Below are 144179 nucleotides of genomic sequence, written 5' to 3'. Positions count from 1 at the left end.
TCTAAGTAGTTGTTGTTACATCTTATTCATCTGGAAAATAATTTTAAACAGCCCTGAAAATAGCGGATTCCTCTTGGTTAAAATGATTGTGGGCGCCAGGGCGGCTGACATATAGTAACATGATTCACTTGGACAGTTAGTGACTGAACATCCAATTCATTTCTTTTCTGGAGCACCAAGTTATTATCTGAAATGCACAAGGTGTCTGGGGCTAACGTATGATCAGCCAGGGACGCTTCTGACGGCTTGAAGAGCAATCAATAAAAATTGTCTCCAGCAGTTTTGTAGACTATGGAAGTTGGTGGGGAAATGAAGTGATGGAGATTAACTAGTGGAAGTCGATGCCCCGGTGCTGTGAACCCTGCTTTTTAATTAAAGATCCAACACTGCTTTGTACTGGAATGGTGATTTCTCCCCCCGCCCCCTGCTTGCTTCAGTTCCAAGAAATTCTCTGGTAATGGATAATTTCCTTTCACAAAAACACACACACACAACTGTGAATGTTGATAAAACACTTGCCACAATGCGTGCAAGCTGAGGGTCAATTCACACATGATGCTTTGTAACTGCACACGCTAGATATTTTAAGTGCAAACCCAAGTATCCAATAGGACTTGGGCTCCAACTTAAGGGCTCAAACTTCAGAGGGGTGATATAGGGCATTGTGTGTGGAAACAGAGCAGGAACATTGATGCCCTCTGCCAGGGTAACTGGCAGATCCTTCGTGCTTTGGCAAGAGAAAGAGGAAATAATGAGACTTTCAATTTTTAACTGTTGTTTGTGAGATTCTCATAGATGAGCAGAGAATTGGGAATAAAACCAAGCAGAGGCTGGATACATCTGTCATTTTATTTTATGGTGTTCCTATTTCACACTAGCAGTTTAAAAATGGTAACTTCTTGGCAAGAGGGTTTGCCTTTCTGATTAAAAGCTAAAGGTTACATTCCAGCTGAATAAAGATCTTTTGTTAACCCTTGGGGTGTTTTATAAGTTGAACATATGTAATCTGAAGTAAGCACTGCTGTGTTTAATGCAGCTTACATCCACGAAACTATGCATAGGATTTGCAGTCATGCTGATTGAAATAAATGGCATATTATGCCAAGCAACTCGCAACTCCTCCTTCCCTCCTCCTTACACTGTTGCAATCAAGCTGCGAAAAGAAGGGGATCACCAGGCAAAAGAAGGAGGATAAAAAAGAGCTGTAGAGAAAACCAAACCCCAGGGGCGGGGGAAGAGAACTGCAGAGGTTGTTGCCCCAACGTGTTTCAAGAATCAACTTCAGTGCTTTCTGGGGGGGGGGGGGAGAGCAGCCCTGCAAGGGAATAAGGGAATGCCTTCTCTTCCCCATCACCTAGCAGAAGGTGCCGCAAACTTAAGAAACCCCTAAGGAAATCCCACAATAGACTTTTGTTCTTGAAATGCAGCTGTGGGGAGCAGAGTCTGCCCCTGAATACCAGTTAGTGAGTACTGAATACAGTGGTACCTCTGGCTGCGAATGGGATCCGTTCCAGAGGTCCGTTCACAACATGAACAGAACGCAACTCGCGTCTGCGCATGCATGGGTCGTGATTCGCCACTTCCGCGCATGCGCGTGATGTCATTTTGCCCGTCTGCGAATGCGTGAGCGACGAAACCCGGAAGTAACCCTTTCTGGTACTTCCGGGTCACCGCGGGACTCAACCTGAGAACACTCAACCTGACGCAAACGTAACATGAGGTATGACTGTACTGCGAGTGAGGAGAGTAGCTGTTGCACTCTGGTCCTGCATCCAGGCTTCCTATTGGAGCATCTGGTTGGCTATTGTGAGAACAGGATGCTGGACTAGGTAGTTGACTGGCCTGATCCAGCAGGGCTCTGCCATAGTTTGTGCTGAGGTATATACGGCTTGGTGGGTCATGAGAAGGTGCAGACAAATCTATCTACTTCTCTCTGTTTCTCATTTCCCCAATCATAAGTTCAGCTAATCACATTCCCACATCAGCTAGAAACCCTTTAAAAAAAAAAGTGTTCCTAAAAAGCATTTTAATTTACTTTGCTCCTGATATACACATTTTTGCTGCACATTTTTGCCTCACATATACAGTTATGAAGGCATATAATGCAAGTTTTGGATGAGTTCACTTCCCTCTGATGTTATATACAGTGGTACCTCAGGTTAAGTACTTAATTCGTTCTGGAGGTCCATTCTTAACCTGAAACTGTTCTTAACCTGAAGCACCACTTTAGCTAATGGGGCCTCCCGCTGCTGCCACCGCACCACCACCACATGGTTTCTGTTCTCATCCTGAAGCAAAGTTCTTAACCCGAGGTACTATTTCTGGGTTAGCAGAGTCCGTAACCTGAAGCGTCTGTAACCTGAAGCGTATGTAACCCGAGGTACCACTGCACACATGTTATATACACCTTTATTTGGATGGAGAACTGAACCACAAAATCCAAGAAAGCATGAATTTCGAAGGATAGCTAGCTGTGTTTCAATTTGCATATGGTGTCGATTAAGGAGGTTGGCACCCAAATGCATGAACCAAACCAAATTTATTCCGCATTCCTGGCCAGCCCATGTGGCCAAGATTTTAAAAGTATGTTGAAGTAGTGAACTGGTCACAGATTGGTTACATGGAGCCTGAAACATCAAATTTCTAACTGCACAGGTGGCCTGGGGGAAATGACTGAATGGGAAGGGAAGAGAGAGAGGGCCATAGTTCAGTGGGAGGTCATCCCCAGTATCTACAGGTATGGTTCAGGCTGATATCCCTCAATACAAACCTGAGGTTCCAAAATCCTGTCCCCCTAACAAAAATCCTGAATATGTCCTTGCCCCCCATCCTACCAGTAGAAAGGTAGCTATTTAAATGTTTTGTTTGTAAATAGAACATTTTTTTATAATTTTTATAATTTATACAAAATACAATTACATAAAATGATAGGAACATAATGAAATATTGCTGAATCAGAAAGAAAACATAGAATTATAGAGCTGGAAGGGACCCAAAGGGTTGTCTTTCTAGTGCAACCCCCTGCAATATTTCCCTCTGTGGCTCCCTAGCCTCATGCTGTGGCCCTCTATTTACACATTTTTAACCTGTGGCCCCCATGGAATATCCTGCTCCCCCCTCCAGAAGTCCATATGGCCCCCAGCTGGGAAACACTGGTGTTGTGCATAAAGATATGTAATGAAGGCGCGAAGTGAGCCTCCCTGGGGAGAGAATCCCAGTAGTAGGGGACCACTGCAGAAAAGATCCGTTCTCATGTTGCCACCCTCTGGCACATGAAGAAGGGCCTCAGAAGATTATCACAGGCTCTGGGTCTATTCATGTGGGAAGAGGCGGTCCTTGAGGTATTGCAGTCCTGAGCCATTTAAGGCTTTATAGGTCAAAACCAGCACTTTGAATTGGACCTGGAATCTAATTGGCCACCATATGCTCAAATCATCTTGCCCCAGTGAGCAGCACTGAATTCTGCACCAGCTAATTCCCTGAACAGTCTTCAGAGACAGCCCCACATACAACACATTGCAGTAATCTGAATCAGCAGGTAGAGCTGTGACGGACCTCTGTCGACTTGTAAGCCCACGGCTGTGGCGGGATCTAAACCCCAGTGCTTGCACATTAAAAACACATCTCCCTTTCTCTGTGCCAGCCCCCGTTTGCTCACTGGGCATCTTTGGCCTGTCCCACATCTCCCTCTCACATCTTACACACATTCCACTCAAGCGCCATGTGCTGTCATTGCGGGAGACAAGATCCTGAAGTAGACAGAGCATGGGACTGAGCCCATCTGACAATCCCCATGTTCTAATGGAAAAAATCGAGTCGAGTCAGTGAACTGGGGAAGATAGAATGCCGGTGTAGAGCAGGCACCTCACAAATCTCCCCCACTATGTCCCTCACTTGCGAGCAGTCATCTCACCAAGTCTCCTCGAAAGAAGGCAAGGAAAGCTGTTCAATGGAACATTAACCTCACATTTCACATGCTTGCAATAATCCAGCGGGAAGACGCCTCCTCCTCCTCCTCCTCCTCCTCCTCCTCTTCGCCCCTCCTTCTTTTCATATCGTGATCTACCCCACTTGCCTTAATAAGAAATGTCTCCAAATAATAAAAATGGATATTATTATATTTCACACCCCACCCCAAAAGCATCTGTCTCACAATTCCCTGTTAGTCTTGGTATCGTTCTTGTGGGATCATAAGCGCAACACATTAACGGTAATTTAAAGTTGCACTGCGCATTGATTATTTATACCCTTACATAAAAAAGAGGGGGAAAGGCAGGTTTTCAGCAGAGCGCACGGGTCTTGATAAACTGTGCATGTTAAATCAAAATCTTCCAGATATGTGGGCTGAATCTCTAGGTGGATATTGCCAGGGTGTGTGTGTATGCGCGCACACACACACACACACATACACACACACAGAGAGAAAGAGATTACTGCACCTTGCTAGTGACTGTCTTGATTCAAATACCTCTCTAAATCATGCCGCACATATAAATAATATATAAGGAAAAGAATTGCATCCTTAATATTATTCTTGTGTCTTATTAAACTAATATTTCAAGAAACTTACAGCGTTGGGTGCATTCTCTGCATGTGCATTTGTGTAGCATAAAACAAAAGGCAAGAATCAAAGCGGTAAGAGCAATAAGAATAATAATAAGAAAATAGAGCTCTGTCTGATAAAACCGAAACTGTCCTCATAAAAACAGAAGTATGAATGATTATTCTAATTGCTGAGGGATACCTTTAGAGAGATCGGATAATTAAATGGTACAATGGTTAAGACCTCTGGATAGAGTTTCTCTCCGTGCCTTAACCCCACCCTACATTAGCAGGAGAAGCAAGAAAGGCATTATTTTCTGCAAAGATTATTTCATTCTATTCCACCACCACCACCCAGATTTCATAACAAGAAGGTTTTCATTCCAGCCCTTGATGTGAAACTCCTCCCTCCTTTCTCACATGTTTCCCATTGGCTCCGGAGCATGGATGGTTTCATTTGGGAATGTGAAACAGACACATTGCTTTCGGGTTGAGGTTATTGGCTTTGAGATAATGCAGTGGCCTTAAGAAAAGAAGCTGTTTTAAGTCAGAACCATATTTAGACATTAAACGGGCTGGAGATCTTTTTCAGTCAGAAGGCTGCATTCCATTCTGGGCAGCTTTCTGAGGACCACATGCTAGAGCAGGGCAGGACTAGAGGCAAAAGTAGGCAGAACAATGAATGTAAATTATACCCTTGTTCAGTGGGATAGTTTCTACGCACACTCTCTGACACTGCTCTCTCCGTCCTCCAACCAGACAGGTGAAATGCATGATCACGGTTCAAGGACACATCCCAGCCATGCAAAAGCTCTTGGGGTGCAAAGTGCCTCTCTGTGCTTCCTCCTACAGAGCATAGTTAAACCATGGAACACTTGCTCCCATAGGAGACAGTGATGGCTACCAACCTAGATGGCTCTAAAGGAGGACTGGACAATTTCATGGAGGAGAACACTATCAATGGCTACTAACTGTGGTGGCTCTGCTCTACCTCCACTGTCAGAGGCAGTGCTGTTTCTGAATACCAGTTGCTGGAAACCACAGGAAGGGAGAATGCTCTTGTGCTTGGGTCCTGCTTGCAAGCTGCTCATTGGGGCATCTGGTTGGCCACTGCGAGAACAGGATGCTGGTCTAGATGGGCCATTGGCCTGATCCAGCAGGCTCATCGTATGTTCTTGCATTGCCATCAATATCTTGGCAACAGAGAGAAGAGAGCAGACATGGAAGAAATTCACAAACCGAAAAATGATCAACTTTGATCCTTGTCCATGATCATGGCCTTGTCTTATTTTTCGGTCTCCAGCTTGCTGTCCATGAAAGAAATGGCGATGGTTCAAAAGAAGGGTTTGCATTCACATGACAGTTTATTCAGTTTCCATGGCATATATTTGAGCTTTCATATAAAAGCAATTCCAGAAAATTAATGGAATATAGAGCTTATGCGTTTAGTGCTCATTTCTGTTTTATTTGATTTGGGGAGTGTGTGTCCATTTCTACCCTCTTCTTTTTTTGGGAAATAACTAGGAAATACCAGTGAATCCTGAAGAGTCAAATGTGTGGGAAATGGCAAAAGAAAAACAGCTGACTGCCTTGATTCAAAAAGTGTGGGGGCTTGACTCACTCTCTACCCAAAAAAAGCCCCTAGCTGTTTAAAACAGAATTCTATGCAGGGTTTGCAAAGTGGGGAATATGGGTTGTTAGATCTTTAAATGTCCCAGTATTAAGCACTTACAATTGTTGTTCGCCTCCTCTACTCCTCTTGGAGTGAATAGACCACAACCTTAAGTAAGTTTAAATGCTTTACTTACAGTAATCAGAGATCTCACTTATGTATCATTCAAGGCCACAGCAGAACACAGGTAAGGTATTATTGGTTACAAAACAGAGACATTAGTCTCAAACATGTGGTCTCAGTCTGGAGCCCCAGCCTCAGATGTCTGCTTACTCCCTCCCCAAAGTTGATGGGGCATGATATAGCCAAGCCTTTTCTAGCTGTATACAGCTCTGAGGTCCTTACCTTACTGGAAATTACGCATAGTTATGTTTGACTGCATAAATATCCCAAACCCTTAACCTTGGAAATACCGGGGGGTGGGGTGGAGAGAGAGGTTGGCAAAATTTGGGGCAGTATACTGGCATGCAGTTCTTTCCTGCTGTTTTCTTGAGGGAATGGTGGGGAAACAGAAGCACACATGTGCAGAAAGGTGGAAGAGTAGTGTAGTTGTCCGGTCACATTCATTGTTGTGTCACACCACACCCACTGGTGTGATATGCCAGGTTCACCCCTCCCTTAAATTTACACACTATTTGATTGTTTGTTTGTTTAAAAAAAAACCCCTCAAAACAGTATATCAGTCAAAAGGTCACAGTTTCATAATGCAACAGGTGCTACAAGGCAAAAGGAACATTAGAAAATGGGACTGAAGTACTAGCATTATAATCCGGAAAACTAATGCAGTATTCGCTACATGTGAATGCATGCAATGAGTGACTCTAGTTTATTGTATCTCAAGCCTGAGGTGCTGGATTCTATTTACTTACTTACTTAACTTACTTATTTATTGTTGCATTTTTCTCTAAGGAACTCAAGGTGGCATACCTGGTTCACCCCTCCTCCTTTAATCCCTACTACAACCCTGTGAGGTAGGATAGGCTAAAAGGCAATGACTGTCCCAAGGTAGTCCAGCAAACTTCAGGGCCAAGTAGAATTTGAACCCTGGTTTTCCAGGTCCTAATCCAACACACTAATCAGTCCTCACTCTCCCTCACATTGGCATTCCCTGATCTGCATGTATTAACCACACAGAATGATGGCAGAGAGTTGTCATTTTCTGGGAAATCCTAGAGAGAGTGGGGTCCTTGGGCAATTGGGCAGAGCAATTGGAGGCAGAGATGATCCACATAACACTTGCCTCTGTTGGGTGGTAGCTAGGGAACCAGACTGTGGCTGGTCAGCTGTGTCATCCGCAACTGCATCTTCTCACTGAGAAGCTTCTCAATTTTTTGCAAAAAAAGCCCTGGGAGGAAGATCGTAATTACGCCAGTCCAAAACTGCAATAAATGTGATGCATCAAAATTTACTGAGAATTAAAATCTGAAACATCTGTGAGGGCAGCAGATATATGGCTCGTTGGCTTGATCAGAAAGAGATTCCCCTGGCCTATTAAGTCTTGGCTTGAAGACTTGGTGGCCTACCATGGAACACTAGTTTTCAGAATGCAACTCTTGGCCATAGTTCTTTCAAGTTCTGTTCTGTCACATTCAAGACTTAAACGCAGGGCACTTTCAAATGAACCTTTTTGGCAGTGACAAACACTTCTCTGGTAGGAGGGGATCATTTTGAAAGTATTCTTCCATTCAGGGAACATGGCCCTCACTCTGAACTGACTTTTCCCTCAGCGATGTTGGCACATAGCAACATTTCATGAGCCCTCCAATGAGCTGAGTGTGTGTGGTTGATCCAATGAGTTCACTGCCCTCCCTCGCAATTAGTTTAACCTGCTTTGAGTGAAATTGCCACTTGGCTACCATTAATTACATGGTCCCTGATATTCTCAGGCTACTTGTTCACTGAAGCCCTTGAAATTAGGAGGAGGAATTTGGTTGCAACAGATGAGGGGAAACAATTGCAACCAAGAATGAAAAAAGTGCTCATTCACCAATTGTGGGCATTATGAGGGGAGGTATTTCTGCACCTCAAAATCCCTGAATGTGAACATTCCAGTGTGGGAACATACAATGCAGCCCTGGTCAGATATATTAAAAATAAGAAGCTCTAAGCCAAAAGGATGACTTGTCTGGGATTGGTACTCTTTATTAAACACATTTTTCTTTTGTGCAGGCAATAGGGGAACACACACACACACACACACACACACACACACACACACACACACGACAATGGAAGAGTGTCCCTTTGGAGGTGAAGTCAAACCATTGGAGAGTTACAGCCCCTGTTGTGGCTGTAGAGGCCAATACAGAAGAGACTTTTTTTGTTGCAGCTAAAGCAGACGAAGGTATTCAGTTGCGCTGGTGCAGGAGTACTATGGCATCTCTTCTTTCTGCGCTCCTCCCAGCAGTCATTCCTCCTCTGGTCACTGCTGTGGATACACAACCTGCCTGATTGTCTCCAGGCACAGCAGTGTCTGCAAGGGATTACCACGTGGCAGGGTTAATGATGCAAGCCTTCGTGTCACTTTTACAGACATCTTTGTAACACAGAGTTGGTCTGCCAATGGGCCTGGTGCCTGAAGCCAGCTCCCCATAGACCATGTCCTTGGGGATCCTGATTTCTTCCCTGTGGATATGACCAAGCCAGCATGAACATCACTGAGACAGGAGTGAGGACATGCTGGGAATATGGGCTTGAGAGAGCACATCTTTGTTTGAGACTCTGTGATGCCCAATATCTTCCTGATGCAGCACATATGGAAGGCGCCTCTATCACTCTCACTCAGTAGGACTAACACAGGATACAACCAAGGTTTATAAGAATTAACAATTTTGAGGTGAGAGCATCCTTTGGGAAGGGCTGTAGCTTGGTGGCAGAGCATCTGCTTTGCATGCAAGAGGTTCCAGGTTCAATCCCCAGCATCTCCAGGCTGAGCTGGAAGAGATTCCCTACCTGGAACCCTGAAGAGCCACTGCCAGTCAGTGTAGACAATACTGAGCTAGATGGACCAATGGTCTGATCCAGCATAAGGCAGCTTCCTATTTCCACAAGGCTAGAACTCAGGGTCGTCCAAAGCAACAGATGTGTAGCATATTCAAAACACACAAATATAAGAAGCTTCATCACACACTGTGAGTGCCTTGTTCACTTATGGAACGCACTGCCCCAGGGTAGCTCAGCTGGTAGAGCATGAGGCTCTTAATCTCAGAGTTGTGGGTTTCAGCCCCATGCTGGGTAAAATATTCCTGATTTGCAGAGAGTTGGACTCAATGATCCTCACAGTCTTTTCCAACTCTACAGGGGAATTATGGGAAATTGCTCAATGGCAGCCACAGGGAAAAGCTCTGCTGCTGCCATTGAATATAGGCTCTGTCCCTGTTCCATTTCTTCCCGCAACCCCCACCAATTTCCAAGGCACACGCACACACACCATATGGCAGGCAAACCCAGCTGTGAAAATGAGGAAGCGCTGAATGTTTCTTGCCTGGCTGGAACCTGTCCTTGATACCATCCTACAAACAGGGCAGCCTGATCTCAGAGCCATGACATATAGCTGAGTTGTAAAGGGCCTATAACTCTATTAATAGAGGGCCAGCTTTCCATGCATAAAGTCTTCATTTTGATGCCTGGTGCCTCCAGGTGGCAGCTGATGAGAAAGCCCCTTCTCTGAAACCTTCGAGAGCTGCTGCCTGTCAGAGGAGAGCAGGGATGGGAAACCTCAGGCCCAAGGACTAAATGTGGCCACCCTAGGCCTCTCTGTCTGGCCCTGAGACACATCACTCCCTGGCCCTGCTTTGCACTCTCCTTGACTAATTTTGCCTGGCTGGAATATGCCATTGAACCCTCATCATGCTTCCTGATTGACTAAATGAAGGACAGAGAGAGGCATGTGTAAGTGCCTATTGTACAAAAGTAACAGTGACATTGCCCACTTTCGCCTCTGGCCCCACCCACCACTGGCATGGGGCTGCAGGAAGGTTGCCCCAAAAGGAATGTAGCTCTCCAAATGGAAAGGGTTTCCTTCCCCCTGGTTTAGGCCGTATGCAAATTCTTACATTTAAGCTTGCAAGCAATCAGCCTGCACAAAGAACGTCAAAGATATTGTCTGAAAATGAGACTGGATATATGCGCCTTTAGAGAGGTTTAAAGACATAACCCCTTTCCATTACTGGCTTGTCCATTAGCCGATAAATACCTGAAATCACTCCATTAGACACTAATACTCGAACTTGGGTGAATTATTCAAGTGGGATGACCCAACAAACCGGGCAATATGGGAGTATAATTGCCAGCACCTGGCAGTTAAGTTCTGCCAGAGCAAGATAAGGGTGTAAAATGTGCCAGAAAGGTCAATTATTCGATAATCTTAATTCTGTAGGACCCTCTGGCTGTTAGCAAGAGACAGCACCAATTAAAACCCTTTTGTCAATTAGCAAGTGAAAACTTTCAAGATCCTCCACTAAATCTGCTTTTTTCTCTTTTCCTTTTTGGACCCTTCTTAGCAAGGATAGCTTTAAGAGTTTCAGGATGGCTTTGTTATTTATGAGCTTAGATAAACCAGGGCTTTGAAGGATTTATTTCGTTATCATTAAGAATAATTAAAGATCATCTGTATTGCAGTGCTCTTAGGGATTTGGTGGTGGTGAAACCTCTGGCAGTGATTGGCTGAACTTCCCTGATATCATAGAAGGATGGGGCGGGCAGAAGTGGCTCTGACTCCCATTAGTGGAATTTCTCCCATCCTAGAGCAGCAGTGGAGAGCCTCAGGCCTGTGCCAGGTGCAGCCCTCTAGACCTCTCTATATGGCCCTTGGGACTCTCCTCAGGCCAAACCCCTTCTCAAGCTACACCCATTCTCCCCAGATGACACCCATTCACTGGCCCTGCTGCACACCCTCCTTGAGTGTTTCTGCCTGTCCAGAACGTGCCCCTGAACTGATATAACTTGGATAGAGGATGGTGAGGAATGTGTGAATGGGAGCAGAAACCAGCCTCCTGTACAAATTTACATTTGTTGCTGCACTCATTTTTGCTTCTGGCTGCTCTAGTGCCCCCTAGAAAGTTGCCCCCAGAAGGGAATATGGCCCTTGAGTTGAAAAATGTTGCTTACCTCCAGAGATGCCAACTTGAATAAAATATTGGGGGGGGGGGCGCGCGAGCTCTGCCCCACATAATTCATCATAAGACATAGCACACACACATCATTTGAATGGCAATGTCCATCACCTTTGGGGAGGCCAGCCCCCTCAAATATTTTGGGGTGGGGGCAAAGGCACCTCAGCCCCTAGGAGTTGACTCCTATGCTTATCCCTGTCACAGAGAGAAGCAGGCAGAGACGTGACAGCAGTTTAAAGGAAGGTTGGGGGAAAGGATCGTGCTGCTGGCTAATTTTGGCTTTTTAAAAGAAACTCTGGCACCTGAAGACATAGGAAGAGTAGAAGAGTTTGGATTTGATATCCCGCTTTATCATTACCCTGATGAGTCTCAAAGCGGCTAACATTCTCCTTTCCCTTCCTCCCCCACAACAAACACTCTGTGAGGTGAGTGGGGCTGAGAGACTTCAAAGAAGTGTGACTAGCCCAAGGTCACCCAGCAGCTGCATGTGGAGGAGCGGGGAAGCAAACCCGGTTCACCAGATTACGAGTCCACCGCTCTTAACCACTACACCACGCTGGCTGAAGTTAAACAGGGTTTTTATTTTGCAACCAAACTGGTAAAATGAAAGATGTGTAAGGATACAGAATTATTTCATAAAGCAATGGGATGCAGCCTGAGGAAGTATCATCCACCCTGGGGCTGCCCATAAAAAGCAAGTCTAGGGTAAGAAACCAGGGTGACGTCTGGTGTTTCTAGGATCTCTTCTCATTGTGAGACTTTTGCGGGTGAGTCGAGTGTGTTGGACCCTGGAAGTACCCAGAAGAAAAATGAATTGGTTTGATTTATATATATTAGTGACTTTGCATTGATGTAACATTTTTATATGTAACTGTGCATTATTGTAATATTTTGTTATTGATTCGGTTTTTTGTACACCGCTTAGAAATATTTTAAAGCTGGTGAGTGTTATGGAAATAAATACATTCGGAGTAAATATGCAGGGGGGGCATGTGTTCTTTGGCTTGGCAAGTGTGGAAAACTAGCATACTGGGCTGGGCAGGCTTTTTGGTTTGATACAGCAGGGCTCTTCTGATGCCTACAAAATGAATATAGTTGTTTGTTGCCTGGCTTCAGGAGCCTGGTCCATTAGAATGAATGGGGCACTGCCCCACTAACCTCATTCTGCCCACAGCCAACCCTCACACCTGCCTTCCTGCTTGCTTACAATCAGTCCAGCCCTGGCTATCACCTTCCTCCTACTTAGTCTCAGTGATACCCTTGAAGAACTCAGCAGGAAGAAGGATGGGGGACAAACTAGAATAAGTTGGCTCCCCCTCTTATTGACTCTGGCCTTACCAGTCATTGGCTCTGGCTCTCCTTGCTGTTGGTCTCTGTGTCTGCTGCCCCACCAGTCCCAATGGGCAAGAGCCACCATTTGTTCTGTCCTTCTCTGCTTCCTAATGCTCTCATTAAAAGCTCATGCAACAAGAAAGCCCTTCCTGTTGAATCAAAATGGAATCTGTGGTCAGAAGCAGCAATGCTTCTGAATGCCAGCTGCTGGAGACTGCAGGAGAGTAGACTGCTCTTGTGCTCAGGTCCTCCTTGTAGGTTTCCCATAACAAGTATCTGGCTGGCCACTGTGAGAAGAGGATGCTGGACTAGGTGGGCCACTGGACTCATCCAGCAGGCTCTCCTTATGCTCTTACAATCTCAAACATCACTGGTTCCTATGAATGCTTGGACTACCAAATCTCTTGTTCTCTCACCCCCACCCCCACACACTATCTGTACCAGCACGGTGTTTGCTGTCTCCAACCATGACAGGACTACAATACTTTATGTAAATACCTTCCAAGTGGAGCTCCTCATTATTAATGCAGACAGTTTCCGAAGGCAGAGGCAAACAGCGTTTGGCAGTGAAGCCTTTTTAATGAGGATGTCATTAAGGAATTCAGCTCGCAAACCGCCGTCCGATTCCCCATGCTCCTCCTCTCCCTCTCCTGTTCACATAACATTTTTAAAGCCTGTTTATTTTTACAAACCTAGAAATCTGGACATTATCTTCTGAGTCCCCCACCCTTTTTTTTAATTAACCAATTTATTAGTGGGACACATTCAGCCAGCTGGATCATGAGAACGCTGGCTTTTGACCCTCTTCCCCATTTTCCCCGCCGTTGAATGTGCAATAGGACTCATTATTTATCATCTTCGACCTCCAGGGTTGCTATAAATTCAGCCCTCTCCCTTCTGAAATTCTGGCACGCTGGGCAGAGTCGATAGGTGGGATTGGAATGAAAGAGGAGCGCCAGAAGGTTGGCCCTCAAATGAGTGGTCTGGAGGTAGCCTGGAAGCAGAGACACAGAAGGCCACAGTCTACTGCAAACCTTTGTTAGAGCAAATTGCTCAATCTGTGGTCTTCTTTCCCCATGAGTTCTGGCATTGGACCAGGACGTGACTCCACCACCATTTCACTAGCCATTTCACCAAAACCAAGGAAGGACCCACACACTCTCAGAGAAGGCCTCCATTACTTGATCATCTTGAGCAGTTATGGGGAACCCATGGCCCTCCAGCTTTCACTGGACTCTAATTCCCATCAGGCCCAGCCCATGGTCAGGGATAATGGGAGCTGTAGTCCAGCAACATCTGGAAGGCACCAGTCTGCTACCCCTGTTTCCTAAGCATCACTATTCATGCTTCGGTTAGAGATGGGTCCCAGGTCTGAAAAAAGTTGAAGGCTACTGTTCTGGAGGACAATGGCCATATGAGAGACCCTATTGATATAACTCACACAGGTCTGACCTATCTACTGGGCTGGAGCCAAGTCCAGTTGAACAAAATAACTTTTCTGGCTGAGTCAGCAGGGAGAGAGTGGCCTTCTGGATGTGACAAGAAGCCTCCTGCTAACTAGCAAGAAGTACCAGGACCCTAAGAACCAGATTAGAGCTGTGGTGGTTGTGTGTGTGAGTTCAGCTGGCCCTAAGTGCCTTACTCCCTATGACATTGTGGTAGAAGACCACCTGCTTTTCCTCTATGCTTCTCCCTCAACTGGTCAGGAGGGGTGTTGCAGTCGTCAGGTGACCTGTGTGACCAATAGTCTTTTACTAAGCCTTACAAAGGTTTGAATTGCCTGGACTAGTTTAGGTTCAGCACTTGTCTGGATGACACCTGGCCTTCTGTCTTCCTGACTTGGAGAAAGAAATCTGAGACACTGAGTTATAACCAACTAAATTATGTTCGGAGTAGACCTATTGGAATCAATGGACCCAAGTTAGTTTATTAATGTCCAAAAATTTCAATGGGTCTGCTCCAAGTATAACTACCACTGGGGACACTCCACTGTATTCTGCCACACACAACCATGCATAGCCCATCCTTTGTGCAAATCTGGCACAGAACGTTTGCAACGTGTAAAGGATCCTAATCTTCTTGTTTATTTATTTACTTACTTTATTACATTTCTATCCCACCTTTCCTCAGAGGAGCTCAGGGTGGTGTACATAGCTCTCCTCCTACTCCACATTTGATCCTGCAACAACCCTGTGAAGTAGGTCAGGAGAGACTGTGACTAGCCCATGGTCAACCAGAGAGCTTGCCAAATCTGGATTTGAACCCTGGTCTCCTGCACCCTAGTTTGACACTCTAACCACTACACTACATTGGCTCCTACAATACCTCTCATCAGCTCTTGCTTTTGGATCCTCTATTGCTACTCCCCAAAATGTTTCCTCTCCTCTCCTCCATTAGGAAAACTCCCATCCAGCCACTCAGGCTGTTTGTCCCTCTAGCTCATTATGCAGATAGCCCTGAAGGCAAAGTTTCTGTAATCAATAATGCAGATGAGCAACAAGAAGCAAAATCTCAAGAAGGAGTCCTGTTGCTTTGGCATATGGCCAGCTAGCCAACAGAACATCTGAGCAGGTCCATCCATACTCTCCCAGTATTTTCTGTAGAGGCTTTCGGGGATATTGTTGGCAGGGTGAAATGACCCTGCAAGAGTCAGGTGGCAAAGTGAATAATTTTTCAGGACCAGAATCTGCTAGCTTGCCAAAATGAAGCAGGCGGGTGTATATAAGGTCCCTTGGATAGGAGATCACTTGGTGGCCAGTGTGAGAACAGGGTATGAATATAATGGATACTTTAGGAGAGGAGTGGGGAGCAGTTTCAAGCCTGAGAGACACATTCCTTTCAGAGCGGTAAATGCCTGTCATGGCTGGGGCTAGAGGCAAAAGTGGGTGGAACAACAAACGTAAGGATTACGTTTATATAGTAGGCTAGTTTTGGTCACACACTTGCACACCCCTCTCTATCCTCCATCTAGGAAAGCAAAAGACATTATCAGGGTCCAAGGACATATTCTAGTCAGGCAAAAACACTTAAGGAGGGCCAGTGAGGGGTGCAGCCTATTCAGAGCGGCAGTGCTGTGCACCCTTCCTCTGTTTTGGCTTTGTGATGCCTTTGTGGTCCCTTTATGGCTAGGATTGCTTCAAGAACCTTTCAAAGGATCCTTGTTTTTGTTTTACATGGCAATGGAGATACAAATCAGGATAAGGGAAGCAGCTGTGAAGAGTCGTTGCATAGCACACACAAAGAAAGTAGAGAGATGGTTAACCTGTCTCCACCACTCTATTGTCACAACTTGAGTATCTATCCAATATTGTCTGTGACTGTCTTTGTTCACTGGAATATAGCTTTCAAATTCTGCCTCGACTTTACACTCTTCCCATTTCCATACCATTTTGTGCGGCTCACCGTTCAACCAGTGCTAGAAAGTTTGCAGGCACCTCGGATGCTTTTGTAAGGTGTCAACAGCTCCACTGTGTGGTGAAAGGACAATATGCATTTCCAAAACAGGCATCTTCTTGGTCTGTTACAGCCTTCCTAAGCTTATTACTGTCTAGGTGTTTTGGACCACAACTCCCATCAGCCCCCAGCCAGAGCAGTCATAGTGCAAATCACATGGAGGGTTCCAGATGGAAAACGTCTGGTCACATACCATGGCTTTCTAAACGTGCTTTGGAGAACTTTGGTGGTCCTCAGGAGCTGATTGGAGGATCCTCAATAAGGAAATCAGAAATGGTGGAGTCATTTCCCCATGGCCTGCCAGTGTGATATAGTGATTAGAGTGTCAGGCTAGTACCTGAGAGACCAGGGTTCAAATTCCCACTTAGCCATGAAGCTGGGTGGCTTTGGGCCAATCACTGCCTCTCAGTCTGACTTATTTCGCAGGTTGTTGTGAGGATAAAATGAGAAGAGGAGAACCATGTGTGCCATTTCGAGAGCTGGTGAGGTGAGATTAAGACCTGCAAGACAAGAGTTCAAATCCCTTTTCAGCTGTGAAGCTCTGGCTGGCCAGTTACTCTCAGCTTAACCTGCCTACAGGGTTGCTGTGAGGGTAAAATGGGGAATGGGACTACGTATGTCACCCTGAGCTATTTGGAGGAAAAGTGGGATAGATATGTGATAGAGGAAAGAAAGAAAGAAAGAAAGAAAGAAAGAAAGAAAGAAAGAAAGAAAGAAAGTCTGCCTACTTCCTCTCCTCTCCTCTCTTGCCAAGGAGTCTTAGATGATTTTTATATTAATTTTTGGAAGCACCTGTACACTATTGAACAAAATATTCTCCTAAGTACTCCCAGAATCCTCTGAGAAATTTTGTGTGTGCTGAAACCAATCAGTGTTTGTAAAGAATGTAAGAGCTATGCGGAAGGACCATCCCATAGCTCAATGAAAGAACATCTGCCTTGTAAGCAGAAGGTCCCGGGTTCAATCCCCAGCATCTCCAGATGCGGCTGGGAAAGGCTGCCTGTCTGAAATTCTGGAGGGATGCTGCCAGACAGTGTAGACAACACTGAGCTAGATGGACTTAATATAAGGCAGATTCCTATGCTCCTTAGAGCTTTGGGGTTAAACAGACCTCCTCCTCAGAGTAAATGCTCAAAATTAAAAAGGAACATTCGATACATCTGTGCAAAAGCATGGCTTTATGTCCTTTAAAATTTGTTTTAATTGTTTTCAAATAATAAAAATTAAAAGTTCATAATAATAATGATGATAGACCTATTACAAAAGATGAATGCCAAAGATTAAATCAAATTAAATCCTGTGGTTCCTGTATTAAGTAAGTCCATCACATTGTCAGGACGTCCATCGGTGCTCATTGCCGGGGGTCTCAATCGATTCCAAAATGGTACAAATAAAGTCCAATTTCCCCGAAAAGTCTCTAATGAGGTAGTTCTTCCCAGCAGTGCTTACAAATAGTTATCTTGTTCATTAACATGATATTTCTCATTGTTCCCCCTCCATAGTCCCACAGATGCTAAGTGCTCTGCCTTCAGTGATTTTGCTAACAATAGATGTTCAAATTAAAGGGGGAACGATTGATATGTCTGGGCAAAGAAACAGCTTTAAGTCCTTGGCTATGAATTGTCCCAGTCTTGCAGCTACAGATTTCCTGCAGATGGCATTAGGCTGGGGGAACGGTGGGGAAGGCCAGACCCTGGGGCTGAGAAGAGCCCCCAGCTCCTTGGTCAAGCCACACCCCTCACCAGCCCTGCATTGCATCCTCTTTGAGTGCTTTTGCCTGGCTGGAATGTGTCATTGGACCCTGATAATGCCTCTTCCTTGTCTGGATGGAGAATAGAGAAAAGTGTGTGAGCATGTGTAGAAACTAGCCTACTGTAAAGAGGTATTTGCTCCACCCACTTTTGCCTCTGGCCCCACCCAGGAGGATGCTCCCCCCCCATAAGGATGTTCAGAAGGTAATGCAGCCCTCAGGCTAAAAAGGGCTCCCCCACCCTAGATACACACACACACACACACAACCTTTTGAAAGAAACAGCTTGGATGGATGGATGGATGGATGGATGGATGGATGGATGTTGGAAAGAGGCACATTTGTGTATCAAAACCTCTGACTTCAGTGTGGCTGCAATCTAGCCTACTATTCAAAGGTAAAATTTACATTCACCCCCTCAATTCTTTTTTGCCTCTGCCCCCACCCATTATTGGCATGTGGCCCCTGAATAGTTGCCTGCAGAGGAATGAGGCCCTTGGGCTGAAAACGGTTCCTTATCCCTAGCCTAGGGCTTTGTCATGTGCTACAGCTAAGGTCTCAAGTTACTCAGAGGCATGTTTGGGAAAACCAGCAGTGGATCTGTCCCCTTTAATATTTGCTTGCTTGCTTGTTTTGTATACCACCCTTCATGCAAAGATCACAGGGCAGTTCACAACATACAAAATGAGAACACAAGATGCATAATAAATCAAAAACCAAACAAACCAATAAAAGGCCATAGAATCAGACAAAGGCCTCGTTAAAGGAAACCGTGTCTGCCTGGTGCCTAAAGCAGAAATGGAGCCACAACAGAAAAGGCCAACTCTTATGTTGCTGCCCTCCAGACTTCTGCAGAGGAGGCATGCAAAAAAGGGCCTCAGATTATGATCGCAGGGTCTGGGTATGTTCATATGGAGAGAGGCGGTCCTTGAGGTATTTCAGGCTTTATAGGTCAAAACTATAGGTCAAAACTAGCACTTTGAATTGGGACCAGAAACTAAGTGGTAGCCAGTTCAGTTGGATCAGGATTGGTATTATATGCTCAAACTATTTTACCCCCAGTGAACAACCTGGCCATTGAATTCTGCACTAGCTGAAGTTTCCTCACCATCTTCAAAGGCAGCACCATGTAAATAACATGTTGCAGTAATCTAAACTAAGGGTTACCAGAGCATAGACAACAGTAGTTAGGATTATTTGGATTAAGCTTCAGTTTCTTGGCTTTCATCCAGTCCATTACCAAGGCAAGGCAACGGTCTAGCACAATCAGGGAATATTTGCAGATAGAAGTAGAGCTGTGTGTCATCAGCAGATTACTCACAACATACTCTAGCACTAGGAATAACCCCACTCAGTGATTTCATTTAGATGTTAAACAGCCTAGAGGATAAAACTGAACCTTGAGGAACCCCACACTTCGACTCCACAAGGCCAAAGAACACTCCCCTAGCATCACCCTCTTGAAATAACCATCCAAATAGGACTGGAAAGGTGCTGAAAGCCTAAATCTCAGTTGGTAGTGATCTGACCCTGACAAGAGGCTGGTGTCAACACCCCTCACTTTCAGATCACCCTCTTCCTGCCTAGTTGAGAAAACAAGGTCCAGAATGTGGCCTGCCATATGTGTTGGGTCAGTGACATATTCGGACAGTCCTATGGTCGTCATGGCAGCCATGAAATCCTGAGCCACCCTAGAGCCAATTGCCTCAGCATGGATGTTTAAGTCCTACAAAACCAGCAGCCTGGGAGTCTTCAGCACTGCCTCCGAAACCAGCTGCCACCTCAGGCTAGGAGAGTGCTGGGCAGCGAGGCAGGTGGTAAACCAGCAGAATCCCTGATCTGTCCCAACTGCCCAATGTCAGGAACGCACGCTCTATAGATGAAATCTATAGACCACAGCGACTGCCTCTCCCCAACCCTCAAATCTGCCCTGATGCTGCACCGAGTACCCAGGTGGGACCAACTCCACCCTGCTCACCCACCCAGGTCTCAGTGATACAAGCTGAATCGGCTTCCTCAACTACAATCAGATCATGGGTGAGGGAGTCTTACTCTGGGCCCACCGGACACTCATCAACAGCATCCGCAGACCCGAGGGCTGGCTGAGAGGACAGCCGCAACTCCCTAGGTCAGAGGAGGGGCCGCCCCACAGCACAGCTGCCAGCTGCCTATGCTGCGTGCCCCCTACCTGGCCTGCCCCACCTCCCACACCATACCTCCCCTTGCACTGAGCCACTGCGATTAGGCCATCTCACTGCTCTCTGCAGTTCTTCTCTTCACATGCACATATTCCACCCCTTAATTTAAACAAACAAACAAACAAACAAACAAACAGAACACCAAATTTAAAAAAAACCACAAGTTAAAAAACCAGTTAAAAACAAGTTAAAATATTTGCTCGTTGAGGATGCAAGGATAGACAAAGACTACCTGAAAATGGAGAAAATTCCCTCCCCCCAGTACTGAAAAGAATTAAGTCACTGTGAGAGAGTTTGAAGGCACTTACGAAACACAGATACACACAGAGAACCAGAAATGAAGTAAACAGCAGTAGTTTATGTTCAGCATCTATAGCATTAATTTACAGATTTCTTGGAAGGCTGTGGTGCGGCAGGCTGATAAAGGAAGCACGGCATCAAAGCTCGTGCATTCTTTTCTTTTAAAGCCATCAGCTGATCCCTAGAAGGCTTCATTGCACCAGCTCTGTTTCCTCAAGATCTATTTAACATTATTTGAAATGCCCCTCCCCTCCTCAAATAATGCATGTTTGAAAAACTGGTGTGATCTCCCCCCCCGCCACCCCCCATATCCTCCCTGTGTTTCCAGAACGTTTTCTTCAATCTGCCAGCGTCAACATGAAGATTCTACCCCAAATTAATCGGGATGCTACATTCCCTCTGCAGAATACATCTGATGAACACCTCTGGAGAACAGCCCACTTTCTATTCAAAGAACACCAAAGAGAAGCACACACCATCACCCAGTCTTTATTCCTACCCCCACCCCACCCCACTTTCTCGGCAAAGATAATTGCATATTGTCAGGTATGACGGCACCTGAAAAAAAATGTATTAATCTCAGAGGCATTGATACTGAGAAAAGTGTGTGTGTGTGTGTGTGTCTTTGTTGAAAAGGCTTGCTTTTAATAAAAGCACAATGAAGGGTCGCTTCTCACTGATAGACCACCTCATGCATGCACATTCCTCACTTCAAGGCTGCAATGCCAGAGACCTTTTCAGACGGCAGTCATGGGAGGCTGATATGAAGTCCTGCCGGATGCGCATTGGATGACACCCCCCCCCCATCCTGCATTGAAAGCTACCAACTCTGATTGCTTATGGTCTCCCTCCATTATTGAAGGCAGGAATGCCCCTGAATACCAGCTGCTGGAAACAACAGGAGGGGCGAGTGCTGTGCTGCTCAGGTCCTGCTTGTGGACTTCCCATTGGGGCATCTGGTTGGCCTCTGTGAAACTAGGATGTTTGACTATCCGGGCCTTTGGCCTGATCTAGCAGGGCTCTTCTTATGTTCTCAGGTTTTGCAGCATTCCCAATCATACAGCAGAAGCAGCAGCAGCAGCAACAACAACTGCCTGATTCACATCTTCTGATAGAGAGAAGTTCCCACATAACAAAACTAAATGCTGTGTGCACATCCCAACAAGCTGGGGAAAGCAGAGTTTCACTGGCACCAGACAGGGGTCAACTGAGTGTTCATATAGTCAGGGCTTGGAATGTAGGAAGCTGCTTTGTACTGGGTCGGACCCTCTGGTCCATAGCTCAGTATTGTCTACTGATTGGCAGTGGCTCTCTCCCAGCCCTGCTTGGAGATGCCATTGGGACCTTTTGAACCTGGGACCTTTTGCTTACAAGGCACATGCTCTACCACTGAGCTGTGGATGACCCTTCCTCATAGCTCTTGCGCTCTGCCACTGCGACTCTTCTCCTTGCATCCTAACCCTTCCTGATGGATCAGTGGAGGATCTGATTCACCCAAAGAACTTGGAGAAGGGAGGCCTCATGTGCTCAGCCTCCTGACGGAGTCTTCTGCCTGGGTATACTCACTGGGTGACCTTGGGTCAATCACTCACCCTTAGCCTAACCTACCTCACAGGGTTGTTGTGAGGATAAAATGGACAGAGATAGAGAACTATGTATACCACTTTGAACTCCTTGGAAGAAAGGTAGAATATAATGCAACACATAAAAATGAATTAATATTTTTGCTTGTGAATCAGGATGTAAACAGGGGTAGGAAGCCTCTTGCCCATGGGCCTAATTAAGCCTACCAGGCTTCCCTGTTTGGCCCACAAGACCTTTTTGACCCAGCCACCCTCACCTGCCCCATACCTGCCATCATATATGACATCAGGGGTGAGGCAGGTAAAGATGGAGCTGGGCCAAAGTCAATTTGCACTTGCAATTTCTTGTGCATGCTGTTTTATAATCTCCAATGACCTGCATGTGCAAAAGCAGATCATCTGTTGTCATTGTGACATAAAGTGATAGACAGGTAAATGGACTCATCCACCTGTCAAACTTGGCCTGTGTGGTGTGGGGGAGCTAAGGATCTGACCTGCTGGCTGGGCTTAGTTCCCCCACCTCTTCTGTGCCATATAGCTATGTGGCAAGATATATTATGTCTGAGGATCTAACAGTGGTGTGTCCTTTACAGCAGCTGTCTTGAACTCCCCAGTAAGGGGCGGGGACCTCCTCTTGCTCCCAAGGTCTACAGATGGCCTCTGCCCCCTCTTCAGAGAAGGTCCCGTCCCATCTGATTCAGGATCTCTGGGAGCCGCCAGGTCCTGACATTTCTTCACCATGAAATATCCATTCCCAAAGGCAGATGTGGATCATCGCTATGCCATTGCAGAAATTACCTGATGGAAATTCTGGTCCAGGGAGATGTGTCGGAGGCCCCACGGCAAATGAGTGCGACCTTCTGAGTACCCCTCCCCTGCTACGTTGGCTTGATGGGGCTAACATGGAACGGCGCTCCCAGGATCTGCCGTGTCCCCGGCGACACCTCTGAATGACAGCCAACAACCGGCGTCTCTGCACGGCAGGAGGCAGAGCGCGGCTTTTGACAAACACTCACAGGGAAATAATAAAGTGGCAAACTAATTTTGCATCGGACACACTTACCAGAGCATAAAGAGCCTCTGAAAAGGAGACATCTTGTGCCATCTATCTTCCTTAAACACCCAAGCTGTGACAAAGTGGAAAGCAAAATTATGATGAATGATGGGACATATTTCCGTCGGTACCTGGGCGCTTTAACCTGGCGGAATGGGTGCTAATGAAAGACAGAACTTCTGCCGGTGTTGCGGGGGGAGATCTACTTGCAACACACACACACACACATACACACAAGTCTGTATTATAAATTGGTGCTTCGTTTTCATCAAAAGCGCATAATGAAGGAGCATCTCGTGACATAAATTAAAACCGGCAAGTGATGGGTCAGCATTGCGCCATGTTGCGCGAAGACAAATGGCCGCTGATCCCTTGACAGTGGCTGTATCTCATTTACAATATTTTTCTCTCTCCCTGTGTGTGTGAGTGTGCGAGTACATTTCCCGATTGCAAAGGGGAACATGGCGAGGTTTTGTTCGTCAGTGGCGTCAGCGTCATTTATTTTACTGCCTCATTTGAATATGATGAATACCAGAGTCCTTTATTTGTTCACAACAACCAAATAATTGTAGATCCACCAGTTTAGCTGCAATTAATCATGAGATGGGTTCTTCCCCCTCCTGCCACCCTTCTCCCCCAACAATCCGCTATAAACATGACATTGAACAATAAAAACATTAACCTCTGCTTGCAACAACGGAAATATGTGCATGTGTAAATATATATATATATATATATATATATATATATATATATATATTACACACACACACACACACAAATATGCACATGCACCTATATATAGACACATGTGAGCACACACCAAAGATCTATCTGGCTGTTCAAACCTCTTGCAAGGTTAGTGGTCCATAGTCAATATATTTCCAGATGTGGCAACTCAAATTTATTATGTAATTAGCTTCAACTCTCTTCCTTTTCCACAAGCTTGCAGGGTGGGGGTGGTTAACAATGGCTAAAAATAAAACCACACAGAATGCAATTCCTATTTTTACCTCTGATAAGGAGCTTGATGCTGACGAGCTGCTCAGAGCTCAGCCTAGATGGGTGCAAGAAGACCACAGCTCAGTTCTGGGGGGTCTGATTTGAATGTAGAAGCTCCCCAGTTTGATTCCTGCCATCTCCAAAGAAAAGGGATTAGATGGCACAGGGCTTTGTGAACTGGTTTCTTTTCCCCTGCCCCCACCAGTGCTTTGTATTTTGATAAAGTGGATGTTCACTACAAGCCACTTTGGGCACACGGTATATAAACTAAGTCAGTTAAATGATCAATAAATCATCCAACCCCCTTCTTTATGTGCCCGCTCTAAGACAGGCCTGGAGATTGACAACAAGGGAGAGAGGGTCTTTTTAGTGGTGGCTCCCCTGCCTGTGGAATGCTCTCCCAGGTAAGGCCTGTTTGTTAACAACATTGGCATCTTCTCATGAATTTGAGAAGTTTCTAAACTTGATAGTGAGTAGATCCTGCCCTGTGTTAGACAGCTCAGAAGTCGGGACCAATGAATAACTAAGGCTGCAGGAATTCACCAGAACTCAGGTGCTGAGCAAACCTCAACTGGAACCTGAAGCCTTTTGGTATACTTTTTCCTGTCCTGTCCAGGAGGATCTAATGACTAGCCTAGCTTCAGTCTGGGACCTTAAGGTACTTCACTGGGCACTTGCCATGGTCAGCAGTATGAGGTGGGCAAAGAGGTGGGAACAAGGTGCCATAGGGACCAAGAAGGAAACAAGGACAAAGAAGGAAACAAGAGTCAAGAAAAGCCAAAAGCCAGGGCTGATGAATGAATCAGAACTGGTGGCCAAACTAGAAGGAGGAATCAATTAGCTAGCCAGATGTCATGACCAAAGAATAACCAAGGATGCAAGATTGCACCGGAGCTCAAGAATATCTTACTGTTCAAGTGAAGCTCAAGCTGAACAGGAAGCCAATGATACTCTACTCTGAGTGGGTGGAGTCCAGGGCCTGAAGGTCCTTCACTGAGAAGCTGCCACTTGCAGTTCAATGGCTGGTCACATGAGGCAGCTACACATTGACTCAGCAGCTCCTGACCCCCTACCCTATTGTGTGACATGAAGGAGCTGGGCAGGAATCTTTCACATTTCAATCCCTGGAGAGGCAGCGACTGAAACTGGGATCTTCCGCAGGCAAAGAAAGGGGCTCCACTGCTGAGCTTCACCCCTTCCCCAGGAACAGGAAAAGGAGCAGCTATCTCCTCCTAGCCTGATCTCTTGGTGTCCTGGTTACAATCAATAAGTATTGAAACATACTGTTGCTTTTACTTTGCACTGCCCTCATTTGCCCTCAGTGATATCATCATGCAATCCTACCACAGAGTGCTGCCACTCCATTTACTACATGAGGGGAGAAATTCAGTTTGGTTCATGTTTCAAGTTTTCCCAAAACAACATGTGAAATAAACAGAAACACAGCTGTCCTTCAAAATTCACACTTTCAAAACTTGATGTCCAATGACGTTTGTTGTGTCACACACCACACCCACTGGTGTGAATGAAATTTATCAATACATGTTAATTTCTGCATTGTATTTGAGATTTCACATGATGTGAAAGGCACTTCTGGAAAACCAGTGGAATATAGTGCACGTCTGGTGCTCATTTCTGTGTTATTTGATTCCGGGGGGGGGGCACATTTTAACGCTGAAAATATTGGGAGTAAAGTGATAGAATTTGGAGGATGGTATGCAAGCACACAGTTATTTCCTGCATGTTTAAATTGGGGGGGGGGGGGGGTTCACAGGGAATAGAAGCACACATATGCACAAAGGAAGAGGGAGTAGCAATGTTGTCCAATGACATTTGCTGTTGTGTCATGCCACACACGCTGGCGTGAATGAAATCCAGTGTGACATGCTTTTAAACTGTGAAAAAGCTGCTGTTCCATAAAACTACAGGTACTGCAGTGTAAGAGGAATATAAGAAAACGGGACAGAAGCACTGGTAATTATAACTGGGAAAACTAAGCCAATATTCCCCATAGCTGAATGCACACTAAGGGTAACTCAGAGCGGACCTACTGAAATTAATGAACATAAATTAGGTCCATTAATTCTAATGGGTCTACTCTGTGTAAAACATAGTTGCCCACAATCCTAGCCTTAATAATTCTCCATGAAGCCTGCTGAAAAGCTCCATATCTGTACGCTCAGCTGTCCCTGAGCCCCTGAGCCCCCTCCCACAATCCCTTGCACCTGCTGCTCCCTGACAGAGTCCCATGGCGCACGTGCAGTGGAGAGTGTTCCTTTTAGCACTCTGATTCCAGCCCGAGGCTCTGGGAAAGGAATGCATCCAAGATGCCCAAATGACAGCGCCTCCGGCAAAAGACACTTTAGCGCTCAGCAGCAGCAAAGTAAAAAGGGAAACAAACTTGCAGGGCATGGGTGACAGCGGGAGATGAATTCCATCGCAGGATCAAATCATTCTGCTTCTGACAGTTAAAGAGGTGGAAGGAACTAACACAGGTTCCTCTTAAGTCAGGCTTGTTCATCTAGGACAGGGTGGGAAACATTCGGCCATCCAGAGGTTGCTGAAGTACAACTCCTGGATGCTGTTGGACTACAGTTCCCATTATCTGACTGTGACCACTGGCAAATTGGTAAATAAGAGAGCAGGCAGGCAGCTGGGGAGCTGGCTGAGGCTGGTGGGGCAGTGCCCCATTGCCTCTAATGCAACAGCTTCTACTCATAAGAAGAGCCTTGTTCAATCAGGCCAAAGGCCCACCTAGTCCAGATCCTGGTCTCACAGTGGCCAACCAGACGCCCCAAGGGGAGGTTAGCAAGGAGGACCGGAGAATAACAGAACTTATCTAATTTGTGATCCCCACTTACATTTCCACTTCTTCCCCTCTCTTTCAGAATTCTATGCCACCAGTAGAGGCTGCTCCAGTCGAATGAATGGGGAACACTGCTCCACCAACCTCACTCCCCACCTGCCTGACTTCCTTCCTACTTGCAAGTTAGGTGATGATATATGGACTGGGGAAAGAAGTCTTTTGCCACTTGGCAGTGGGATGCAGATGCCTAAGGAACTGCCCCCACGGCAGTTAGATCAACTCTGCTGGCTCTGCGAGGGACACGGGTGGTGCTGTGGGTTAAACCACAGAGCCTAGGACTTCCTGATCGGAAGGTCGGTGGTTCGAATCCCCACAACGGAGTGAGCTCCCGTTGCTCGGTCCCTGCTCCTGCCAACCTAGCAGTTCGAAAGCACGTCAAAGTGCAAGTAGATAAGTAGGTACCACTCCAGCGGGAAGGTAAACAGCGTTTCAGTGCGTTGCTCTGATTCGCCAGAAGCGGCTTAGTCATGCTGGCCACATGACCCGGAAGCTGTACGCCTCGGCCAATAAAGCGAGATGAGCGCCACACCCCAGAGTTGGTCACAACTGGACCTAATGGTCAGGGGTCCCTTTACCTTTACCTGGCTCTGCAGCAGCACCTACAGTCCAGGGGGTGGCACTGCAAGTAAACCCCCTTCTTAGTCTCACCATCCCTCCTTTAGTAACTCAGCAGGAAGGAGGAAGGGGACAAACCCAAAATTACTCTAACTTTCTTCTTATGTCCCTGCTTATAACTCCTAGCAGCTGGTACTGGGAGCCATACTGCTTCCACAGCGGAGGTATAGCCATCGTGGCTAGTCACCATTTCACAGAATTATAGAATTGCAGAGTTGGAACTTGTGTTAACTGCCACTGCTCAACTAGATCTTCCCCAGCCAACAAAGACCATGCATTCTCTAGCCTGAGTGTGTTCCTCAAACAACTGCACGGAGCCTCATAATGCAGAATTGGCCCCGGCTGACCCAAAGAGGCCGGCAGAGCAGAGCAACAAAGGAATGCAATGCGGGGACATCCTCCCTGCGCGAGGAGCCCTTAGCAGCCTGCAAGAGTTTCCCGTGCGGTGAATGCAGCAAGCACATCTCTTCCCTCCTTCCTCTCCCCCTCCCTCTCCAAATGGATGGTGGCGAAGGCGCACTCCAGCTGCCGGCGCCTCGCTGCCCTTGTGCGGTTCCCTGCCAGTTGTGCGTTGCCGATTGCAATGAGCGCCACCATCTGCCGTGCCACGTGGACATCATAATCTTCCCTTAATTACATTAGCTGTGCAATCAGTTACTGCATTACAAGGCCGACGATGAGCTTTTAAATCTTGGTGGAAATCATAAATAATTGCAATAAGTGCCAGGCGCCAGATGCGAATGCCAACGCCGTGCGCGCTAGATAAATAGTAACCTCACGACGCAGCATTCCGCGGCTGTCCAGCCACCGGGGCCGCTGGGTGCCTTCACTTTCCCCCGGTCTCCCGCGTTTGTGACCTGTTTGTGATCGTGCCATTCTTGCATTAAAAGGGAAGAACAGGAGGAAGCAAGGAGAGAATGAAGGGAAAGAAAACTCGACCAGTCAGGCCTATTAAAAAAAACCTGAGATGTTAGCCTTTAAAAAAAAAAAAAAGTATTCTGGTCTGGTATCACAAACTTTAAGATGCAAGTGTGGGGAGGAAATGGGCCATTCAGGGGTCTTTGTTGTGTAAGAGCTGGCACGCTCTCAAAATTACCAAGAATGGTGGGGCAAGAATGGAAACAGACGCTGCGGGGCTGGAAGCCGTTCCTCACAACAGCAAAGAAAGAAAGAAAGAAAGAAAGAAAGAAAGAAAGAAAGAAAAGTTGTAATTGATAGCCGAAGAGGTTAAGGAAGGACCTCTTTGCTGAATCCAAGCTGCAGGGAGAGATTTTGCAAGCCAAACTAGTCTTCTCTGCCCTGCTCTTATTGGGGGGGGGGGAGTAAAAATCATCCTTGAATGCATCATAAATGGTACTTCACACAAACACACACATGAAATGGATGGAGGGGTGCAGTGTGGAGGGATTCCATTATTTTCACTTTCTGAAAGAAGACATAAACTGAAATGAACTTAGCATTCAAAATTCACACTTCCCTGAATTGTGCATTGCAGTTCTCCAACCAAATCATGTTTACAAAAAGTTATACAGTAGGATGAAACGCATACAAAAACGTATATATCAGAAGACATCTGCACTAAAATTCTGCCAGGTTATTTGCATTGACTTTTAAGAAAAAACAGCAAGGTGGAGAACTGGGCTTAAGACTGGAAAAATAAAAAAGGAAATTGACATTCATTTTTCCCAAATGCATCCTATAGATATAAAAATGCATCATATAGATATAGATAGATAGATAGATGATAGATATAGATAGATGATAGATAGATAGATGATAGATAGATCTCCTTATTATAATTCAAAGCCTCTGATGTGTTAATGGATATTTGGCAATCTCTGGTTGAATAAAAGTGGTGTTTCTTCATGCACACGCGAGTTACTTCTGTAACAGATCTAAAAGCATGGGCAGAATTTCTGGATCACCTCAAACACAACACTTCTCGCACATTTGGCTGTCACTTATGACAGCTTAGCTTACGCATGGTTGTGCATCACTTGTCATTCCTATCATCGGCTGTTGGTGCATGGTGTAAGGTCCGGGGGGGGGGGGAGGCCTCTTGAACAGGGGACTCTGGGACCAGGGCCCCAGGCACCTTACTTCCTCTGCCCACAGGTCTATTCTTGGACTGTCCAAGGAAGTTTCCAACCTATCCGCTGTGCTGGAATGGTCAAGGGCACTAGTGCATCTCGTCAGCCCAGCTGCACCAGGTGACTGGAGGAATTTATGGGGCCTCAGTTTATAATCCTCAACCTGAACAATTTGTCCACCTGGAAAGGTGCTAATCAGTTTTGCCTTCTTTGGAAACAGGTCACCAGTCCAACTTAGTCCATTTGCCACAATACTTTTCTCTGCCTATTCTAGAGCCTGGCTACCAGCTTGTTTAGACCACCATACCCTCTCTTTCTTTCTTTCTTTCTTTCTTTCTTTCTTTCTTTCTTATTTCACCCTACTGGAGAGCTGCTGCCAGTCAGTGCAGACAATACTGAGCTAGATGGACCAATGGTTTCTCTCTGTAGAAGGCAGCCTCCAGCATTCCTATCTGAGTCAGTCCCTTATTCCTTTATTTTATAGCTTGCCTTTTCTCTCCAATGAGCCCAGGGTGACTAACAGGCACACAATTAAAAAACAAAGCAAAATCATTATAAAACTGATCAGAACATGCTAAAAACAATCTCAAGGATGCTAGGGACAGTGCTCTTCAGCCACCTAATGTCTGGGTAAAGAGGAATGTTTTCAAATTCCTCCTGAAAGTTAGTAACAATGGAGACAGGAACATTCCATAATTGAGAAACCACCACTGAAAAGGCCCTGTCACAGGTAAGTGCCAACCTGTTTGCCCCCGGTGGTGGCACCACCAGCTAGGTCTGAACTGCAAATTGTAAGGTCTGAGGTGCTTAGCACTGGGTCCAAACTACTTGGGTCCAAAGCCATTTAGGCAGGGCTGTCTTAAGCATATGCAGTGCCAGGGTGCAAAAATCCACCCGGTGCCCCCCCCCCCCCATGGAGCTGCTACGGCCAGAGCTCGGTCAGATGCCGGATGTTGGTGACAGGGAGGGAGTTACAAATCAAATAAAATGGCCAGGGACTCCGCTGAGCTGATTTCTTTGTTGCCTGTGTTGCCCTCCCTGCTCACATGTCGCCCTCCGTTTTCAGTTAGGCGCCTAAAATTTGGGAGGCAGGGGAAGGGAAGGAGGAAAGTTAAGGCTGGCGGCTGTCGGGCACCCAAGTGGCAAGCCTCTTGGGCGGCTTGTGAAAGCCTGTTCAGGGGCCCGAAGCACCTGCTCACTTTGGCCCCACGGTGCCGTGGCACCTTAAGACTTTGATGATGACTCCGCCATCAGACGCTGGGCAGGAGGGCGGGGGGTTGGGGCGGAGAGCCACCCGCAGCAGAAGAGGCCACCAGGGCGCTCCGACAGATGGACAGGCTCTTCCCCGGACTCAACTCTTGGGCCCTGGATTCTTGGCCTGGCGGCCCTGAGAGCCCAGAGCCTGGGTGCCCCGCATCCCTAGCGCCTGCATTTAGGGCTCTAACTGCTACTGCTAACACCTTGAATCGTGCCTGGTAGCTCACTGGCAGCTGGTGCAGTGCTTTCAGGACTCGGGTCATATGACCTCATTGGGCTGCCCCGCTTAACTTAGCAGCCACATTCTGCACCAGCTGCAGCCTCTGAACAGTCTTCAAGGGCAACCCATGTAGAGCACATTACAGTAGTTAAAGTAGTCCTAAGAGCCACTGAGATTCACCACGTGTCAGCTCAGAAAATCTGCTGATATGCACCACCTCAAATGTCATGCCTGTCATCCCGTTCACAACTGTAAGCCATCCCTGAATTTGCAATCATCAAAGCATACCCTCCAACATTTCTCCGATGAAAATAGGGACGTCCCATTCCATAATGATAATTTTACTATTTATACCCCACACATCCGACTGGGTTGCCCCAGCCACTCTGGGCAGCTTCCAACATATATTAAAAACACCATTAAACATTTTTTTAAAAAAACTTCCCTATACAGGTTTGCCTTCAGGTGGCTCGGGGGGTCAGATAATTCCATACTCTCCAACATTTCTAATGAAAATAGGGACATCCTAAGGAAAAGTGGGACATTCCGGGATTAAATCAGAAACTGGGACAACTTCTGTAAATCACACCCCTGCAAAATAGGGGCACTTGGAGGGTCTGTCAAAGTGTTGAGCAACTCTACCTTCAAAGGCAGAATACTTCCATTCACCAGATGCAGGGGACATCCAGTAGGGGGTGGCCATTACCACCATAAAGCCCACTATTTGTGATGTTCAAGCATTTGGCATCCTTATGTAGCCAAAACAGCACCAGCCCATGCAGAGGAAGTAGGGAAGGATGATTAGCAAAGCGAGGAGTTTTAAAAAAGGCACTGGTGGAGGAAGGGGGTGCAGGGGGTACGGCTCACCCTGGGTGTCACCCCCGAGAGGGGGTGACATCGCCACGCTGCCCCCAGGATGCTAGCCCCACCCCTGGGTACACAGCATGTGCACCGCTCTGGGTGCTGGAGCAGCTAGCCCCACCTCTGCAAAAAGGACAAGATAAATCTACAGTCATATCTCATGTTACGTTCGCTTCATGTTACGTTCTTTCAGGTTACGTCCTGTGGCGACCCAGAAGTACCAGAAAGGGTTACTTCCAGGTTTCGCCACTCGCGCATGCGCAGAAGCGCAAAATAACATCATGTGCATGCACAGAAGTGGCGAATCGCAACCCGCACATGCACCACTGCAGGTTGCACTCTTTTCATGTTGCGAACGGGCCTCCGGAATGGATCCCGTTTGCAACCAGAGGTACCACTGTATAGGGAAAAAGGAAAGCCTAAAAGGGGGCATCTTTAGAATACTGACTAGCTTGGGGTGGGGAGATGGCAAACAAGGAGGAAGAATGGAATCAAGAGGTTGGAATCCTAAAAGTTAGCATTTTATAGAATCACAGAATTGTAAAGTTGGAAGAGACCACGAGGAAAATCTAGTCCAAACCCATGCAGCTCAGGAATTTTTTGTCCAAAGTGGGGCTTGAACCCACAATCCTATACACAGAAGTTCCCTTTAGCTATTTTGCTAAAGCAATTACTCTGTGAAATGGTGTTCCTGTACTTGTTATTTATTAATAGCTTCTAAGCAATTTAGAAGTGTAAAAAAAACCAAGTATGAAATCCATACATTATTAAAACACAAAACAATACTATCAAAACATTAGGATGAAAAAAAACCCCCAATGATTAAAATTTACAATAAAACAAGCCAGTTTAAAACTATGCCAACTAAAACTGTTATAACAAGGATTAACACAATCAGAATCTGGAAGTTCAGGTTCAGGGAGAAGCCTGCTAAAACAAGAGCTGGCGGAATGCCAATATGAATGATACCTCTCATATTTCTGCAGAAGGAGCATTCCAGAACCCAGGTACTGCCAGTGAAAAAACCCTCCTCTGTGTTAACACCAACTGACAATCATCAGGCTGTGGCAAAACTACCATCTATGCTAATATCCATCAACGTATCTTGTGGCTGTGAGTTCCATAAGTGAACAATGGGTGGCATGCAACCTCCAGAGACCATTTTGGTTGTGACTCCTGGAAGACCAGCTCCCTGCCTCTCAGGCATTTTCCACCTGGCCTAGAAGAATGGGGCCCTGACTGACTCCAGCTACAAAAGCTGAGACTGCTTGGGCTGGGATGTTACTTAGGGGGTTTTGTTGAGAGGGAGGGGTTGGTTGGTGCTGTCACTGACATTCATTTTTTGTATCTTTATTTTTAGTTCTTACTATGATTTATGTGCAAATTGTTCTGATGTTATGACTGCTTTTGTTATGTATCTAAATTCGTAAATATTTTTTATAAGTCGCCTTGAACACAATTTTAAACTATGGAATGGCAGTGTACAAATATATTTTATGTTGATGGTGGTGTTGATGAACTCCAAGCAGAGGGGTGGGCTGCTTATGGGCCTCCTCGAAATGTATTCATTCATTCATTCATTCATTCTATTTATATACTGTCCTTCATCAAAAGATCTCAAGGCAGTTCACAAGATAAGAACTGATAAACCAATTAATCAAAAATAAATAAATTCCTAAGCAACATACATTTAAAAACCAATTTATTGTGGCCAGCCTTAACCCTACTCAGAGCAGACTCATTTAAGTCGATGGGCATGACTAACTCAGGACTGTTCACTGCAGAGGGTCTACTCTGAGTAAAACCTACTTGAATAAAACCCAGAATTTGCTTGGCCTTGTTGGAGACAGGTTACTGGGTCTGATGCCCCCTTTCATTTCCCAAATGCGGCCAATTTACACATTCAACCAGATTACAACTCCGAACACAGTTTACTCACCAGAGGCTTTGCTGGAATTAAGCAAAATCATGCCACCTGACAACACCTGCCAATAAATAAGCCGCGGTGACTCCTGGCCAGCTACAGAGAGGGGGTAATCTGACAATGGCAGAGAGCAGGACAGCAGCTCCCTCTTCAGGTTAGTTATGATACTGCCACACAATTAAAATGTCTGGAAGTTTTTTCTTTGAGACCTCTCAGCTGCGAGTCAGTGAAATGGGCATCCCCAGCTTCCTTCAAATCAGAAAATGTCCCCTAATGAAAGGTTTTCTGTGCAGATGGCATCGTTACCAATTTATGTGCCTTTCTGGATTCAGGCAAGAAGGCAACTTCCTAACTCATAAATGCTTTTGTCTGCTTTGTTTTGCCAAGGCAGGGTAACTTACCCTTTGATGAGTTAATGAATACATTGCTGTGTTGGAAAAAAAACACACGAAAGCACCACCAGTAATGGGCTAAGAGGAATCTCTAATTTCATTCGCCGTCCCATAAGGGAAGTGAAAAATCTGTCCAAGAATTTCTCCATTGCTCTTCAAAATAAGTAAAGAGAAATAACAAAACTCCTTAATGACAGAATTTATCACCCCCTCCCCAATTGCCACCAAAATGAAACTAATTTTCCCCCACACTTCCTATCTTCCAGATTTCTGAACAGCTGAGATTAAAAAAAATTCAGCTGCTATATTTGTCAGTGCAACAGAACAACAGAAAGGAGGTGGCTTTGAGAGTCAGTCTTATTCGTGTTCAGTCAGAACACATTGTTGGTCGCAAGACCTCTTTTAACGGCAGTTAGTAGGAATCACAATAAGGGGAAGTCCATCTGGTTGGCCACTGTGAGAACAGGATGCTGGAGTAGATGGGCATGTTTATACAGTGGTACCTCGGGTTAAGAACTTATTTTGTTCTGGAGGTCCGTTCTTAACCTGAAACTGTTAACCTGAAGCACCACTTTAGCTAATGGGGCCTCCCGCTGCCACCACGCGATGTTCTGTTCTCATCCTGAGGTAAAGTTCTTAACCCGAGGTACTATTTCTGGGTTAGCGGAGTCTGTAACCTGAAGCGTCTGTAACCTGAAGCTTCTGTAACCCAAGGTACCACTGTATACTGAATTTCTATCCTGCCCTTCATCCCAAAGGAGCCCAGATAAAAACCAGATAGAACACCTGGTTTTATTTGGCATTTTAAAGGTATACATTTTCGCCATTAAGGTGTCTGTCAATGCTGTTAAATAAATAAGATACAACCCAATCATGTAATTTTTGTCACAGATTTTAACATGTAATATGTGTATGTACATGTGGAGAGAGAGAGAGAGAGATGCCTGGTTTTAGTTAAACTTTGAAAAATGGTTAGGTCGCTTTTGTTCACTTTAGCACCTGAACAGCATATTCAGTGTTAGTCCTACTCAGAATAAACTCTTTGAAAAATGAATACTGTTTATTTTGCATACTAATGAAAAGGGTTTACAAAATACATTTTCAGCTACATTGCTACAGATCTGCATGTCATGACTATGTTATACTTGTTGCTACTTTAGTTGGAGAAGGTGATTTTAATGAGGAGGGCTGTTTCCACACATCCCTGATGGAATAAGATGGGAGAATCCTGCTGAAGAATTAAATACAGGAATATTATAATGGCATGAGTACCTATCGTACTCAGTTGCCAGGGAGGGGTTTTTTGTTTATGTTGTTATTTACATTCGTTGTCTATTTATGGGGTGTGTGGTGTGTTAGGGGAGGGGGGTAGTACCTCTGGTGGAGGTCATGTTCCTTCTGGGGTAGTTTGTCCACCTTTGGCCCTCACTCTGCACTCAGAACTCACCTGTGGCTCCTAGAAGCTGTCAGCATGCGACAGTGGCCAGGCCAAGAGGAGAGTCTTTCTGCGTGGGCAGCCCAAAACCTCCATACAGTGGTACCTCGGGTTAAGAACTTAATTCGTTCCGGAGGTCCGTTCTTAACCTGAAACTGTTCTTAACCTGAGGTACCACTTTAGCTAATGGGGCCTCCCACTACCATTGTGAGATTTCTGTTCTCATGCTGAAGCAAAGTTCTTAACCCGAGGTACTATTTCTGGGTTAGCAGAGTCTATAACCTGAAGCATCTGTAACCCGAGGTACCACTGTACACACTACCCAGACTTTCACCCCAGGCAGGGCACTTTAGTGCTGCTAACACAGATGTTTCACTTCACCCCTGGAAGTGTACTCCATGGTCTCATGAGACAGATGCCAACAATATATTTAAGAAAACTATTTAAAAAAATACTCCACATGCCTAGCTTTGATCTGTTAATTTCAGTGGGTCTACTCTGAGTAGAACTTAGTTGGAGAAACCCATAGTTTATATCAGTATCTTTTATGATACGCTTTAAATTGTGTTATACAAATGCCTTAGAGGGCTTGATGATTATATTAACCCCACTAAACAAATGCATAAATAAAATAAAGGAATTACAGTGCGGCAACACCTACACTTTGGAACTCCCTTCCTCTTGATAGCTGACAGGCACCTTTGCTGCACTCATTTCAGTGCCTGCTAAAAACATTTTTGTTTTCACAAGCTTACCCAGAGACCTAATAAAGTTGATGTGAATTTTAATCTGTTTTTAGTTTATCCCCCCCCCCCGTTTTTTTAAGTCTCAAATTATTGTTATTAATTCTAGATATTGATAATATTATTTCTTTATCTTTTTTTGCAAAACCTCTGATGAGTTGTTTTTTTTAAAAAAATACAATCAGTGTAGAAACTTTATTAAATAAAATAAATAAAATTTTGATGAGGACACTGCATGAAACCTGCATGTGTGAGCATCCTCAAATCCATGGAACTCTTTTCCCAGCAAGTCAGGATAGGGCCTGCACCCATTTTTATTTTAGAATTGTCATTGGAAAGTGACTTTGGACTGGTTCAAGCACTTTATTTATATAGAAGACTTATAAGCTGCTTAATCAAAGAAGCTCTCTTAAGTGGCGCATACAACTGTAATTAAAACACAGCTAAAAATCCACAACACTTTACAAAAGATTTAGAAAGCATTATCAGTAACACAAGAGATAAAGTTATAAAGGTGACTAAATTATGCATGTTGGTAGGCTTGCTGGCTTTTCCTTTTTTCAGTACAACAACCTGAGCAGTATTCAGCTAAGAGGAGGTGATGGCTAGTATCCCTTGGGACTGGCAGGATGGAAGGCAGGGAGCCCAGCAGAACCAGAGACAATGACAGGCCACACCCATTCGTTCTAGTTTTGATCCTATCCACCTCTCTGCATGTTATGTACTGAGTTGAATAGGATCCAAAATGCAGCAGTCTGATTGGTCCTAGATCAATGCAGCAGTATGATTGGTCTGCAGGAGCCACCCAATCCGGCTCCAGATGGAAGTGAATCCACAACCTGATTGGCCTACAGGAGAATTCCGGAATTAGCCAATCACGTGTAGCCCATTGTGTAAATAATGTATATAAAGCAGATACTTTGAGGGGACTTTCATTCCTCCTCACCACTATGAGCTGAATAAAGAGCATGAAACCCACTCTCGATTCTGAGTATATTTCACTGCAGAAATCCACAAGGGCAACATTAAGATTTCAGAAGAGGAAGCTGACTGAGTGTAAGTAAAAAAGGAGGTGGCAAGAGGGGACAACTGAGAGCAGACTGATGTCGGAGAGGCTGTGCCCCATTTGCCCAAGCAAACCAGTCAGTCTCCACCAGCACAGGCTTGAACACTACCCATAGGCAAAAAGAGGAAGCACATGTTAGTTTTTTGCATGAAAAGTAGCTAGTCCCTATGAGGCAGGGCGAGATGGGTGGGGAGACACACAGCTTGTTGTGGACGTCTCCATCCTGAAAAAAATTAAAACCACCACCATATGTTTGCAATATACACAGCAATGTTTCCTGGCTACTAAGTACCAATTAGATGCTTCCTTGGGAAGCCATGGGTGCCCCCTTGCTGCCGGATCTTATTGAAACGCAAGGTTTATAAAAAATATTATTACACTAAAGATTGTCTCAGTAACAGCAGATCCATGGGGAAGCATTAACACTTCAAAATGTGTGCCAGTTTTTCCAGTTTGAGGAATCTTCTTGCATTTGTTAATGGGGCGTTGGGGGCATCTATTATGTATGGGGCGAATATTCCGCCTGCCAAACAACGCTGCTGTCTTAAAATTATTCTCCATTCTAAAGCAAAGTGGGGGGCGGGGGGGCGGGCAGCGGCAAGATAGACCATTGTATTTCTGATAGCCTTAAGACCCTGAAATGAAAGGAAGCGCAATATCAAATTCAGAGATCCAAGCTAGATCCGGACATTATGAGCCATACTTATATTCCATAGCTTCTGGATTGGCTAGGGGAATGGCCATAGCTCTGTGGTACAGCACATGCCTTGCATGCAGATAGGTTCAGTCCTTGACATCTCCAGGTACGACTGGGAAAGACAATGAAGTCAATGCTGCACTCAACAGACCAATGGCCTGATTCTGTATACAGTGGTACTTAATTCGTTCCGGAGGTCTGTTCTTAACCTGAAACTGTTCTTAACCTGAAGCACTTTAGCTAATGGGGCCGCCCGCTGCTGCCGCGCCGCCAGAGCACGATTTCTGTTCTCATCCTGAAGCAAAGTTCTTAACCTGAGGTACTATTTCTGGGTTAGAGGAGTCTGTAACCTGAATCGTATGTAACCTGAAGCGTATGTAAACCTAGGTACCAGTGTACAGTCATACCTCGGGTTGAATGTGCTTCGGGTTGAGCGTGTTCGAGTTGCGCTCTGTGGCAAACCGGAAGTAACGGAGTGCGTTACTTCCGGGTTTCGCCGCTTGCGCATACGCTCAAAATGACGTCACATGTATGCGCAGAACTGGCAAAAAGCGGTGCGCATGTGCGCAGACGTGCCGTCACTAGTTACGTTTGCTTCTGGATGCGAACGGGGCTCCGAAATGGATCCTGTTCGTATCCAGAGGTAACACTGTATGTGGCTCTCCAGTGTTTCATACAAGGGTTTTTTTTCTGGCCTTACCTGGAGAAGCAGTACCGTATTTTTGCCCCATAGGGCGCACCTAGTTTTTTGGGGGGGAAATAAAGAAAAAAAATTATTTCCCCCCCAGGCACAGGGCTGGGGCAGGGGAAGCCCGAGCTTCCCCCGACCCCAGCCCCCAGAACCGGCTGCTATCCGCAAGCCGTGGGAGAGCTGCACGACTTTGTGCAGCTCTCCGACGGCTTGCAGAGAGCCGCGCAAAGCCCGAAGCCTGGGGGCACTGAGCTCACTGTTTTGCCAATTAACACTGCAGGTTCCTTGGTAGTCAATAGCTGAGGAAAAATATATTTTCATTTGAACAGAATAGGAAAACCTCCTCAAACAGCAAGAAACTGCCCCCTCAAACAGTAAACCTCAAATAGTAAACAAGAAATAACCCCAAAGAAATAATTTTCCCCACCAGACCTTCACCCACATACAACAGAATCAGTGGTGAGAAGCTTCAGCAGTGTTTGGTCCATCCTCCTACCACATTGCCCTCCACTATTTGTACCTGCCTCAACCTGGTGAGGCTGGATGTCTCCACGGCTGCCGCCTGTGCTGATTGGCGCTCCCAATATTGGCAGGAAAGGTTGGCTGCATGAGGCCAAACCTACACCTCCTCGGTTTTTCTTCCACATTTTCCACTACACTCACCACCCGTATTTGGGATTAAATACTGAGAGGTTTTATCCAAGTGTGGATTTTTTTAAAGCTAAAGATTAGTGTTTTTCCATCTTCAAGGAAAATCTGTACTTGCTAATACAAATTTAAATATTATGATATACACTTGATATTTTTAGGATTGCTATTTTGAGTCAAAATAGTCAGTGCTTTTAAACTGTTTTAAATTATGGAATCTGTTATGCTCTTTCTTTAAAAGGCACATTCTTTGTGAATGCATATCATGTGCCCTCCCAAGCTGTGATTGTCTTAATAACCCTGTACAGTATTATATCGGATATTTATTGTCTGCAAACCAACTGAACTACTTGTTTTATTTATTTGCTTCCATTTATGAATAGCTTCCCATAAAAAACTCTGTAAAAGGTGTTTGACAATGAAACGGACTACCTCAGGTGATGAAATCTCCTTCGTGGGAAGCTTTTAAACAGAGGTTGGATGGCTAGCTGTCAGGGATTCTTTAGTTGAGATTTCTGCATTGCAGGGGGTTGGACTAGATGACCCTTGGGGTCTCTTCCAACTCCACGATTCTATGAAATACCCTTCCAGTAAAAAAAAATAAAAGCAATAAAAACAAATCCATATGTAAAAACAATTCAAATTGATATATAACTCAAAACAATTAATAGAATAATAGAACTGTAGACTTGGGATCCCAAGGGTCATCTAGTCCAACACCCTGAAATGCTAAGCATCCATGACATGGTGACCCATCCAAAGAATCCCCACCCCAAAAAACCCATTTAGAACTATAACATCAAACATTGATTAAACTGCCTGTTGGAATAAAAATAAAAAGTTATCAGTAGGCACCAGAAGTTCAACGGGGGGCGGGGGTGCTGTCTGATCTTAATTGGGAGGAGTTTCACAAAACCAAGCCCATAATACTGAATGCAAGGCTCCTGGTGAATCCAAGGGGTGCATCTGCGGCAGGGGGCACCACTAACATTGGCTCCCCCCAAGTCCTCAGTGGCCAGGGATATAAGGGATCAGGCGGTCCTTGAAGTATCCTGGATCCAAATGGTTAAGGGCCTTGTGAATTAATACAGGACTAAATGCAGTCCTGTAAGGGTGTTTTTAAAAAAATTATTGCAGAGGGCTTTTTTCCTCAAGGGTACACAGTACTGGCACTTCTCTCCCCCCACCCCATGTTAAAAGTCTGTCACCAGCATCAAGTGAATACTGGCACTTTTTCCCTATAAATAAAAAAAAAAGTACTGTATATATGGATACACTGGCAGAGGAACGGGAGTGTGGAGGGAGCGGACCGCCCCCAGCACCACTATTCTGGTAGGGTACCATCGCGGCACACACATCCCCCGGACATGGGCCACGCACCATGCCCCCACAGGCAGCGCGCCACATCCCCAGGTGGTGCCAGTCAAAATAATTTGCAAACATGGCAAATAAATACATTTGATGGTAATAGCACCCTATGGAACTGTTACAAGATGCAATGGCATTTGCTGATGATACAATGAACTCTAAAAGGATCTCTTCAAACTGGATGAAAAGGGAACAAAAAGGCAAATGCAATTTGATGCAAAAGCAAGCATAAACTGATGCACACTGGGGCAGTGTTGTGTACTGGTGAAGTGTGTTGGACAGGGACTTCGGAGACCAAGGATCAATACCCACAGTCATGAAGCACCCTGGATGAATTAGGGCGGGTCACTGGCCTAACCATAGCTGTCAACGTTTCCCTTTTTTAAAGGAAAATTCCCTTATTCCGAATAGGATTCCTCGCAAGAAAAGGGAAAAGTTGACAGCTATGGGCCTAACGCTCTTCACGGGATTTTTGTGAGGATAAAATGGGGGAGAACCACACACACCACCTTGAGCTAACTGGAGGGAAAGGTGCGATATAAATGCAAGAAGTAAATAATTCCTAATTCCGTATATGCAACAGCTAGGGTCTGAAATCGAGATGACGGCCCAAGGAGGACTGGAGATTGCAGTGGATCGCTCAATGAAGATGCGCAGCAGCCTTGAGAAAGGGCAAAGGCCCATCTAATCTGGCATCCTGTACTCACAGGCTAATGGAACGTTTGAAAGCGTGGCCCGCGCGGAACAGCGACTCTCTCCGCTCGCGGTGCCCAGCATCTGCTATTCAGAAGCATTACTGCCTCCTGCGCTGGGAAGCTGTATATGCGCTCCTGAGCCAAAGCTGCATAGGATTGCAGCCGAAGAGGAACCTCTAGCTCTCGTGTTCGCCAGGTGCCACCCTGGGGCTCTTCTCCCCCACCACCAGGAGACGCCTAGGGTTCAACCACGTGCACGCCGTGCGTAGGGAAGCAAGAACAAGGCGTTCGGCTAGGGGCACCTCGCCCTATCGGGAGCCTCCCCCAAGGTAGTAAAGAGGGCGGGCGTGATTTTTAATTTTACTGTATTTTTAAACGGCAACTCTACGGGAGGCCTCGGCGTGGTGGAGACCGTGAGGCCAAAGGATTCCATTTGGGAAGGGCTGCCTGGGCGTGCGCCCTGGGCGCAAAGCGTAAGTCTCCGAGGGGCCCCTGGTGGTTGCGCTTGGGACGCAGGAGGCTCGTTCGGTGCGGGGGCCAGGCTCGCCCATTCATTCTCTCTGGGCCGGTCAGGGTGCTTGGGAGGTGAATCGAGAAAGCAGAGCGAGCGGCAGTGCGGGCTCCGGGAGGCAGGGGGCTCTGTGCTTGCGCCGCGGCGCCGGTGTCTTCTCCTCCTCGTCGGAGCGCCTCAGAGGCGGCGCCAGGCTCGACTCGGCCGCCTTCCTCCGCCCTCGCCCATGGCTCCCGCCGGCGGCCTCGGCTCCTGATGGGCTCCTGCGCTCGGTGCAACGGGCTGTTGGGGAGCGGGGGCTCGGTCTAGCGCGCCCGCCCGGGTAAGGATCGCCGCCGCCGCCTGCGGGCCCTGAGAGGGCCGCCTCTCCTTTCCACTTGCCGCTGCTTCTCCGCTTCTCCTCCTCCTCCTGTTCCTGCCTCCGCTCCCCGCCCTGCCGGGCAATGAGAAGCTGCTTCTGCTTGAAACGGGGGAGCCGGGATCAGCCGCCGCCAGCGCCCCGGGCAACAGTTAAGTGTCTCCCCTCCAAGGAGCCTTCGGGGCCAGGCCCGGCTGGCCCACCCACCCCCTTCACCCCCCACTCCGGACTGGGCCCTGCGCCTTTTCCTTCCCCTGCTTCTCTTTTCTCCCTGGGGGTGAGGGCTTTGCATTGCTTCCTTTTCCCCCTCCCCACCTCACCTTTTGGTTTTGTGACCTCCAAACCCTACACACACCTTGTGTTGCAGGGCTGCCTTTTGTTGTAAGCGGGGCTTCCTCCGCAATAGATAGGATGCTTCTCCTGGATTGAGAGGGGGGGAGGTACTCAAAACAAGCCGACAAACCAACAACAAAACGTGCTCTAGGGTGCTAGTGATGGTGGGGGCATCCCTCAGCCGCTTCCTTTCATTGTGTGGACACAGCTTTCCCTTGTTCGAAATCCTCTGGGAGCCTGAGAATGGGTCTTGGTTTAAGGAAGAAATAAATGATTTCCTGGTAAGGATTCATAACAATGGACTGGCCTTCAGCCTAAATATCTCTTTCCATCCCTTGTCCATCTCCTGATCCAGGGGAAACTATAAGTATATATGGATATCCCAAACAATCAGTAGATTCTAACCAATCAGTGGAAATCCAGCCAGGCACATGCCATGGGGCTAGACCTACTCAGAGTAAACCTACTGAAACTAATAACCATGGCTTAATCAGGTCTGTTGTTTCCACTGGGTCTACTCTGAGTAGGCCTAGCATTGGATACAACAGCCCATGTTATTCAATATGTCACATGATGCTTTGGCTAGGTATTTATAACCCTCTGGCTACCAGCTGGTACCACCCTGCCATTTGTCGACTTTGTGAAGCACTGGGTATACTGGGTTGAACTGTTGACTGCTTGGCCTTGGCTGGTGCACCCTGCTTTGATTGGCAGCTGATTTCCCAGTCCTTTGATGAGAATCTCTCTACACACATGATGACAGGTTTAATACAAGGGTTAAACCTGTCATCCACTGTCTTCTTGGTAGGCTGTGTTTCTGTCTCTCTGGGCAGAGCCACAGAATATGTTTCAAGCACATTTAACAGAGAGCCTGGGGACTGTAGTTTTCCCCTCACGATTCCCAGCACACTTGACAAACTACAGTTCCCAGGATCCTTTGAGGACGGTGTCACAGACTTTGAATGTGCTTTAAGTGTATTTTGTGTTTCTTCCTGTTTAAAAAGTAAGGTAACATAAGACAGATCCATAGGACAATACATTTATGAGGTGAATACAAAAGTCACATCCTTGTGAGTGAGCTCTTGAGTTCTCCAGGCGAGGTCATGGTTTGGAGAACTTGTGGTCCTCTAGATGTTGCTGGACTCCAGCTCCCATCAGCCCCAGCCAACATTGCCACGGGTCAGGGAGTAATGGGTATTGGAGTCCACCTGGTCACAGGTTCCTTATCTGTGAGCTAGTTGTCAAGCAAAGTAGAGAGGGAGGCCAGAGGGAACCAACTACCTTAGTGTTAAGACCAGGGGTCAGCAAACTTTTTCAGCAGGGGGCCGGTCCACTGTCCCCCAGACCTTGTGGGGGGCCGGACTATATTTTGAAGGGAAAAAATGAACGAATTCCTATGCCCCACAAATAACCCAGGGAGGCATTTTAAATAAAAATACACATTCTACTCATGCAAAAACACAGAGTCCCAGACCGTCCGCAGGCCGGATTTAGAAGGCGATTGAGCCGGATCCGGCCCCCGGGCCTTAGTTTGCCTAAGTTAAGACCATCAAGTCTGCATTGAAGTTGAACATTGGAAGATTCAGGACAGATAAAAGCAAGTGTTTTTTTCATGCAGCGCATAGTTAAATTAGGGAACTTGCTCCCACTGGAGGCACTGGTGGCCATTAGTTCTGGTGGCTTTAAGAAGGTTGGACATATTCATAGAGAATAAGACTGCCAATGAGTTCTGTTTCCACAGTCAGATGCAGCAGTGCTTCTGAATACCACAGGAGAGGAGTTGTGATTGGGTTCTGCTTGAGCGTTTTCCATTGGGGCATCTGGGCGGCTGCTGTAAAAACGATTGCTGGACTGGATAGGCTATTGGCCTAATCCAGCAGGCTCTTGTTACCATACATTCTTATGAACATGGATTTTTCCCCCTCTTGTTCTTTTTTAAAAACAAACAACAAACAAAAAACCTGTGCAATTTTTCATCTCTTCACACCCACCTCTTAGTTACCACTTAAGGTAGGATGATTTCTGCAACACTCCAATCCCAGTTAATGTGAGCCATTTAAAAAACACATTGCAGTGAGATATATCAATTTTCTTTAATACTGAAAGTGTACAATCTTGCAATGAACAGGACTTTGCACTTTGAAAGGGAAGCTTTATCATTTTTTTTTTTGAAGATAGAGTCACAAGCTGTGGAACTCCTTGCTGCATGAATACAAAGGGTATTATTAAGACATATCACTATAGCATTTTGGGGTGGAGAGCTCCGTCCTAAGAGCACTTTAAACAAAGTGATAAACCTTGCAGAAAATGAAAACAGCACCTTTGTTGGGGTGACTGGTGTTGTGATTGCTCCATCTCAGCAGGAAAAATGAACAGCAATGTGCAGCTCCAGATTGTCAAGGGGTTAGAGCACTGTACTTGCAAATAAAGGGTCACTTAAGTTTAGAACAGGGGTGACTAAGCTGTGGACCTCCACATGTTTCTGAACTACAACTCCCATCAGTTGCAACCAGCGTGATCAATATTTGGGGCCCATGGGAGCTGTTGTTCAGCAATATCTAGAAAGGGTACAGGTTCCTCATCCCTGATTTAGAAATGGAAAGAGGGTGCGCCACATAAGTGCACAGAATTACAAACAGTTGTGTGTGCACGTGTGCACACACACACATACAGAGCAACATTCCTTTTATAAATCTAAAACTCAGGATCATTTGAATGAGTTCAGGGCTCTCAAAATATAGCCTACTTTTTTCACACAAGGCATAATTGACAGTATGATTCTAAGCATGTTCATTCAGAAGCAAGTGTTGTTTTTGTTAGTGTGTTGTTTTTGTTAGAGGGAGTCGGTGGCCACTAGCTTAAAAGGGATTATATAGGAATTAAAAGTTCAGGCAGCCACATTCTGCATTAATTGAAGTTCCCGAGTGGTCTTCAAGGGCAGCCCTTGTAGCAAAATATCACAGTAATCCAATCGGAGAGGTTGCTAGACCATGAAAATATACCTGTCCAGAAATGGTGACACAGCCAAAGCTAGAAAAACAGACCTTCTATGACACTGAGTCCACCTGGGCTTCTAGTGACAATGCTGCATCCAGGGCACATACACCTGACCTGGCTGTTGATAGTAGGCCTCTTCCACCCAGCTATACTGGTCACATTAAACAGATTCTCAAAGACACGGCTCTCTTGCATGGCCTTTTAATGGATGGGGCTGTAGCTTAAGAGAGCCAGTGTGGTATAGTGGTTAAGAGCGGTGGACTCATAATCTAGTGAACCGGGTTCGCTTCCCCGCTCCTCCACATGCAGCTGCTGGTTGACCTTGGGCTAGTCACACTTCTCTGAAGTCTCTCAGCCTCACTCACCTCACAGAGTGTTTGTTGTGAAGGAGGAAGGGAAGGGAGATTGTTAGCCACTTTGAGACTCCTTTGGGTAGTGATAAAGCGGGGTATAAAATCCAAACTACTCCTCTTCTTCTTAATTGAGCTGTGCATTTTTGCAGCCAAAAGGTCCAAGCTTCAATCCCAAACATTTCTAGGTAGGACTGGGAAAGGCTCTTTCCTGAAACCTTGGAGAGTCGCAGGTAATGAGTGTGGGCAATTCTGAGCTAGATGTTTGCAGGGAGCAGATATCATTGTTGTGGGGAGGGGACACACAAACAATTAGCATACCACATTGTCTGTGTTCTGATGTTTCCTTAGGTCACTTTCTTAGAACTTATGTTTAAAGCACCATGATATTACTTTTTAAAAACACCTGTGGCTTCCTCCGTAAAATGCTAGGGACAGAAGTTTGCTAAGAGTGCTGAGAGCTGTTAGACTTCTAACAGAGCTACAGTTCCCAGCACCCTTAAACTCCAGGTCCCAGGATTCTTGGGCGAAGCAGTGACTGTTGGAAGTGGCATAAGAGTGCTTTAAATATATGGATGTGACCTATATTAGATTAAGGTAGCTTCCAGGGAGTTGTCTGGCAGGATAAAGGTAAAGGGACCCCTGACCATTAGGTCCAGTCGTGACTGGTTCTGGGGTTGCGGCGCTCATCTCGCTTTATTGGCCGAGGAAGTACAGCTTCCGGGTCATGTGGCCAGCATGACTGAGCTGTATGCTTCTGGCGAACCAGAGCAGCGCACGGAAATGCCGTTTACCTTCCCACCGGAGCGGTACCTATTTATCTACTTGCACTTTGACATGCTTTCAAACTGCTAGGTGGGCAGGAGCAGGGACAGAGCAACGGGAGCTCACCCCGTCGCGGGGATTCGAACCGCGACCTTCTGATTGGCAAGTCCTAGGCTCTGTGGTTTAACCCACAGCGCCACCCGCATCCCTCTTGTGTGGCAGAATACTCGAGCCAAATTTTTTAACATCTTAAAAAGTACGGAAGGAGAAGCAGGATGTCATCCAGGTTGAAAGCAATGTGTGTGACTTCCAAGGTGGATTGACTATGAGAGTGACATTTGATGCTTGTCACACTTGCAACAAGTATGCCAGCTTGTAGTGCAACATGAATTCTGATGCTCAGTCCTTGTTCATAGATCACATTGAGATTCCCCCATTTTGCTCCTTGCTGAGCTACTAGCCCTAGAACAGCTGCCCAGCTCATGTTGGGTTTCTTCAGAGGATGTAGCCGAGTGCATCTGGTGCAGTTTTGTGTCATTGCAGGACGACTTCTTTCCTGGTGCAAATTTGGGTGAGCATTTTTAGAATGAGTATTTTGAGGTTGCTGAAACTGCACTTCCTTTGCTCTCGCTCCAAGAAGCTTCATAGGAGGGCTTAAAGCTTCTGTCTGTGCAGGGCTGAGTGACACGCTTCCTGTTTGATAACAATGCTGGTATCAGGTGTGATGTGAAGGAAATGATCGGATTTCCCTTCCCCATTGCCGCATCTCCTTCAGCTCAGAGCAGAATTGACCTTGCAACATGCCTGTGGTAGGGCTGAGCTGCTTGGAGATTTTCCAGGACCTGTTGAGTGGGGAAAGTGTTGTGGCTTAGGGAGCAGAGCATCTGGTCTGGCTCAGCCTAAGGCAGCTTCCTGTGCCCCTGTACTGGGAAAGGAGCATAGCTCAGTGGTACAGCTTCTGCTTTGCATGCTGATGGTCTCAGGTTCGATCTCCAGCATTTCCAGGAATGTCTGATGCCTGGAGAGCCATTGCCAGCCTAGCTCAGTTTTGACTGGGCATAAAGGCAACCAGAATGATCTGGGACGGAGCAACTCCCATATGAGGAAAAGGTTGCACTATTTGGGACTCTTTGGTTTAACAAAAATGCGAGTAAGAGCCTACATGATAGATGTTCATTAGAAATAAGCATGTTGTGGAGAAAGTGGGTGAGGGTCACAGTAATGCTTCTGAATCCAATTTGCTGGAAACCACAGGAGGGGAGAGTGCTCCGGTGCTCAGGTTGACCACTGTGAGAAGAGGATGCTGGGCTAGATGGGCCACTGGCCTCATCCATCAGGACACTTCTTACTTTCTTCCTATGCTCCTGTTCACTGTTTCCCCACCGCAAACACTTGCGTTGCCAACTGAAAACCAGGATGTTGCTCAAGAGCTGAAAAGACATGTCATCTCCCAACCAGGCAGACATGCCATTTTTCTATCCTACTTCCACCTGCAGCAACTTCCGAAGCTAGGAAATCCATTCCTTGTTGCTCCTATGACAGTCATGGCAGCTTGCTATCAGTTGGATGCGCAAGGAGTTCAAGGGCCCAGGAGCCCACCAGCCGTGGAGAGTGTCTGCAGTATTTTGGCCTGGTGACTAGCTTGGCTGCAGTCATCATAGCAGGGCTTAAGGACCAAAGGAGGGGTTCTCCCCCCATTGCAGTAATGCATGGCTTTTCTTTCTTTTTTTTTAAAGAGAAGTCATCCTGAAGTTGTGTATCAGACACAATAGCCAGTGGCAAGTTCAAAAGATGGTAAATATTAAAATAAAACAAAACAGGTGGGGTATTCAGGGGACCCAGCCAGCTGCTTCCTCTGATAGCAAAATCTAACGGTCTGTGTAAAGTTCAGAACAATATTTATCTAAATCTCCCAAGCGATATCCGGTCTCTTTTTAGGTCTGATTTGGACACATCCTGTAGGCAGAATAATAATGCCCTTAAAGAGGCAGCTAGCAACAAGACAAAACAGCTTGTTTAGATCAATGGAAAAGCACCGTGTAGCAAGGAACAGTTCTTTGTGTTTGAGGTGTGTGAATTCTGAAACACACAGGGTTTCTATGAGGCTGGATTTTCTTTTTTTTCCTTTTTTTGCATTTTGTCTTTCCTGTGTCCAATGGGTTAACGTTTTGCTGAGATTTTGAGCCATTCCTTTCAGGCCAGGATAGAGCAGCAATTCTAAAACCTTTCAACACCCAGGGCCTTCTTGAGATGACTGAGAATTACTGCCTCTTCGCGCCCCCCCCCCCTTACAAAAACATAGTATAAAGGCAGAGTCAGTCACAAAATGGAGGCAGTGTGGAATAATAATTTGGCAGTTAGTGACATCAGTTTCTATTGATATCCATCTTTGGAAATTTTTTTTGCCATAGTGTTTTCCTTGTGGCAAGGAATCCCATAGCTCAGCTTTCCTCAAGTTACAGATACTTTGCTCTGGAGATATTGTGCCTTGGCCTCCCTGTTTTAGGTAGAATTTGCTCCAAGCCAGGCATAGGCAAACTTGGCCCTCCAGATGTTTTGGAACTACAACTCCCATCATCCCTGACCACTGGTCTTGTTAGCTAGGGATGATGGGAGTTGTAGTCCAAAAACATCTGGCGGGCCGAGTTTGCCTATCCCTGCTCTAAGCCAAGAAGGCTTTGTCTTTTAGTTTCTTACTTCCCACTTCCACAATATCCCCCCCCCCCATCCTTTGTAATTTCTTCTCTCATTCGTTTCAGCTTTGTACCTTATTCTCCCCCTCAGCCAAACAGTTTCTTTCATTGCTCCTTCCGGGTTCATTTAAATTCACCCTTCTTACTCCTACAGCAACTTTCCTCCCTTATCCCCTACCTTTCCATTCCCCATAAATCAGTCAATTGATTTGGCCTGACCCACCAGCTAGGCTCTTACTGCATTCCATCTCCATTGACGGAGGCAGCAGCACTTCTGAATACAAGTGGCTGGAAACCACAGGAGAGAAGAGTTGCTGTTGCATTCAAGTCCTGCTATTGGGGCATCTCGTTGGCCACTGTAAGAACAGGATGCTTAACCATATGGGCCACTGGCCTGACCCAGCAGGTCTTTTTCTTTCTTTCTTTCTTTCTTTCTTTCTTTCTTTCTTTCTTTCTTTCTAGGGAGTCTGTCCCGCTACCAGGTCTGGCTGCTTGCCCTTCTTCCCCAGTATTGACTTCTCTTGTCTGGCAGTGGTCCTACAGGGTCATAGGCAAAGAGAAGAGGCAATGTTTCCCATCGCTGTTACCCGATCCTTTCAGTTGAAGATGCCTGGTATTGAATCTGAGACCCCTTGCCAGCAAAGAGTGGCCTCTGGAAATAAAAACATAAGAAGCACTCTTCCGATTATGTGAACATTCTGACATCTTAAAGTCATCAGGATAACTTTTTGATAATCTTTCTGGGAGCTTGCATAAGGTAAAGGTAAAGGTACCCCTGCCCGTACGGGCCAGTCTTGACAGACTCTGGGGTTGTGCGCCCATCTCACTTAAGAGGCCAGGGGCCAGCGCTGTCCGGAGACACTTCCAGGTCACGTGGCCAGCGTGACATCGCTGCTCTGGCGAGCCAGAGCCGCACACGGAAACGCCGTTTACCTTCCCGCTGGTAAGCGGTCCCTATTTATCTACTTGCACCCGGAGGTGCTTTCGAACTGCTAGGTTGGCAGGCGCTGGGACCGAGCAGCGGGAGCGCACCCCGCCGCAGGGATTCGAACCGCCGACCTTTCGATCGGCAAGTCCTAGGCGCTGAGGCTTTAACCCACAGCGCCACCTGCATCCCGGGAGCTTGCATAGCTTTGTGTTTATGCTAAGTTCATGCTAAGCTGCCACCTCTCTGTCCCATTAACACCAGAAGCCCATTAGGTGGTGACAGGAGAGAGAGGCCTTTCTGTGGCTGCTCCCCTAGATAGGATTCTCTCCCAAGAGAGGTTAGACGGGCTCCCTCCTTGTTATTCTTCTGACAGGCCTTTGGAAACTAAGGATCAGACGGTGCTGGCCGCTGGGCTGTCGTCAGGGCAAACTGTATTTTACTTGCTGGTTCTAAATGTGTTCCAGTGTATTTTAATAATAGTTTTTAATTAGTTTGTTGTTATGACTTGATATTTTATAATACAGTGGTGCCTCGCAAGACGAAATTAATTCGTTCTGCGAGTTTTTTCGTCTTGCGATTTTTTCGTCTTGTGAAGCACGGACTTTGGAAAAGCTTCGAAAATCACCAAAGTCTTCAAAAACCTCAAAAAAGGCTACCACACCACGTGCTATGAGTTGCTCCTCGAAGTGAATGCACGGTTTTAAGAAAAAGGAAACAAACTTCCAAGACAAAGGAAACAAACTTGCAAGACGTTTCTGTCTTGCGAAGCAAGCCCATAGGGAAATCCGTCTTGCGAAGCAACTAAAAAAACGAAAAACTCTTTCGCTTTGCGAGTTTTTCGTCTTTCGAGGCATTCGTCTTGCGAGGTACCACTGTAGATTTTTTTTTAATGTTGAAACCTGCCTTGATTCCCAGCTTCAGAGAAAAGTAGGATATAAATACATTTGATATAGAAAAGGAGGGGTGGTTGGCTTTTGCTGCCGAACTCCCAAAGGGACTGAGTCCCCTAAGTCTATGATCGGTCAGAGATGAATGGATGGAGGCAGGATGCAGAAAAAGCAAGGCAGATCTTTATTTTTCTCTTGCAACAGATTTCCCTCCCCTCCTAGCAAGGAGGCAAGAGAGACCCATAACCAAGAAGAAACATCTCTTTTAAGGGTTTGCATTTTGGCGTGGGGAAGAAGGACATCCCCTCTACAAACAGGCAGAAATTACATCACACATAAAGTGGGGTTACTATGGCTAAGGCAGGCCAGGATGTGATATCCCTGAGCTCTGTTGCAACAGAAAAGTAAAGATCTGTCTTGCTTTCACTGCAACCTGCCTCCATCCTTTCATCCCTGCCCAATCATGGACTTGGGGGACTCAGTTCCTTGGGGAGTTGGGCAGCAAAAGCCAGCCACCCCTATTTTTCTGTATCACATTTAATAATAAATATAATGGTTATGATTATGGTTGGGCTTAGTGTTAGATATGAGCTGAGCCAGTGTGCTCGAATGGACCCAGTGGCCTGACTGGGCATGTCAGTTTCCTAGGTGTGCTGTTCCCATGAGAGATAGTGCCTCTCTCTTACTGCTCACCATCCTGGAGATAATAAGTGACATACTATGCATATTCAAATAGGTGAGCCAGTCCAAAGGGTCCAAGCAATAGGAAACCCAGAAGATTTCTTTGGGGGTGGGAGATGGGAGGGAGAAGGGAGAGGGGGAAATGGGGCAAAATAAGTGTGTGGGAAAGGCACATTGCTAGTTAGCATGCAAGAACTTCACTCATCAGCATTAATTAGACACTGGCGTCTTTCCACCACAAGTTGACTCCCCAAAGTGGAGAAAAACAGAATGCACAGTGGATGTAGATTTGAGTGTTCAGAGGCACCTGGTGTTTCCTCTGCTGGAAAGTGGGGGTGGGCCCTGTTATTTGCTCCCCCATTCCTCCCCCTAAGAAAGTGGGCAATTGCCCCCGCCTAGTACAGAAGGGCCTGAGTTTTCTCCCTTTCCGCCTTTCCTCCCCCCCCCCATCCACTCCTTTTATAAAATGGGTCTTTGTGCGCCCAACGACAAAGTCCGAATTGATGCTGGGTTTCCTGCCCGCCCCCTGCCGCTCGCTCTGAGTCACACACCCACAAGAAGGCTTTTGTGCTTCCAAGCCGACAATGGCTTTGCTCTTTCTCTCTCTTTTACTGTGTGCCCCCACCCCACCCCCGCCGGAACCCAAAGGCAGATTATTGTTGGCATCTTCTAACAGGGGTGAGAGAACGTAGTTCTTTCTGCCAAAGTACATCCAGGAATGCCTGACTTGGTCACTTGGCAAATGCTGCCCTTTTTCTGAAAGATGGCCACTGTTCCACTAGGCTGCTCTTTATCATTATTTTAATTTATTAAATTACTTCTATACCACCGTTTATCTGAGGATCACAGGGTAGTTTACCATGTGAAAACACAAAAATAGATAATATGATAAGCAACAAAAAAAATACCTCCCCCTGTTTAAAAGGCCATAGATTGTTTAATCAGCGAAATGCCTGGGAGAAGAGGAATGTTTTTGCCTGGTCCTAATGATGTATAATGAAGGTGTCAGGTGGGCCTTCCTGGGGAGAGCATTCCACAAATGGGGAGCCGCTGAAGAAAAGGCCTGCTGTCTTGTTGCCACCCACCAGCACACGAAGAAGGGCCTCAGATGATGGTTGCAGGGTTCAGGTTAGTTCACTGAGGGGTCTTTAGCCTTGAGCGCCTTGTAAGTCTCTCCACTTGACTGTTAACCCAAAGTGTTCTTTGTCCCTAGATATATAGTGGTTGGTTGATCACATAGTAAGGGGGAACGCTCTGTAGATCAGGGGTGTGGAGCAGTTTTCAGCCATATTCACATCTGCGGACCTCATGCCAAGGGTGGTCAAGACAGAGGTGAAAGTGGATGGGGCAGCACAAGTTAATTTGTACTGTTGTATTAAAGGCTGCATCACAGCAGCCAGGCACACACCAGCGGTTTCCACACACCTGTGTCTCCATCATGGCAGGGGAAATGCGTCATCACAGTTCAAGGACACACTCCAGCCAGGGTGAGGCTTGTGTTCTGGGTGGGGAGAGATCCTTGGGGACTGGACTGGGAGAATTTGAAGGCCTCACTTGACCTCCTGGCCCAAGATTCTCTACCCTTGCCATAGTTCTATGTGCTTTCAAGAGATGCTCCACTCACTGTCCTTCACTCATAGTTGGGCAAGACAGGGAGGAGCCACCCACTAAGCCAGGGGTGATGCCCTCCTGATGTTGCACTGAAGCTTCTCTGGGGCTGATGGGAGTTGTAGTCCACAGCTTCTGGAGGGCATCCACGTTGACAGCCCTGTGCTAATCCCTGACGCTGTGTGGCACCTGTACCAGCCTTCTTCAACCCAGACTTTGTTGGAACTACAATTTGCATCATCTCCAGCCAGCTCAACCCAGTGGCAAAGGATGATGGGAGTTGTAGTCCAACAACAATACCTGGCGACCCAAGTTTGAAAGAACACCGTATTACAGGAGATAGTGTTGAATTTACACCAGAATTAATTTTTGTTTTCCATGCTTATGGGACATAATAGGGATCTCAAAACCAAGGACTTCACTTCGCATTTCCTAAATGTGACATCATACGGCAGTGGAAAAATCTGGATGGCCTAAACCTATCAGCTTGGTACCGAACAATTTGGACTTTAGCAATAATGGGAGAAAATCACATGTAAAATATGGGTTAGTCAAGGAAAAAAGTTACCGTCATTTTACACCACCCAGCAGAACTTTATTGCATATGCATGCAGCAAAGACTAACAAAAACACAGATCAAGGGCAGTTATGGACATTTGGCAACACTGGGACTTTTTATCCCCTGAGGACGTCATGAATATGTCATGTGTGTTGCACCTGTCTTTCTAGTGTAATTCCCCCATTTTTCGGAGTGTTATATTGTATTGCTTCTATTTAAAAAAATGTATTTTTTTCTTTTTTGGATATATACATTTGTGGGTGGGGGGCTGCCTTTGGGTCACATCCCCAAGCTATATTTAAAGCCCATGGCTTGAGCCCCTAAGAATCTGAGAACTCTAGTTTGTTTTAAGGGTACTGAGGACTGGAGCTCTGTGAGATATAGACTACAGTTCCTAGGGTTCTTTGGGGGAAACAAAATGCTTTAAATAGATGGTGTGGGTGTGAACTTTCAATGTAAGTGAACCTGCGTTCCACTTTTGAATCCTTTTTATTTCTTCCTTGGTTTAGTATCCTGCATCATCACTTTACTGCCTGATTTGTCTCTTGTTAAGATCTGTGAGATTACAATTTCCCACCCACCCATGGGTCTGATCCTAGTCACCTGAATGCAGCTCAGTGCTTTAGGTGAACTATTCTGTGCTATTTGCTTTAGCCACTGAGAGAGGGCCCAAGGCAGGTGCTCACTGTGCACCTGGGGGTCACCTGTCTCCTTAAATAGGGGCCCTTGCAATGTTAGCATGCTGTATATTGTGGGTGTAGCTTTCTGAGTCTCCAACCACATGGAAATGATTGCATAACATGCTGCTTAGCCCTTAGGCCAGGGCTGGAGGACCTCTGCCATCCTTTACCTAAATTGGAGCACTACGAAAAGTTATTTATTGCTGTTTTCTCCTGCTCCACATTCTTTGCTAGATTTAATTGCCCCCCTGGGCTTTGTCACCCAGCTGCAACCCCTTTCTCCTATGATAGGAGCTCCCCTGGAACTCCCACCTACATGTTGGTTCTCCTGGTACTTGCAGGGGTTGCAATCTTGTGTACCACTGAATGTTTCCACTCTGCTTTGAGGTCTGAAGCCTATTGGTCTTGTTCTGCCTCCCTAAGGTATGAGCTTTTGGGGGACTGGTCCTTAAGGACTCCAGTCCTTAAGGTTTTCAGTCAGTAAACTCATTATTTGCAAATGGGGTGATATGCAGACCTGGGTGCAGTTTCCTTCTCCTTTTTAAAAAATAGGCTACCACCCTTGGGCGTCTTTTGCTTCTCTCGGATGAAGACCTGCCTGGGTTAAACGTTCCTCAGGCAGTGATCCTTAGCTGAACCTAGTTGAAAGCCTATCAGAAAAGGGAGTCAATTCAAGTGAGTTTTTATCAGCTGCAAATGCCACTTTGAGTTAGGTGTGCCCAGCCCAGGGTGTTTATTTTGGCAGCTTCTTGTTATACTGTGCGATAGGGCAGCCCACTGGCGTTTTGCCCGCTGACCTTGCCCTCCCTCTAAATCTTCTTCACTCTTTCAGGAACAGTCCACGATGCCTGAGGTTAGAGAACTTGCTGATGCCTTGCCAGATGTGCCCATGGACCCAATCACTGGAGTCGGGGTCGTTGCTTCCCGGAACCGAGCGCCTACAAATTACGATGTCGTAAGTCCAAAATGAGTTGTCTTGTATTTCCCCTCCTTAATACAAAATCCTAAATATCTCTCTCTCAGGGTTTTCATGGCATTGAATCTGGATTATGTGGGTTTCAAATTCTTTTTAATTTCATGCACAGAAAATCTGCATTCATCCTGATGACTTGTCTCTAGTTGCTTTGCTTCCGTAAGCACTGCTTACTTACTCACTCACTTACTTCCTCATATCCTACTAAGAAGTAGTTTTCTAGCGTATGAGATTTTTAGTTTCCAGGCTCCTATCTTTTGCTCCGAGGTCTAGAGCTATGGGGGCGCATTCCCTTCTGGACAACTTCCCTGGGGGCCAAGTGCCATAGTGAGTGGGGCAGGTTGTCCCTGGCTTCTGTGAGCACACATGTACACCTCTCTGTCTTCCATCCAGCAATCAGAGTTCAAGTTTGCCTTCCCGCCAGGCAAAAATGCTTGAGTTCAGTGAGGGACATGGCCTTGGGAAGAGTTCCAAGAGCCACATGGAAAGGCCTAGAATGCTGCAATCAACCCCAGGTCTGAGGTCCACTACCCCCTGGACTAGAAGCTTGGGGGTGGTGAAGCAAATTGAAGTTTTTTGAATGCTTATATTGATATTCTTGAGCTTGGTTACATATTCCTTTAATACAGAGCGTAACACAGGCTTCCACATTTTGGTCTCCTTTCCTGCTATTGCATGGGGATCTGCCTGGGTTAAATATTTTTCTGTTTGTTCTGGCAACAAGTCTTGCTATGTAGCGATAGGCCTGTTGGCTTCCTGCCTACTGACCTCGGTTCATGTTACACACTTTGCTATGCAGAAAGCGCCTTCTGGAGATTTGCCCTCCAGTGGCTGCCATAACCTGGAGGGCTATTCATGCCTGTCATTAATTTCTTTTTGTTCTGCTTGTGTTATTTAGGTACTGCTTAATCACTGGCATTTCTGAGCAGTGTGCATGTAAATAAACCACACGGAGAATAAAAAATCTGTCACAAAAGCAAAGGCTGACCAGCAGGCATTTTCTGCTGGAGTGAGGAAGACTTTGTCACGTGCCTGAAGTTCAGCCAGGAGGGTACCTGTCTCATAGAATTGGAAGGTATCCCAAGGATCATCTAGTCCAACCCCCTGCTATGCAGGAATCTCAGCTAAAGCATCCATGACAGATGGCCACCCAACCTCTGCTTATAGACCTCCAAGGAAGCAGAGTTCACAACCTCCCGAGAGAGTCTGTTCCACTGTCAAACAGCTCTTACACTCAGAAAGTTATTCCTGATGTTTAGTTGGAATCTTCTTTCTCATACAGTGGTGCCTCGCAAGACGAAATTAATCCGTTCCGTGAGGCTCTTCATCTAGCGGTTTTTTCGTCTTGCGAAGCAAGCCCATTGACGGCTTAGCGGATTAGCGCTATTAGCAGCTTTTAGAGGCTTTTAGCGGCTTATCGTCTTAGCGGATCCGCTGACAAGCGGCTTAGTGGCTTAGAAAAGGGGGGGAAAGGAAAAAACCCCCGCAGGAACTTGCAAGACATTTTCGTCTTGCGAAGCAAGCCCATAGGGAAATTCGTTTTGCGAAGCGCCTCCAAAACGGAAAACCCTTTCATCTAGCGGATTTTCCATCTTGCGAGGCGTTTGTCTTGCGGGGCACCACTGTAACTGGAAGAGTCCTATCCTCCAGAGCAGGAGAAAACAAGCTTGCTCCATCTTCCATGTGACAGCCTTTAAGATATTTGAAGGTGGCTATCACATCTCCTCCCAGTCTCCTCTTTTCCAGGTTAAACATACCCAGCTCCCTCAACCATTCCTCATAAGGCTTGGTTTCCAGACCTTGATCATGTTGGATGTTCTCCTCTGTTCACTCCTGTGTCATATTCCTCCAGGGGTTCGTCTCTTGGAATGGGCGGTCTCCCTCCTCCCTAGGGGCACCCCACCTGTCTTGCTCTTCCAGTGCGGTTCACTCAGCTGTGTCGAAAAACTCTGCATCTTGTCCTGTAGCCTGAAGTGTGGCTGGATGGGCCTCAGGTTGCTGCACCTTCTCTTCCAGCAAGGCAACCAGTTTGCACTTGCTACAAGTATACTCTTGCACGTTCTGAAGCAGGAATAATAATAATTTATTATTTATACCCTGCCCATCTGGCTGAGTTTCCCCAGCCACTCTGGGCAGCTCCCAATCAAATGTTAAAAACAATACAGCATTAAATATTAAAAACTTCCCTAAACAGGGCTGACTTCAGATGTCTTTTAAAGAGATGATAGCTGCTTACTTCCTTCATATCTGAAGGGAGGGTGTTCCACAGGGTGGGCGCCACTACCGAGAAGGCCCTCTGCCTGGTTCCCTGTAGCTTTGCATATCGCAATGAGGGAACCGCCAGAAGGCCCTCGGCGCTGGATCTCAGTGTCTGGGCGGAATGATGGGGGTGGAGACGCTCCTTCAGGTATACAGGACTGAGGCCATTTAGGGCTTTAAAGATCAGCACCAACACTTTGAATAGTGCTCGGGAACGTACTGGGAGACAATGCAGATCTCTCTGGACCGGTGTTATGTGGTCCCGGCAGCCACTCCCAGTCACCAGCCTAGTTGCCGCATTCTGGATTAATTGCAGTTTCCGGGTCACCTTCAAAGGTAGCCCCACAAATATGGCACAGGTGTTGCAGGTCACAGTAGCCACTCCCTCACCAGCCATGTCCTCTTGATTCTACAGCAGCTCCTTCACCGTCAAGAAGAAGAGTAAATTTATTATTTATACCCTGCCCATCTGGCTGGGTTTCCCCAGTGACTCTGGGCAGCTCCCAATAGAATATTAAAAACACGGTAAAACATCAAACATGTCTCGTCTCTGGTGCGTGGGAGTTCCACAGACTTGAGCCCACTGAATGCATAGCTTTTGTAGTTACAAGCCATGGACCTGAGCCACTAGGGGCACTAGATTTCAGGGATCGGGCAAGGGTCTAAGGGATCAGGTGGTCCTTAAGGTATTCTTGACCCGACTTGTTAAGAGCCTTGCAAATGTATACAACCTGCCCCAGAATGTATGGCTCCACATGCAAGCATGCATTGTTTCAGGCTTCAGAGCAGCACTGCCCACTCAATCACATCCCTCTGCGGAAGTGGCTCTCGTGCAAGTGTCACAGAATGTTTGTTCCGGACTTGCGAGAAATCTATATTTTCATGTGACAGCATCTACTCTCTGGAACTTCACGCCTGTTGGAATGCCATGCACACATTCCAGCCAGGGGAGGGGAAGGGGCTGGGAAGGGGAAGTGACCTAGGGAAGAGTCCCAAGGGTCAGATTCTGCTCCCAGGCCTGAGGCTCCCCTCCTGTGTATTGTAAGGATACAGGTGGCAGAAGCTGGGAAGGAGCTTAGGAGAGTCCGCCAGAGCAGATGCTTCTGAGTTAAGTTGACTGGTTGATCACCCTATATCTGAGCTTGGATTTGGGGAGGGAGGTGCTTTTTGGGGACAGGGAATCTGAAACCAGCCAGCTGGAGGTATGTAGCGAAAAAGCAGATGCATGAACCTGATCCTTGGGGGTGGGGGAGAATGTGGATGTTGATGAACTGTTGTTGAACAAGAGTGTGAAGTCTCCCCGGAGCTCAGCTGGGTTTTTGGTTCTTGTCTTAGAGAATGTATTCTGATTGCTAAAAAGGATGCCTAACCTATGATGGAGCGTTCTAAGCAGCGACTGCACAAATTCAGCCATGAACAATGTTAACATAAAAAATTATTTTTGGTGGGGGGAGTACAACTCTTTTCTTCTACCCACATTCCTCAGAAACCTGCAAAAGATTATAAGCATGGGATGGGATGGAGGTGATAGATTTGGGGAATGCAGGGTGGTGCCTTTTAATTTATCACTAATTGGAACATTAGGCATTTACCGGGGAGTTAGACCAGTTTGAATTCAAAAGTAGACAGTTTTTAGAATCATGGAATTGTAGAGTTGGAAGGGACCCCTATGGTCATTTAGACCAACCCTGGTAATTCAGGGATCTCAACTAAAGCTGATTTGTGAGGGTTTCCGACTGGCAATTGTTTAACAATAGCAAAAACAAAATCACTTTTTCCACCTGATCAAGGAGGCTGAAATGAAGAGAGCTCGTCAGAAGATTTGTGCATAAAAGCACAGTGACCTCAGCTCAACCAAAATGATGAAAACTAATTCCTACACTCAGAATATGCTCAGAGGCATTCTGGAGTAGCCGGTGTTGGTTCAGAGTAGTCCCAGTGATCACAGCTAAGTTAGGTTCATTAATTTCGGTGGGTCTACTGTGAGTAGAACATGGTAGAATGCAGTCCCATGTCTAATCTGAAGTATGTCCTTTCAAATTCAGTGGGGCTTACTCCCAGGTAAGGGGATAGGATTGCAACCTTGTTTATTCATATTAATGCAAACTAAACATTTAGTGTATGTTCCACCCCTTTTTTGGTATGATAGAACTGTATGCCTTGCATCATTTGGTGTATAAACAAAAGCCATCCTGAGCGGTATGATTCCAAAAACAAGCAACAGGTTACTAGTCCTTATGAGTGCAATAAAACTCTTGAAAGTGCATGGACCGTGGTGAAATTCAAGAGCTTGGTGGGGGATGAAAAGGATTGTGCATGGATCTTCCATTCCTCAGCCCTCTGGTTAGCAAGAGTTGAACAACTCTTGCGAAAACCATGTAGACTCTCATCTTTTGCATGATCCATGCAGGTTGTCGACACTTAAGCTTCTTTGGGTGTAGAATTTGGAAACCCTTGGAGCAGATTTATCTTCTACTTTTGATGCAGCAGAGAGGGTGGGTAGCACAGGTTACCTACTTGATGCTTTTAGCACTAAACTGCAAGGGAGCTCTGATTGGGGAAGGGCACCTGCTTTGCATGCAGAAGGTCCCAGGTTCAGTCCCTGCCCTCTCCCGGTATGGCTGGGAAATACACTTGGTGGAAATACACCTGGTGAAACTGATGCCAGTCAGTGCAGACAGCACTGAGCTGGATGAACCAATGGCCTGACACTGTATAAGGCAGCTTCCTATGTTCCTAATAATTTTCACGCTGGATCAGGGAATTTGAAAGCTCTGTTTGGGCTTTAACAGACTGCAGTTGCCTAGGAATACTGTGTTTTCCCAGCTGCAGTTGGAAGCAGTATTTTGAAAGGAAAAGGTATATATGTCGGAAGTTGGGGAGGAAGGCACTTCACTGAGCCAGTATTCCTGAGGTGAACAGTATTATCTCTGTTGGCTCATGTTCCTTTAGTTTGCAGCCCATTTTCTCCAATGCATTCCAGTTCCTCAAGATCAGTCTTTCCCCCAAACTAGATGTTTCTGGGGCTACTGTGTCCATCCACTGGCATTCCCAATGGTCGGTGGTGATGGGAGAGGCAGTCAACACCATCTGGAGGGCACTAGGTTGGGGGTAGCTGATCTAGATCAGCCTCCCGCAACCTAGTGCCCTAGTATTGCTGGAAGTACTAAGAAGTTGTAAACTCCAATATGCACAGCTTGGCACCTTGTCTGAATCTGCATGCATAGGCATGACAGCTGGAGGCTCTGCTCCTTTGCCTCCCAAGCATTTTTACTCCACCTTTCCACAGAACGAGGCTCACAAAGCAGTGTACAAAGATCAGGGCTGCCATCTAAAAGCCACAACACAAAAGGAAAAGAAATTGGGGAGGGAGGAGGAGGAAAAAAACCAAGGTCAGGTACTGGGTATTAGTTATAGAGTTCAGCAGGTCATGGAGCTTAATCTAAGCAGCAAAATGAATGGGCTGCTTCGTTCTCTCCCCTTCTGGTAGCCTCACTGATGTTAGGAGAGACAGAGAGGGGTTTCACTTGTTCACGTGCTATGACCCTGAATCAGTTGAACCAACAGAAGGGTGTTGCAGATTCAACAGTTTTGCCCCAAGTGACTCCTTAGTTGTGATTCCTGCATTTCAGGGGGTTGGACCTGATGACTTTGGGGTTCCTTTTCAGCTCTGCAGTTCAGGAAGGAGATGAGAGTGTCCTTTTGAGAGGCAATCCCTTCACTTGATCCATGTCTTTAACAGGAAAGCAGTAAGGGAGGTAAAGGTAAATAAAGACATGGGGATAAGGGTTAGGTCAGCGTTTCCTCACCCCCGGCTCCAAGAAATCTCCCCATCTCCTTTCCAGAATGTTGTCACATCCATGTTGTTGTTTTAAGTATGCCAGTTGGGTACAAAATATGGATTTAGAGGGGAAATGGTGCACTTGGAAAGCTGATAATGTGCAGCTTGAAAAAAATGGGGAGAGGGTTAGAAGTGTTAGGTGTATGCATTTATTAAGCACTTAAATAACAGGTAAAGGGAGGGACAGCATGTACAGGAATTATATCAAGGTAGACTTAAGTTTCCATACTTAAAATGCTCAAACCATATTAAAAACCTTCTTCTTTCTGGCCGGAACTACCTCTTCTTCACCTTCAGGCAGGTGATGCTCCATTGCATCCTTGTAAACACCCTTAAGGTGCTCCTTTTCTTTGGCGCCTGTTAGTTCCTGAACTAAGGCAGGTTCATCAGTGAGTCCTCACTGTATTGGCCCTACTTGGTGCTTGCTCCCAGATCTTGGAACTCCCTCCCTCCCTCGGGAAGCTAGACTGGCTCCCTCCTTGTCCTGCTGGTGGGTGAAGACTTGTTTAATTCCAACAGGCTTTGTGGAACTGACTGTTTTTAAGGAAACAGCTTTTAATACCGCTGTGCTGTTTTTTACTACAATTGTACCTTGGAAGTCAAACTGAATCCGTTCCAGAAGTCCATTTGACTTCCAAAACGTTCAAAAACCAAATTGTGGCTTCTGTTTGGCTGCAGGAAGCTCCTGCAGCCAATCAGAAGCCATGGAAGCCCTGTCAAACGTTCGGGTTCCAAAAGAATGTTCACACACCGGAACACTCATTGTGGGTTTGCGGCATTCGGGAGCGAAAACGTACAAGTTCCAGGGCAATTGACAACCAAGGTACAACTGTATCTGCATGTTAATGGATTTGTTTTCCTAGTGTTTTGATTCTGTTATAGTTTCATTACTTTTTAACTCTTACCTTTTTATATATTTTTAGCTTTCTGTATTTTATCCATATTGTTTTAATTTTTGTAAGGCATCTTGAATCCTAATCAGGGGAAAGGGCAGGCTATAAATAATGTTAATAATAATGATGAGAGATAAGAGTTACCTGCTCCTGTGGAGGAATGATAATAGGAATAATAATATATTTCTTATACCGCAGCCATGTGACTGGGTTACCCCAGACGCTCTGGGGAGTTTCCAACAAAATATAAAGGGACAAAACAAAACATCAAAAGCTTCCTGAAACAGGGTTGACTTTAGATGTCTACAAAAAGTCATATAATTGTTTAACTCTTTGACATCTGACGAAAGGGCGTTCCACAGGGAGAGCTCAACTACCAAGAAGGCCCTCTGCCAGGTTCCCTATAACTTCACTTATTTGCAATGAAGGAACCACCATGGATACATGGATGGGGAATTTGCGCAGTTGGAAAATCTGCTTTTAAAAACAAAACAAAAAAACCCAGATCACTAATATACAATTCAATCAATCAAAATCATAGGAGATTTCTCGACTGGAATTCCCTCGCCGATCTGGGGAATGGCAGTGTGCTGTAAAAAGTTGCCTGACAAGTCGGTGGAGAAAGTAGTTAGATGAGCAAAAAGCTCTGTTGATTCACTGATGCGTGATATTCCAACCCACCCTTTCCCCCAGGCCCTATACAAGTTCCATAGCTGCAGAAGCGGATACAAGTGAAAAAATTCTTCTCTTGTCAAATGCAAATGCTATGCCCTGAATTGCTGTGACCTACCCTAATATTTGGCGCACTGAAGAGGCCTGCAGATTTTTGTGGCATTCTTAGTGATAGGTTGGAGGATATCAGGTAGCATTCCCTGAGTGGGGGCCATGCTTTAGAATTACAGTGGTACTTCAGGTTGCATACGCTTCAGGTTGCATACGCTTCAGGTTACAGACTCCGCCAACCCAGAAATAGTGCTTCGGGTTAAGAACTTTGCTTCAGGATGAGAACAGAAATCGTGCTCCGGCGGCATGGCAGCAGCAGGAGGCCCCATTAGCTAAAGTGGTGCTTCAGGTTAAGAACAGTTCCGGACCTCCGGAACGAATTAAGTACTTAACCTGAGGTACCACTGTATATCAGTGCTTCTTTCAGGATAAAAAATGAGGTGCTGGTACACGTGATAAAAATGCTGTTATTTCCAGCACAAAATGGCTGCCATAGGCAGCAAAAACGGGTGACAGTAGTATGTACCAGCAAGTATGCACCAGCACAAAAACAGCACCATTTCAAATACCCAGAAGAGAGAATGGCTGCATGGTGAGACCTTTTATCCGAGGAGCTCAAGGTTGATGTACACACTACTTCCCCTCTCCATTTTATCCTTGCAGCAACCACATGAGGTTGCTTGGGATCAGAGACAGAAACTGATCCAAGGTCACCCAATGGGCTCTGTGGCTGAGAGGGAATTTGAACCCTGCTCTCCCAGGTCCTAGTCCCACACTCTGACCACAGCACCACACAGGCTGGAGCTGGAATGTAACCTGGAAGTACTTTATAGGATGCCTGGGTCAATGGGAGCCAATGAAAAGAAGAGTCAGAGCTCTCTGTGACCCTGCCAAAACCAGTGACTGTTTTCAGTGGTCTTCCTCTTCCAGTCAAAATCTTCTTTAGACATGGAGTCTTCCATTTGCTAGAGAACGGTTTGCTATGCTAAAAGCTATTGGTATTTTGTAGACAGGACCTCCTGCTTTGTGTATGTGTGCCTGTTAATTATTTAAATGGCATGTCCTTAAAAACCATTAACAAGTCCCCAAAGATAAATACAGGAGCTTCTTCTCAAGCTATAGCAGGAAATGAAATGACTTGTGGCTTCTGTTAATTATCTCAAATTGTTAGCAAGAAGGGCGGCTCCCTTGAAGCTTTTAATTTGTCTGTTGAACTTGGAGGGGCTAACAAACGTTTTGTGCAGTGGTGGCAGAGGAGGAAATCTGTGTCTGTTGTACAGTTTTCAGCGTACAGATTGTAACTTAACCTGTGTGTATCTGTGGTGAGGGAAGTGAGATGGTTTTGACAAGGGCTGGTGCAGCTGGGGTTTAAATAGCTTATGTATGTGTGTTTACCTTGCACATTTATGAACATTGATTCTATATTTGAAACCTTTGAGTTCTTATAACAGGGGGAATAGGGATCCCCTTACAGCTCTCATTACCTTTAATAAATTGCAGCTCCCAGCATGCTTTGGGGGAACCATGCATGTTTAATGCGGTATAATAGTGCTTTAAATGTGTGTTGTGACAGTGGCTGTATTGGTAGCTGTTTGTAGTATGGCCTTGTGAATGTGGCCTCAATCTGTGGGGTGATAAAGAGCTACTTAGACTTGGCGGCTGTTACTCATTTCTTAATTGCTCCTCCTCTCACCTTCTTAGGCTTCTGTTTGCCTTGTGATGAGGCTGCTCTAAGTGTCTTCTTGCAAGCTATCCTGCTCAATTCCCTTCAAGTAATTAAGTAACACTCCATTTTAAGAGGGAGGAAGGAACCGGGAGTTTAAGGACACAATTATTTCTATTGGTGCAAACCTTCTGAGTTTAATTTCTCTGACACGCGTCCTAAGGCTGAAACTTCAGCCCTTGGGGCCAAATGTGACCTTCCAGACCTCTCTACCTGGTCCTAGGAAATGCCACAACAGAATTCAAAGTTTGTGACTCCTCTGCAATCCTGGAATATTCTAGACCTGGATCTTCATGTTTCATAGGGCTTACGGCTGCTACTTACGTTAAATATGTGATAAATGAACAATGCTTGAATGGGATTGGATTAATTATATAGACAGCCTATATGTCATCCTCAGCAACACCCCTGTCTCAAGGCCACACCTCTCACTGGCACCAGCTGACTCCATATCTTCCTTTGGAATGTGTCCTTTAAACTTTGATTATGCCCCTTTCATCTCTGGGTTGTAGATAGAGGGGTGTGTGTGTGTGTGTGTGTGTGTGTGTGTAAAATCTAGATGGCTGTACAAATGTAAAATCTGCATTCATTGTTTTTGCCCACATTTGTATCTGGCCCTGTGTACAACCGGCATGTGGCCCCCAGAAGATTGCTCAGGTGGGAATGGGGCAGGATTTTTTCCCTAAAGATATTTTAAAAGTACTTCTGAACACCTTCAGGTTATCTTGAATCTGCTGACAGCTTCCTTTTTCTGTGTGGATGGCACAATTTTGGCATAATAATAATAATAATAATAATAATAATAATAGTAGTAGTAGTAGTAGTAGTAGTTGTTGTTGTTGTTTCATTACATTCCACTTTTCTCCCAAGTTGAGATTCAAGGTGGCTTCCAACATTTTAAAATATCATTATAAAATAAAAAGTAATAAAAACAAACTGGTTTAAAAACAATAGTCAAAATGCATCTAAGCACATTGAGAACCAGCAACCACTATCTAGTAGCCCAGTGGCCAGCATTGCCTGCACCTTAGTTTTCAAAGGCCTGTCTGTATGGGAAGGTCTTCTCCTGCCAGTGGAAGGATTCCAAAGAGGGAGCCTGTATAATGTGTCATAGGAGGGAATCCCACAATGTGGAAGCAGCCATCTGTCACCAACATCTGTGCTTCTGATGCTGATGGGACCAAGAGAAGGTGCTCACCCATGGTGCCTTGGCACACACAGTCTGAACATCTGAAATGGAAGGACGTAGTAATATATGAATACATTATTGGAACCCTGGACTTTGCTATTTCTCCTCCTGTATCCTTCACATGCAAATGCACAAGTGAAAATAATTTCCCATCTCTAGTTATGAGCTCCTAAGAACTGGATCAGGCCAGTGGCCCATTTGGTTCAGCCTCATGTTCTCACAGTTGCCAACTGGATGCCCCAATGAGAAGCCTACAGGCAGGACCTGAGTATACCAACTTTCCCCCCACTGGGGATTCCTAGCACCTGGTATTCAGAAGCATGCTCCCTTTGGCGGTGGAGGCAGAATGTTGCCATCATGGCTAGTACCCTTTTATAGCTCGATCCTCCATGTTTCTGCTTAACCCTCCTTTCAAACCACCCAGGTTTGTGGCCAGCACTTCATCTTATGGAAGCAAATACCATAGTTTAGCTGTGGAATGTGTGAAGAAATTCTTTCCTCCTAAATCTTCTAACACTCAGCATGCTTTATCTCTGTTGGAGTGGTTCTACATTGGCAAATGCCCCAGACACCTCCTTTACTCTGGATTATTCCAGTTTTGGATTTGGCGGCTACTGCTTTTACAGAACGGACTTTACCCCTTTTATCCAAGGAGGTGTTTGATCACAAGCTTTATCTTCATAGAAATGTAATTGTGTCGTGGACATCCTCTCTTGGGTACATCTTTCAGCAAATATTTTCCCTTCAAAGTGGCTTTAGGGGAGGAAATTGTGGGGAGGTAAATGAACTTTCTCTTTTACTGGGTTTTTCCCCCCTTCTTCTTCTTACTTTTACTTCCTTGCAACCAGCTTGGGAATTTTCTTCTTTTAACTTCAAATGTTGTAAACCAGGGTTTCCCAAACTTGGGTTTCCAGCTGATTTTGGACTACAGTTCCCATCATACCTCACTACTGGTCCTGCTAGGTGGGGATGATGGGAGTTGTAGTCCAACAACAACAAAATTCAAAGGGGTGCAGTTTCTTTCAGGAAATGTGAAATAGGTGAGTTCACATGGAAATAAAAGGCACGGACCAGATTTCTCTTGCATTCCAACTCTCGTTGGCAGCAGCTCCCCAGGGTTTCAGGCAGGCGACGTTCCCAGCTCTACTTGGAGATGCCAGGGATTGAAACCTTTGAACCTTCTGCATGCAAAGCTGTTGCTGTTGCTGTTGCTCTGACCTACGTTCATTCCCCTGGAACCAAGGGAAATAAATAATCAATTGGGCGCTCAGCATTAAACAAGGAACAATCAAAACAGGAACCTTCAACTTAGGCTTATTGAAGTGTGTGTGTGTGTGTGTGTATGTGCGCGCGCTCTCGCACATGTGCAAAGAGAGAGACTGAGGCTTTAAAAGCCCCTCTCCGAAGGTAGTGCAAACAGGATCTTAAGAACATATGCCAGTAATTAGATTAGGCTTTCAGCCCAAACCCTCACATTGATCATGCTGATAACAACATTACTTTTGTAAGAGGATTTAAAAAAATATTTAAAAAGAAAAAAAAGAAAATGCAAACCTAAAAGCTAAAAATAGCAAAGTTGTCTAGACATGTCGTTACTTCGTAGGGATTATATGTCACACCATACCACTTCTGACCATTTTCTTGTGTCCCTTAATGTTATCATCTGTGTTGCTAACAAAAAGCAGAGTTGATTAGGCTGGAAGAAATAAGTATTTGCTCTTAAATACTTAGTTATGTCTCCTTAGATTTAAGGTTAGTATAGTAGACAGACTTTGTCAAACAGGAGGAAATTCATCCTCAAAAAAAGAAGATAGAGCTCTGAATAAAGTATGCATCTCTTTCTCTATACCTTAGTTTTATAAGCATACTGTAATTATCATGGTTGCCAGTAGGCTTGACAAACAAACAGGTGCACGAGCAAACGAAGTGAGTGGTACACGGCCCACACGAGCTGTTAAGGAATGGCATTTAGTGGATGGGGCTGACTCACAGATCTCCCTTAAGAGGAATGAGTCTATAGTGAATAGACTGTTGTTCTTTCTATGAGGGGTGGGCGGAACCTGAGTTCAGATCCCTACTCTGCCACGAAGCCTTTTTGGTGGCACCAACAGAATCACTTCTTTGGTTCTCACAGAAAGCCCTAAACGGTCAGAAGCCTCTACTTGCCTGTAGTAGCTGCTGATTCCGACACGGGATGGTTAGCTAGAGAGTTCCACTGCAACTCCTTGAGGATTGCTACCTCGATTCCCTTCTAGTGGAGCTGGGGTTCTTGCTGCAGCGCCAGTGGCTTATAGAGGTTATGCTGCGAATTCTTTCTTTCCTGCTATTGCAAAGAAGGAGAAGAGTTTCTTTGAAAAGGAAGGTGGGCATATGAATTGTCTTAAGTGAGAAATCATCCGAATGAATAAATAAAAGCATGCAAGACGAACTGGCAAGCATCAGCCGGTGTTTAGAGAGAGAGGCTCAAATGGGGTGCTGCAGTTGACAACAGTCCCTGTCACCATCTTAAGCGATAGCTGCTACTGTTGAATGAAGGCTTCTGACAACTAAGCAAGTGTTTCAGATACAGCTCAAGCTGGGCAGTCCATGCCTATCAGACAACAGTAGCAAAGCCACTTCAGTTTCTCCATCCTGTGAAGAAGCTGGTGCTGGAATCTTTATATAGGGGTCAGAGAAGAACACATAACATTCTCCGGCCTATCACTGACCAGACTCTTCATGCTGGATTTGCACCATATCTTGTCAACGTGTTATATTTATGAACTCTCCGTGCCCCAGCACCAAATCTTCAGATGGTTGTCTAAATTGAAGGGTGGATTAACCGACTGCCTAGCAGGCAGTATTTCTGCCTGCACACCATGTGACCAATTTCCCTTCGTTTTTCGAACCACAGGCCTGTGAGGGAGGACAAAGGCTTTTGTGTTTCTCCCATTAACCTCCAAAATACCTCAAGAAGTAGTGGCCAAAGGTAGTTTTACCTTGATTAATATTTTATGTGAGGTCCTCTTTAATCAGTTGACTCGCTGGTGACAGTATTTTTAGGACTCTCTCTCTCTCTCTCTCTCACACACACACCCTTTGCTTTTGATCCTTCTCTCCATTGGAGGAGAGAGACTTAATTAGGTAATAAAAGCCTCGGGCCAGCATTAATTAGGTGTAAAAGGCGAGCTGTGCCCCTTCACCTATCCTCTTTTTCTCTTCCTTCACCAACCCTTGGCTTTTTATATTTTTTCCAGGTTGCACAGACGGCAGATGGCTTGGATGCTGACCTCTGGAAAGATGGCCTGTTTAAATCCAAGGTCACACGATATTTGTGCTTCACACGGACCTTTTCTAAAGAGAATGTGAGTGGCTTGCTTCTCAGGCTTGGGTGTTTGTTTCCTGGGCTGGTCAGGGGAAAAGAAAGGTAGTAGGAAACAGAACAAACCAAATTTCTATCAAGCTTTCTTTCCTGGTTGCCTGTTGAAGGTTTTTAACTCGCCACAGGTGAGCAGGTAAATGTACTGTTCACATGCTGCATTAATGTTTTGATATCCCATTGAAGGAGAAAGTGTCACATAATCTATGGATATTGTTCAAGTGATTTGTTGCTACTTTAAGACTACTACCACCCACTCCATTTTGAGTTAAGTTGTGGCCTGTTTGGCATCAGTACTGATTTTCACACCGATATTCACACATGCTTTGATCTCAGTTGTCCTGATGATGGAATAAAAGCTCACACGTTTTGCTGCTTAAGAGAGTTTTGTGATTAAGTCGCCTAAGTGTTTCCTTTTCTTTTCTTTTTTAAAAAAAAATTTGGAAATGTGGCTTTTGCAAGTCACCCTTTTAAAAAGAAGTTTCAGCAAGGGGTATGCAGACATCTTTGCATGGGATACTGTTGGAATGGGAGGATCCTAAATACTGACCCACATATGCAGCTTGGGAAATGCTGGCTCAAGGGCAGTCAAGTATGCGGCCTTTCAGATGTTCCTGAGCTACATCTCCCATCATACCTGACTAATTGGCCATGCTGTCTGGAACTTACGGGAATTGCAATCTAGCAACATCTGGAGGAGGGACGCGGGTGGCGCTGTGGGTTAAACCACAGAGCCTAGGGCTTGCCAATCAGAAGGTCGGCGGTTCGAATCCCAGCGACGGGGTGAGCTCCCGTTGCTCGGTCCCTGCTCCTGCCAACCTAGCAGTTCAAAAGCACGTCAAAGTGCAAGTAGATAAATAGGTACCGCTCTGGCGGGAAGATAAACGGTGTTTCTGTGCGCTGCTCTGGCTCGCCAGAAGCGGCTTAGTCATGCTGCCCACATGACCCAGAAGCTGTACGCCGGCTCCCTTGGCCAATAAAGCGAGATGAGCGGCGCAACCCCAGAGTTGTCTGCGACTGGACCTAATGATCAGGGGTCCCTTTACTTTACTTTCACATCTGGAGGGCACCAAATGGGCAACCCCTGTACTACTTGAAAAGGCTAAAAAGCGGGGTGGAACCTGCAACAGACAGTTGCAGTGTGAAGTGCTTCCTGTTCAGGAACTGCATTCCATTCCCCCTTCCTCCAGTTTCCCATTCCTGCTCATTCTAACAGCATTCCATGGCCATTGACCACACCCAGTCTTAACTGGGCTGGGCTTGCTTCCCGCTCCCTGCTTTGTTCCCCTCCTCGCAAATATTTTTTTTGTACTTTTACAGACATTAGGATTTCCCCCTCAAGCCTGCAGGTTCCTCCCACTTTCTGTGTATATTGCTCCTTTTCGCATACATTAAGGAACGGCACTCACAGCCCGAACATCAGAGGATCTGTTGGTTTGTTCGTGAGGTTTTTCTTTCTCCAGTGCTTGATTAATCAGGGAAGACGTCAGTTTGGATTCCATGTACTATTTCTTGTTCCAGCTGGCTTGCAGATGCTGCTCTTCTTTCTTTCCCCCCAGGAACTTTTCTTGTTTTTGGACCTTGCAACGAAATACATGTAGAGCTAATTAGCCAGATTCATTACATATGTCTTTGCTCTCCAGATAAGAGCTGTTTGCTGGATACGTTTAAACACCCTGGGTTGTGTCCAATACTAGTCCTTCTCTGAGTAGACCCATTGATATGAATGAATATAAGGTAGTTGTTTCCGATTAACTTTTGTAGGTCTACTCAATGAGTAGGACTAGCATCAACTATAACCCTCTCACTCTCCCCCAAAGTTCATTTGATTAAAGTAGGGTTCTTTCAATGTCACAATGGTCGTGCACACAGAACGAATTTAAATCACATGACTTCACCCCCCCAAAAAAAATTGAATCTTGGAAGTTATAGTTTAAGGGTGCTGGGAATTGTAGCACTATGGGTAGTAAATTACAGTTCCCAGCATTCTTAGGGGGAAGTCATGTGGTTTAAATGCGTGGTGTGTATGCAACCAGATTAGTTCCCCATTTAAATTTTGAAGGCAGCCTTTTTGCCCCTTTCCCTGTCCCTAAATGCAACCCCCACTGAATCCCAAAGTACTTGGGTAGCTTTCCACACCCCACAAGCACAGCAACACATAATTGATTAAAATTGATTTTTTAAAAAACTAAATTTCCCCCCACAACTGGGCAGCAGGTTGAGTGGAGTTGGACTAGGTGAAGAATAGAATCATAGTGAATGAATTTCTAAATCAAATAGACAGGTGGCCTCTGCTTAAAAACATCCAAGGAAGGAGAGTTCACCACCTGTCATGGGAGTCCCTTCCACTGTCACAAACAGCTCTTAATGTCAGAAGGTTCTGACAGCTGTTAGGACACCTATATCCCCCTCCCAGAGCTACAATTTCCAGAGTTCCCTGGAAAGAGAGATTAATTGTTAAACCGTTCTGAGAATTGTAGCTTTGCAAGGGGTCTCCTAACAACTCTTAGCATACTTAACAAACTACAGCTCCCAAAATTATTTGGGGGGAAATCATGACATAAGCACAACTTAGTTGGATGCAAACCTATTTGTCGAATTCAGCGTCCTGGGAATGGCACTTTTAATAATAGTACTGTAATAATAAAGGAGGAATTAAGTTTCTAGTCCTTTTGATTGTGACAAGTTCTTGCTCCATTCGCGCACTGCGTATGTGGGGCAGGTGCATAACTGCACGCTCAGTTCTAAGAATTGTCATTTTGTTTGGGTTTCATCGCCTCTTGGCCATCACTTTCCTTCTGTCTCCCAACAGAGCCACCTGGGCAATGTCTTGGTCGATATGAAGCTCATAGATATCAAGGACACTTTGCCTGTCGGCTTCATTCCTATCCAAGAGACCATGGACACACGTGAGTTGAGACTGTTGGTCCTTGCGGTGACCAGATCCTGTGCATGCCCTCTTAGAGAAGGTGCTTCGTAGTGGTGACCACCTGCTGTGGGAATTCTATCCATCTTTTGTGCTTCATCCCAGATTTGCTCCCACACTATAATTTGTGTGGTTTGGATTTAGAGGCTGTGCACCGCAGTCAAGTGGGGAGGGGGGGGTCGGTGGGCTACCAGATCCCTTTGATGATGCAGTCCAGGTTCTAGGTTTCTCTCTGCAGAAAGAAAAGAAGAAGAAAGAATTGTACATGGGCTCAGGGGTTGGCCGAGGTATAAAGATGCCAACATAACGAAGTAGACCTGATGATGATTTATGGACCATTTACTATCTGAAGATCTTGAAGCAAGTTACAGTAGGTAAAAATATATGAATCGTAGAATTACCAAGTTGGAAGGGACTCTAAGAGTCATTTAGTTCAACCCCCTGCAATGCAAGAATATAGGGGGTTGGACTACATGACCCTTGGGTTACCTTCCACCTCCATGATTTTATGATTTGGATATTTTTATGTATTCTGAACCATTTTGAGTTTTTCACATACTGAGCGATCTATAAATCATCATCAGGGCTACTACATGAGGTTGCTATCTTTACCTATCAGGTAACCCCTGAGTCCATGTACATGAATATGCATGTAGAAGAAACATAATACGTCAAATGATTTACACAAAAAGCAAATACTTAAAACAGCATCAATATCCACTATTGGTATGAAAATCAGGGAGTATCATAAGGCGTGGGGAGGGGGCGTGGGGGTGTTCAGAGGAGGGCTACACTTAAAGAAGGTCTGGGTTTTGTAGAGAGGTTTGGAGTAAGAGAAGAGGGAAACTACCCCTGAACTCTCACGCTGTGGCGTTTTGCAGAAGAAACTGCTTTCCGGAAGAAGAGGCTCTGCATCAAGTTCATTCCGCGGGATTCTACGGAGGCCGCAATTTGCGATATTCGGATCCTGGGCCGGGGCAAACAAGCCCCTCCACAGTATACGTTCATTGGGTAAGGGTCCCATCTCCTCCTCACCCTTTAAGTCAGGAATTTTGGAACTGAGGTTTTTCCAGATAGGAGTCCAGCATTCCCTACCAAAGGGACCCCACGCTGGTTGTTTGCCAAGACCTCTCAAGTGCTAGCATATTTTTTACCTTGACCATTGACTTGAGCTGTGTGGCTGATTGTCTTCTCTTGTCTGCTGCAAAGGGAACTGAACAACATGGGCATATGGTACCGCATGGGCAAAGTCCCCAGGAACCATGAATCGTCTCAGCCCACAACACCTTCTCCACAAGCTCCAGCTACAACGCCAGCTGCTAACCTTCCCAGGTGAGGCTCTTCTCAAATTCTCCAATGCCAGTGGGATTTTTATACAGTTTTATACACTACTTGACAGTATAAAATAATGATGATGATGATGATGATGATGTAGTTTACTAAAGCATAAAACAATGAAATTGTCAATAAGAATTAATAATTTAAAATGTTCTAAAAGTTAAAATAACAATAGACTAAAAATAGATTAAAACTTGCATCAGCTTTCTAAACATGTTAGCAGGTTTGTCTAAACAAGAATGCTTTTAGCAGGTGGTGAAAAGAGTACAGAGAAGGTGCCTGCCGAATGTCAGTAGGCAAGGAGTTCCCAAGTGTGGGTGCTGCCAGACTAAATAAATTTATACCTCATGTTACGTCTGCTTCATGTTACGTTCTTTCAGGTTACGTCCCGCGGCGACCCGGAAGTACTGGAAAGGGTTACTTCCGGGTTTCGCCTCATGCGCAGAAGTGCAAAATAACATCATGCGCAGAAGCTGCGAATCGCAAAGCGCACGTGCGCAGACACGCCGCTGCAGGTTGCGCTCTTTTCATGTTGCGAACGGGCCTCCGGAACGGATCCCGTTCGCAACCAGAGGTACCACTGTAATCAAGTTCTTACAAATGCAGAAGAAGTATTATGGGATACCTGTTAACTGTGAGCATAAGGACATAAAACATGCCTGCTGGATCAGGCTGGCCTGATGCCTGTGGGAAGCCTGAAAGCTGGGCATTATTACATAAAATATAGTCATTATTGCTACTATATATTTATTCATATCCCACCTTTTTGCATGACAGGGACTCAAGACGGCTTACGGATAAAATAAGAACAGCTAAATTAATTGGGGGAACATCTAAAAACAATTAAACTGTAATAGAATAAAAAGAATTATATATATATATGCTAGCACTAGTCACCATATCCCAACTTAGAGTACTTCAGCAAGCAATATAAAGGGTTCCTAGCAACTAGTATTCAGAGACATACTGCCTCTGACATTGTGACTAGTACAGGGGTCGGCAACCTAAGGCCCATATGCCACAAGTGGCCCCCCATGGGGGGCCCATGGACCCCCACTGACTGCTTGGGGACTCCTGTCGAGTCCCATGCACTGCGCTAAACTAGCGCGGAGCAGAATGGGGACCGCCTTCTGCGATGCTGGCCGGCTTCCCATTGGCTGCAGGAAGCTCCCGCAGCCAATGGGAAGCTGCGCACGCCTCCTCCATGCCAGAGGATTGCTGGAAATAGCATTTGTGCATGCGCACGCACGCGCACACACACACACTCCGGCCCACCGCAGCATCTGCGGGACCATGAACCAGCCCAAGCCACAAAGACCCCTGGACTAGTAGCTATTGATAGCCTATTCCTCTTAATAAATTTTCTGATCCTCCTTTAAAGCTATCCAAGTGGGTGGTCATCACTTCCTTCTATGGGAGCACATTCCAAAGCGTAGCTATGCTGGGCAAGGAAGTACTTTAAGAGCATAAAGAGAGCCTGCTGGATCAGGCCAATGACCCATCTGGTCCAGCATTCTGTTTTCACAGCAGCCAGCTAGATGGTTTTCAGCAACTGATACTTGAAAGGTGTGGAGGCAGAGCATAGCCATCTTGGCAAGTAGCCATCATTAGCTTTCCCCATTTGTCTAATCCTCTTTTAAATCCATCTAAGTTGGTGGCCATCACTGCCTCCGGCAAGAGAACGTTCCTCAGTTTAGCTATGTACTGCATAAAGAAGTACTTCCTTTTATCTGCCCTCTGTATTCCAACATTCAGCTGCCTTTGGATGTCCACAAGTTCTAGTGTTACAAGGGGAGAAAAACTTTCTCCATGCCATGCATCATTTTATAAACTTCTAACATACCACCTCTATGTTTTCTCTAAACTAAAAAATTCTAAAACATTGCACCTTTCCTCATAGGGGGAAGATAATGTGTTGTTTGCATGCTTTTTCTAAACAGAATTAAATCACACACTGGTGCAGAGAATCATGGGAGTGAACTTACAACTAGGAGGGGAAATTATTAACTTGAAAGAACCAAAAATGGGCAGATTTGCCAATCTGTACCCAGACTTACCCTTCGCGTGCTTGGGATTCATTCCTGCAGTGCCTCTTGCTATCCTTGAAACGGTCTCCAAACAATCTGTCAGCTTCAAGCAAAGATGTCATTCCTTTCTCTCTGTGTTTGTGCGTTCCTCCCCCCACCACCCCCCAGTGGCAGATATAATTGTACTTAACATCCATGCAGCAACAACAAAAAAGTTATCAGCTTGCGACAGACACTTTGGGAAATGGAACACACTCCAATTGCGAAAAGATGTGTCGTCTGTGTTTCACGTCCCACTTGCCCAAGACTGGGGATTTTGGTTTCAACTTCTGCATGTTAATGTTGAATTTCGCCTCTCCTCCCTTCCCAGCTCTGATCCTTGAGTGCCAAATAGCTTTTGATCCTGTGGGTGTGTGAAACATGCTCATGTGATTGCTAGACATAATGTCAGAAAGATGTGTCGGGGTGGTGAGTCAGAGGTCAGGGACACAAGTACAGTGGTGCCCCGCAAGACGAATGCCTCGCAAGACGGAAAACTTGCTAGACGAAAGAGTTTTCCGTTTTGGAGGTGCTTCGCAAAACAAATTTCCTATGGGCTTGCTTCGCAAGACGAAAATGTCTTGCGAGTTCCTGCAGGGTTTCCCCCCCCCCTTTTTCTAAGCCGCTTATCCGATAAGCCGCTAAAAGCCGCTAAACCGTTAATAGCGCTAATCCGCTAAGCCGTCAATGGGCTTGCTTCGCAAGACGAAAAAACCGCAAGACGAAGAGACTCGCGGAACGGATTCTTTTCGTCTTGCGAGGCACCACTGTACGTAAGAAGAACCCTGCTGGAACTTTGTTGGATTGGTCTCCCATAAATGTGTATAACAATAGCACCAATGGTCAATGGACCCTTCAGGTTCATGGGCAGTCTACCTCCAAATGCCAGTTACTTGGCTTGGGGTAGGGAGGCACATAAGATTGTGAATATTATGAATATAGGATGGTAAAGGTAAAGGGACCCCTGACCATTTGGTCCAGTCGTGGCCAATTCTGGGGTTGCGGCGCTCTTGCTTTACTGGCCGAGGGAGCCAGTGTACAGCTTCTGGGTCATGTGACCAGCATGACTAAGCTGCTTCTGGCGAACCACAGCAGGGCACGGAAACACTGTTTACCTTCCCGCCGGAGCAGTACCTATTTATCTATTTGCACTTTGACGTGCGTTCAAACTGCTAGGTTGGCAGGAGCAGGGACCGAGCAACGGGAGCTCACCCCCTCACGGGGATTTGAACTGCCGACCTTCTGATCGGCAAGTCCTAGGCTCTGTGGTTTAACCCACAGCGCCACCCGCATCCCATATAGGATGGTACGTTATATCAATCCAGGCATTGCTCCATCTGGCTCAGTATTATCTACACTTACTGGCAGTGGTTTTTCAGGGTTTTGGGCAGGAGCTTTCCCCAGCCATCCCTGGAGACAATAGGGATTGAGCTCAGGACCTTCTACAAGCAAAGCAGGTGTTCTACCACTGAGCTGTGGTCATTCTCTCAAGTTCTTAATATGCTTATCAAACCCAGAATCTATGGAATGCAAGTATGGCTCATAAGCAGCAGTCAAAGTAGATAATGCTTAATTGGATGGATGAGTTTCAAGCCTGGTCGAGGATATCTTCCCATGTCTCTGCTTTCAGTCAAAAGGTCTTAGATTAAACCCAAGGTATTTCCAGTTAAAAGGGTAATGTAACAGGCAGTGGGGAAAGGGGGCTTTCTCTTTGCTCATTACCTTGGAATGCCACTGCCGGCCAAGAGAATGGAATACTGGGCAGAGGGGCAAGCAGCCAGACCTGTTAGCAGGGTTGGCTCCCTAGAACATCAGAAATACCTGCTGGATCATGCCAGTGGCCCATCTGGTCCAGCCTCCTTTTCTCATCGTGGCCAGCTGGATATCCCAAATAGAAAGGATCTGAGCACAGTGTAGGATCCCCATAAGTTGGATCTGAGCACAGTAGCACTCTTCCTCTTGCAATTCCCATCAAGTGGTATTTGGAAGCTTTATGCTTCCAGCTGTGGAGAGAGAACAGAGCCCAGAGGCTGTTTCCAGAATATTGTTTAACAGAACCCACACGACTTGCATCTTGCTTGGATGTCAAAGCACCTGAAGTGGTTCCAACTCAGTGGGTTTCATCTGCAGACGAGGGTGAACTTGGGGGGGGGGGGTGCCGTGTCTGAGAGAGAAGCAGGGGAACTTAAGAGCAGCGTGAGAGCTTATATTTTAATGGGCTTCGATGAGAGTTTTAAACATTTACAAACGCTTTTAACAGTTGGCCCTCCCTGCAGAGCCCTGCCTGGACGAGAAACTTAAAAAACGTTGATATTGGCTTCAGTTTTGCAAAAGAAGGCATAAGCGTCTAACTCTGGTGGTCTGGCATTAGTGGCTCTTTTTCTTTCCAGTGTATTTTAAAAGCTTGACTTGACATTTGCCTGTGATTTGCCTTCCAAGGGGGCCTTCAAAAGCAATCATCCACACCTCATATAGGGATATAAGGAAACTGCCTTATATTGAGTGAGACCATTATTTTGCATTGCCATTTTGTGTTTTTATGTTGTGAACTGCCCTGTGATCTTCGGATTAAGGAAAGTATATGAATTTAAATAAATAAATATGTTGACTGGCTGCAGGTCTCCAGGGTTTCAGCCCCAGCCACACCTGAAGCTGCCAGGGATTGAACCTGGAGTGTTAGAGACGTTCAGTCATAATCCCAGCATCTGGATGATCACAGGTTCTCCATCCCTCCTTTAGATGATGTACATTCATTGTTAGATTTATTAATTTCTAAGCTACCCTTCCGTAGGGACGCAGGTGGCGCTGTGGGTTAAAGCCTCAGCGCCTAGGGCTTGCCGATCGAAAGGTCGGCGGTTCGAATCCCTGCGGCGGGGTGCGCTCCCGCTGCTCGGTCCCAGCGCCTGCCAACCTAGCAGTTCGAAAGCTCCTCCGGGTGCAAGTAGATAAATAGGGACCGCTTACCAGCGGGAAGGTAAACGGCGTTTCCGTGTGCGGCTCTGGCTCTGGCTCTGGCTCTGGCTCTGGCTCTGGCCAGAGCAGCGATGTCACGCTGGCCACGTGACCCGGAAGTGTCTCCGGACAGCGCTGGCCCCTGGCCTCTTAAGTGAGATGGGCGCACAACCCCAGAGTCTGTCAAGACTGGCCCGTACGGGCAGGGGTACCTTTACCTTTACCTTTAAGCTACCCTTCAGTATTGCTGCTCACACCGCAACTAAGGTGTTGGTAAAATGATTTTGAAACTGAATTAAACATGGTTGTGGTTTTTTTTAAAATGTCAGGGCAGAGGAAAACATAAAATTACAGCAGCCAAATGTAACATTTGTTGTCATTTAGTCGTGTCCGACTCTTTGTGACCCCATGGACCAGAGCACACCAGGCACTCCTGCCTCCCACAGTTTTGTCAAACTCATGCTGGTAGCTTCGAGAACACTGTCCAACCATCTCATCCTCTGTCGTCCCCTTCTCCTTGTGCCCTCAATCTTTCCCAGCATCAGGGTCTTTTCCAGGGAGTCTTCTCTTCTCATGAGGTGGCCAAAGTATTGGAGCCTAAGCTACAGGATCTGTCCTTCCAGTGAGCACTCAGGGCTGATTTCCTTAAGAATGGATAGGTTTGATCTTCTTGCAGTCCATGGGACTAAGAGATTAAGAAGGTCTGTTTAAAAAAGCTTGGTCAAATGATGAGTCGTTTGCCTAATGCCAGCAAGAAATGACAGTAGGCAACAAGTGAGCACAGGACATTAAAACTGAGAACAACAGGCAGGTCGAAAATGTAGGTAAACATGAGGATCAGGAACTTGCTATGAATGAGGAAAGCAATGGAAAAACCAGTGTAATTTTTTTAAAGAGAGGCATTAGAAAGGGTGGAGACTGCTTCAGAATAGATTGGGATGTCAGCTTCCTGTGAGTAGATTTTATTCTTTGTTACAAGGAGGAAGTGGGAGGGTGGTGGCGGCTTTCTCCTGAGTGTTTTTGCTCAGTCCTGAAAGGATGTTTCTGTCTCTTACCTGACCCCCATGTCTTTTGTGCCATTTTAATGCTGGTGGGGATGGAGGTGGGAGATTCTGGCTTTCCAGAATGTGCAGGAGAAATGATAGTAACTGGCACTGGCTCCTATTAATGAGAGCCTTCCTCTATCTACCTCCCACCTCTCAGCATTACAGATTCTCCTGAAGTCTTAGTAATTACTGTTAATATCGTTCAGTGGCAACTTTTCACAGGAGCACCGTTGAATGGCTTAGTGTCTGCACACCGCACATGCAAATAGGCTCCTGTGCGCACCTAGTGATTTTGTATCCTCACTTCCGTCATGCCGTTTGCCGCAAGTGGAGTTGTAAGCATGTCATGCATCGCCTGTGCGTTCAGCAAGTGTGTCAAAACACAACTTCAATTAATTTGCTCTAATTATGGCTCCAGAGAGAGACTAGGGGCTGTATTGTTCCTCATTAAAAGACATTCTCCCTCCCCCCCTCCCCCCTTCTTTCTTCCTCATCCGCAGTCTCCCACCGTAGCTTGCTCTTGTGTATCCCATACGGGGAGAATTTCTGAGCAAGAACACTGACTTGCATTTTAGGGACTGGGTAGAGAAGGATTTGGTCTTTGAAAGGCTCCACAACTGCCCATTCAAGTGTTGCATCCAGTTAGTGGAGGGAGCGGGAATACCGGGGTGGCCTTAAAATATCTATGGGGGAACTTCCAGCCCATGGGCCTAGTCTGATGGAATATAAATCAAATATATCTGTATAGAAATGAAACTGTTGGTACCAGGGGAACCTCTCTTAGGAAGCGTTTTGGAGGTGGGAGGATAGGACAGCTTGACCCTGCTCTGGTTGCCCACCTCTGATGTCAGAGGGGGAGTTGACTTGGCGGTCTGAGAGAGCGGGTAGGGAGACAGAGGGTACAAGTAGCCAGAGTGGTGTCCTCCAGATGATGGTATACTACAACTCCCAGCAACTCCTCGGCCAGCATGGCTGAGGGATGACGAGAGTTGTCATCAGGCAACATCTGCGGGGCTACAGGCTTCCTTGTTCCTGATTAAGTGCTTTAAGAGTCAGTGTTTATTATTAATATAATATAATAATATAATATAATGAAATACTGTTCCAGGCATCCCTAGGATGATTGGCTGGAGGAATGTCCTAAACTTATTTTAAGATTATTATTATTATTATTATTATTATTATTATTATTATTATTATTATTTTAAAAACCTGTAACTGATTTTAGATGTTTTTAATTGGAATTGTTTTTAGAATTTTTAAATCTGTGTTGGAATGTCTGCTGTTTGTTTGTTTCATTCAAACATCTGTTTTGCCACCCCAGGGGTCCTTTGGGAGGGTGGGTGGGTTAGAAATTCAATAAATAATAAATTATTTAATTTTTACATTGGGCTAGCACTTGCTGATTGATTGATTGATTGATTGATTGCCTGCCCTTCACTCCAAGGCCCCAGGGCTGCTTACAGTAGTTAAAGCACAGTATCGAAAGCAGTTTAAAACAACTTACGAACAGAAAAATAAGAGTCCTAAACAGATACACCTGATGGGTCAAAAGCCAGGGTGTATATTATTTTTTTAAAGGCCCATCTTATTTTTGTGATGGCAGCCAGTGGTGAGCTTTCAATCCACGTGATGACACTGTGCCCATTAAAATCCTGGTTAAGTGATCATGCTAACAGCAGCAGGATGGTTGAAAATAAAAAGGACCCCCACAGTACCAAATCACGTTTCTCTTTCTCTTCCCCCCACTCCGTCTGTGTGTCTGTCTTCATTTGAGTGTTCCACTTCTTCGTATAAGATCAGAGCCCCCACCACCACCACTCCCAATGCATTTCTAATAAGCCAACTTCAATGATTACTCCTCTTCTGTTTTTTATTTTTGCTAAATGCCTTCGCAGCCGCATCGGAATTAGCCCTGCGGTTTTGAACAGGCTCAGTGCAGCTTTTTGGCAGCTTCGATCAAAGGGATTTGGGGGTTTGAGTTGCGCCTGTTCTCTCCCTCCTCACGCACACCAGCCCCCCCCCCCCAATCTGCAATAATTTGATGAAGAACTTCGCCCTAATTAAATATTCAAATGCAGGGCCCGCGTCAATATGGCTTCCCGTTGGCTCGGAATGATGATTAATTGTATTCAAAACTCCGGCGGCCGCTGTTCATTTCAACTCTTCCATTGTTTCCAGATTGTTCCTCTCTCTGGCTTGCTGTTTCTCTCCTCCGCTCCACACCTCCATTCTCTCTCTCTCTCCCCCAACCTGCTTTTGTTCAGGTTGGGTGTGTGCGTGTCTGTGTTTCGGGATTGAAACTAGTAATTGATTTGCCATATGGTGCCAAGCTGCTCACATTTAACAATATGTGTTTAGGAACTTGGGGACTTTTATAAATTGGGCTGTTGTTGGTTTCTTGTGTGTGCGTGTAAGTGTGTGTGTGTGTGTGAGAGAGAGAGAGAGAGAGAGAATGTTCCACATCTAATTTCCTGTCTATAGAATAAAATGACAAGCAGTTTTAAAGGCATAAGGAAAACACATTTCTGCTGTTGGCTTGCAGGGATAAATAAGTTTATATCCATCCTGGCCAACCAGCAACGCTTACTTAAAATAAGGTCCCATCTGTACTATACGTTTAAAGCAGTACCCTATCCTTATAAACATTCATGGCTCTCCCCTCCAAAGAATCCTGGGAACGGTAGTTTATTAAAGGATGCTGAAAGTTGTTAGGAGCCCACCGTATTTCCCTCCCAGAGCTACAATTCCCAGAGTCCCCTGGGAAGAGGGATTGACTGTTAAACCACTCTGGGAATTGTAGCTCTGTGAAAGGAATAGGGTTCACTTAAACATCAATACAGCATCATTGGCTGGTTGAAAAAGAAAACAAAAAACATACTGCAAACACCTATCGAAGCAATACAGTTTTCAGAAGACATCTAAAAGAAGACAGGGACAATTCCTTCCTAATCTCTACTGGCAGGGAATTCCACAAGGAACCAGCCTGCCCCACTTAAGGCTCAGTTCCTAGTGAAGACCTGCGGAACCTCAGGAGTATGTAGAACCACCAAAACCATCAGATAATCCCGTTGATTGAGATGGAACATAAAGAATTGGACCAGAAATGTTTAGGGCTTTTTGAATGCAGTCTGCTCGCAGCTCATGTACATTTAACTTGGGCGAATTCAGCTTTATGTGCTTGTTTGAAAAAAGGGGGAGGAAAGTCAGCAATCCAACCCGCCATTACACTCACCATGGGGAGAGCATTTGGAGACGCAGGGAAGAATGTTGAGCAGGCTTGGGAGACTCTGTGTCCCCTTGGGAGAACACTTGGAGGTGAGGGGAAAGTGTGTTTTGACCGTATGCAATTTGACTTGCATCCTGTCCCTGGAATGTAGCCCCCATGTAAGTTGAGAGTTGACAGTTCCTTGACCCTGGCCCCAAAGGAAATCAGCAAAGTATTCAAAAGTTTGGGTGTCACCACCAAAAAACCTGTTTGCCCTACCACCCACCTGTTGACCTCCTAAGACCAACAAGACCTTTGGAAGCCAATCTCAAGACTTAGACAGGTCATGTTTGCTTCTAGGACTCCTGTTGCTGGCAGCCTTGATCTTGTAACAACTTGTTTTGTTTTTCCTTGCTAGGCATATATCTCTGACACTTCCGGCCAGTTTTCGGGGGAAAGGGCATGGCACTCGACCAGACTTTGAGTACCAGCACTCCAATTTATATGCCATATCAGGTAAGACAAAGTGTTAGTTACTCTTTTTTTAAAAAAAAAAAAAAAACATGCTAGATAACTCAGAGCCATCTTTGACTGCCCAGGCAACTCAGACAGTCAACTGGTAGAGTCACTCTACCTTTATAGGTGGTCTGATTGGGTGCTGGGTGCAGGGCTCAGACGTGGTTCTTATAAGTCTTAAAAGGAACTGCCCTGTGATCAGAAGGCTCAGTTGCCTGTAGCAGCCATTGGTTCAGTTGGGTGCTACAGTCCGTGGAAAAGTCCCTTTCCAGCCTCATCTCTCTATGCTGCTGTCAGCTGCCCACTAGTCCTTCCCACTGATGGGCCCCAGCAACTCGTGTTTAGAGCTGTACCAGCTGGAAGTCCATAGATTTCATATAGCAGTCATGACTAGGCACTGTTTTTAGACTTTCTACTATGGATTTGTCTAATCTGCTAATTGGCTATGCCGGGGCCAGGGAACCTTAGGCCCAGGGGCCAAATCCAGCCCTCCAGGATTCTCTGGCTCTCTGGACTCCTCCCAGGCAACACACCTCACTGGCCCTTCTCAACCCTTGTCCTTGAGTGCTTTTGTCCAGCTGGGATGATTCTTAACTTGTCCCAATGATTCATGTTGGAACCTCTGTTTAAAGCACTCTCCGCATCCCTGCCTGTTGTGGCAGCGAATTCCATAGCTTCATTATGCGCTGAATGAAGAAGGACACCATTTTATCTGACCTGCATCTTCCAACATTCACCACAATAAATACAGTAAATGCAAACCCAGTGTAAAAGAACAGTATATCTCTGAATAAGAGATGCTTGGACAAACTAGTTTCTACACCTTCTTCATGAGCTTCCCAGGGTCATCTGGCTGCCCATGGGTAGAATCAAGAGTTTCTAGATGTGATGGAGTTGTAATCCAGCAAAGTGACCCATTGAATTTGCTGGGCCCTGCCAAGGGGAAACTGGGATTTATCTTTTACAAAGGGAAAGAAAGTAAACTGTGAAATTTTGGCAGGGGAGTACTGTTGCACTGCAAGAAATGCAAAAAAAAAAGGGGGGGAGGTGCTGTCAGCTGGTTTTCCTTCCTTGGCTTTTTCATGTGTTAATGGTGACTGGCACTTATAACAGAAGAACATGGCATTAACTCATGTACCTTAATGAAGGGGCTGATCAAATGGTAATCCTGGTAGGGTTTTGTTTTTGTTTTTACTCAAGCTGCCGCTGTAGGTTTCTTCCAGAGGTGGAATGTAACGATCGCATAATTCATGTAGGTGTTCATTCCCCCCCCCCCCCCGATTTCCTCCCTTGTTACTCTGGTGTGGTCTTAATTGGTTTGGAAATGAGAGCGGGAATGCTGCCCTGGCAATGATCCCGGATGGGGGAAGAAGGTTTGGGAGGAAGTCGAAGAGATTTCCCTTCCCCACCTCCGTGGAAACATCAGCTCTGCTCAGTTTTGGATGGGCTTTTCTGCCTTGGGATGGCTTGGGAGGGAACCCCGCAGTTCCATTAAGGAAACCGCAAATACTTGGCTAGATCTGACTACAGATCCACCTGGCCCTGCGTTATTTCTCCGACAGTGGACAGTCACAGGGACATAGGAAGCTGCATTATACTGAATCAGACCATTGGTCCACATTGCTCAGTGTCGTCTACACCAGGGGTCAGCAAACCTTTTCAGCAAGGGCCGGTCCACTGTCCCTCAGACCTTGTTGGGGGCCAGACTATATTTGGGGAGGGGGGAATAAACGAACTCCTATGCCCCACAAATAAAGAGATGCATTTTAAATAAAAGCACACATTCTACTCATGTACAGTGGTACCTCTGGTTACTTACTTAATTCGTTCGGGAGGTCCTTTCTTAACCTGAAACTGTTCTTAACCTGAAGCACCACTTTAGCTAATGGGGCCTCCTGCCGCCACCGCGCGATTTCTGTTCTCATCCTGAAGCAAAGTTCTTAACCCGAGGTAATATTTCTGGGTTAGTGGAGTCTGTAACCTGAAGCGTATGTAACCTGAGGTACCACTGTAAAAACACCAGGCAGGCCCCACAAATAACCCAGAGATGCATCTTATATAAAAGGACACATTCTACTTATGTAAAAACTTGCAGATTCCCAGACCATCCACGGGCCGGATTTAGAAGGCGATTGGGCCAGATCCAGCCCCCGGACCTTAGTTTGCCTACCCATGGTCTACACTCAGGGGTTTTAGGCAGGGGATGTTCCCAGCCCTCCTTGGAGATGACGGAGTTTGAACCCAGCACCTTTTGCATCCAGAACAGATGCTCTATTACTGAGCTGCAGCCTTGCCCCAGAAGCCCACAACCAAGCATGAAGACAGTTCTTAAATTATGGGGGAAATGAAAGTTGGGGTGGGGTGGTTATTAGAGCACCCAACCCCATTTCTGCCCCTCACAAATTTTAGCCACACCATGTCCCCCTCCGTCTAGCCTTTTGAAAACAGTTGTGAGCAGGGCCACCACAAAACAAAAGGGGTCTAGGACATCCCTCTCCTCCCCCCCCCACTGGTAATTTGAGCACTGCATAACAGTGATGCTATCCTGCTGCTTTCCCCTGGCATCTGATTCTTCAGGGGTGGGGAACATTTTTCAGACTGAGAGATGCCATCCCTTTCTGGACTCTCTTCCAAAGGCCACCTGCCAGTGGTGGGCGGAGCTAGAGGCAAAACCAAGAGGAACAAAGGATGTGAAACTTCCCCCATTGTACAGTAGGCTGGTTTCTACACACCACTCTATTCTCCACGCAGGCAAGCAAGAGGCCTCAGAAGCCAGGGACACATTCCAGCCAGGCAAAGGACACTCAAGGAGGATGTCAAAGAAGACCAGTGAGGGCTGTGTCCTTGCAGAGAGGGGGTGTGGCCTGGAGAGAGTTCCAAGTGTTAGGCAGAGAGGCTACATTAGACCCCACCAGGCCAGAGGTTCTCCTCTCCTGGAGTACTTGAAAGTGAACACAGGCTGTCATGGCTAGTACCTGTCGGCAGATCTATCACTCCTGTGTCATCTGCTCCATGCCTTTATAAGCGTTGCTTGCTGGTTCCTGAAGGCCATGCGTGCTATTAAAAGACCCAGTGGGAAGCCTGGCTGTGTTTTGTTTTAAGCCTGCTTTCTCCTATCTGCATGGCCTCACCTGTACTTCCGTTTCTTGGTCACAGTGAAGTGTGACAGACAACGGCGATAACTGGATTGAGAAGTCAGAAACTGGCTTAATTACGTTATAGATACTGTTTCCGCCCACATACGATATGGCCCACGAGGCGTAATTAAAAGTGGTTGCTTGGACCACACATCTCAGGTAGCATCGTTTGAGCTTCTCAAAACCACGAGGGCAAGCAGAGAGCGAGAGAGCAGAGAAATGACAGAGGCCAAGGAGGGATGTGTATTTACACAGGGGCAACAGATAATAAAGCATGGAAGTGAAGCAGAATCCTGAATGAAGTAGAAGTAGAAAGGGGGGGATTATTTATAATAATGGGAGTCAAACAGAAGGGGGAATAAGTCACTTTAAGGGTGCATAAATTTTTACGATGGCGCATAAACAGCCATAGCTTGTCTTGTCTCTCTCCCCGTCTGTCCCCGCCAATAACGAGGGACGGACGGCGCTGAACATAAAGGAGGAATATAATCAGGCAGAGGGAGGGGACGGATGGGAAGGCCTGGTGGATTGATCGCAGAGTGCGTTTGTATATCCCAACGTAAAAGGTTGGAGGCTGACAGGTGGCCGGGTTTTTCCACTGTATAAAGCCATGTGGGGGCTGTCAGCCCCACGCAGGCGGCCTTGTTGCAATTGATGAATTGCCTGCTTTCTTGATTAAACCTTCCGTCACTTAAGAAACAATAAGCCCAGGCGTGGATGGGAGAGAGAGAGAGGGGGGGACACGTCAAGAAGTGTGTGTGTGTGTGTGTGTGTGTGAGGGGTGGGAGTCTGTTTTACCTTCCTGCAGATGTTGGGCACAGAGTACAATGTGTATTATTAAAATGAATGTGGCATTTATATTGTCTTGTTTCTTTTGTGGTAGAGAGGGCCTGTAAATTATATGTTAATAATCAGATGGTAGGCCCTTTCCAAGAGAGCGAGAACTGAGGTCTTCAATCAGTTTAATTGGTAGATTAATCAACCAGAGCTTTGGTTGACTAATCAAAGGACTGAGGATTTATTTTTCTGTGGTTACGTTTGTGTATTTTGAAAACCAATACGCCTTTTTTTTTATACTGGTGTGTTACAGGATTAACTGTGTGTTACTGTAATGCTGAATGAAAAAGGAAACATACACAATGGCTTTTCTGCTAAGAATGAGCGGATTAGTTTTTCGTCATCATGTACTTGCTTTGGTATGTGAAAAAGCCATCTATGATTAGATTTTGGAAATAAGGCAAGTGTGTTTAAATATAAATCAATGTAGTTTGTTAAAAAGCAGAGTAATCTGCTAAAATATCCTTTCCTCAGTTGACAGCCTTCTTAGGCTTACAGCACAAAGCATTGTTGATTGTCAATACAAGCAATGTGTGTGACTCTGCAACAGTGGTCGGCTGATTGTTTAGGGTTGTTGAATTTACCTGAGTTTCTAGTAGACTCTGAAGATCTACCTGCAAATTTCAGGTCCTCTTATAGTTGAAAAACAGTGATGTCTCTAAGCATATTCTGAACCTAGGAATTTGTTTTCATCATCTATACCGTGCTGAGGTCACTGTCTTTTTATACACAAATCTACTGAAGGGCTTTGTTTCAGCCTCCATGTTTCGCTGGAAAAAGTTGGGGGGGGGTTGTGTTTTGTTGTTGTTGTTGTTTTGCTATTGTTAAACAATGCTAGTCAGAAACTGCTAATGATGCTTTATTGAGATTCTTGCTTTGTAGGGGGTTGGACTGGATGACCCTCAGGGTTCCAGCTCTACAATTCTATGATTCTATGAAATTGGGGGGTTTTTTTATCTGAATTCCTCAAGTGTGACAGTGTTCTTTGCTATAGCCTTTGAAACAAGGATGTTAAAGGGAAGGTGAGTCCTGAGTCAAAATTATCTGTATATTCAAACTATTTTAAATCATGAATTATGATCATATTTTAAAAGGCGCAATCTGTGTAAGTATCTGTTGAATTGTAGCTAGTGTAGTGCTTCTTAGAGTAGACACTGTGAAATTGACTTTTAAGTTCATTAATTTCCATGGGTCTATGTTCTGAGTAGAATATTCAGCACAGATAAAAGAAAGTACTTATTCACGCAGAACATAGTTAATCTATGGAACTCACTCCCACAAGAGGCAGTGAAAGCTACCAACCACAGCTGGAGGCAGTAAGGCTTCTGAAAGCTAGTTGCTGGAAACCATAGGAGGGAGCGCTATTGTGCCCAAATCCTGCTAGAGGGCTTCCTATAATAGGTATCTGGTTGGCCGCTGTGAGAACTGGATGCTGGACTTGATTGGCCATTGACCTAAGCCAGCAGGCTCTTTAGTCCAATGCTATTATGTTAATTTATGTGGATACTATCCACTCTGCATGCACACAGGCTGTGCCTTTTAGAATAAGAGTGTAACAGAATCCACAGTTTGAGAGTATTTGTTGTTCTTTTGTCTCTGCTGTGGTTGTTTTAATAACTGCATCTGCTTTTTATGGTCTGCAGACCAAATAGACTAGTACTGCAAAAAAACAAACAACCCCCCCTCATATTTGTAGATCCAGGTATGTTTAATATCTCTCTCTCTCTCTCTCTCTCTCTCTCTCTCTCTCTCTCTCTCCCCCCCCCCCCGCCCCCAATTTGCAGTATACAAAAAGACAGGTCCTTCTTTCCTCCAGTCTAAATTTTGGCATGGTAGCAAATAGAGGAAAGTGGTGGAAATGGAACAAAGAATAGCTATTCAGTAGTTTGTCATCCTTGAGTTGCATTAACAATAAAAATAATGAATTAGACTTATGTCTATAAGCAAATTCCAGCCACGGTTAAGCATAGGCAAACTCTGTCCCTCCAGATGTTTGGGACTACAATTCCCATCATCCCTAGCTAACAGGACCAGTGGTCAGGGATGATGAGAATTGTAGTCCCAAACATCTGGAGGGCTGGGTTTGCCTATGCCTAGAAGCATATTTTATTTCAATGGTTGAGATGCTGGTATACTAAATTATCCAACTAATATTGAAAGTAGCCTTATTTTTGGCTACCTCATGCTCTATATTTTTAAATAAATATAGTGTGTGTTATTTTAATAAAAGCAATGTACAGTAACAGAAAAATCAAAGGAGCTCATTATAACATTTGTAGTTAATTTGAACTACAGTATGCTTAATCCTAATTCTTTCTGCGCTATTGATTACAATGGGACTTAGGTGTTCTGTTCAGCTGGCCACTGGATCATATCCTTTGAAAGATGTCAAATTGAGGAGTGCAAATATTCCATCAAAAGTTTGTGCTAAACAGATCAGCTTTTTAACACCTTGGCAGCTTTTGCAGTGAAGTTAATAAACAGCTTGTTTCAGGACAATATGTTAATGGTCCCCAAAGGGAAGAGGATTGGTCTGGCTTCCAAAAAAATGTGTGGGGGGGGGGAGGAATTTGGCTGCAAGCAAAAGCCGTTTCAGTTGCAAGATGTTTCTTCTCTACAAACTCAAATGGACACACAAGCTTTCAGAAAGTTTTACAAATGAATCGTGCATTACAGACAAATCGGTTGCAGATTTTTTTCTGGTACTTTTTTCTGTCAGACTCAACACTTGCAACTATGTTAGCTTAACCATTTAAATTGCCCTTACTTGGCCTCAGTGATGCCCTCATTTAGCCAAATCTAATAGACTCTCTAGTGTTGTGACATATCACCCTGTGTAGTGCAAGGATGGGGACTGTGACTCTTATCAGTGTTGCTGGACGCCAACTCCCATAATCCCTGAGCATTGGGCATACTGGTTGGAACTGATTAGTGTTGGCATCTAGCAGCATCTAGAGGGCTACAAGTTCCCCATCCTTGACATAGACTGCAGGGTTCTAAATCCATTTGGAGAATCTATGTATGTAGATCAGACAGTCAGACCTTCCCAAGCCCAGCATGGATAGCATGGGGGAGAGGCATAGGAACATAAAAAGAGTCCTGCTAGATTAGGTAAATTGCACATTGAAAACATTCCTGCTTATCCAGGCATTTGGTGGCTGAAGAAGACTATTCCTGGCAGCCCCAAGATCACTAGATGGAAGAAAGTTTTTAAGCACTCTTACATTTCTTAAAACTGGAACTGATTTTTATATGTTTTTCTGTTGTAATTGTTTTTAGAATCGGTTTTAGAATGTATGCTTTGTTTTAAATCGTACATTGGGGGGGGGGGGGGCTCAATAGGCAGTATGCCATAGCTGAGGATCCTCTCCTCACAGTCACCAACCAGATGGGAAGACTGCAGGCAGGACAGGAGCACAACAGCCCTCTTGCATTCCTCAGCAGCAGGTCTCCAGAGCCATAGTGCCTCTGATGCTGGAGGGGTCTATTCCCATCATGACCAAGTAGCCATTGACAGCCTTATCATCCATGAATTGTGTGTAAACATTTTTTTAAAAAATCTGTCCAGATTTGGTGGCCATCACTATAAGTTGTGATAGCATATATTTAGCTGTGACATTTTTGCATTGCAGGGAGTTGGACTGGATGACCTTTGGGACATTTTCCAAGTCTGCAAGTCTGTGATTCTGTATTCTGTGGGCTAAATTATGCAAGTACTTCATTTTTACCCATCCTGACTCCCAGTGTTCAGTTTCACTGGTTGATCTTGGGTTCTAGTATTCTGAGAAAGGGATAAACACCTTAAACTAATTTCTTTTTCTCATCCTTACCTGCCTTTATAGACTGTGAGAAGAATGAAGAGTGGGTTTTTTGGAGGGGGAAAGAACTGGATACACTACCTGAGCTCTGTAGGTGAAGAGGATGGGGGGGGGACACACATTATTCAGGCTCCCTGGCTTTTAGCCTCAGATTCCCAGAAAATGTAGCTCAGAGGAGAATACAGGTCCCCAACAACCCTCAGCACCCTTAACAAACTCCAGTTCCCTTTTTTTTTGGGGGGGGAGCAAAGTCTGTTTAAAATGGTATCATAGCACTTTAAATGTGTGACTGTGGCCCATTGACTCAACGCTGATTGATTGCTGGATAGCAAACTTTGCATCATCTTCTGCCATACCTAGAGCCCTTTTGAAGGCTCTGTTCTGCTCTGAGCCAGCTTTGACCCCTCTTTTGAAGGCTTCTTGCTGATTTGAGCCAACTCAGACCCCCGTTTTGAAGGTTTCCTACCGGTTTGTATCCATCTGTGTTTCTCTATTCTTCCCAGGGAGTTGTTGACTTTAAAACAAAAGAGAGTGGCAAAGCTGAAGATGAACATCTTGGCTGCCTTCACTGTAAAGAACATTAGGTCCCATAGATTAGACTTGAGATGGAACAGATCTGTCAGCTCGCTGAAAAGGAGCTCATTATTCCGCAGATTTGTCTCCCCATTGTCTACAAGACAATGAATGATGCCATCCTGAGATCCTTTGTTATCTAGAGAGCTGGGTTTTTTCCCCTCTTCCCCTCAGCCCCCCTTCCTCCTACATGCCTGGGTTGTTTTATGGCATCAAAGATCTAGCGATCCACCGATAACATGGCATTCTCAGTTCTGCGTGAGACACCGATAATTTGACAGCCGCGCCTTCTGCTTCGTTTCATGTCTTGCACCAGGACTTCCAGGCCTTACTCCATCAGGCAGTGCCTTGACATTGTGTGTGCATAGCTGTGTTGTATCCCCATTCCAGAGCTTGACATAGATACACAGGTGGCTTACAAGTCCCTTAACCAGCAATGTTTGGGCAAGCAAGTTGGGGTGAATGGACCCGAGGAATGGAGGAGCAGTCATCATCCTGCATCATTGTCACCATAAGGTATGAACATAATATAAGAGCCTGCTGGATCTTATGAAGCTTCGTTCTACTGAATCAGATCATTGGTCTGGCTCACTCAGTATTGTTGTCACCATCCTTTCTGAACCTTGGGTCCCCAGATGTTGTTGAACTTCAACTCCCATCATCCTTACCTAGCAGGACCAGAGGTCAGGGATGATGGGAGATGTAGTCCAACAACATCTGGGGACCCAAGGTCTATACTTCTTCAGGGTTTCAGGACATTTCAAGCCTCATGCAGAGATGCAGGGTATTGAACCTGGAACCTTCTGCATGCAAAGCAGATGCTCTAACCACTGAGCTACGGTCCTGGATAACATTTTTAGTTCATATTCAGTCTCTTAGCCACTATGCTTCTCTAGCTCTCACATGGAGTTGCTTTTGGCCTCCAGGTGCTGGTCCCTTTAGTAGGTTGCTCTTTGGACTACACAGCAATGACTCTTCTGGAGAGGTCCAGCTACCACTTGCTCTGCTGCTCCTTTTCTATAAGACATGGCCATTGCTCAGTGATAAGAAATGATGCTTTGCATATTATAGCTTCAAGTTTCTTTTTTTTAAAAAAATAATATTTATTCGAATTTTAAAAATTACAAAGAGAAAAAAGAGGGGGGGGGGAAATAAAAAAATTAGAAAAAATACAAACAATAAAAAAAGGAACAGATCAAACCTTTACATGGCTTTCTTTCCTTTGCTTATTTCCTTGACCTCCTCACACCTCCCATTTTTGTATTCTAAATCAATTTGTTATTTCAGCAAATCCTTCAAACCTTGTTTTTATCTTAATAATTTATCTTAATATACTATAGTTTTACATTCTCTCTTTCACCAATTCATTTTTACTTAATCCTTTATGTCATTTCTGCTAAATATAGCAGATATAGCTTCAAGTTTCATCTCTGGGAAGGATTCCTGACTGAATCCTAGTGGAGTCACTGCCAGTCAGTGTGGACACTAATGAGTTATATGAACCAGTGGTCTGATCATTTCCTATGAAGTGGAATATCACAGGTATCACGTGGCAAAATATTTGTGCCATCTGCGATAGATTTCCTACTAATGATGGGGAAATGTCTGAACGTGTTTAGTTGGTTGCCATTATTTAAGTTACTGTAATTCATGGGGGTGATTTTGTTTTATACAGTCATACCTCGGGTTACAGACACTTCAGGTTGCGGGTTTTTTGGGTTACAGACCACCAAAACCCGGAAGTACTGGAACGGGTTATTTCCGGGTTTCGGCAGTTGTGCATGTGCAGAAGCACCGAATCGCAACCCATGCATGTGCAGACGCGCCGCTGCAGGTTGCGAACACTGCTGGTTGCGAACGTGCATCCCGCACGTTCACAACCCAAGCGTCCGCTGTAATTTGCTGATAGCTTATTATCTTAAAATACTTAAGATACCCGATATTCTATGGAATCTTGGATTCTGTTACTTTGCTTTTAATTGAAGTTTGAAATGTTATAGGGTGGCAATGTGATTTTTTGTAGTTACGTATTTTTGTCAATTTTGTAAACTTTTTTGAGTACAGTAATCTAGAACAGCAGTGTACAAATTAAAAATGAATTGAAGAGAGCAACTCCTATTCTTGTTACTACATACATAATTTTAACAGACGTGATAAGTACTTTCATATCACAGACTTCCAACCTGTATGTTGTAATCAGAAAAAGGACCTTGGGAGGAACAAATGTGGTATGGTGATTAGAGGGTCAGACTCAAACCCTCATTCATCTATGAAGCCCACTGGGTGACCTTAGGCCAGTCACAGTCTCTCAGCCTAATGTACTTCTTAGGGTTGTTGTGGGGATTAAATAAAGAGGAGGACATTCATGTAAACTCCATGGAGGAAAGGTGGGGTATAACTAATAGTAATAGATAATAATTTACATTTTTTCTCTTTTTTGTCCTATCACCATGTGCATTTATAAAACATAAACCAAACTTTGGAAAGAAGCACCTTGGCCAGAGCACTATCGGAAGATGAGGTCCAAATTTCAAGATAGCAGTTGGCGTGGAAAATAAAGCCTTCAGCCAATGGTTTGGTAACAGCTTTGTCTCAAGCCTGGGTCTGTTGAAGTACTTTGGCGTTGATTAATGAGCTCTGGTGGCAGCTTGAATAGAAAAAATGTCCTTTCGCCATTTGCTTTGAAAAGGCAGAATGGCTGAAACCTCCAATTCTCTTGCAGAGAGAGGGCGGGAAATTTCATCCCATGTTGCCAAAAAAATGCCTAGTGCTCCCCTCCATGATAACTTTGTGCTCTTCAATGTGCGTTAACAGAAATAAAATAAAACCCTGTATCATTTCTTTGTAGGCGATGAGAACATTTTAATCAGGGCTTAGCCATTTATTTTTCACAGAAAAACTATTGTTTTGATCCATCTCTTCCCCCTCCACCCCTCTCCTCACTTTTCAAAGATAATTAAATAGTTCACTAAGCACAGTGTGGTGGCGCCTTTATTAACATAGGTAATTTTGAAAGGAGGATAAAGAAAAAGAGATTCCATTGTTTTAATTTGCAGCTAAAAGAATTGCTTTCAGCTTCTTCTTGGAAGGAACATTAGGAGGTTTGGGCAGTTGTTGCTGCAGTGTTTGTCTGATGTTTGGGCCTGAGGGTCTGTTACCAATGTTAGGCCTACTCTGAGTAGGCCCGGTCAGATTAATAGGCATGACCAGTGTAGGTCCACTGATTACAGTGGTAAAATAGAAATGATTTCTGAGTAAAAGAAAACCTTAAGGATCATTCATGGCAGGATAAAAGCCTGTAATTTTATCAGAACTAGTTATTTGTTGTTTACTGTTATAACAATTGTTTTCTCAAAATTCATCTTCTGTGCCATGAAAATAAATAACAGGTTTTTTTAAAGCTTTCCTGCCGTGCTAAATGTTGCTGCCCCATTTGCTGTAGAGAAAGTGGAGAGGCCATTTTGGTTTTTCAGGAAGTGTAGGAGGGTCACAATGGCTTCTCCAATTTTCTTCATTCAGCCCACCTCTCTCTCACAAACGCACACAGTAGGGTTCTTCCAAAGAATGATGCTGTGTGATGATTTCACTTCCTTCTGAAGGAGGAATTTCTGGGGTGAATGGGGAGGAATTGCACTTGTCAGCCATTTTATTTGGTTTTGGTTTGGTTTTTTTAAAGCCCCTATCACAAATTCTGAAAAGATGTATATATGTATGTAATCAGTACACCAGTATTTTAAAAAATCTTACATTAAAACATAGAAAAGTTAAAATACTAAAGCAGAGTAAAAATTACCTCAGCTTTCTAAGCATCTGGGTAGACAAGAATGCTTTTAGCAGGTGCCAAAAAGAGTACAGTGTGGGCACCTGGATGATCTCAATAGGCAAGAAGTTCCAAAGTACAGGCACTACAACACTAAACGACTGAGTTCTTACAAATCCTGTTATGTGGCACCTATAACAGTGTGTTGTGCTGATCGAAGTGGTTGAGTGGGCACATGTAGGAGAAGGCAGTCTCATAGCTAAACTTGGTCCCAATATGTTAAGGGCATTATATGCTAATAGTAACAACTTGAACTTGGCCCAGTAGCAAATCGGCGACCAGTACCAATTTCTGAGCACAGGTGTTATTTACATTCTGCACCAGCTGCAAGTTCCCAGATCAAGCACAAGGGAAGCCCCACATAGAGCATATCACAGTCTTGAAGTACCCAGTGCATGAACTACTGCAGCTGCATTTTCTTGGGTGGTGTTCATGGCTCATTTGCTTTCTTTCTAAAGAACATATTTGCTATTGCTGCCTCTGGTGTCAGAACTCTTCCTAGTAAGTCACCATTTTCTCTTCAAATGTGCCCCCAGAATGGCATTGCATTGTGAGAATCAACGCTGATTGTGACATAACATCATTCAGTTTCTGTTTTACCAAGTGGGGTGTTTTCTTGAGAGGGAGGGGAGAATTAATTTCTGTGTTGATTGGTTCTGCTCTGTTTGATGGTTTAACAACGTTATGCTGTGTTAGTGATTTTTATTGTACACCACCATTATAATAGGGGTGGCCCTCTCAACAGGCCTCTATTTCTATTGGGATTAAAGGTGTTTAAGAGTCCTTTGCTATTCTGTAAATGAGCAGAATAGAATAATTCTGTGAATGATTTGGGATGGGGGAACTTGGGGGCCAGGTAGTCACATTCAGGAGTTTCAGATGCAAACCAAAGCACATCTGGAGTTCCAGATTTAGGAATATATACCGAATTTTACACAAATGAGGTAAATTTTTAAGACATATTCCTATAGAATGTCAAGTGTGTATACCCGCACAGACGTTTTGGTTTGGTTTCTGCACATTAAGGCTTTGACATGGAGGGAAACTAATTTAAATCTTAATTTAAATATGGGAACCTTTGGCCCTCCTGTTTTTGCCAAACTTCAACTCCCATCAGCACTGACAATAATGGCCAAGAGACAAGAGATATGGGAGAAGTAGTTCAGAAATATCTGGGGGCCAAAGTTTCCCCTCACCTGTCTTAACTACTACGTCTTGGCTGATTTTAAATACGTTACCAAGTATCAATATACTTTTTTTTTTTTTTTTTTTTGCACTGGGGTTCCCCCCCAAAAAAATCCTCATTTTAGTCTATGATTGCAAATGCTGGAAAAAGAATTGATGTTGGAGAATGTCAGTTAAATTTTTTGCAAGTCTGCTTGAGCAACAGGGAATTTCCTTGAGAAACTCTTCTCCTTCTTCCGAGTTATTGAGTGCTTTAATTTGCACTGTGCACAATCCTATGTTCTTCTTTTTTAGAAAAGAAAAGAAATCCCCCTGCAGGATTGACTTTAGTTGCCCATGGCCATCGGATGACATTACATCTGTTAGGCGTTCTTTTGTGGTTTCAGCAAGGCCAGCTTCATGAATGGGTTACAAGGCTCTGTCAACATAGGAAGCTGTTTTATTCAGAGCCAGACCACTGATCCATCCAGCTCAGGATTGCATTCATGGATTGGCAGCAGCAGCTCTGGGATTTCAGACAGGGATATCCCGGAAATTGAACCCTTGGACCATCTGCATGCAAAGCAGGTGCTCTGCCATTGAGTTTATGCCCTTTCCCCGCTGCATTCCACTTGGCTGCTGCCTAGAAAAAACTGCTTAGCATGGGCAGGAGGTGTAAATTTATTGAGAGCCAAACCCTTTCCTGAGATGTTCAGCCTGGCCTTGCCCCAGTGTTTCTTAAAATGAGAGCTGATAAAGCAGAGATAAAGCAGAGAAACTGAGAACTGAGCAGAGAGAACTGAGAGCCAGTGTGGTGTAGTGGTTAAGAGCTGTAGTCTCGTAATCTGGTGAACCGGGTTCGCTTCCCCGCTCCTCCACATGCAGCTGCTAGGTGACCTTGGGCTAGTCTCACTTCTCTGAAGTCTCTCAGTCCCACTCACCTCACAAAGTGTTTGTTGTGGGGGAGGAAGGGAAAGGAGAATGTTAGGGAGTGAAAGGCGGGATATCAAATCCAAACTCTTCTTCTTCTTCTTCTTCTTCTTCTCTGATCATGAGAACATAGATAGAGCTGGCAGCATCAGAGCAAAGGCCCATCTAGTCCAGCATCCTGCTTTCACAGTAGGCAACCAGATACCTTAATCTGAAGCCCAGAAACCAGACCTGAGTGCAACAGTGCTCTCCCCACCTGCGATTCCCGTGAGCATATTGAGGCATACCATATTCAGAGGCATACTGCTGCCTCTGACAGTGGAGAGCATGGCCATTGGGGCTAGTAGGAGGCTTGTAATTCAGGCAAGACCTATGTGGCTTTGGTAGAGGGGCAAGCTGAATAATGGAGTTTGTGTACATAATCACCCTGCCTGTCTGTATACTTTTACCCTCATGTATCCAGGCTGAACACATGAAGAAGACTGAAAGGTTAGGAGTGAGGAGTGTCAATTTCGCATTCAATTTAGTTGATTCTCAGCCAGGAACCGCTTCAAGTTTCAGCATCCCCTTCTTCCAATACAATGCACTGCTAATCACACATGCTTATGCGCATCATGTACTAGTTGTGGTAAGAGTCGCCTGCCTTTATAAGGAATCTGCAGTGTATTTGTTTTGCTTGTACATGCCCCGCCGTTTTAATTTTTTTAATAGGAAGCTGCTGCAGCGTTTGGATATTTAAACAGTTATTAAAGGAATGACAATTAACCGATTGCCGACAGAGATTTCCTTGAGTTGGGGGGGGGGGGGACGCCTCCCTGAAAATGGAGTACAGTTTGCAAAAAGTATCGCGGTGCAGTAATGACAATGAATTTTGATTTCCCGGAACTGATATTAGACTCCTTATTAAACTATGTACATCTGCTTTTAATTTAGTCCAAATAATTGGAAAATGCAATGAAGCTTTCCAATTAAAGCGGGGGCTTTATGCTGTTTAATAATACCCCCATAATATTATAGCTTATGAAGTGACAGGTGAGTTGGGTGAATGAATGAATAAAACATAAATGCGGCAATAAGGGACAGGAGAACGGGAGACAGTTGCAGGGGATTTTAAATGCTCAATGTAATTTGCATATATTAATCTCCTCTTTTCAGCCTTATCAAGCATTCTTCAGTATTTGAAGTTAAAATAGCGTTGACAGGCGAGAGCACGCTTAGTTTTTTCGAGGATTTATTACTTGTATAATTTCTGATCTTTAATAAGCAGATATGACTGATCCTCATAGTTCTATAGAAATCGTTTAATTGTTCCAGATGGCGTGTACTGATTATGCAAAATTACTTTTCACACAGTTTTTTTCACCCCCTCTTTTGGTGCTTGTATATGATGTGTGTGATGGAGTTCGGAGTAAAATTTAAAAAAAAATTATAGCAGCCTTATCGTGCTGTTTTATGGGGTGTTAAAACACACACACACATTCAGTTGAATTTAATCTACTGAATTACATTGGCCAACAGCTATTATAATGTAACAGAGAGATCTTTTTTCTTTTTCCACTTGGAGGCTTGATGAAGAATAATATAACACATTCACTATTGTTCATTACAATATCACACACACACACACACACACACACACACACACACACAGCATTTCTAGAGAGAGAGAAGCCTATGGCTGATGAAAAATGCATAATGCATAATTTGTGCACTTAGATAAAATGCAAAGGAATTGTTCTCTTCGTTTTTGGAGAGCAGATCCATGTGCAGAACAAATGAAATAACCTTGTTGTGACTGCTTTCCTCTCATCAAGAATGATTTTCTTTTAATGATCAGGGTGGCAAATTGTATTTTAATTTTTAGATCACTGGCACGGGCTGTGTCCTGTTGACAGGTGTCACCGCCATCCTCCTTCATGGCTCGTCTAATTTGGATATCTCAATGGTCCCTTTTTTGTAATTGAAAAGGCATTTTGTAGCAGAGAGTGGTGGCTGCAATTCAGTCTCTTTAAAAAGCTCCCCCACCTCATGCTATGTGTGTGCAAATGTGGTTGTGGGAAATCCTAGTTGAGAATATATGAGCTTACATTGTGGGGATAGGAAACCATTAGCTCTATGGATGTTGTTGGCCTCCCAAGTCCCGTTATCTCTAACCATTGGCTATGCTGGTAGGGGCTGATGGGAGTTGGAGAAAGTCTGAAGGTCACTGGTAGAGCACCTGCTTTGCATGCAGAAGGTCCTAAGTTCATTCCCCAGCATCTCCAGGTCGGACTGGGAGAGAGTTATGCCTGAGACCCTGAAGAGCCATTGGAGACAATTCTGAGCTTGATATGTCAGTATATGGTATATGGTTCCATATGGAATCCAACACTTTTCCAATCCCTTATTATTCCACCTCTTGAAGGACTCCATTCTGAAGACTACAACGTAGGGATGGAGAATCAGGGACCCTGCAGCTGTTATTGACTAAAACCCATTATCCCTGAGTTGGACCATTGGCAGTGCTGGCTGGGACTGATGGGAGTCCAACAGCATCTGGAAGGCCTCGAATCTCCATCCTTTTTATGCTATGGTCTTGTACAATGCTGTCTATCACTGCCACACCAAGGTTTCAGGCACAGTCTTTCCCATCACATGCTAACCATTTCCTTTTAACCAGACTTTCTGGATATTGAATCTGGGGACCATCCACATGCAAAACATATGCTCTGCTACTTAGCATGGTTGGTAATAAAGTTTCAGTTCAAGAGAAGCTGGATGGAGAAGGATACTTGGGTATGTTTGTAAAAGCACTTTACTTGTGTCAACATTAGTCAGTATGAAAGGGGAGCTGTTTAGCCAGCAAGAATTGTTCTCACCCTTAGTGTTGATTGGAGCCAAACAGTGTAAAAGGAGGTGCATTGCCCACTGAGAATTGGCCCATAGGAGAAGACATGCAGGAAGAACATCAATGAGTACTTGTTATTATATTCTGCGTTTTTCCCTGATAGGGGCTCAAGGCAGCTTACAGCAAAAATAGAAACAGCTAAAAACATAGTGGGGAATGCAATATTAAAAAACAATTATTGATGTATTTACTTGCGCACATGCACACAATTATACATATATTAGGAGCATGGAAAACAAAAGGTGCTTCATTTTCAAGAGAATTATATGCAAGTTCTGGGCCCATGTGTGTGCACAGAAAATAGTAGATCTGGCAGGAAAGCGATACACGGAGAACTACATTGGCCATTGCAATGCATCCCTAAATAATAATTTTGTATAATGATAGGATTGTATAATCTTAGAAAGGGACATGGCTGTGAGAGAGCATGGCTGTGACTATCATGAAGGGACCCTGCACTTCTGAATTTGCCACTACACTACTAGACATGACTAACATAGGTCCATTATTTTCAGTGGACCTACTCCCAAAGCCCAGATGTCCAGCCATACCAACATTAAACAATTGCTGAAGATTCCGAAGTTATTAATTAATTTATTTTTTTAAGGTGCATAGTAGGTCTGTGTTAAAATGCATAAACTTTGTAGGCCACTGGGAGGCTTTCCTAACACATTATCAAAATATCTATAGCTCTAATAATATAAATCAGGAATGATTAGAAAAATATTTGTCCTAATGAAGTAATCATTTGGTCGTAATGCATTTCATGACTGTAGCTTTCGGGTGTGTTAACCGGATGGACGTTGTATGGATTTTCTCATTTTCATCTCCAAAACGCTATCTAATGTTTCATTAAGAGTCACATATAATGTATCTTAAGTACAGTCATTAAATATAGTTTAAGGAGATTTATGTTTCAATATTGCTTAAATATGGTTTAATAGGCCCATTTACTTGGGCAATATTAATGAGCTCTTACTACCTAATTTTAAGGATCTTAATGTGTATGAAGAGTTTGTGGCTGCACAAAACAACTTGGAAATGGCAAGGCAGCGGACAACTCCAGAATTGCCATTGAAGCAAAACCCTCCAGTGCAACTGCATTCCTAACCCCGTAGCATTGCTCAGTTGATTTAAAGGGTTGAATCCCCACACCATTTGGCAAGCCACACAGGTGCCCTTCACCTGCAACATGTTTCCAGTCCTCATGGTGACTGCTGGCATTCCAAACTCATCTTCCCTGTGGCTTTGTGAGACAAGTCTGATCCAGCAAGACAGTTATCTATAAAGGTTCATCTAGGCCGGCTTTCCTCCTTGCCACCACTCCCAGTGGCCATCTGGAGGCATCTAGGAAATCCCCAAGCAGAACATTGAAGCAACAACCCCCCTTTGTTGTAGCAACTGGTATTCAGAGGCGTTCTAATCCTGGATGTGGAAGACCATGACCATGAGCATTACCAAAAGAATATAGGAAGCTGCCTTATACTGAGTTGGACCCTTGGTCCGTCTAGTACAGTATTGTCTACATTGATTGGCAGTGGTTGCCCAGGGTTTCAGGCAGGAATTTCTCCCTGCCCTACCTGGAGATGCCGGGGATTGAACCTGGGCCTTCTGCAAGCAAAACGGAATCTCTCCCACTGAGCTTATGGCCCTTCCCTAAACATTGATAACTCCTATCCTCCTCCTCTTCCACAAACTCTTCCGGTTTCATTTTAAAGTCATCTAAGCTAATGATCATCATCCCCCATCTTGCAGCAGTGAATTTCATAAGTAGAACAAGGATGAAAATGATCCAACTTTGTGGAAATGATACTTTGGGTATCATTTAAAAGTTCCCTTCCCGCCCCAACCTTGGCCATTTTTCATAGATAATTTCTGAAGCTGTTGTCTATCTGGCAGTCATTTCTTTCACTCTTCATTGTCTTGGTTTGGCTTCAGTGATGTCTGCTAGCCTTATCTGATCATGATGTGATCTTATTCCCAAAAATAAGGAACCCACTGTTCCGGAACATACACAAAGAGAAAAAACAGGTTCAGGCTAGCATACACAAACACAATATATGGCAAACAAAGTACAACGAATGTACAGTGGAACCTCAGTTTTCGAACATAATCCGTTCCGTGAGTCTGTTTGACTTCCAAAACATTCAAGAACCGAGAATCAAAGGGCTGTCGGCAAAGTGGAAAAACGCTCCATGGAAGCTGTTTGACTTCCGAGGCACGTTCAGAAACAGAAGCATTCACTTTGGTGTTCAAAAAACCAAAATGTTCGGCAGCTGACACATTTGAAAACAGGTTCCACTGTATTTGTCACAATGTACCCGCTATTACAAGGCATACAGTACATGCAAGCAGTACTCCAGAATCATCAATACAAGTACAATATTACAATTAATGAAATATTTTCATTATTTTCTCAATACAATCTCACCACATGGGCTGAATAAATCTTTTGATTTGGGCTGTTTCTTGTAGTTCTTTAAGAAACCCTTGGTGTTTCACAATCTCTACTCATAAATGTCCACTAGTGGGCTGCCTCTGTGCTCTGCTAGCCAGCATGCAGCAGTTGCCTCTGTTTGTACCCGATGTGGGACCTTGCTCACTTCACAGGTGAGTCAGCCTGATCATGGTCTGGAAAAGTTTACACTATATTGTTTGACTTGGGTTGCTACCATTTTCTTCTATATTGCCAGCTGAAGGAGGAGTTTTCTCTTTGAAACTGGGATCAACCAGACTCCAGTCCTGTTTGCTACAGCTGCTCTGCCACGCCCAAGAAGTTCCTTGGGTCGGAAATAATGAAAATATATCATTAATTGTAATATTGTATTAATTTTGATGATTTTGGAGTACCGCTTGCATGTACTGTATGCCTTGTAATAGCGGGTACATTGTGACGAATACATTTGTAGTACTTTGCTTGCCATATATTGTGTTTTTTGATGCTGGCCTGAACCCCTGTTTTTTCTGTTTGTGTATATGAACTTATTCACAGCAGCAGTCCTGTGTTGCTGATCCAGGAAGTGTTGCCTTTGGTTTTCCACTGGATATGTTTTCCCTCCATAATCTGGTCATGCATCCAAGACAAAGTAATTGATTGTTGTTGTTGTTTTTATTTTATTTTTCCAGTTTTCTTTTTCATTAATTACATACATCTCATATCCATAACATTTACTATGCATTCCTCCCTCCCTCCCCTCCTAGGCTTCCTCCAACTTCCGCTTCTGGTTTGTTTCTCCTTTCACCCACCTTGCTACCTCCTAAAAGAAAAAAATAGTAATAACATATTTATACAATAACATCAAACCTAAACACATAAAGATGAAAATAAGTACACCATATTATTTCTCTATCTTCTATACATTTTCTAATACTAATGATGTGAATGTTTATTTGACAAAGGATTGCACCAAAGCAACAGTGGAGAAAATAGCAGAACAACACTAAATAGGATTGGGGGAAAAGTGAATATTCTCAATCAAGAATTTTCTCAGAAAATATTTCTCACATGCCGGAAGTATCACTTCTGATCCAGAAATTGAACAGAGAGAGCATTTGATGCAGTCGAGTTCATATGATTATATCTTACAACCTTTCCTATTGTTTTCTCATTCTCGAAGTCCTCAAATCATTTCTTAAACAAAGGTCTTCTATCCAGCTGCTATTTGGCCTCTTACGTACATTGTTATGAGATTGTTCTTGTTTACGTCTTCTAGCTTCAGCGATGTTTCAAGCTACTCAGGTGGTTTATTAGTAGGAGATGATAGCAAATTTCTTATTTTCATAATTGGACATTTCTTCCCTATGGACTCATGTTTAAGATACACATTGGAGGGGGGCTAGCAGTCCCCTTTCCTCCCCCCACCTCCATCCCCATAACTAGCTAATAAGTGTTGCATTGTCATCAAGAGAGTAATGGTTTGCTGATTAGCGCAATTAATGACAAATGGTGGTTGGAGCTGGTGGATTGGTTTAGCAGATGATGAATTCCGTGTGGCCCAGGTTGATTCCTGCCAAGAGTGCCTTACCTGGCTGCCTGGCCTTCTGTTCTCAAGCAGGTAGCTCTCATTAGTCACAGGGCATAGGTGCCAGCTTAAATTCGCTGTCATTTCCGGGGGGGGGGGGGGGGACTTAGGAACACAGGCATGCACTTGTTCTCGGATTCCTTTGAGAGTCGTCTGATAGCTTTCCCTGTATTGCTGATGTGGCTTTTGTTTTTATCTCTCACAAATGTCTGCTGTCTGTCTTAATCTAGTTGGGCCGAAAGCTGGCAGTGTGATAGACAGGGTCCAAGGAAGCTGACCCAAAGTAGAAGGCAATCCACAACAGTGAGGAGCAGATAACGGGAACCTGTCAAGCTTACAGGACTTGGAGAGCTCCCAGGGCCAGCAGGATATCAAACTGGCTCTTTTATATGCCCAAGCAGGGTCAGGTGACCTCCAGAGCCACACACTTCTGCGTAAGGCATCTGGTGATTTAAAGGGGCGGGATGCTGGCTTGGAGCAGTGGATGTGATTCCATTATATGGGCTTTCAGTAATCCCTTTTTCTGCTATTTCTAGTGGAGAACTTAAAAGAAAAGAACAGTTTTGATTGATGGGTTTATTGTGATTCTTCTCTCCCACACACCCCAAATGCTAGATCCATTCTTGGGGTCTAATAACCTTGCCTTGTGGATGTCCAAAGATTATGACTTTCCCTCCTTAGAATTCAGTGGGGATTTGGGGGGCTGTGCAAGAGGGATAACCAGAGGCCTTCCAGAGCTTACCCACACGATTTAGTGATGGCCACCAGCTGTAAAGGAGAAGAGGAGGAGGAGGAGGAGGAGTTTGGATTTGATATCCCGCTTTATCACTACCCTAAGGAGTCTCAGAGCAACTAACATTCTCCTTTCCCTTCCTCTCCCACAACAAACACTCTGTGAGGTGAGTGGGGCTGAGAGACTTCAGAAAAGTGTGACTAGCCCAAGGTCACCCAGCAGCTGCATGTGGAGGAACAGGGAATCGAACCCGGTTCATCAAATTAAAAGTCCACTGTTCTTAACCACTACACCACACTGGCTCACCATGCTGGAGGTTTAGACAAATTCATGGAGGACAAGGCTGTCCAATGGCTACTAGCTATGATAGTTGTGTTCTCCCTCCTGTTGGAAGCAGTATGCCTCTGAATACTAGTTGGGAACTGGAGATGAGAAGCATGCTGTTGCACTCAAGAGTCCCCTGAGAAAAGAGAATGGTTGTTAAACCACTCTGGAAATTGTAGGTCTGTGGAAGGATCAAGGATCTCATAACAACTCTTGGCACCCTTAATGAGCTACATTTCCCATGACTGTTTAAAGTGCTGTGATACTGCTATAAATGTATAGTGTAGATAAGCTGAAAGTCTTCCTTGGTTCATTCAAACTTCTGGTAATGAGTTCTGTTTTAGCTTTAGTTTAGTTGTGGTGTATGCAAGTTGTTCATACTTGACTTGCCTGCTCAATATTATCTATCGAGGGCTTCCTGACTGCTGAGCTAGTTAACGGATGCTGTTATCTATTCTTTCCACACAGTATTGTGCTTCCATGCTCTCCCTCCTCCCTTTAATGCTGACAGGGTTTTTATTAAGCCATCTTTAACTGCTTTGGGCAGAAAGTTGAGGCACCAATCATTTAAATAAATGGGGATTCTTCCCAATTCCCCATTGATCTTACTTCATGAAAAAGAGGACCTCTCCTAATGCTAATATCAGATGCAGCTGTTCATAGGGGAAAGACAATATGGTGTAGTGGTTAGAATGTTGGTCCAGGATCTGGGAGACCTAAGGTTCAAATTCCCAAGCAGCCATGAAGCCCACTAAGTGAGCATGGGTCATCCACTTTCCCAGCCTAGCCTACCTTGCAAGGGAATTAATAAAATGGAAGTCATCAATATCCCCTTGGTGGATTTTGAACAAAATAATTGAATAATCAAGACTTAAGTTGCCTTTGAAGGAATAGTTATAAGCATATTTACCTACTAAATTTTGAAACAGTGATGGGTTTCCTAGGGACCTGTTTCGCTTGGTAGTTTCTCTTTAAGTAATGTTGGGGGGGGGGCACCCAAACCTTTTACTAATATGGGTGAAAATCCTTAATTTTGTGTTAGTGAAAGGGGGCTAATAATGATATAGTTAATTGGCATCTGGAAATTAGGACAATCTTAATTACAGAGCACCATTTCCCTAATAGCTACAAGGCTTGGGCATTTGATCTATATGGAGATTGGTGGCTATTATGCAATTAGCAATTACATTAATGGGGGCATCCTATTTTGACGGAATTTGCATATGCAAATAAAACATACCTAATAGAAATAGCATTGCTGCCCTAATGATTCTGATTCCCTTCCCCCCAAAAGACCCCTCCCCAATGTTTTTAAATCACTCTCAACCTAATTGCTATCTCTTTTGTTTTATCTCTTCAGAATGGAACTGCATGCTAAAGATGCATGCTTAAGGAGGTTGAAGGAACCCTTTAATATAGGGACACATTAAATGAATAAATATAAATTTAATTTCAATGATATGGAAGCATGGCATGTAGCTATTGCCACATGTGCTGGGGGGGTGTCTTTGCATGTGTTGGCACCGCTGTTAAAGGACCACAAACAGTATTTATTTATTTATTTATTCATTCATACATACATACATACATACATACATACATACCCATCTGGGCGGCTTCCAACACATATAAAATATAATACAAAAATCAAACATTAAAAACTTCCCAATACAGGACTGCCTTCAGATATCTTTTGGAGGTTGTATAGTTTTTTATCTCCTTGATATCTGATGTGAGGACGTTCCACAGGGTGGTGGTGGCTACTGAGAAGACCCTCTACCTGATTCCTATAAGGTCACCTCTCACAGTGAGGGAACCACCAGAAAGCCTTCAGAGCTGGACCTCTGTGTTCACGTAGAACGATGGGGGTGGAGACAGTCCTTGAGGCATGCAGGGCCAAGGTCATTTAGGGTTCTAAAGGTCAGCACCAACACTATATTTTAAAACAGCACAATTGAAAGCGTTGGTTAGACAGCTATTTAAAATATTCAGAAAATAATTAAAATCAACTAGGGCTGCCATACATCTGGAATTTCCCGGACATAGCCAGGATTTGTCCGTCGAAAAGTGGCATCTGGGTGGAATTTTCAAAAATCTGTTAAAATGTCTAGGGAAACCCGGGCATCTTTTTGGTGAATTTCCTTTAAAAATCACTCCAAATCTACTTCTTTTTTAAAGTTTTTTTTTTTTGGGGGGGGGAGCGTTTGTTTCCAGATTTTCACTTTTTAAAAATATGGCAACCCTAAATCAACTATAAGCTAAAAGCAGATTAAAACAAATGTCAGCACATTGCCAGATAGGCTTGTCTAAACAAAACATTTTCTAGTGGGCATCAAAGAGTGTACAGTCGATAGGCAGGAAGTTCTGAAGTGGGGGGGGGGGAGGCCTGCCACGCTAAAAGATTGATTTCTTACAGATTTAAGAAGGCATGCCTTGTAGGGCCAGGTAACAAGTTTTCTGAATTTTGCAGTGTTCTCTAGCCATGTAACATGTACAAAAATGCATACAGGCAACTCCCCATATCCATGGGAGCTGTTTTCCAAGGCACCGCACATGTTCGTGGGACACACATAAGCCCACCCCATTCCACCCTCTCCCTGTTCCGTCCCCTTCTGAAGTTGAAAACTGTGTGCGCATCAGTGATCAGACTTTTCTCAAATGCACGCAGATGGGGAGTTGCCTGTATCCATAAAAACATATGTACTGGTAAAATTAACATGCAAAAAAGCATTATATTGATGGAAATCGCTTTGCAAAAATGTGAATATGAGGTAAAATTACTAATATACATAGGGGTGCACTAAAACACTGGTGAATTTTCATTGATGGCTTTTAAACAATAATCAGGGGGCACGGCGGGGGGAGAAGAGGGAAAGCTCCGTTACACAGGAGTTCTTCTGCTGATGGGGATCATTAGGTGAATCCCCACCCCACCCTGTGCTGAAGTGTTTTAGCCAGCGCTACTCCTACTCAGAGTAGACCCATTGAGAATAATGGGCATGACTAGCTTAGATCTGTTAATTTCATTATGTCTTTTATGTGTAGAATCTAGTTGGATACAGCCCATATTTTTCTGCAAATTTAAAAACAAGCAAAAGATTACAGATCGATGCGGAAATGGGATGGAATAGATTTCTGAATGAACACAGGCAAATTCCCCCACCCATCCTTTGGAAGGATCCCATCCTGGATGCTTTGAAGAATAGCTGTCTGGATGTGTGTGGGGCTCTTGGAACCCAGCTGGTTTGGGCTAATCCTCTTGGAAGCAGGATGGCAAGGCAGCCTCTGCTGAATGTACGACAACAGATGGCAGGCCCAACCCGCAAAATAAACAGCAGTATGTCTTTGCCATGCAAAAGCAGCCTGTTTGTCTTCTCACGGTGTTCTGTTGGGCTGGAGAGTTCGCCTGTTTCATTCACTTTTGCCACCCCATAGCCAGTGTTCCGTTCTCCTTTTGTATAGTTTATTATTTGCACCCTACTTTTATTTAAAAATAAGTCTCAAAGCTGCTTGCCGGAAAAAATTAAATGCAGCGTAATAGAACAGCAGACTAACTATTATTACTATTATTTGTTTGTTTTATATCTCACCCTTCCTTCATAAGGAGCCCAGAGAGGCGAACAGAGTCACAATTTAAAGGCAAAGGAAAATCGTTCCATAAACAATTTCAATTAAAAACATCTAAAAGCAGTTGCATCGTTAAGGGGTTTGTGGGTGTGGGACGGATCCTTAAATGTTTCTCTTTTTTTGTACTTCTATCAAACGTGAAGTTCCCCTGATCATTCTGATACCTCCTTGTTTCTGAGGTTCCATAAACACTATTCATTTAAAGCACATAGACCCTAAGAATCATGAGAACAGTCGTTTGCCTGTACACACCTACAATTCCCAAACTCCGTGTTTAATAAGTGACAGTTCCCAGGTTTCTTGAGGGGCTGGACACTTTAAATGTATGGTGTGTACATAGCCTAAGTGGTTTTATTCTGTTTGCAATCCTTTGCACTCAGCAACTGAGATTTCTATTAGAAGGAGTTAGAAGGATGTAAGAAGCTCACTGCTAGATCATACGAAGGGTTCGGCTTCCTGCTTCTAACGGTAGCTAATCATGTGTCTCTGGAAGCTCTCAGACAAGTCCTGAAGGTAAAAAGCTTCTCCATGTTTATGCTCCTCAGCAGTAGGTACTGAGAGACATGGTGTCTCTGTAACTTAAGTAATAAAACTTTGCAATAAAGCATAAAACAAGGCAGGGGAACTCAGCCTCCATCAAGTCTGCCTGATTCTCATGTTATGGATGGACCACAAAACAGGGCCTCTGAGGCTTATCTCAAAGGAAGCCACTTAGGGCTTTGAATGACTCTTTTCAGTATTTTAAGTCAAGCCCAAAAACAAATAAGCCTGGAATGGGTAGCCTCAGACAGGGGCCACATGTGGCCCTCTGGACCTTAGAACTCTCCACAGGCTGCACTCTTCACTGGCCCTCCACACCACATAGCTGGAATGTGCTGGTGAAGTCTGATAGTGCCTCTTGCTTACCTAGATGGAGGGTAGAGAAAAGCTTCCCTACTGTACAAAAGTAAAATTTACATTCTTTGCTGTGCCCACTTTTGCCTCTGGAGTGGCTCAGCATTGGAATATGGCCACAAGGGAATGTTGCCACAAGGGAATGTGGCTCTCAAGTTGAGAAGGGTTGATTGGAGTTGTATGTTCTGGGCCTCAGGTGCTGGATTGTCTGACAGCAGCATTATGTGCTAATTTGTGGTTTTAGGCCGACTCCAAAAGCAACCACAGTGCTGAACAGTAGCTATGATAATTGCAGCAACAGTACCACAAAGTAGATATTAAGGTGTAGACAAGAAAAGCAGAATGCCCACTCGATGCATTGGGTCTCTGGCTTCCCTTGGCTTTTCCATCGTCCCGTGCTGTGCTGGTGCATCCTGCAGCATACCAAATGTCCAACATGCTTCTTCAGGAGAGCCTAAGTCTGACAATGCCAGCATTTTTCACTTCCCTTATGTCCCCATTAATAAAGCAATGATCCAAAAGCAGCTTTGCTGAGTCTGATCTTTATGCTTCCATCACTCATGACGAGATAATTTCACACAGGATCATTTTTAAATTAAATGACGACGAAGGCGCGCAGGGCTGTTTCCCCCCCCCAGTGTTCTCTAGTTCATGGGAGTCTATCAAGTCATTAATGTGTCGTGACAAACCGCTTGACGGAAACAGGCGTAATTAATTATTTGCATAAATAATGACATGGAGCAGGCTCTTTTCGGCCTTATCTGTGAGGCTGACTGCTGAACCACTCAAAAAAGAATGAGGTATTTACATTTGCCTCAAACCATGCTCCGGCTCTGCAGAAAAGGGAGCACAGAAGGGGCTGTTGCTCTTCAATCCCTGGTATCTGCAGGTAGTGCCGAAATCATGGAAAGCTGCTGCCAGTCGCTGTAGGAAGTACTGAGCTGTATGGACCAAGTGGTCTGACTCAGTATAAGATAGCTTCCTATGTTTCTAGAAGATTAGGCTCCTTTATTTTCAACAAAGTTGAGGTGGCAGCAGGGATTGTCTGTTCATAGTCCAAATATACACAGCATTCTACGCCATCAAAGACGTGGGAGTGTTTATGCAGGCAGTACTTTCTTTTAAAATACGTAGCCCCTATTGCACGTATTAAGTCTGGGGAAAGTGTTATCATTTCCCTCAGTTGTATAAAATTTGTTCTCATTGCCATATGTTCACCGGAGATGATAGGTGTCTTAACTTCTGCTGGATTGTACCTTGCTGTTACTGGGTTGGTGGAGCATGAAGCCTGACTTCCTAGGACTTGGGGGGTTTGAGGAGGGCATCCAACAGGTGAAGGAACAAGAACTAGGGGAAGTAGCACCCTGGCAAGAAAAGGCCAGTGCTGAGCCAGGTACTTTTCTTAGTTGCGTGAGGAGAGACTAGTGGGCTGTTAGGGTGACTAGAGCCACTCTGGAGACTTTGTCATCCTGGCAGCTCTCACACCTGCAGCTCAAAGTGGCTCACTCTGAGGGACAGCTTATCAGTGATCCAACAGTTCCTGGTTCTACCAAGGGCTTAGGGGAAATGTCCCCTTCTTTCTCATCTGCTTTGGTAATTTTTCATTTGGAAAGGTTGCAAAATGGAGATGAGAATACCTCTTTAGGATGAAGAGAGGAGGCATTGCACTCACTCTGATTTGGCTTTGTGACATCACCTAGCCAGTTCCGGTTAGCTATGCTGCACTGTGGAGGGGGAAATAGGTTTTTGTTTGAGGACCCTTATTCTGGTTTTGAAAATTGAATTAGCAGCTTGATTTTGTAATCTTATTACATTATCCACGTGATCCCTGGTTGGCTGGAATTTCCTCATCAAGACATGAGATAGATAGACACACACACACACACACACATTGTGTGTGTATTGTAAATGAAAGTGGGGAGGCAACAGGAAAAAAATGCAAAACAGGTGCATGAACTGGTGTTATTAGGTAAGTTTTCAACCTCATTAAAACTTCCATAAGCAAAAATTCAGCAATCCTTACTCTAGCCCCACAGCTCCTGACAGCTATATTTGGCATACCTTCCCCCCTCACCCGCTTTTAGATAATTTTTCTTGAGCTTGTCACATTCTTTGTTCCATAAAGTTCTTTATTAACATTGATTTGAAGAAACCATCTGATCTTTGAATGAGTCAAAAGGAACAATTGCACGCGTCTTCATAATCACCGTGAAATGCTGCAGATATGTATATACATAGGAGATAATAACAGCAATTAGTAGTTAGAATTTCTCCTGTTTCTGATCCCATTGTTTGTTTGTTTTTCCTTTTGAGAGAACAAGTGCTTATTATTCATGGAAATGTTGTTCTGTTTCAGCTGAAACTCTCTTTTCTCCTGCAACTCAGTATATTTAGCCAATGTGACCAATGGGAATTCATCAGCGTGTTTAAATTTGGGATATTGTTGGTAGCCTTTGCTAAAAATATAGCTATTCTGGAGGGAGATGAATTGCCGGTTTGACAATTTGAGGTTGAAGCAGAGGGATATGATGCACACAGAAGAAGAGCAGGCGCATTAGAGTACATAATGCGCCAGTGCCTGGAGAAAGTGTGACAATGCGCTTTCAGATACAATTGTATTCACAGCCCATCTTCGCCAAAGTGTCAGCCCTCTTAACAAAACAATGCAGAAATAGAACACTGCAAATAAGACCTTAGCTAATACATTATGATGTCACAGGTTTTTAACATGTCAAAGCTGGTCCATGGTAAGCCAGGAGCCTAAGAGCAAGTCAGGGCTGAATGGCAAATCAGAAAGCAGAAACAAATCAGAACCAAGAGTAAGGCCAAGTCCAGCAGCTTCATAGGGCCAGTTGGAACCCTGCTGGCCCCTCATCTCATCTGTCCCCTATTGTGCTGATAAATGTAATTCCACCTTTTGACCTTCAGCAACAGGGGGCACCAGAGAGCAAGTTAGCAGCTTCCTCCTCCAGCATGGGCTGACAAGGAAAGAAGAACATGAGAACATTTCAACATTGCCTTCTCAGAGTCAAACCATTGATATATCTAGCTCAGTATTGTTTACACCAGGCATGGCCAAACTTGGCCCTCCAGCTGTTTTGGGACTACAGTTCCCATCATCCCTCACCGCTGCTCCTGTTAGCTAGGGATGATGGGAGTTGTAGTCCCAAAACAGCTGGAGGGCCAAGTTTGGCCATGCCTGGTTTACACTGACTGGCTGTCGCTCTCCAGGATTTCAGACAAGGTCCATCCATAACAGGAGATACTAGAAATTGAACCTGAGACCTTCTGTGTGTCACACAGATTCTCTACTATGGAGCTACAGCCCTTCTCAAAAAGTACATTTGAATCTGTAGTCTCTAGTTTGAGATCCCTGGCAAGAAATAGGGGGCAAGCAGCAGAAGATATTTATTGGAAAGTGAGCTTCCCACACTGACTGTGGTAAATGGGTCATGGCAATAGTTTGCCAGTGCTCTCTCCCTAAGGAGCAGCCATTGAACATGTCCATCTCCCCGGTCTCTCTTTTTCCCGTCCACCCACCTTGATACTTTCTAAAACATAGACTTCACAAATAATCTCTTGATGACAGACCTTGACAAGACTGATTCTTGCGACTCCGTGCTCACTTCTCTTTGACACAGCAGCATTAATAACAGATCTCATTGTGCGTCTTGACATTCTTATTTTTTTAAAAAAGCACAATCGTTCCGATAAAGGGCATCTGCTTAATTACAGGTTTCCTTAATTACAGCTCTGTGGAAGCTCATCTGCTTGGGCAAATCCACATTGTAGTGCTGAGTCGTTTTGGCATATATTTCCCCCACTTTTCATCTGCTGTGGGTTTCTCCACACGTGGCATTGGTGTCTTTCATAGCCTTTCTCCTTCCTTGAAGTTGCTCAGGACACTCTCCAGTTAATCCTCACAACAATCCTGTGCAAAATCTCCCCATGAGCCCCATAGCAGATGGGCTCTGAACCTGAATCTAGATTTTTATAAATATTTGGGTGCTTCCTGTCTTCTCCAAAGCTTCTCAATTTAAAGAGTAGGTTTGGGGAGCTAGTGTAGTGTAGTGGTTAGAGGGTTGAACTAGGATGTGGGAGACAAGAGTTCAAATTCTCACTCTTCCATGAAGCTCACCGGGTGACCTAGTCTCTGCCACTCATCCTAACCTACCTCACATGGTTGTTGTGGGCATTAAATGTGGGGTGGGGGGGACTCATGCACCACTCTGAGCTCTTTGGAGAGTAAGGTGGGCTGTAAAGGTAAAGGGGACCCCAGACCATTAGGTCCAGTCGCGGACGACTCTGGGGTTGCGAACTCATCTCACCTTATTGGCCAAGGGAGCCAGTGTACAGCTTCCGGGTCATGTGGCCAGCATGACTAAGCCGCTTCTGGAGAACCAGAGCAGCGCACGGAAACGCCGTTTACCTTCCCGCCAGAGCGGTACCTATTTATCTACTTGCACTCTGACGTTCTTTTGACCTGCTAGGTTGGCAGGAGCAGGGACTGAGCAACGGGAGCTCACCCTGCCACGGGGACTCGAACCGCCAACCTTCTGATCGGCAAGCCCAATGCAATTAAATAAACAAACATAGGAAGCAGCCTTCTGTTGTGCCAGGCCATTGTTCTATGCTCAGTATTGTCTACACACTGACTGATAGTTGTTCTCTATGTCCTAGCTCCAGTCTGAAGAAGTACCTGAGCTCATATTATGGTTTCTGCTTGAAAATTTAATGAAAAATTCAGTATAGTATATCAACAAAGCAAAAATAAGAGAGAGGCATGGCAGGTGCAAGGCAGTGACAGTGAGAAACCAGAACTTAAGAATGACAGGAACACACCAGAATTCAGAAGGCCTCTTGCTCAAGCAAGTCCCTGCTTAAACGGAAAGTCCTATGTACTCCCTTCCTGCTTACAAGGATCCAGTGACCAGCTCAGATGGGTGGCTGCAATCCAGCTCATGAAATGTACCTCCACTGAGAAGCTGCCATTCAGTAGTTCACCACATGAGGGAGCTGCACACAGATCCAGTAGCTTCTGCTGTTTATAGCTCCTTGCTGTTCCTTATGAGTCGTAGAAGTGGGTTGAAATAAGTCCTGGGGTTTAATCGGAAGGCGCATGAAACAGCCACCTTCCGAAGTTAATGCGTTCAGTACAGGGATGGAAAATGGAGCCGAAACCCATATGTACTCTGCTATGCATTCCACATACATAAAATAAATGTGATTTTTTTAAAAAGTCCTCATGAAAGTTCATCAGCATTTTAACATGAATTTCTCATAATGTGTATGCTTTTTTTCACACAGTCGTGCAAAACTGTTTTATCTAAAGCACTCCATTTTTGTATGTGATTTTCACCAATCTATCAGTTTTTATACACCCTTTTCCTGATTGTTTGCATTCTTTGGTGGGGGAAGTGTGAATTTCGAAGGATAGCTGTGTTTCCCTTGATTCATGGCTTGAGACAGCACAAATTAGGGAGGCAAACTGAACTTAAATGCAAACTGAATTGAATTTCTCCCTCATCTCTAACCCAAGCCCAGGCAAAATGAGGCTGAGAGATGGGGAGGGAGAGATGTTTTCCAAAAGTGTCATCTTGCGAGTCTTGCGAGTTTTTTCGCTCCCCCCCCCCTTTTTCTAAGCCGCTAATAGCCGCTAAGCCGCTAATAGCGCTAATCCGCTAATAGGGTTGCTTCGCAAGACTAAAAAACCGCAAGACGAAGAGACTCGCGGAACGGATTCTTTTCGTCTTGCGAGGCACCACTGCATTATTATTATTATTATTATTATTATTATTATTATTATTATTTATATCCTGCCCTCCCCTGCTGAAGCCGGGCTCAGAGCAGCTAACAACAATAAAAGTAAAACAGCATTCTAAAATCAATTCATTTTAAAATCAATTCAAAATCAAATTAATGGCAACCATTGGGCTAGAGTTCTGTGAGGATTACCAAAGGAGGGGGTCAGACTGTGCCTTGGCCAAAGGCCTGGTGGAACAGCTCTGTCTTGCAGGCCCTGCGGAAAGATGTCAAGTCCCGCAGGGCCCTAGTCTCTTGTGACAGAGCATTCCACCAGATCGGGGCCACAGCCGAAAAAGCCCTGGCTCTGGTTAAGGCCAGCCTAACCTCCCTGTGGCCCAGGACCTCCAAGATGTTTTTGTTTGAAGACCGTAAGGTCCTCCGTGGGACATAGCAGGAGAGGCAGTCCCGTAGGTACGAGGGTCCTAGGCCGTATATCAGCATTCCACACTAAATTTCACTCCCACCAGTGGGTGTGGTGTGACACAAAGAGTGTAATTGAACAATGTCACTACTTCCCCACTCCTTTCCACACATACGTGCTTCTGTTACCCCATGATCCTTCCATGAAAATAGCAGGAAATAGCTGAATGCTAGTATATCCCCTCCACACACAGTTTTTTCATTGTACTCCCCCAATTTTGCAGGTTAAGGGGGCTGCAAACAGATTTGTTTTCTGGAATCAAATAACACAGTATACTCTCATTATTTTTCTGGACTTGGCTTTTAAGTCGTGTGAAAGCTGAAATGTAATGTGGAAATTAACGGGGAATGTCAGGGAGATGGAACAGACTGACACGTGAGTACAGTGTGAGAGAGATGTAGATTTTGGGGACTTGGCTGAAAAATAGTGCTGTGAATCACATCAGCATTGAGTGATGGCTAATTCTGCTTTCTTTGTGCTTGTAGCGATGGAAGGAGTGCCTTTTATGATCTCGGAGAAGTTTGCCTGCGCTTCCGAAGGGGTAAGTTATTTTATCCATGTACATAAGTGTATATTTTCTAATCGCTCTGGCCATCCTTCCTTCTCTCTGCTCCTTCTCTGTTTATTTTCAGCATTGGTACTCAGGCCTCTGGCCAAAGAAAGGCTCTCAGTGTGGCTTATAAAAATCAGTTCTGAGACAGTCCCTGACCTCAGGTTCAAAAGACATGGCATGTGAGGAAAAAGGAGGAAGAAGCAGAAGGAAAAAAGCAAGCTACAGTTGATGGCAGTCCTGGCTATCTTGCCATTGATATAAAGAGCAACCTTCCTCCTGAACCACTTTTAACATGCACCCATTCCAAGAGCAGAACTGGTGACAACATCCAGAACAGGAAAATAGGACAGCTCCTAGCACACAAGAAATACACATACAGAGGAACAGTATTAGTTTTCCTTGCCTGGATGGCCCAGGTGTAGTGATGGCCAGAAGTTAGGTCTCTATCTATTGATAGATTTATTGAATCTTAGAGTTGGAAGAGACCACAAGGGCCATCGAGTCCTATTGGGGAATGACCATGTTCATTCATTTCAGTGGGTCTACTCCAAGTAGAATTTAGTTGGGCACAACCCCAAGTGAATCAAATGGCCTCTTTCCCCTGTGCCTGTGCTGTCTCCAGCCAAATGAAACCGAACCTTGCACCCGCCGCCCCGACTCCTATTTCTGGGAGCTGCTTAGACCTTGAAAAATGTGAGCTATTCCGCACATGGAGCGCAAAGTAACTTGAGCTGACCCAACTCCTCTTGGTTGCCGTGACGACGTTGGCTGGCTCCCAGCTGCCGCAGAGAAGGACAGCCTCGCTGGTCCTGTTTACCAATTCCTCTCTCAGAAGTTGAGAGGTCATTACGTCCTAATGAGGCAGCAGATGGACTTCAGCTGGAGTCCGGGCAGCGGCAACGCAGCCTTAAGAATAACCTCGTCCATCTTCCCTGCTTCTTCTTCCCCTTCTGCCTGGAGATCACAGCCAGTGCCCAAATGTCTGTTCATACCGTAAAAGCTCCTCTTGGGCAGTTAGCGTATTAGGCCAGAAATGGGATTTTTCCCCCCCTAGATCAAGAGCTGCACTTCCTTCTGGGCAATGTCCCAGGATCCACATGACAGTAGTGGGCAGGGTGAAAGGCAATAGCAGGCAGAACAACAAATGTAGGTTTTACCTTTGTACAGTGGGCTCCGTAAACTAACACACCCCTTGCTGTCCTCCATCCTGGCAAGCAAGAGGCACCATCAGAGTTCAAGGACACATTCCAGCCAGGCAAAATCACTCAAGGAGGGTGCAAAGCAGGGCCAATGAGGGGTGTGTCTGAGGAGAAGGAGTGTGGCCTCATGAGAATTCCAAGGGCCAGATAGAGAGGCCTGGAGGACGGTATTTGGCCCCTGGGCCCAAGTTTATGCTCCCTTGCTTTGGATGGTAATGTGTATTACTTGAGAGACTGAGATGTGTTTAGCCAGCCTTGCTGCCTAGCGCACTCAGCACACCTTATTCTTATTGCTGAGTTGGGCCCTGAAGCCCAACTTAACAGCACCACTCTAGCTCATACATGTCCAGTTTGCAAAGCAAAGAAGCTGGCCTGAGACCACCCCTTTCACTGCCCCAAGAATGGCAAGTGGGGCTGAGGTAGTGGAGTGCCCTTCTCCTCCCCATCACATGGGCCATTGCAACAGGCAAATCCAAATCTAGTTCTTCCTCCCCCCCCCCCAAAAAAAAAAACCCTTCCTGCCTGTTACTGAATTCAAAGGAGCCACTTTTCATTTATTTATTTTATTGCACTTCTATCTTGGCAACTTTCTAAGAAATTTCAGGCAGAATACATGTTTCCTCTCCCAACCTGCACACAAACACACATCACATAGTATTTCCCCAACAACCCTATAAGGTAGCTACAGAGTGCTGATTAGCTAAGAATCACCCAATAAGCTTCCTGGCAGAGGATTTGGAACTGGGTGTCTCCCCAACCCTATAACTGCTGAGACACTTAAAACCGCTAAGCCACACAGTCTTTTCAAATCTTAAGAGCAAGACCCTGGGTAATCCAGCCCAACTGAGAGCTCCAGTTCTCATTTCTGCAGCACGAACATCAGGGACTGCTCTCTGTCACAATTATACCTTGGTTCTTATTTTACACAGAGAAGAGTGAACCCTTGCAGCTGTCACCTGGGAGCCTCCCCGTTTTCCCTCAGCCTCACGCCCTGAGGAAACCTCTCTGGTCTGCCTCTCACGCAGGTTCCTTTATGCTCTGTCCAGCACCCTCTTGTGTACATCCATATCCACCCCAAATACAAAGAACAAAACATACATGTAAATAGAATTAACATTGAGCTATCTAGAATTAAAAATCATAGAAAAAGCAAGATAGGAAGGAAAGGGAAAGGAAAAAGAGTGTCTTGCGATTCTCCGTCTGTCAATTATTCAAAATAATTATTCAGTTATTCAAAACATTTAGGGCATACATTCTATTTTTTCCCCTATTTTCTTTAATTGATTTTCCACATTTATCTCAAAATGACACAACAAAACACACAACAAAGAAAAACACACCACAATACAACAAAATTAAACACAGAGAAAAGTTATTTCTTCAAATACCTAATTGATAACTGACTTCCTCGAATCCCCTCTAACTGAATTTCATTATAACGCCTTTATAACAGTTCTCCAAGTTCATACATTCCAGAATAATTTCTAGCTGTGCTAGTATCCAGCTTTTTTCCATTCTGCTAGATGGTATTTCCTGAGTCTTCCCTCCCAGGCATCGCAGATTCAAAACTTTTCTTAAAAGCCACACATGTGAGACATAATTGTCTTTCTTCCTTTAGCAATTAGGAAAAAAAACGCACAATTTTTGGGATGGGGGAGAATGCCAGCCTGTGAAGAATCAGAGAGGCCACCTGTTCATCCATTGAGCCAACCACATTGATTATAATTGGTATGGGGCTGCTCTCAGTACTTTTTAATGGAGTGCAGAGGAGCAGTGACCTCCATTGTGATAATCAGGTATCTGCTTTGGCAGATAAGTGTACTGATAACTGAGACAAGCTAAGTTCTACACAGCTCTCATTGAGGGTGAAGTGGAAAGAAGTTCCAACCCAGTGGTTGCTCTTCTGGTCACTGATAGTGTCCTGATTTTAAGCTTAATTGTAAATGGATTGTCCACTTGTTTTTTTCAGGGGAGATACCCACGATGTATTGGGATCCTGTGACCCACTGGACTTTTGTGAGCCTCTTAACTAATCCCTGCACTTGCTAGGAAGCTGGAACATGCCATTTGCTGGAATTATCATTTTTATAAACCGATTGTTCTTGTTGTTGTTATTTTGTTATTTTGCATTTCCTTATAGATGCAGCCAGTTGATCTCCTGGGCATCACTATTAAATCCTTGGCAGAAATTGAGAAGGAGGTAAGTCCCTTCTGGAATTTTGTCTTTCCTTGATTTACCACCTGAGTTCTTTTCAGAGCCTGGATATGATTTATTCGCTTTACAAGGCTGTGGGTGAAATTCTGCACCACCATAACCCAAAATCTGCAGCATTCTGCAGTGTCAGTATTTTGATGCAAATATGCATAACTTTCCCCACTTTGCACAATTTATTTTGTACATATAGATAAAGCTTCAGACCAGCACTTAACAAAAGCTTGCTGTGGTTCCCTGTTGGGATTCAGTTAATCACTAAAATAATATATACAACACGGTGATTAACAAACAGATTTTATTTCTGCTGCAAAACATTTTGGCTTTCGCCTTTGTCAGCTGCTCTGGTGGGGATATATTTATATTTTGAGACTGGGAGAACCCATACAGGGTGGGATGAAATCTTGGCTTTAAAATTTGCAGAAATCTAACTCAGCCTCTCCTCCAGCTTCTGAGGTTGTTATTACGATTACTATTACTATTATTATTTAGAGGCAAAACTGGGTGAGGCAACAAGTGTTACTCTTACATTTATAAGAGGGGTTCTGCATTCACATTTCTCCATCCAGGGAAGCAAGAGGCAGTATCACAGTTCAAAGACACATTCCAGCCAGACTAACACACTCAATAAGATTGCAGTGCAGGGCTATTGAGGGGCATTTGGGAAGAGTTCTGAGGACCAGATAATGAGGCCTAGAGGGCCGCAATTGTTCCCCATCACCCAGGCATGTGGGGGGTGGGTATGGAAAAGGGGATAGAAAAAGTTTCTCTCATAATACTCGAACTGGATGGCTTTCAAAGATTAGACAAATTCATACAGGATAAGGCTGCCATTGGCTACTAGCTTTGATGGCCATACTCTGCCCCCTCAGAGGCTTTAATGCTTCTGAATATCAGTTGCTGGAAACAGCAGGAGGGGAGAGTCTGCAGCTTTTCCATGGGCATCTTGGTTGGCCACTGTAAGAACAGTATGCTGGACTTGAGGGGGCCTTGGCCATTCTTATGCTTGAGGTTTCCCATCCCAGGTGTAGGAAACGTTCAGCTAAATGGACCACTGGAGTCTGACTGTGTAAGGCAGCTTACAAAGTGCTGATTTCTAGCCCCAGGATCACTAATTGGCTATCCCTGTTTGACAGTAACATGATGCCACAAGTGCATACGTTTTAAGATAAATCAGTCTCTCAAGATTCGACAAGGGAAGTGTTGTTGGCTTTTATGGCTTAATTTCACCATCTCAGCAAAGCCTCTTCAACTGCATTTCAAATGACTTAATTTTATTCATATCCTCCCAAGTTGCTGCCTCCCTCCCTCCCTCACGCCCCATGCCCCCACTCCTCAGCAGGCCTCTCCTCCTGAGCACAGTCACATGTAATGGTCTTTAAACGAACACACTTGCTAACTGGCAGGAATTCAGGTTTGGTTGTTCATTTGTTTTTTAAATGTTGGTTCCAGCGATTCAGCTTGGGAGTTTTGGTTATTTCTCTCCCCCCACCCCCCACCCTCACACCCCAATCCCAAATGACTGGAGAAATTCGTCTTGATTATAATTGCTCTTACCCACGCATATCTAATTTGTATCTTTTTAAGTGTTAATTAGTAAACAGTTTGAGCTGACATCTTTATGCGTTTGCATCTGTGAAAAATAGCGCTTATTGCTGCCTTAGCTGCGGGCCCTTGCTGCTCACTGCAACATTGCGACATTGACATAAAATTAATGAAGACATGGGTGCCAATTTTTTTTTTTGAGCTGCCTTTAGGAAGATCTCCTCCTTGGCGACACTCTCCTTCATGCCATTTAATTTATTTATTTTTTTTAAGGAGAGGGAGATGTGTACTCATACATCACTTTCTGTGCAACATCTTTGCTAAGCAGGCGTCCGTATTAATTTTCCAAGAACGTGGTGCACATTTCCCAGTTACCTAGGTAGCAATCAAACTTGCAACCGGGATAATGCCAAAATGTATTCTCCTTTCTTTAAAACTTTCCCCAGCCATTAACTTTCAAGATAACCAGGTGTTGATAATAAAACAATGCAAAAAAACATAAAAAAATAAACAAACTCTGCTCTCTTATAGTCACACAGTGTCATCTAGTGGTGGCATTAAATATTGCATTGGGAGGGAATGTACTTGTTCATGGCATTTATATTATTACTTTTTCTTCAGGGAGGCATACATTTAATCCCCACAACAACCATGTGAAGCAGGTGAGGCTGAGATGCAGCGACTGGCCCAAGGCCACCCAGCAAGCTTCATGGCCAAGTGGGGATACAAACCCAGGTCTCCCAAGTCCTAGTCTGACACTCTAACCACTACAGTGGTACCTCGGGTTAAGTACTTAATTCGTTCCGGAGGTCCGTTCTTAACCTGAAACTGTTCTTAACCTGAAGCACCACTTTAGCTAATGGGGCCTCCTGCTGCTGCCGCGCTGCCGGAGCACGATTTCTGTTCTCATCCTGAAGCAAAGTTCTTAACCTGAAGCACTATTTCTGGGTTAGCAGAGTCTGTAACCTGAAGCGTCTGTAACCTGAAGCGTATGTAACCCGAGGTACCACTGTACACCACAGTAGGTCTCATACATAAAGTAGATGAACAGGGCATACAGTGGTACCTCGGGTTACATACGATTCAGGTTACATACACTTCAGGTTATAGACGCTGCTAACCCAGAAATATTACCTCAGGTTAAGAACTTTGCTTCAGGATAAGAACAAAAATCATGCTCCAGCGGTGCGGCGGCAGGCGGGAGGCCCCATTAGCTAAAGTGGTACTCAGGTTAAGAACAGCTTCAGGTTAAGAACGGACCTCCGGAACGAATTAAGTACTTAACCCGAAGTACCACTGTATTAACTTGCTCACAAAAATGAAATTGTGACATTATGTTACTGACAGACAGGGATAGCCAGTTAGTGATCTGGAGCTAGAAATCTTCCCTCCCCCATGAACATGAATCAATTAGTCCCTGGTGGCTTAATCAAAATAGCAATTGAGAGTGTGGTAAAACATTCACTCCAAAAGAGAAGGCATGGATGTCTTTTGTATTTTTAATAATAATAATAATAATAATAATAATAATAATAATAATAATATTTATACCCCGCCCATCTGGCTGGGCTTCCCCAGCCACTCTGGGAGGCTTCCAACAAAATATTAAAATACCATAATACATCAAACATTATGCAACAGAACTCCCATTCCAGGTATGACTACAGTTCTGATCTCCTCACTTCAAAACTAATATTGTAGAGTTGGAAATGGTTCTAGAAAACGGTGGCTGAAATGATCGACGGAATGAGGTGACTCCCCTTTGAGGAAAGGTTGCAGCATTTGGGGCTTTTTAGTTTAGAGAAAAGGTAAGGGGTGACATGGCAGAAGTGTGTGAAATTATACACAGTGTGGAGAGAGTGGACAGAGGAAGGTTCCTCTCCTTCTCTCATAACACTACAACTCGTGGACGTCCAATGAAGCTGAATGTTGGAAGATTCAGGACAAAGAAAAGAAAGTACTTCTACACACAGCACATAGTTAAACTATGGAACTCATTCCCACAAGAGGTAGTGATGAGCACCAGCTTGGATGACTTTAAAACAGGATTAGACAAATTCATGAAGAATAATGCTACCACTGTCTACTAAACATGATAGCTGTGCTCTGCCTCCACAGTCTAAGGCAGTATGCTTCTGAATGCCTGTTTCTAGAAATTGCAGGAAAGGAGAATGCTTTTGCATCACTGTAAAACAAAAACATCTTTGCCTGAGGTCAAAATAATCACAGTTGGCACCTAGCAGTCTTCCCAGGGGAGAGCATTTCATAAACAGAAGAACACCTGTTCTCTTTTTCCCTCGTAGTTCATGACATCAGATTATGATCCTGGGGTTTGGTCACATTCATAGCGGGGAAAGTGTGACTTTGTTTTCCCCCTTCAGGTCACTGCCCATTCCACAACTTAACATGGCTTAGTAACTTCTTAATATTCATTCTATTTGTATACCAGCTATCCTCCCAGCGGGTGGCGCTCTGCGTAAAACCTCAGCGCCTAGGACCTGCTGATCGTATGGTCGGCGGTTCGAATCCCCACGGCGGGGTGAGCTCCCGTTTTCGGTCCCAGCTCCTGCCCACCTAGCAGTTCGAAAGCACCCTTAAGTGCAAGTAGATAAATAGGTACCACTTTATAGTGGGAAGGTAAACGGCGTTCCGTGTGCTGCGCTGGTGCAGGCTCGCCAGAGCAGCGATGTCATGCTGGCCACGTGACCCGGAAGTGTCTGTGGACAGCACTGGCTCCCAGCCTTTAGAGTGAGATGAGCGCACAACCCCAGAGTCGGACAAGACTGGCCTGTACGGGCAGGGGTACCTTTACCTTTACCTATCCTCCCAGCAGCTCATGGTGAGTTACATGGGTTTATCGCTAAAATTCAGAGGAACTTACCTAATGCTAAGAGCTGTCTCTGGGGGGGGGGGGATGAATTCTGTGATCATATTTTATCCTCACAACAACGCTATTATGTAGGGCAGGTTGAGAAAGAGAATGCCAGTGCTCTGTCTAGTCAGGTTGTAAGGGATCAATTCCAACTTGTTACCTCTGAGGATGTGGACAGGCTGCTTAGACAAGTTAAACCAACCACCCGTTTTCTCGATCCCTGCCCATCCTGAGCCAGAGAAGGCTGAGCAGTGGGCTCTGAGATAGTGAATGCTTCTCTCTGTGAGGGAGTCTTCCCGGAACCCCTTAAAGAGATGGTTATTAAACCACTTCTTAAAAAACCATCTTTGGACCTGGCCGCTATGGCCAGTTATCACCCTGTCTCAAATCTTCCATTCCTCAGCAAGGTGATTGAATGGGTGGTTGTGGAACAACTCCAGGCACGCCTTCCAATAAGGATTCAGGCCCCATCATGGGACTGAAACTGCCTTGGTTGTGCTGGTCAATGATCTCCAGTGAACTAGAGAGAGGGGTGACAGCTGTTTCCTAGTTCTGCTAGATCTTTCGGCGGTTTTTGATACCATTGACCATGGTATCCTTCTGAACCCTCTAGCAGGGCTGGGAGCTGGGGGAACTGTTATGCAGTGGTTCTACTCCTTCCTAGGCCGTGTCCAGAAAGTAGTGTTGTGGGTGAATGCTCAGATGCCTGGATGATCACTTGTGAGGTAAATCAGGGCTCTGTCCACTCCCCCATACTTTTAACATCTAAATGAAACCACTGGGTTTGGGCTGTGTGTTCACCAGTATGCAGATTATACTCAGCTCATTTAAATTAGAAAAAGTGTTGATGGTGAATGTCCTATGTGAGTGTCTGGAGGAGGTTGGAAGATGGATGGATGGTGGCTAACAGATTAAGATTGAATCCTGACAAGACAATATTATTATATCTGGGGGACAAAGGGCAAGTGGGTGTGCAGAACTCCCTGGTCCTGAATGGAGTAACTGTACCCCTGAAAGACCAGGACAGCTGTCCATGGATGTGCAGATTAATTCTGTGTCCAGGGCAACAGTCTTAACAGCTCCATCTGGTACACTGGCTGAGACCCTATGCCTGCGCACCGTCTTGTCAGAGTGGTAGATCCCATGGTTATCTCTCACTTGGATTACTGCAATGTGCTCTATGTAGGGCTACCTTTGAAGGTGATTTCAACCTTTTTATTCGACCGTCAGTCAGGGAAAAAAAAAATACAAATACATTTGTCAATACACAGTTAAAACATCCAGAAAGCTTTTAGAGCTTTTAGAGCTTAGCTAACACTAAAAAGGGCTAAACAGATAGCCCCATATCAATACAGTCAATTATAGTCTTGCGACGCTTAAAGGCTAAAAAAAGAAATTTGGCCACCAAGAAAGGTATAGCTCTAGTAACATTATTCAGCAAGTGTAAAACCTGGTTTTCTCCGGGTAGGAAGCTAAGTTGACATAGGAGTGGGTCTATAAAATTTTGTCTAAGCTCTGCATAAGAAGGGCAAGTCAAGAGAATGTGTTTGGTGGACTCAACCACACCGATAGCACAATGACAGGTTTTTGAAGGTGATTTGGAAACTACAACTAATCCAGAATGCGGCAGCTAGACTGGTGACTAGGAGCGGCCATTGGAACCATATTACAACGGTCCTAAAATATCAACATTAGCTCCCAGTACGTTTCCAAGCACAATTCAGAGTGTTGGCGCTGACATTTAAACCCCTAAACTGCCTTGACCCTGTATACCTGAAGGAGTGTCTCCACCCCCATCGTTCAGCCTGGACACTGAGGTCCACCTCTGAGGGTCTTCCAGTGGTTCCCTCACTGAGAAATGAAATTACAGTGGTACCTCGGGTTAAGTACTTAATTCGTTCCAGAGGTCCGTTCTTAACCTGAAACTGTTCTTAACCTGAAGCACCACTTTTAACTAATGGGGCCTCCTGCTGCCGCTGCACCGCCAGAGCACGATTTCTGTTCTCATCCTGAAGCAAAGTTCTTAACCTGAAGCACTATTTCTGGGTTAGCGGAGTCTGTAACCTGAAGCGTATGTAACCTGAAGCATATGTAACCCGTGGTAACACTGTACAGGGAACCAGACAGGGGGCCTTATTGTTAGTCGCGCCCATCCTGTGGAACGCCCTCCCATCAGATGTCAAGGAGATAAACAACTATCTGACTTTTATAAGATATCTAAAGGCAGTCCTGTATACGGAAGTTTTTGTATGTCTGATGTTTTGCTGTGTTCGATGTTTGAATTTGTTGGAAGCCACCCAGAGCGGCTGGGGCAACCCAGTCAAATGGATGGCATGATGATGATGATGATAGATGTTGTTGTTGTTAACTGGTGCACAGTCATCTAGTAAGTTTCATCGCTGAACGGAGATTTGAATCTGTTGCTGAGCCGTTAACTGTCCAACTGACTGAAACCTCCAGCCAATCAGACTGACATTTGCCTACTCTTAGCCCTAATCCCACCCACTAAGTCTTAAGGCAGCCTCCCCTCTCCTGCCAAATCCTGTTACCTAGCAACCAACTGCCAAACAGGCTTGTCACATTATAACAAAACAAGGCCACGTTGCAGTCACAGAGCTCACAGAATATATTTTCCTTTTAAACAAAAATGCAATATATACATATGTATATGTATATGTATATGTATGCACATTTCTCCACTGAGTCCAACAACTTCTGGAGGGCCACAGACTCCCCATCCCTGATTTAAACACTCTGTTTCCTTTTGCATCCAAACTTGGTTTGCTGGGCTTTATGTTCTGGTCTTTGGACAAAATTCACACTCATAGCTTCAACATCCAGCACAATGTCTGTCTTTGCATCCCCCTCCCCTCATCATCCCCATCCAGCCCCACATAGGAATATAGGAAGCTACCTTATACTGTGCCAGACTCTGGGTCCATCTACCTCAGTACTGTAAACACTGACTGGCAGGAGAACACCAGAGTTTCCAACAGCACGTGTGCCCTGGCCCTACCTAGAGATGCTCGGGACCTCCTATGAGCAAAACAGATGCTCTACCAGTGATCTACAGCCCTTCCTGGGCAAAAGCTGCCTTATATTGAGTCAGACCATTGCTACATTTAGCTCTGTGTTGTCTACACTAAATGGCAGCAGCTCTCCAGTTTTTCAGACAGAGGTACCTCCTAGCCCCTACCAAGTGATGCTGTGGATTAAACCTGGGAGCTTCTGCATACAGAACAGATGCCCTGCCCTCCATTGCATAGCACTCAGCTGGTGAAAAGCCCCGAATGACTCAAAAGGTTGCACATTAGTTTGTGACATTTTGGTGGGCTTTAATGAAGGCTGTTGCTCTACTGTGGCTTTTGGCTTAATCATGTCTTAGTAACCAAAACATCAAAACCAGGATCAGATTCCCTTCCAGTCATTGCCCATAGCAAGGGCAGCTAAACAGAGCAGTTTGTGTCATCGGAATCAGGCACTGCTTTGCAGCTTCTCTTTTCAGCAAGGTTTGCTCCACTTTGGAATGCTCTACAGTTGTACCTTGGTTGTCGAATGGAATCCGTTCCAGAAGTCCGTTCGACTTCCAAAAATGTTCAACAACCAAGACACTGCTTCCGATTGGCTGCAGGAGCTTCCTGCACTTGGAAGCCACATCGGACGTTCATGTTCCAAAGAACGTTTGCAAACTCGAACATTCACTTGCGAGTTTGCGGTGTTCAGGAGTCAAAACATTCGAGTCGCAAGGCGTTTGACAACCAAGGTATGACTGTACTTGCACTCCTTTTGCATCACACCTTGGCACCAGGCATTTTCTAATTATGTAAGATTTTTTTATTAAAGTTTTTCACAATACAATAAAATAACAGCTACCAAAAAATGCAAACATAACAAGTAAAATGCAGAGTCTTCTCCAAAAGGTCGTTCTCAGTCCCCAGCTCACTTCCCAGCTCTTGCCCAGGGTCCTTTTTCCTTCCAGCCTCTCACCCTGAGAGATCCACATTACCTTGTCTCTCACCCAAGGCTCTCCATTAACCATCCACCACCCCCATGAGTACACAATCCCTGGACCATAACAAAGGTCCCATACATAGGACTCCAAAGAGAAATGAAAAAGAAAAAAGAAAGAAACAAGAAGGAGAAGGAGAGAGAGAGAGAGAGAGAGAGGAGCAAAATGAAATGAAATGAAAATGACAATGAAAAGCAACAGCAGAGAAAACTGGTTTTCCATCTATCAGTTAACATTAAAAGGAAAAAAATATTTAAGACATTCAGTCCATGACCTTCTCCACTTTCTGTTAAACAATATTTAAGTCAAAGTTTCTCAGAACCATTCATTTATTTTTCCCACAGAAAGTCCAAGAGGGTATCAACCATGTTTTTTCTTTAATATTTACTTTACCTAGGTCTGGAAATCAGTTAAAATGTCTGGGAATACCCATGTTTTTGGGGGGTGAATTTCCTTTAAAAAGCTCGAAAACTACTACTACTTTTTATAGATCTTGCAAAAAAAAAAAAATTCAACAACTTTTGTTTCCAGATTTTCACTTTTTGAAATATGACAACCCTACTTTAGCTCCCTTAATTCCCACCACCATTCCTCCGTATTGAGCAATAGTAAATTCTTCCACCTATGTCCATGTTAAAATTCTCTACTGTGAGCATATATTGGAATATTATTCCATATTTTTTCCTTGTCACTTAATTCTAGCCTACTTCCATACGTTCAAATTCCATTGCCTGATATATTTCCATTTCTTGTGTTTACAACCGTTGTGAGGAAGGCATTTCCATTTCACCATCTGCTTTCTTTAGTTTAGCTACATTATCCAGTGGCACTAGTCATTTCCCGAAGACCCCAACAAAAGAGGCATTGTCTGTCATCGACCGACAGCTTCTAGAATAAGTGCAGGTTGTAGCTTCACTAAAGGCAGTGTAGTTTTGTGGCACCAGGAGCGACTGGATCATTCAATCCCACATGGTTGCAGAGGCAAGCCCAAACGCTCAAATTATGCTCCCAAATTCTGGGAATGTCAGAAGCTGCCTTATATAGAGCCAGACCATTGGTCCATCTAGTTTAGTGCTGTTTTTGGCTAAGGAACTTCAGACCTGAGGGTCAAATGTGGCCTCCCAAGTCTTTCTGCTGTTATGGAGGCATCCTGGGTGGTGGTTCAAAAGTATGAGGGGCAGCAAGGGAGAATTTAGAAGCTGGTTCATTCGTTGAATATGGCACTGCCCCTCCAACCTCAGCCAGCCCCCACCTGCCTGTTGTGGGGGGGTGGGATGATTAACAAAATCAGTCCTCCTGGTAAACTGGAAATATCCTCTCACTCGCCCAAGTTTAGTATATACCTCGGGTTACAGATGCTTCAGGTTGTGTTTTTTGGGGTTTCAGACCGCCGAAACCCGGAAGTACCAGAATGGGTTACTTCCGGGTTTTGGTGGTCGCACATGCGCAGAAGCGCTAAATCGTGCTTTGTGCATGCACAGAAGCGCCTAATTGCAACCCATGTGTGCGCAGACATGACTCTGCGAGTTGTGAATGTGCATCCCACACGGATCATGTTCACAACCCGAGCATCCACTGTATTCCACCATTCTTCAGCAGAGTTTCTTTTTCTTTGAGAAAAATAAGTGGCTCACGTAAATGTAAACTAAGCTTTAATAATAAAGAAAACTAACAAAATAACAATGACTGAGAGAAACTAAAGCAACATCATGAGGCAAGAAACAAGAAGAGGCAGTTGGTTCCTCTCAACTGACATTCTTAACTGAACACACCCTGAAGGGAGGGGCTGATTCTAGAGCAAAACACACAAGCTCTGCCCACCAGATACCAGGCACTCTACTATTCAAATTAGGCCCCAGTGTGTTTTTTTACACTACCTGCCTTCTTACATCTAAACCAAGGGCTGGCCCTGCCCATCAACTGCTGCTTCTTCAGGTCTCAATATTGCCCTTGTATAACTCAGCAGCAAAGAGAATGGGAACAAAATCAGAATTAGTTGGCTCTGCCTTTCATTGGCTCCAACTCCACCTCCTTTTGGGGTCTCTCCAAATGCTCATTGTACAGAAATCCACTTATCCAGACACAAGGAATTAATACCGAAGTTGTGCCATACACACCATAGATTCAGATATCAACCTGACCTGTGTGTAGTATAGTGGTACCTCGGGTTACATACGCTTCAGGTTACAGACTCTGCTAACCCAGAAATAGTACCTCGGGTTAAGAACTTTGCTTCAGGATGAGAACAGAAATCGTGCTCCGGTGGCGTGGCGGCAGCGGGAGGCTCCATTAGCTAAAATGGTACTTCAGGTTAAGAACATTTTCAGGTTAAGAACTGACCTCCGGAACGAATTAAGTACCGTACTTAACCCGAGGTACCCCTGTACTACAAACAAAAAAGCAACCTTTAAGAAGCCTTACTTTCTGTGTTTTGTTGGTCCTTGGCAGCCACTTCACCAGAAACCTTGCAGGGAAGAAGGGGGAGAGATCAGACAAATAAGAGAACTTTCATTTTCATACTTGTTTTGCAAGGTTTTCCTAGATTTTCCTAGTTTTTCCCTGTCATTTGAAGGTTGAAATTCCATTATTGGGAACACATTAGATATTTCCCCAAAGGAATCAGTCAGTGGCGTAGCGTGGGTTATCAGCACCCGGGGCAAGGCAAGTAATTTGCGCCCCCTAACCCATGGATTTGCGCCCCCTAACCCGTGGATTTGCGCCCCCTAACCCGTGGATTTCCCTAACCCCCAGATGTTGCGCCCGGTGCGGCCGGCCCCCCCTGCACCCCCCACGCTACGCCACTGGAATCAGTGGAAATCATTGACTCATTATGTGAACACTTGCCTAACAAACAATTTCCTGAGAATGTCTTGCATTCAGATAGTGAAGCCTGAATGTGCTTCTGATAAATAAACATAAGCTGTCTTAAATTACACTCAGAAAGTATCAGTGTTAACCTGTGCTGTTGCATACAAACTGCCTATGCTAACACAAAATATTTTTTTTATTACATTTATTTATTTGTTTATTTATTTATTTATTTATTTATTTCCCACTCTTCACTCTAAGGTCCCAGGTTAGGTTACAACATTAAAACACAATATTGAAAACAACAAAAATAGCAAATATAATAGCAAATATAAAATAGCAAAAATAATAAGGTGGGTCAAAAATATATATACACATAAGGTATCAAAAGCCAAGGTAAAGGGGTGCACCTGCAGCATTTGCTGGAAGCTGTATAATGAAGGTGTCATAAGGTGGGCGATATTCAACAAACAGCTCGCCCACACTTCCTCTTGTCCCAGGTCTGAGCGGTCTTTCTGTCACCTTGTTGCTTTCCCTGCTGTTTGCCACTCAGTCGGAACAAACATCATTTGGTTTTTCTGCAGATTGACTTCTTTTTTTTTTTTTTTTTTATAATAATTTTTATTAATTTTCCACACATAAAATAAAGAACAGTGTAACACAATATAACTTCATACTCATCGGTTCATAGCCTTTTTTCTTTGACTTCCCCATACCTCCCCATCCCTGCATCCTTGTTTAAAAATTCTTTAGCAACCCTTAAGTCCATTGTCTTAGTTCCTTTTCGTAAATATTTCTTAAGTTTTTTTTTTTGTTTACTGCTGCAATTCTTTACTTCTTACCCCCTGACATCTTAACATTCCTCAATTTTACAGTTATTTTTAAGATATATTTTGAAATTCTTCCAGTCCTCTTCCACTGTCTCTTTCCCCTGGTCCCGGATTCTGCCCGTCATCTCAGCCAGTCCCATAAAGTCAATCACCTTTGTTTGCCTTTCTGCAGATTGACTTCTGTTCCAGTTCAACAATGGGCAGTGGATTACCCCAGGGTAAAGTGGCTGGACAGGCAGAAGTGTGGTTAAGCCCTAAATAAAAGTACAGGCCTGTGCAACAGGACTTTATCCCCTCTCCTGTCCCCTCCCCAAATATGCTCTGGAGGGTTGGGGAAAACTCTGGAACAGATTTGCAGGGGGGCGGGGAAGGAGAGCAGTAGCTGAGTCAATTGCAAAGCAGGTAAAACTTTCTTTTTTTATATAGTATTTTTTTAAATAATTTTAACATGTTGATATTATCATACATACAACAAAACTTCACTTCTTATACAATCATTTTGGACTTCAATCAGCACTTCTGATGATCCACCATTCTTATCACTTCTTCTGCATTTCTTAAATTCATATTGCCTTTAATTATCTTAACTAACAATTCTTCCTCTTTACCATTTTTGCAATAATTCACCTTACAAAACTTCTTGCAGACCTACAAGTGTAATCTGATCATCACAATTACTTTTCAAATAGTCCGTAAATTTACACCAGTCTTCTGTGAATCTCTGGTCCCTCAGGTTTCAAATTCTTCCTGTTAATTTGTCAAATTCTGCATAGTCCATCAGTTTCATCCTCCATTCTTCTTTTGTCAGTATTACTTCTTGCTTCCAATTTTGTGCCAATAATATTCTTGCTGCCGTCGCAAAGCAGGTAAAACTTTCAATGCCATCTTCCTGCTTTGCTACGCCGCCCCCCCCCCCCCCCGAAGGGAGAGGAGAATCGCTGGCGGGCATTGGACCACCCAGCAGCAGCTGGCCTTGACACCAGACTTCTGGGTGGGGTAGGGTGGGGAGGTTAAAGTGGGGGAAACAGTTGGTTTGATGTGAATGAGTTTTGGATTAGGGGGAGGTTAAGGTTTTTTTTTATAAATTAGCAAGTCTAATTCATAAATTAGACTTCATAAATTCATAAATTCATAATTCATAAATTAGACGCAGGTGGCGCTGTGGGTTAAAGCCTCAGCGCCTAGGGCTTGCCGATCGAAAGGTCGGCGGTTCGAATCCCTAAGGCGGGGTGCGCTCCCGCTGCTCGGTCCCAGCGCCTGCCAACCTAGCAGTTCGAAAGCACCTCCGGGTGCAAGTAGATAAATAGGGACCGCTTACCAGCGGGAAGGTAAACAGCGTTTCCGTGTGCGGCTCTGGCTCTGGCCAGAGCAGCGATGTCACGCTGGCCACGTGACCCGGAAGTGTCTCCGGACAGCGCTGGCCCCTGGCCTCTTAAGTGAGATGGGCGCACAACCCCAGAGTCTGTCAAGACTGGCCCGTACGGGCAGGGGTACCTTTACCCTTACTTTAGTTGTGCTTTGTTTATTATTTGAGTATTTTTTTAAATGGATGTTACGTTATATGAAATATTAATATATTACATGATCGCCCCCCACCTTCTCCCCATGGTAATAGGCATTGTTTTTTTCTTTTTGCTGTAAGTTGCTTGGATACCTTTGGGTGACAAGTGACTAATATGTCTAATAAAGGAAATCAATGAATGATGCATCTCTGTGGGGGAGGGAGTTCCACAGCTTAGGGGTCTCCACAGAGAATTGCCCTCTCCTGGGCCACCACCATCCCAAACCTCTGAGGGTGGAGGAACTACCAAGCCCCACCCCCTGCTGGTTTCAGCACCTGAGAAGGCCTAGGGAAGGAGAGGGTCTTTCAGATGTTCAAGGCATTTGTGGGCCGTGGTGTAAGGATGAAGACTGTGACACAAGTTATAGTGATGACTGCTGCCTTAGACGGTTTTTAAGAGCTTAGACACATTCGTGGAGGAGATAGGTCTACAAATAGCTAGTAGCTGTGATGTTAAATGGGGACAGTCTGTCTTCAAATGGCAGGTCTTTGTTGTGCAGGTAATGACAGGGGTAGAGGACTCTTTTGACTGGAGGGTTCCAGGGTAGAAACAGCAATCCTAGGCTAGATGATGATGATGATGATGATGATGATTTATACTCCGCCCTCCCCAGCCAAGACCGGGCTCAGGGCAGCTAACACCAGGTATAAAACAATTGATTAAAATACAACTTAAAAACAAGATTAAAATACAACATTAAAATGCAGCCTCAATTCAGTAGAAACTCAAATCAAAAACTTTTTGGGGATGAAAACGTCAAATCTTCACCAAGGCCAACTATCCAGACTGGTCCTACGTGGGCCAGAAAAAAGCCAGGGAAGTCCCCAAATAGGAGTTCCATCACAGAAGGAGAAAGGAAAAAGGAAAGAAAGAGGGGGAGGGGATCAAGTGGATTCCAAGCCAAAAGCCAGGCAGAACAACTGTGTCTTACAGGCCCTGTGGAAAAAAATCAGATCCTGCAGGGCCCTGGTCTCATGAGACAGAGCGTTCCACCAGGCCGGAGCCAGTATTGGAAAGGCCCTGGCTCTGGTTGAGGCTAATCTCTCTCTCTCTCTCTCTCTCTCTCTCTCTCTCTCTCTCTCTCTCTTTTTATGGGTTGAGGCTAATCTATCTTCCTTAGGGCCTGGGACCTCTAGGATGTTGCTATTTATGGACCTTAAGGTCCTCCACGGGGCTTGAAGATCAAGCTGTTCTTACAACACTAGTGACCTCAGCTGCCTCCTCTTAATCTGGAAACAGCTTTCCCTCTTTAACAGAAAACTTCAGAGGTTCCATGCCAGCATAAATGGCACAAAAATTGGGCTACTGTGAATGAAGCAATGCTTGTTTGATGTGGAACCTAAGATACGTAGGCATGCGAAACTACCGTATTTTTCGCTCTATAGAATGCACCCGACCATAGGACGCACCTTGTTTTAGAGGGGGAGAACAGGGGGGGGGGAATCTGCCCCTCTCTGCGCAGCGCCCCTTCAGTGAAGCGGCAGGAGAAACGGAGCCCCTTCCATTTCTCCTCCCGCTTCACTGAAGGGGCGCTGCGCAGCTCTCCCTCTCTGTGCAGCGCCAGGACCTCTCTCGCTCTCCAGGCTTCAGGGATAGCCGCCTGAAGCCTCCTTTCACTGAAGCCTTGGGAGTGAGAGGGGTCGGTGCGCACCGACCCCTCTCGCTCTCCAGGCTTCAGCGAAAGCAACCCGGAAGCCTCTGGAGCGCGGCGGAGTGCTCCCACTGCTCTTCGGAGGCTTCGTGTTGCTATCGCTGAAGCCATGGAGCCTGCATTCACTCCATAAGACGCACACACATTTATTTCACCTTAGTTTTTGGAGGGGGAAAAGTGTGTCTTATAGAGCGAAAAATACAGTATTTTTTTATAATTAAAAAAAAAGCTGAAATGTGATGGAGGACCCTAAACCCAGACCCCTTGAGGGACTGAGCATGATCACTGGCCTCCAGAAGCCACAGAATGTTCAGCATCGGGTAAGATACAAGTAAACTGGCACCCTCTTAGTGTATGCTGCACGAAGGCATGGCTGAGTAGCTGGTTGGAGTCTAGAGCAGGAGCATCTTGTTAGCAGTGGCTTGTGGGCAGCTTCACTCTCAGGACATCAATACTGGCTTACCCTGCAGATTGCAGCATGTGCTTTAAAGCCTCAGAAATACACAAGAGCCTATTAATATTATTAGCAGGCTTCCTATGGTCACAGGTAATGCTGAGCTAGATGGATCTCTGGTCTCATCCAGGAAGTAAGATGGGACCAGCCAGTAAGAAAACAGTATTGAGTATTCAAATGTTTACTTTTGGTGTTGCACTGTGGTTTGGCCACAAGGTGGCAGTATTTCTACATGTACTGTTCTTCACACTAGGCTTTGAAGTAAATGCTGATTTAAGTAACAGCTCAATGAAGACACTTCTCTGGTTTAATCCCTTCTGGCAGGAGCCAAGGGCTTTTAGGGACATCTGCAGGAACAGATGATTTGGAATCCTCCACACACACCCTCCCCAGCTGAAAGAACTTCCATGTGTTGAGGAGATGGTTGTACTTACTCTGCCACTGCATGTCAAAAAAACCCCAAAAAAACCTGAGGCCAAATAGTTTAATGCGGCCCCCAGGCCTTTCTGTCTGGCTCTCAGAACTTTTCCCCAGACCAGTTTAAATGTTAAAGCTTTGTGCACTAACTTGGTTCCTGCACATGCTTCTTTCTGTCCTCCATCCAGGGAAACAAGAGGCAAAAACACATTTCAGCCAGGAACAGCAACACTCAAGCAAGAAGGGTGCAAAGCAGGGCCAGTGAGGGATATATATGGTTTGGAGTGAGTGCCAGATAAAAGGGAGGGCCAGATTTGGCCCCTGGACCACAGCTTCCCTACCCCTGAACTAACACTCCCTCCACACACTCCCCACCCCAAAATCACTTAAGGAGATTACCTAATTTAGGGATTCTGGTCACATCTACACCTTACACTTAAAGCACTTTGTTTGTTTGTTTGTTTGCAAAATCATAATATGCACTTCCATAAAAATACAGCAAGGCGGAATGCACAGTGGTACCATGGGTTAGGTACTTAATTCGTTCCAGAGGTCCATTCTTAACCTGAAACTGTTCTTAACCTGAAGCACCACTTTAGCTAATGCACCGCCAGAGCACGATTTCTGTTCTCACCCTGAAGCAAAGTTCTTAACCTGAGGTACTATTTCTGGGTTAGCGGAGTCTGTAACCTGAAGCGTCTGTAACCTGAAGTGTATGTAACCCGAGATACCACTGTAATATGAGCAAGAGATGCATGAAACCATAATTAAAAACATCCGTAAATGCTGATGGGTTGAAAGGAAAAATATAGTGATATAAAGACCTGACTAAACCTTTTTTCCCTCCTGAAGTCATCTTCAGGAAGGGAAGGGTGCTTCATGCCAAACCTCTGTTGGTAAGGGGTTCCACAAGCCAGGGATTGCCACATGGAAGACTCATTCCCTAGAGAAAGCCAACCAGGGGCATGGGGAACCTCTTAAAGTGGCTTCACCACCTCCCAAAGAATCTTGGGAACTGTAGTTTAAGGGTGCTTGGGTTTATAGCTCTGTAAGGGGGCAAGTTAAGGGACGCGGGTGGCGCTGTGGGTAAAACCTCAGCGCCTAGGACCTGCCGATCGCATGGTCGGCGGTTCGAATCCCCGCAGCGGGATGTGCTCCCGTCGTTCGGTCCCAGCGCCTGCCCACCTAGCAGTTCGAAAGCACCCTTAAGTGCAAGTAGATAAATAGGGACCGCTTACCAGCGGGAAGGTAAACGGCGTTCCGTGTGCTGTGCTGGCTTGCCAGATGCAGCTTGTCACACTGGCCACGCTGGCCACGTGACCCGGAAGTGTCTGCGGACAGCGCTGGCTCCTGGCCTATAGAGTGAGATGAGCGCACAACCCTAGAGTCTGTCAAGACTGGCCCGTACAGGCAGGGGTACCTTTACCTTTACCCTTTACCTTTAAGGAGGCAAGTTACATGTCCCAGGATTCTTTGCGGAGAAGCCATGTGCTTTAAATGCATGTGGTGGATGATGACCTAAGCCTCTCTTTGTTACCCAAACACAAGTGAGGTCAGCTTGGAAAGAGTCTGCTTTAAAATCTCTAGGTGTCCATTCCTCAGCTGCCTTGGCTGTCTTGATGGTTGTGTGGTGTGGCTTATCTGTGAATCCAGTTCAACACATCTCTATTTCTGTTTCCCACAGTACGATTACAGCTTCCGGACAGAGCAGAGCGCTGCAGCCAGGCTCCCCCCGAGCCCCACTCGATGTCCACAGCTCCAGCAGTCCTGAAGCCCCCACCCCTGGGTGCCACGGAGAGGGGAAGCACATGTACTACTGAGAGGGGAGAGTGATTCCCCTCCTCTCCACGTAACCTTTTCCCCAAACCCCTTTATTCTCCCCTCCCCACAAAAGCAGTGTTACTGGAACCCTTTCCAGCAAAGGGGACTCTCTCTTTCTTTCTCTTTCTTGTGTCTGATGATTTGTCGCTGTCTTTGTACAAAATAACTGGATAGGGTTTATTTCTTCTTTGTTTCTCTCTTTTTATTTTTGATATCTCTTCTTGCTTCAGAGATTTTGATTTGGCTGCGTTAACCCTTTTCATCAACTGTCTTGACCTCCCATATCTCCTTTCAGGGTCCACTCTGCATCATAACCGTGCTAACCAATGTGTTGGATTGATGGATGTGTTGGTCCATCGCCTTTTTTATGATGATCTTTGCTTTGTTTCTGATAACTGGTTCTGCCAGGTTAAAATCCAGTGAAGGCATCTTTTTCCAAAACGCCTTGCGCCATCTAGGAAGCCACAGCCACCTCATCTGTGGCTTTTAACAGTGATCTCCCAGCTGATTCTGGAATACCGCCAATTCAGTGCAGTCTTACTGCTCATGTGGGACTCTGAAATCACAGCGTATCATTGGTTCTAAACTTGTACCTCAATCTCTATACAAGGTTGAGGTTTATGTCTGGACTGAACAGAGACAATAAACTGGGTTGTGCTTTTGGTTGGCTGGTGTTCTTCCATAACCTGTGACAGTTTCACTCAGCACTGGAGGAGGGAAGAAAGTAAACAAGAAAAGCCAACAATTTTGCCTTCTTTGCCATGAAAATCCCACACAGCCAATTGTCTGCAGTTGGAAATGAGCTGAAGACCTTTTGTGGCCTGGACTTCCCTCTGGCTCATGAAGAAGCCTGGAGATCCACTCTCCCAGTCCCACTAGCAAAGCCATTCTTCATCCAAAGATCATGCTATCCACCTTACTTGGTTTCCAAGGCCTGTTGGTGGGGGGGGGGGGGCGCTTCTTTTTTCCAGCTGAAAAGAAATAGACCTAGATCTTTGCCTGGAAGCTTGGGAGATGCTCTGTGGTGCACTCTGTCTATCTGTCTCTGAATGCAGACTGCCTGGAAAGATGTCCAGACTTCCATTCTCTCCCCAGAAATACTTGAATATGGCAGCTAAGAAAACAGCCAATCAAAACATGCCGGTCGCAGCAGCTGGCTCCTAAAGTCTTTGTCTCCCCTATTGGCTGCTTGATGATGAGAGCGACCACCATGTGTGCCTCTGGAAGCCTCCTGAGAAGGGAGTTAAGACTTCAGTTCACAACAAGTCTGGTCCCACTTCGCCAGTCCAAGGACAACTTTAAACTTCAGTCTCCAGCATGCTCACGACAAGTGTCTTGTTCGAGACCCAAATGCATGTCTTGGTGAAATCTGTTAACTGTATTATTATTTTTTAATGTTATTTCGGAAAGCCTGTGTGATCTCATGTGCTGCTGTTTGAGAGTCCCTGCCGGAGAGAACAAAATGTTTTTGAGGGGCAGCAAAGAGGGACAGGATTATTACCACTTCTCCCCACCCACTGCCCTCTTCAGGTGGAAAGGTTCAGCTGTGTAACATGTAAATAATGATTGTCTAACAGTCTTCAAATTAAAACACGGTGGTCATAGAAAGGCAGCTGCTCTTGTGAGTTGTTTGGCAAGCATGTTCTTTAATTGTTCTTCCGAGGTTAAGTGCATGGATGAAGGTTGATATAGACATACCATCTTCCTCCTGACGGTGTGGGATGTTCCTAGTACTTTATTATCTGTAGCCCTAATCTCCCATTTGGCTACTATTCTATGTCTAACAAAATTCAGATTTTTCCTATGACGACAACTTCAATGCTTTTTTGAAATACCAAATGTCAAAGTCTTTTTAAAGTGTCTTTTTTTCTTCTCTTCTTTTTTGGTGCCTCTGCTTTGCTGGTGCCCTAAGCATGTGCTTAGTCTGCTTATAGGCTGACCCAGTACTGCTTCCAACTCCAGAGTTACAAGAATCCTCTCCAGCCCAAGTGGGTGGGTGGGCAGATCTTAAGCTTTTTGGTGGACTGAGTTGCTGCTGCTTCATTCCCTCACAGTTCACAGCAGTGTTTACTTGATAAGAGTGTTTTCATGGGCCATTCTCTCCTCCAGGTTTTTGACATATATTTCCCCGCCGTCTTTATCTGAAGAATCCGTCTTCTAAAGCAAGGGTGGGGAAGCCGTAGCCCTCTAGTAGCTGTTGGACTACAACTCCCATCATCCCTGACATTGACCATGCTAGCTAGGGCTGATGGGAGCAGGAGTGCCACAGGTTTCCCACCCCTGATCTACATGCTGCTGTCTTTGTCACTGTTCTCCCTCAGCCCTGTTTTCCACTCTGAACCCCAAAGATTACCCATGGAGCAGCAAAAGCTATGGCTGGAATGTACCACTTGAAACTGCAGGTGGGGACTCACATCATAGACTGTTCCCCATCCAACACATACACAAAAGCCAATCTAGCATGTCAGGGGAAAGTCTAGGTTACCCCCTTTTGATCTGACATGCTAGGTGACGGGATTATTGTTGGGGGTCAGGTCCACAAAAAGGCTTACCACCTCAGCTGAGAACTAGGCCCTATGGCTCATTAGAAGAAATGAAAAAATGAAATGAAAAAAATAGGTTGATAGTGCCAGGGTGATTATTTTGAAGACCAAGTCCCTTTTCTTACAAACATGGAAAAAGCTGGTGCGTTGGAGCCTGCCACTGTTAATTTTTCCTGTAGGGGGCAGTCTGTACCTAAAATGAGAGCATACAGAAACCACGTGAGTCCCCCCTCTTCCTTGTTGAGAGGCCCACAGAGACTTTCACAACCAGCCCTTTATCTCCTGGAAAAGCACAGGTTGACCCTTGTCTCCCCCCACTGGAGGTTGCTGGTATAGCATTTAGTGTGTTCTGAACAGCCTACATTGTCTTTTTCAAACAATGACAAATGTGTTTCACAGGTGATGCTTTGTCTCAGAAAAAGAAAGTGATGCAAGCTGTCTGTACATTGCCAAATGCAACAATTTGCACACACATCTCTTTTGTTGTGTGCATACATGTGCAAGTCTCACTGACCTTTTTAAGTGCTTCCTGTGGGTCATTTCAGCAACCGCCATGGGGGGGAGACAAAGGGGTTGGTTCCTTGGCATTGGCCATGTGTTCCTCTAGATCAGGGGTGGGCAACCTAAGGCCCGTGGGCCAATCGCCTTCTAAATCCGGCCCGCAGATGGTCCAGGAATCTGTGTGTTTTTACATGAGTAGAATGTGTCCTTTTATTTAAAATGCATCTCTGGGTTATTTGTGGGGCAAAGGAATTAGTTCACCCCCCCCCCCCAATAGTGTGGCCCACCACATGGTCTGAGGGACGGTGGACCGGCCCACGGCTGAAAAAGATCTCAGAGACAAACATGAGACAACGCACTGGGCTGGATATAAGTGGTGTTACTCCTGTGATTTTATAGTGGCTGAAAAAAGTGCAGCTGCAATTGTGAAAGTGATTCCCAGCTTTCCTCAGCAATGATGATGCCACGACTGAATGCATTAAGGAGCATCTGATAGCTCAAATGGGTTTAAAATTCACTGGCAGAGCGCCTGCTTTGCCCGCAGAAGATCCCAGTTTCAGTTTATGAAATCTCCAGGGCTTGGAGAGACCCTCCTCCTGCCTGAGACCCTGGAGAGCTACTGCAAGTCAGCGTAGACATTACTGTGGTACCTCGGGTTACAAACTTAATTCGTTCCGGAAGTTTGTTCTTAACCTGAAACCGTTCTTAACCCAAGGTACCACCTTAGCTAATGGGGCCTCCCATTGCTGCAGTGCTGCCAGCACGTGATTCCCGTTCTCATCCTGGGGCAAAGTTCTCAACCCGAGGTACTACTTCCGGGTTAGCGGAGTTTGTAACCCAAGGTACCACTGTACTGAACTAGAAGGGCCAATGGTCTGTCTCAGTACAAGGCACCTTCCTCTCTTCAAATCTGTGGAGTAAATTGGTTATTTTCCAAGTAGGTATGGAAGACAATCTTCCATTAGGATTGGGTTGATTGTGACTCTGCAGGAGTTGCTAGATTACAATTACCATCAAGGTTAACCACTGGCTGTGCTTCATGTGTGTTGGGAGTCTGGCTGTGCCTGCTCCAGATGCTGTCGATGTGCTTCCCAGGTGCTGCTCAGCTCCTGTCGTACCTGAACTTCGGTTATAGTTGCTGGGGCTAATGGGGTTTTTTGTTCACCAACATTTGGAGGGCACCACAGAACACCCCCAAAATTGTTGAGCTGTTGTTGTTTTTTACAGAGACGCTAAGATCCAGAGCAACGGACGTATGGCAGCCCTATGACTTTCAAACTGGAGAGTCACACAACCCCAGCCCCCCCTTCCCCCCCCCCTTAATGATTAAGCTTGGTGCTCTGTTTTCAAAAAAACCATCAACTGTGGGTCTGTTTTGCCCAGGCGACTTAAGAGTGCTCAAATATAAAATGCATTAACAAGAAGTTGACAATTTTTTATGACATCAGGTCATACAGGCAAAAAGAAACACTTTTTTATGCAGTTGGGAATCTTCAGTTGTATTGTATTTGTGCGTGTGTGTGTGTGTGCATATGTGCGGTGTGTGTGTGTGTGTATTTTTAAGATGCTATGCATTTTATTTGTGATGGGACATTGAAAGTGGATTAACTCGTTCATTAATTAATCCTATTAATATTATCCTTTCATATTTATTTTAGATTGCCTTCCTTGTATTTTAAAAGGGAAGTTTGTGTCTGAAAATTTAGCCTGTATTCTTAATATAATTTGTTAAATAAAAGTTTTAACCAGTTTCATTTTCTTCTTCTTCTTCTTCGGAGTTTTGAATTTTGGTTCAGGTGGAGGCATTGCATGTTCAAATGCTTCCCCCACCTGCTGCTTGTGAAAATCTAGCAGCTCAGGAAGAAGTGTACTTCTAACCTAGGCTTCTCCTTGAGATGCTAGGGCTTTCTTATTTAATGTGGTTTGGTTGGCCATTCAGATATGCAACTCATCCATCCGCATTCTGATCTGATATTTCTCCAGAGTGTGGTACGTCTGATTATCGGTTGCTGGGAAGCACGAGTGGCGTGAGAGCTGTTGCACTCAGATCCTGCTTGCGAGCTTCCAAGAGACGTTTAGATGGCCACTGTGAGACCTGGATGCTGGACTACATGGGCCTTTGGCTTGATCCAGCTACAGTGCTGCTTACATTCTTATAATAGGCTTTCAGGCTCTGATCTTTTTGGAGTACCTCCAAGGAAGATGTGCAGGCAGTACTGAAAAAGGGCCCACACTGGGAAAGCTAGCACCTCAAGGATCAGGTTGGGTTAGACTGCTCCTC

General features: G+C 45.0%; 1 protein-coding gene across 5 annotated transcripts; it reads left to right on the top strand.

Annotated features, from left to right (window-relative positions):
* The first annotated feature begins 41798 nt into the window (after nucleotides 1-41798).
* Nucleotides 41799-143652, top strand: MVB12B (multivesicular body subunit 12B). 5 transcript variants are annotated; one of them, XM_079962229.1, is made up of 10 exons: nucleotides 41799-41897; nucleotides 55751-55873; nucleotides 69756-69863; nucleotides 72690-72786; nucleotides 73685-73814; nucleotides 74013-74135; nucleotides 83832-83929; nucleotides 117407-117462; nucleotides 120814-120873; nucleotides 138718-143652. In XM_079962229.1, exons 2-10 carry the CDS (start codon nucleotides 55763-55765, stop codon nucleotides 138802-138804), a joined length of 870 nt encoding a protein of 289 aa, XP_079818355.1. In that variant the 5' UTR covers nucleotides 41799-41897; nucleotides 55751-55762; the 3' UTR covers nucleotides 138805-143652. The 5 variants fall into 5 exon arrangements, with proteins under 5 accessions (XP_079818355.1, XP_079818357.1, XP_079818354.1 ...); XM_079962231.1 differs by lacking the exon at nucleotides 41799-41897 and adding an exon at nucleotides 41904-42041; XM_079962228.1 differs by lacking the exon at nucleotides 41799-41897 and adding an exon at nucleotides 42123-42401.
* The last annotated feature ends 527 nt before the right edge of the window (nucleotides 143653-144179 follow it).

This window comes from Podarcis cretensis, assembly GCF_951804945.1.
Source record: "Podarcis cretensis genome assembly, chromosome: Z".
NCBI lineage: Eukaryota > Metazoa > Chordata > Lepidosauria > Squamata > Lacertidae > Podarcis > Podarcis cretensis.
This window is presented reverse-complemented; position numbering and strand designations above follow the sequence as displayed.

What these genes read in the sequence shown, in the direction of transcription:
- MVB12B (XM_079962227.1), top strand. Translation starts at nt 42,523, where the DNA reads ATGAGAAGCTGCTTCTGCTTGAAACGGGGGAGCCGGGATCAGCCGCCG. An exon ending in CCAAGAGACCATGGACACAC is followed by an intron (nt 72,787 to 73,684) that starts GTGAGTTGAGAC and finishes GGCGTTTTGCAG; the next exon opens with AAGAAACTGCTTTCCGGAAG. An exon ending in CCACAGTATACGTTCATTGG is followed by an intron (nt 73,815 to 74,012) that starts GTAAGGGTCCCA and finishes TCTGCTGCAAAG; the next exon opens with GGAACTGAACAACATGGGCA.